The 144,179-nt window shown below is 44.9% G+C and overlaps 2 protein-coding genes across 2 annotated transcripts; both read left to right on the top strand.

Moving 5' to 3' along the window:
* Window positions 1-43,487: 43,487 nt before the first annotated feature.
* On the top strand, window positions 43,488-60,255 carry LOC132394837 (myelin-oligodendrocyte glycoprotein-like). Its single transcript, XM_059971242.1, has 4 exons — window positions 43,488-43,557; window positions 52,260-52,607; window positions 55,139-55,183; window positions 60,230-60,255. Exons 1-4 carry the CDS (start codon window positions 43,500-43,502, stop codon window positions 60,253-60,255), a joined length of 477 nt encoding a protein of 158 aa, XP_059827225.1. The 5' UTR covers window positions 43,488-43,499.
* Window positions 60,256-82,354: 22,099 nt separating this feature from the next.
* Window positions 82,355-111,961, top strand: LOC132394836 (E3 ubiquitin-protein ligase TRIM39-like). The gene is made up of 4 exons (XM_059971241.1): window positions 82,355-82,388; window positions 85,120-85,152; window positions 97,366-97,392; window positions 111,429-111,961. The coding sequence occupies exons 1-4, from the start codon at window positions 82,355-82,357 to the stop codon at window positions 111,959-111,961; spliced, it is 627 nt and encodes a 208-aa protein (XP_059827224.1).
* The last annotated feature ends 32,218 nt before the right edge of the window (window positions 111,962-144,179 follow it).

Below are 144,179 nucleotides of genomic sequence, written 5' to 3'. Positions count from 1 at the left end.
TGAGCAAACCAAGCTGACATGGGGGCCAGTGTTGACCCCCCTGTGAACTGTGCTGATAATGAAAGAGAGAGAGAGAGAGAGAGAGAGAGAGAGAGAAGAGGGGGGAGGAATCCTCCTGAGAGAGAGAGAGAGTGGCATGATTTAGTATTATGGTTTCTTCGCTAATTGTTTACCTTTGCTCCAAGGACACTGACTTTGCCTGCTTGTGTGGATTCTTGCTGAGACAGCAAGGAGGGACCTGATTGATGAACAGTTGGCATTCAGCATGGGAGATAAAAGGCAAATCTGCTAAGGCACAGGCAGACACACCATGAGAGAGCATTGTTCACCCACATGAAGGTGGGGGTTTGGAGGATCGATTCGGGGGAATCGATCAGAGGCTCACAGTGTGTGAAGGCAGGCCGGTGGGGGCTTGTGTCCACCCTCACCTGGGTGACGGGCCCACCACTGAAGAACGGTCCGGCCTGGTATGGAGGGGGTCACAGTTGGTGACCACAATGGACAAGAAGACAACGGAAGGTTTGACTGCAACTGCATCACCTCTCACTCTCTCTCTCTCTCTCTCTCTCTCTCTCTCTCTCTCTCTCTCTCTCTCCAATGATACTCAGAGAACTACCTCGAACTAAACTGAACTGAACTGTATGTTTCATCATAGCTTAAGACTATTTATTTACCTCTAGACATTGAAAGAGCTTGGTTTTGAAACCTATTTCCACACTTCTGTAGATGTCATTGCTAACCTGTTTCATATATTCACATTTATTATACTGTATTACTTAACTAATAAACACTATTAGTTACTAGTGATTACAGACTCCAATGTGTTTTCCATTTCTGCTGGTTCAGTAACCCAGTCACGGGGCATGTGACACTTCTTAATGACTTTTTGGCTGTCTTCTGTTGGTTTTTAAAAGCTTCCCAATCTTCTAACTTCCCACTATTTTTGCTCTTTTATATGCCCTTTCTTTAGCTGTTATATTGGCTTTTACCTCTCTTGTTAGCTATGGTTGCATTATCTTGCCTTTAGAAAACATCATCCTCTTTGGGAGGTATACATCCTGCGCCTTCTGAATTGCTTGCAGATATTGCAGCCATTGCTTCTCTGCCATCATCCCTGCCAGTGTTCTTTTCCAATCAATTCTGGCCATTTCCTCTCTCATGCCTCTGTAATTCCCTTTGCTCCACTGACATACTAATACATCTGACTTTAGCTTCTCCTTTTCAAATTTCAGGGTGAATTCAATCATATTATGATCACTTTGCTCTAAGAGTTAATTTACCTTAAGCTTTCTAATCATTTCCAGTTCATTGTGCAACACCCAATCAAGCATAACTGATACCCTTGTAGTTGCAACCATGACCTGCTCTAAAATACAATCTCGTAGGCATTGTAGTAATTCCTCAACAACCTGGTTTTCCAAAATCTACCTGCATTTTGAAATCCGCATGACTATTGTAACATTGCCTTTTTGGCATGTACTTTCTATGTCCTGTTGTAGTTTGTAGACAACATCATACAACTTCCATCAGGGTATTTTTATCCTTGCTGTTCTTTAGCTCTACACACATGATTCAACTCCTTCTGACCCTATGTGACCTTTTTCTAATGATTTGATTTCATTTTTTACCAACCTTCCTTTCTGCCCTTTCAACACAAAGATTATCCTTGCAGATTAAGCTCCCAGCTATAAACTTCATTCAGCAATGACTCAGTGATGCCTACACTATCATACATGCCAATATGTAACAATGTTACAAATTCATCTACCTTACTCCGTATACTGTGTGTATTTAAATAAAACACCTTCAGTTTTGTATTCACTCTTTTTGATTTTCTCCATCTTTTACTTTCCAACTTATCTTGTTGATTGCAATTTTGCCCAGTCGTCAGCCTTTCCTTGCCAGGAGTCTCACTGCAGACTGTTTGTCCTACCCTCACTCTAGTCACCCTTCTGTACTTCATGTATGTGTACAATGCCTTGGGGTTTTCCTTAATCCTACTCAAGGCCTTATTCATGTCTCCTTCTAACTCTCCTTAGTCCAGTTTTCACCTCCTTCCCAAAACCTTGTAACACTCTAGAGCCCCGTCTGACCTTTGCTTCCCAAAACCTGAAGGTAAACTTCCTGCTTCCTCTTGACCTGATGTTTCACATGTCTTGTCAACCATGGTTTTGTCACCCTCCCACCCTTTCACTGTCTCAGTGGGACAAACCTGTCCATGAACCCATTCTAGGGCTCCCTAAGCAAACACAATATCTACATTTCCCTATGTACCAACATTCCCGGTGACTATCCCAAGATCCCACCTAATAGCATCGTAACTCACCATCCTCCAGTTACATTGGTTGCTCAAATCCCTGTCCAAGGCTATGGGAAAAGTGAGGAAGCTGTGGTCACTGTCTCCGAAAAGCTCACTCACTGAGTGATCTGTCACCTGCCCTGGTTCATTGCACAGTACAATTGATTGAAAGTGATTTTATATTTCCTTATACTGTCTGGGACTTGCCAAATGTAAAAGGGCTGGATATGACTAAGTGGGTCAATTGTGTTCAGGAAACATTCCTCAATCAATATATAGAGATTGCAACTATACAGAGTGTGTGACAGGGAAAGAGACAAAGCAGGTGACAGAAGTGTAAGTAGGGGAACACTTTCAATCGAGTGATCATAATTCCACTAGTTTCAAGATACAGTAGTTCTCATAGTACTTGTACTATGTACAAGTAGGGAGTGATTTTTTTTTACAACAGATTCATTGATTGGTGTGAATAAAATCAGGCCTATGAGGCATTATGTAGTTAAACCATTTTTCCCAGTATGAATCAAATTATTCCAGATTATGATTAACAAATGCTGTTATCTTCTCCATTTTGTAAATGTCCATTGTAATTTGCATCCATGTATTTAAAGTCGGGCTCTCCTGTGATAACCATTTCCTAGTAAGAGTCTTTTTACCAGCCACCAACAGTATATTCATTAAATATTTATCTCTTTTCAACCAATCTTGAGGTATATATCCAAAATATATGGTCTTACTCTCTAAGGGTATTTCACATTTAAAGATGTCTTGTAGGGCATTGTGTATTCTCCTCCAGTGGTTTTTAATAACAGGGCAGTCCCAAAAAATATGATAATGATTTGCATTTTGATTTCCACAATTTCTACAGCAAACAGGAAGGTTACTATCATAATGGGATTTCTGAGAGGGTGATATTTTATCAAGTATTTCCATCCAAACTCTCTCCATTTCTGTGAACTGGTACACTTCCATTGAATTCCATAGTACTTCCATATTATTGTCCATTCTTCCTCAGATATAATTATCCCTCCTTCCTTCTCCCATTTTGTTTTAATGTATGAAGTCGAATGTGTTTTAAGATTTGACAAAACCTTACACATGCTTGAAATGATTCTGCTACCATTATCTGAATTATATGCTTTTCTAAAGAGCTCTATCAAGTATGTAGTTGCCTTGGTTACTTTTTTAAGCATCTTATTAACATATTGTCACATATGTAAATACCGATAGAAATCTTGTTTTTCTAATAAGTGTTTCTCTTTAAGCATTTCAAAACTGAACAGTGTTCCTTCTTTCATTATGTTGCAAAGAACTGTTATTCCTTTAGATGTCCAGTCCTTAAATCTAGCATCCAATTTATTTGTGTAAAATCCGAGTCATATGCACACCATTTAAGAATTGCAATATCTCCCTCTAGATTATATTCTTTTATGCTAGTTTTCCATATTTTAAGAGTCAATTTCACCCATGGGTTATCAATGGTATTTATGTACCTTTGCAGGTTGTTATCAGCCAAAATTGCTTGTACGGGGATGGGATGTACCTGCTCCTCAATGTTTTTCCATTGAGCATCAAATGATGGGTTGCACCAACATATCACAGCTCTCAACTGTGCTGCAAAATAATAATCTCTTAGAGAATATAAGCCCAATCCCCCCTTTTCCTTTGCTAATTGCAAAGTTTTGAGATGAACTCTAGGCCTTTTACCCTGCCAAGTATATTGTGTTAGCATCTTGTTCCATTCATTGAATTGATTTTGATTAATCTCTATTGGTAGGGTCTGAAAGAGATTTAACAGTCTGGGCAGTATATGCATTTTAATAGACTCAATCCTTGAACTGAGACTGAAAAAAGGAATCAGGTTCCATCTTGCCACATCTTCCTTAATTTTTTTATATAAAGGCTGATAAATACATTCTGATAATTTTGTCAAATCTTTTGGCATAATGATGCCCAAATATTTGAAAGGCTCTGTGTGCCATGCCCAGGGGTACCGACTTTCAATTTCACTTGGTGGACTGTAGTAATATGAAAGTAATTGGGTTTTATCTGTGTTGATCTTGTATCCTGATAATTGACCATATTGTTCAAAGGATTGCATCAATTTAGGTAAAGAGTATGTTAGTTGCCCTAGATAGATCAAAATGTCATCCGTATAATAAGCCAATTTATGCTCTGTCCCTTTAATAGTAATTCCCCTGATATCTTCATTTTGTCTGATGTATTGAGCTAATGGTTCCAGATATAACGCGAAGAGTAGCGGTGACCATGCACAACCCTGTCTCGTGCCCCTTTCGAGGGTAAGACTATTTGATAAATATCCATTGATTTTAATCCTAGCAGTAGGATTGTCATTTAGTGTCTGTATAGTTTTAATAATTGTGTCTTGGAAACTAAATCTATGTTATACTCTGTAAAGAAAATTCCAATTAACTGAATCAAATGCTTTTTCAGCGTCCACGCTTATCACTATTGCTTTGATTTTATTTTTTTGTATAAGATCCATAATGTGAAGTCTCCTTCATATACTGTCTTGTGTGTGGCATTGTCGTATAAAATCTGTCTGATCGTTATGTATCAGTATAGGTAGAAACTCCTCTAATCGTTTGGCCATGATGGAGGTAAATAATCTATAGTCTACATTAAGAATGGATATTAGTCTAAATGACCCGTAATTCCATTTTATCCTTGCCTTCTTTCGGTATAGCTGAGATTATCGCTTCCTTCCAACTGGATGGCATTTGTGCCTTTTTTAGAGCCCAGTTCAGTGTGGGGAGTAAAACAGGAATTAACTCATTTTTAAATTCTTTGTTCCACTCTGCCATATGCCCATCTGATCCTGGTGACTTGCTTAATTTAAGCCTACTAATTGCAGCTTTTAATTCAACTTTGGTTATGTCAGCAGTCATTGTTCTATTTTGTTCTTCGCTTAAAGTGGGTAACTCTAGAGAATTCAAGGTGTCAATTTGGGCTATGTTTCCCCCTGGAACTTTGGAATATAGAGTTTTGTAAAACACTTCAAAAGCTTCTTGAATTTCACTTAGCTTATTTTTTATCATTTTCATTCTTAGGTCCCTAATTCTATGAATGGTATTTTCTGCTATCTTTTTTTTTCAGTTTCCATGCCAGTATTTTCATGGACTTTGATTCACTTTCATAATGTCGCTGTTTCAGAAACATTAATTTTTTTCTTGGTTTCTTGCGTAGACAAACTATTAATTTCATTACTAATTCTTTTAATTTCCCCTAATGTATCCTGTGCCAAATTCAATTTGTGTTTTTCTCTAGTTCCTTCAGCCTATTTTGTAATTCCTCTAATGTTTTATTCCTTATTTTTTTCTTATATGAAGATATCGCTATAATTTTCCCTCTTAAGTCAGCCTTCAGGGTATCCCATAAAATGGGACATTATCATTAAATTCTAAGTAGAGACCAATTTCATTTTTAATTTGTTCCTTAAAGTACGGATCATTGAGTAGACTTGAATTTAGTTTCCAAATAGTATTCTTTGGTTGTAGGTCTTAAAATCAACAGATAAATATATAGGTGCATGGTCACTTACATCTATTGTCCCAATTCCACAGGTGTTTATTTTGTCTTTGCCTTTTCCAAATGTTATGAATTAGTCTATTCTTGTATATACAGAATGCGGAGCAGAATAATGAGTGTAATCCTTTCTGTCAGGGAAAAGATCCCTCCATATATCAATTAAACTAACTTCCTCAAAAAGTGTATTAACTTTCTTATGTAAAGATTTTGTTTCATAGGTTTTTCTAGTGGAAGAGTCTAAGTTTGGTTGTAATTGTAAATTTAAGTCTCCCCACATATCAGGAGACCTTCTGTTTCCATTACCATAATATCAGTAATTTTCTGAAATTAACCAATATCACTTCCCAGGGGTGCATATATATTCAATGCAGTAACTGAATTTCCATCTATATTCCCCCTTACCAGAATATATCTGCCCTCTTTATCTCCCATTTCAAATACTTTTTCACAATTTAGCTTACTTGAGATAAGAATATCAACTCCTCTCCTCTGTCGTGATTTATATGAGGAGAAAAACAGATTGGTGAAGCCCATTCCCTTTAGTTTTTTATGCTCATTATCACTTAAATGAGTTTCCTGTAAATATACTACATTGGCTTGTTCTTTTTGCATTTTGGATAAAATTCTCTTACGTTTGATTGGATTTAATAGCCCATTGACATTAAAAGAAATGAATTTTACCTTGTCCTTAGCTATCTGTATTTATCTGTCAATGTATCATTGAAATTAGAATAAAACTTAATCAATCTACTGCCTGAACAAATAAGAACCAAGAAACACAAATAATAACAAAAATGGCAACGGATTTGTGATTCCAAGGCTGAGGTCTCTAGTGGATGACCCTGCATAGAGCTGGAGGAAATGTCTAGCTGTGAGGTATAACCCCTCCTACTGGTGAGTTGAGGGCCCCCATTGCAGTATTCATAAAAGTCAGTGAACAAATCCATTACACAGCAAAGATTTCCCTATGTACTCCTCATATAAATATATATATATATACACACACACACACACACACACACACACACACACACACACACACACACACACACACACACACACACACACACACACACACACATATACTACATACATACACATATATACACATATATATATATATTCACATTTTGGTGGGGAAAAAGGAGTAAGTGAGCGAATAAAGAATAACAACTAAGTAATATAAAATCCACATTATACTAAGTATTTCTCGAGATAGATATATCACCATGTACTTTTGCTTCCATTTAGCTTCTCAACATTTTTAAAGTTAGCCAAACCTTATGGCTCTTCTGAAGTGGGTGAGGACTGTCTTTGGGAAACTCCTGGTCTCTTCCTGATACATTTCTCTTGACTTCCTCACTTCTCCTGCCTTCTCGATTCTTGCACTATTTCCCAAGCGGAGCGGGATAATTCCTCAGCCAGGCTTTCCTTTGCTTTGGTCACGCTGACGGGCAACCCTCTGGCCTTCATGTCTGTAGTCACCTCTTCCACTGTCTGGTACAACCGTGTCCCCTTGTCATAAAACACTCGAAGTTTAGCAGGGTACTGAAATCTAATCTTTTTTTGCTTTGGTACTCGCTTTACTTCAGAGTATTCTTTGCGGTTCTGCAGGACCACAGGGGGGGTGTAATCTTGGTCGAAATATTTAATTTATCATCAAAAAACACTCTCTTCTTACTCCAGGTCCTTCGTAGAATCTCGGCCTTGGTGCTGTACTGAAGGAATTTAATTATTATTGAGTGTGGCTTTCTATCCTGAGTAAGTTTAAGAGCAGGCGGTGGGCTCTTTTGACTTCCAGCTCCATAGCCGAGGGAAGATAAAGCGCTTCCCGCAGTAACTTTCCGAAAAAAACTCCATCATAGACGAGCCCTCTGCTCCTTCGGGAACGTTGTAGATTCTGATATTTTTCCGCCGTGATCGTCCCACCAGGTCAAGCAGTTTATCTTCTTGGTGATATAATATTTTTATTGTCTTACTCAGTATCCGTTCCATGTTTTGAATGTGATCTTCCACCTTCTCAATTTGAGTCTCTGCCACCGCTATTTTTTGATTGACACTGGCAAGCTCTGACTTAATATCACAGAGCTACTGTTTTATATCTTTCTGGAACTCCATTATCTCTTTCAGGATTTCAAACATATTCGCCGCTTCACCTAAACGAGGCCCAGAGTCCGCCTCGCTAGCACGCGGTCAGGTAGGAGAGCCGCTCGCTGCACTTCTCTTGGCCACAGGCTCCGCAGTGTTGCTTTTTTTATTTCTATTCCTTTTCCCCATTCTTGCCCCTCCTTTCAGTTCAAATATTTTTCAAAAAATATTATATTTGATGGGTTAACAGGGCTTAATACGCGTTTTTCCGGAGGAACTAGTGACTTAATCTGCCATTCTTGACGATGACATCACCGGAAAAACCCAACTTGTTCGATTTTTCATTCTGCGTATTATTTAGCTCAGAATGACAGACTTTGATCACTTTGGCTTATTAGAACTTCAAAAACTACGACATTGACATTGGAATTGGACTGCATTCCAACATTAGTTCTACAGAGATAATTAATCGCAGAGCCATTAATATGAAAAAGAAATTTTGCTAGCATATCAAGCAGATAAATGGCAAATTTTCTGTTATCTTTGATGAATCAAGAAGCCTAAGCATTAAGACTGCCTTAATAGTTTATTTGAAATGTGAAAGTGATAAGGAAGGTGATCCATGTTTTATGTTTTTGGATCTAATTGAACAGCCTGATCAGAAAGCTGAAACTATTGAACTGTCTCAATAACCATGGGTTTGATGACTCTTACTTGAAACAGAACCTTGTAGCATTTGCTACTGATGTGGTGAGTGTAATTATTGGTGTCAAATCTGGTGTTGCTACAATTCTCAAGGAACATTACCCTGATGTGATAATTTGGCACTGTCTTAATCACAGATTAGAACTTGCAGTAGGTGATTCAGTGAGAGAAGTTCAGTGAGAGAAAGTATAAATCAGTTTCAATCATTTATGGACAAATTGTACTCTGTTTACAGTAGATCACCTCTAAATCAAAAGGAACTGTCTGAATGTGCCTCTCAACTAGAACAATACTTTTCCAAAATAGGCTGTATTCTGGGCACCAGGTGAGTAGCTAGCTCGTTTTGAACAGTTTCAACAGTGTGGCAAAATTATGAAGCATTGTGTTTTTATTTTCAAAAAGCAATGAAGGATGAATCAAGATCTGGGAGTGACAGAAAACCCTGTGAAGGTCTGTTCAACAGACTCTCTTCAGAACAGTTTCTATTGGACTGAGCTCTAATGTATGACTCCTTGCACAAACTTGGCTTACTGTCAGAGTGTTTACAGAAACACACTACTACGATTGTTTATGCAGACAAACTGATGCAACTGAGCATAAGATCACTGCATGGACTGAAAGAACAACCTGGTACAAAAACTCTAGAATCTCAAGAGGCAGTTGGAAAGGGGAAGTTTGGAGAAATTACCTTAACAAGCAACAACAAAAGTGTCTCCATTCATTATCTACAGTTTCTTACTAGTCTTGTAAACAATTTGCAGCACCGTATGTTCACAGCAATATCCTTGAATGGTTCTCAAACTTCTAAACCTCAGAGTATGTATAAATCCCAGCTAAGTGAAATGTGTGTCCTTGATAAAGATAACTGGCCTGCTGAAATACCGCCTAATTATGGAGAAGCTGCAATATCATCACTAAGAGGTTTAGGCTTTCTTCTTCCTCTAATAAATGCCTTCAGAGATTATGTGGAGGATCGTGGATGCCCAAGATTTATGCCCATTACAGAGCTGTTATTCCTATCAGTACTGCTGAGTGTGAGAGAGGATTCAGACACATGAACTTGACAATAACAACAACACACTCAGGAATTCTCATAAATCATGGATTAGCACTTATAAGACAAAGGAGCAGAAGTTAGCCATTCGGCCCATTGAGTCTGCCCTACCACTTTATCATGAGCTGATCCATTCTCCCATTTAATCCCACTCACCCGCTTTCTCACCATAACCTTTGATGCCCTAGCTACTCAGATACCGACCAATTGCTACCTTAAATACTCCCAATGACTTTGTGTCCACTGCCGCCTGTGGCAACAAATTCCACAGATTCACCACCCTCTGGCTAAAAAAATCTCTTCGCATCTCTGTTCTGAATGGGTGCCCTTCAATCCTAAAGTCATGCCCTCTCGTACTAGACCCCCCACCATGGGAAACAACTTTACCACATCCACTCTGTCCATGCCTTTCAACATTCGAAATTTTTCTATGAGGTCCCCCCTCATTCTTCTAAACTCCAAGGAGTACAGTCCAAGAGCGGTGAAACGTTCATCATATGTTAACCCTCTCATTCCCGGAATCATTCTAGTGAATCTTCACTGAACCCTCTCCAACATCAGCACATCCTTTCTTAAATAAGGAGCCCAAAACTTAACACAGTACTCCAAGTGAGGTCTTATAAAGTGAGGCCTTTTAAAGCCTCAACATCACATCCCTGCTCCTATACTCTATTCCTCTAAAAATGAATGCCAACATTGCATTCACCATTTTCACCACCGACTCAACCTGGAGGTTAACCTTAAGGGTATCCTACACGAGGACTCCCAAGTCCCACTGCATCTCAGAACTTTGAATTCTCTCCCCATTTAAATAATAGTCTGCCCATTTATTTATTCTACCAAAGTGCATGACCATACACTTTCCAAAACTGTATTTCATTTGCCACTTCTTTGCCCATTCTCCCAATCAATCCAAGTTTGTCTGCAGACTCTCTGTTTCCTCAGCACTACCAGCCCCTCCACCTATCTTTGTTCCATCAGCAAACTTAGCCACAAACTTAGGCCTTTATTCCCACTCTCTGCTTCCTGCCAATCAACCAACGCTCTATCCACGTATGTAACTTTCCCATAATTCCATCGGCTCTTATCTTGTTTAGCAGCCTTACGTGTGGCACCTTGTCAAAGGCCTTCTGAAAATCCAAATACACAACATCCACTGTATCTCCCTTGTCTAGCCTACTTGTAATTTCCTCAAAAAATTGCAATAGGTTTGTCAGGCAGGATTTTTCTTTAAGGAAACCTTGCTGAGTTCTGCCTATCTTGTCATATGCCTCCAGGTATTCCGTAATCTCATCCTTGACAATCAACTCCAACAAATTCCCAACCACCGATGTCAAGCTAACAGGTCTATAATTTCCTTTTTGCTTCCTTGTCCCCTTCTTAAATAGTAGAGTGACATTTGCAATCTTCGAGTCCTCCGGAACCAGGCCAGAATGTATTGACTTTTGAAAGATCATTGCTAATGCCTCCGCCATCTCCACTGTTACTTCCTACAGAACACGAGGGTGCATTCCATCTGGTCCGGGAGATTTATCTACCCTTAGACTATACAGCTTCCTGAGTACTTCCTCAGTCATAATTGTCACTGCGCACACTTCTCTTCCCTGACACTCTTGTGTATCCGGTATACTGCTGATGTCTTCCTTAGTGAAGACTGATGCACAATACTCATTCAGTTCCTCCGCCATCTCCTTATCTCCCATTACAATTTCTCCAGCATCATTTTCTATTGGTCCTATATCTACTCTCACCTGCCTTATACTTGAAAAAACTTTTAGTATCCTCTTTAATATTTGGAATATATAACTTCCTCACTTCTCGCATAAACTACAGCCTCTGCTGCTCTGCTGTCCTTCCCGCTAGTGTCCCTTTCCAGTCAACCTTGGCCAGTTCCTCTCTCATGCCATTGTAATTTCCTTTACTCCACTGATATACCGACACATCAGATTTCGGCTTCTCTTTCTCAAATCTCACAGTGAACTCAATCATGTTATTATGATCACTGCTTTCCTAAGGGCTCCTTCACCTCAATCTCTCTAATCACTTCTGATTCATTACACGATACCCAATCCAGAACAGCCGATCCCCTAGTGGGCTCAACAACAAGTTGTTCTAAAAAGCCAGCTCGCAGACATTCTACAAGTTCTCTCTCTTGAGATCCAGTGCCGAGCTGATTTTCCCAATCCACTCGCATGTTAAAATCCCCTACAATTATCATAACACCGCCCTTCTGGCAAGACTTTTCTATTTCCTGTTGTAATTTGTAGTCCACATCACTGCAGCTATTAGGATGCCTCTATATAACTGCCATCAGGGTCCTTTTACCCCTGCAATTTCTAGCTCAACACATAAAGATTCTGTACCTTCCGATCCTATGTCAACTCTTTCTAATGATTTAATATCATTTCTTACCATTAAAGCCACACCACCCCCTCTGCCTACCTGCTTATCTTTCTGATACATCATGTATCCTTGGACGTTCAGCTCCCAGAGACATGCATCCTTTAGCCACGTCTCAGTGATAGCCACAATATCATACCTGCCAATTTGTAACTGTACAACAAGATCATCCACCTTATTCCTTATGCTGCGTGTATTTAAATATAACACCGTAAGTCCAGTATTTGGTACTTTTTGTTTTGATTGCACTGCAGCTCATCCCAATGGCTACAAATTTGCACCGTCACCTACCTGTCCTTCCTGAGATATTTACTGCTCACAATCTTAGATTTATTTATGTTTTCCCCCCTCCTCCACTCTATCATTCCGGTTCCCATCCCCCGCCAAATTAGTTTAAACCTCCCTAACAGTTCTATTAAACCTTCCTGCCAGGATATTGATCCCCTTCGAGTTCAGGTGTAACCCGTCCTTTTTGAACAGGTCATATTTCCCCCAGAAGAGATCCCAATGATCCAAGAATCTGAAGCCCTGCCCCCTGCACCAGTCTCTCAGCCACACATTCATCAGCCTGATCCTGCTATTCTTGCCCTCGCTAGCACGTGGCACCGGTAGCAATCCTGAGATATCTACCCTGGAGGTCCTGTTTCTCAGCTTCCTTCCTAACTCCCAGAAATCTCTCTTCAGGACCTCCTCCCTTTTCCTATCTATGTCATTGGCACCAACATGTACCAAGACAGCCGGCTGCTCGCCCTCTCCCTTCAGAATATTCTGGACCCAATCCAGGACATCCTGTACCCTGGCACCTGGGAGGCAAGACACCATGCCAGTATCTCTATCAGGCTCATAGAATCTCCTGACTATGGAATCCCCTATGACTACCACATTCCTCTTCTCCCTCCTTCTCTCTTGCACAACAGCACCAGGCTCATTGCCTGAGAACCAGTCACCATGGCCATCCCCTGTCAGGTCATCCCCCTCAGCAGCGTCAAAAACTATACACTTGTAGCTGAGGGGGGCAGCCACAGGAGTGCTCTCCACTATCTGGGCATTTCCCTTCCCTCACCTGACAGTCACCCAGTTTTCTGACCCCAGTAGCCTAGAGATGACTACCTCCCTGGAGCTCCTGTCTATCACCTCTTCACTTACCCTAATAAGCAATAGGTTATCAAGCTGCAGTTCCAGATCCCTAACACGGTCTCTGAGGAGCTGCATCTCGGTGTACCTGGCGCAGATGTGGCCATCAGGGAGGCTGGAGGTCTCCCAGGATTCCCACATCTGACACCCTGAACAAAGCACTAACCCTGCAGACATGCTACCTAATTCTACAGGAATGAAACAAAGAAAAATAGGTCTACTCACCCACTACCTCGCCAAACATACAAACTTTTTAAACTATTAGCTCGTACCATTAGCTGTGTGAGCCCTGCTGTTCCTCCATCTGTCCGGGCTGATTTGCCAAGGGGGAAAATAGGACCTACTTCTAAGCTAATTAGATTAATTAAAGGAGCTGACTGGCTTTACCTGACTGGGAGCAAGTTCATCCTCAGCCTCTGCTCGCCAAAGCCACTTGAACCAAAGCCTTCCTACTCTGTCTCCCACTAGTTGCCCACTCCATTAATCTGCTTCCTTTTTAAACTCTCCCGCTGTCTCAGAGTCCGACCTTCCCGCGCTTGCGCCTTCGTGCCCCGTTCAAACTGCTGAAGAAAATGTTTGTTAAACTACACCGACCTGCTCTAGTTCAGTGGAATCCTGAGCCATATGTCACATCATGGCTGCGGTACCACAGATCAGCAGATGACACCAGGACAATAGCTGCCTCAGACCCCCGAACACATATTACGCCTGGCCCTTTGTGGAAATTACTGTGAAACTTCTCATTGGTAGCATTTGGTAAGTCGGTAATTACTTTTAAATTGGTAAAATACATCATTAGTGTCTTTTTCCTTACTTACTTTACTGGTGGGTCTCATTAGCAAGAACAATGAGTCAGCTTACAGAGAGGAGGTGTAGCAGCTACAGACTGGTACAAAGCCAACAACCTGTCTCTAAATGTGAACAAAACAAAAGAGATGGTTGTTGACTTCAGGAGGGCACGGAGCGCCCACTCCCCGCTGAACATCGACGGCTCCTCGGTAGAGATCCTAAAGAGCTCCAAATTTCTTGGTGTTCACCTGGCGGAGAATCTCACCTGGTCCCTCAACACCAGCTCCATAGCAAAGAAAGCCCAGCGGTGTCTCTACTTCCTGCGAAGGCTGAGGAAAGTCCATCTCCCACCCCCCCCATCCTCATCACATTCTACAGGGGTTGTATTGAGAGCATCCTGAGCAACTGCATCACTGCCTGGTTTGGAAATTGCACCATCTCGGATCGCAAGACCCTGCAGCGGATAATGAGATCAGCTGAGAAGCTCATCGGGGTCTCTCTTCCCGCCATTACGGACATTTACATTACACTCTGCATCAGCAAAGCAGACAGCATTATGAGGGACCCCACTCACCCCTCATACAAACTCTTCTCCCTCCTACCGTCTGGGAAAAGGCACAGAAGCATTTGGGCTCTCACGACCAGACTATGTAACAGTTTCTTCCCCCAAGCTATCAGACTCCTCAACACCCAGAGCCTAGACTGATACAACTTACTGCCCTATTGTCTTGTTTATTATTTATTGTAATGCCTGCACTGTTTTGTGCACTTTATGCAGTCCTGGGTAGGTCTGTAGTGTAGTGTAGTTTTTTTCTGTGTTGTTTTTTTACATAGTTCAGTCTAGTTTTTGTACTGTGTCATGTAACACCATGGTCCTGAAAAAACGTCTCATTTTTACGATGCACTGTACCAGCAGTTATGGGCAAAATTACAATAAAAGTGACTTGACTTGACTTGCTTGATAATTATATTTTATGATAATTTGTGAGTGCAATACTTTGTCATATTATTAAATTAAGTATTATATGTTTTATTGTACCAGTTATACATTGAAATGTAGTGATAGGCTATAATCTTGTTAATGTCTTAACTATCACTATATTTCTGTGGAGCTCTGGAATTCATATATTTCTTTCATCTTGGTTTAGTGTTTGACATTATAAGAAAACTTATTCATTTATATATGTCACACCCAGTTTGTGTACCTGCTGATTACACGAATGAGGCAAGGAAGTTGCCCAGTACATGAAATGAGCAGGTACACAAATTGGGTGTGACATATATAGAGAGAGGATACATGAAATGGCAAGCATTTTGTCAGCTCCAGCACCTAAAAAATTAGCACTGCACCCCTGGTACTCACATCTGCAGTGACGAAATGCTTTGAGAGGTTGGTCATGACCAGAAAGAACTCCTGCCTCAGTAAAGACCTGGACCCACTGCAACTTGCCTGTCACTATAATAGGTCTACAGCAGATGTCATCTCCATGGCTCTGCATACAGCATTAGATCACCTGGACAATACAAACCCCTTTGTCAACATGTTGTTCATCGACTATAGCTCAGCATTTAACACTATCATTTCCACAATCCTGATCAATAAGTTACAGAACTTGGGCCACTGTACTTCCCTCTGCACCCTGACTGCAAGACCACAATCTGTGCAGATTGGTGGTAATAGCTCCTCCTCACTGACAATTAACACTGGGGCACGTCAGTGATGTGTGCTTAGCCCACTGTTCTCCCTTCTCTATACCCATGACTGTGTGTTAGGTACAGCGCAAATACCATCTATAAATTTGTTGATGATACAAACATTGTTGGTAGAATATCAGACGGAAGTGAGTGGGCTTACAGGAGTGAGACATACCAGCTAGATGAGTGGTATCACAGCAACAACCTGGCACTCAATGTCAGTAAGACACAAGAGCTGATTGTGGACTTCAGGAAGGGTAAGATAAACCAATATGAAGCAGTCCTCATAGAGGGATCAGAAGTGGAGAGTGTAAGGAGTTTCAAGTTCCTGGGTGTCAAGATCTCTGAGGATCTAACCTGGTCCTAGCATATCAATGCAGCCATAAAGAAGTCAAGACTGTGGCTATATTTCATCAGGAGTTTGAAGAGATTTGGTCAGTCAAGTAAAACACTTGAAAACTTCTATAGATGTACTGTGGAGAGCATTAGAGCATTCTGATAGCCTGCATTATTGTCTGGTATGGAGGGGAGTGGCTACCACTCAGGATCAGAAGAAGCTACAGAAAGTTACAAATTTAATCAGCTCCCATCTTGGGTACAAGCCTCCATAGGATCCAGGACATCTCCAAAGAGCAGACCCTTAGAAAGGTGACGTCCAATATTAAGGACCCATGTCAGCCCGCTTCTCATTGTCACCATTAGGAAGGAGGCTGAAGGCACACACTCAGTGATTCAGGAACAGCTTCTTCCCCTCTGCCAGCCAATTCCCAAATGGACATTGGACACATGAACATGACCTTACTGTTTTTATAATTTATATAATGTCTGATTTTGCTCTATCTTTTAACTGTTCAATTTCCATATACATACTCACTGTTACTGATTTATTTAGTTTATTTTTCTTTCTATATTACTATGTATTGCATTGTACTGCTGTTGCTAAGTTAACAAATTTCACAACACATGCTGCTGATGATAAACCTGATTCTGATTGCGATTCTGATCTTGTCTGGGAGTGGACGGGTAAGACACTCACAGTGCAGGGAAAATTTGCCAAACCCACCACCAACGGGAGAAATTCAAAGAGAATGAGCTGCAGAATTGTCACGAGCTATTTCTTCCACATGGAGAGTGGATCCTGCCGGCATCAAACAGAATGTTGGTGGAAGGTTTACTGACCCAACCCCTGAACTAACTCTGATCCCTCGCTTTCTTCATCAGGAAATGATGAATAATTCCACCTTCCCTTGGTGGGATGGGTCTTCCTGCCTTCATCCTCATCCAAGGGAGAGAGCGGAGGGAAGGAAAGAAGGGGGAAGAGAGAGGAAGGAAAGGGAAAAAGAGAGGGGAAAGGGGAAAAGAGAGAGAGGGATGGGGAAAAGAGAGAGGAGAAGGAAGAAAAGAGAGAAAAGAGAGAGGGAATGAGAGGGTATAAGAGGATGGGGAAAAGACAGGGATAGGAAAAAGAGATAGCGATGGGGAAAAGAGAGGGAGGGATGTGGAAAAGAGATAAATGCAGAAATGCGAGGGGATGAGTGGGGAGAGGGGGAGAGGGAAAAGAGGGAGATGGAGAAGGGGAAAGGGTATTCACTCCTCAGAAGGACATTGGATAAGAGCAAGGAAACATACCTGACTGCAAAAGGGGTTTCCATTGTGTTAAAAATATAAAGCAAACCATGATGGAAACATGTTAATCAATAAAAGTAACTTTATAAACAAAGACTGTTTACTTTAATGACACATAAGAACACTGGCAATATACAAAACACATTTTGTGTGCCTGTGTTGTCAGAGCATTCAGTGGTTGGGCTTACTCCAACATCTATGACTGAGTTGCACTTCGTGTCATTGGTGTGTTGTCCATTGATAAACCAAAGACACTGATTGGACCTTTCGGGACTGTTGGTCTTCAGAAAATGGGTGCAGATACGGGGTGAGTGTGGGCTGGGATCAGCAACATCTGACCCTCTAATATTACCCAGTCCACGTCAGAGTGGTTGTTGATGTTCAGAGCAGAAATACAAACCCAGTTCTGGGAATTTGCCAGCATGTTCTTGAGGTTGGTGTGAAGCACCCAAAGCACAAGGGCTTGGAAAATTCCACTCAGAGCATTTCATTCACATGAAAAAGAACTACGGGTGGAGGAAGTCAGTGAGCAGCATCTCAGAGGGGGTGGGGGGTAGTGGGGATGTTGGGAGAGTGAAGTGAAATTTTGACATTTTTGGACAAAATCCTGCATCAATATTTCTGCTGGATTTCAACCCAAAACATCCTGTCTCGATGCAGTTTTTGCTCAAAATGTCAAATATTCTGTACCTTCCCTCACAACAAAAGGAGAGGTACCAGAGGATTGGAGAGCAGCCAATGTTGTTCCACCGTTTGAAACAGACTCTAAACATCAGCCAGGAAATTATAAGCCAGTAAGTCTGACATTAGCTGTGCGAAAGTTATTGGAAGGTATTGTAAAGGACCAGATATACAAGTACAGTGCCTAGAAAAAGTACTCACCCTTCTGGAAGTTTTCATGTTTTATTGTTTTGCAACATTAAATCACAGGTGACCTAATGTGGCATTTTTTAAACTGATCAACAAGAAAAGACTTTTGTGTCAAAGTGAAAACAGATCTGGAGAAAGATCTCTCCCCTGAATGATGAAGGTCAATGCACCGTATGCCTTCTTAGCCACACAGACAACCTGTGTAGCAACTCTGAGTGTCCTATGGACTCACACCCCAAGATCCCTCTGATTCTCCACACTGCCAAGAATCTTACCATTAATACTATATTCTGCCATCATATTTGACCTACCAAAATGAACCACTTCACACTTACCTGGGCTGAACTCCATCTGCCATTTTTCAGCCCAGTTTTGCATCCTATCAATGTTCCGCTGTAACCACTGACAACCCTCCACATTATTCACAATACCCCCCACCTTTGTGTCATCAGCAAATTTACTTACCCATCCCTCCACTTCCTCATCCAGGTCATTTATAAAAATCACGAAGAGTAGGGGTCACAGAACAAATCCCTGAGGCACAACTCTGGTCACCAACCTCCATGCAGAATATGACCCGTCTACAACAATCTTTGCCTTCTATGGGCAAGCTAGTTCTGGATCCACAAAGCAATGTCCCCTTGGATCACATGCCTCCTTACTTTCTTAATAAGCCTTCCATGGGGTACCTTATCAAATACCTTGCTGAAAACCATATACTGCTCAACCGTCATCAATGTGTTTAGTCACATCCTGAAAAAATTCAGTCAGGCACGACTGACTTTGACAAAGCCTTGCTGACTATTCCTAATCATATTATTCCTCTCCAAATGTTCATAAATCCTGCCTCTCAAGATCTTTTCTATCAACTTACCAATACTGAAGTAAGACTCACTGGTCTATGATTTCCTGGGCTATCTCTACTCCCTTTCTTGAATAAGGGAACAATGTTCGTAACCCTCCAATCCTCTGGAACCTCTCCCATCCCCATTGATGATGCAAAGATCATCACCAAAGGCTCAGCAATCTCTTCCCTCGCCTCCCACAGTAGCCTGGGAAACATCTCATCCAGTCCTGGTGACTTATCCAACATGATGCTTTTCAAAAGCTCCAACACATCCTCTTTCTTGATATCTTTATGCTCAAGCTTTTCAGTCCACTGTACGTCATCCGTACAATTACCAAGATCCTTTTCCGTAGTGAATACTGAAGCCAAGTATTCATTAAGTACTTCTGCTAACTCCTCCGGTTCCATACACACATTTCCACTGTCATATTTTATTGGTCCTATTCTGTCAAGTCTTATCCTCTTGCTCTTCATATACTTGTAGAATGCCTTGGGGTTTTCCTTAATCCTGACCATCAAGGTCTTCAACTGGCTCCTTCTAGCTCTCCTAATATCATTCTTAAGCTCCTTCCTGCTAGCCTTATAATCTTCTAGATCTCTACCATTAATTTTTTTGAACCTTTCATAAGGTTTTCTTTTCGTATTGACTAGATTTACAACAGCCTTTGTACACCACAGTTCCTGTACCCTACCATCCTTTCCCTGTCTCATTGGAATGTACCTATGCAAAACTCCAGGCAAATATCCCCTGAACGTTTGCCACGTTTCAGCCGTACGTTTCCCTGAGAACATCTATTCCCAATTTATGCTTCCAAGTTCCTGCCTGATAGCCTCATATTTCCCCTTTCTCCAATTAAACACTTTCCTAACTAGTCTGTTCCTTTCACTCTCCAATGCTATGTTAAAGAAGATAGAATTGTGATCACTATCTCCAAAATGCTCTCCCACAGAGAGATCTGACACCTGACCAGGTTCATTGGCAAATACCAGATCAAATACAGCCTCTCCTCTTGTTGGCTTATCTACACATTGTGTCAAGAAACCTTCCTGAACACACCTAATGAATTCCACCCCATCTAAACTCCTTGCTCTAGGGAGATGCCAATCAATATTTAGGGAGATTAAAATCTTCCATCACAACAACCCTGTTATTATTACAGCATTACAGAATCTGTCTCCCTATCTGCTCCTTGATGTCCCTGTTACTATTGGGTGGTCTGTAAAACACATCCTGTACAGTTATTGACCTCTTCCTATTCCTAACTTCCACCCACAGAGACTCCATAGACAATCCCTCCATGACTTCCTCCTTTTCTAATCAGTAGTGTCACTCTCCCACCTCTTTTCCCTCTCTCCCTGTCCTTTCTGAAACATCTATAGACTGGCACTCGAAGTAACTATTCCTGCCCCTGAGCCTAAACAGATGTAAGTTCCTGATGGCAAGTTATTAACACACTCTGAAATTTAGCAGAGTTGATTCCCTACACCACAGTGATCCCCACAGTCCAATGGCCTATGTCAGTTGTTTCCCCGCTCCTTAAAGGCTGCTTTGAGGGCTTCCCGGTCCGATGAGGGCTGGCATGATTGTCTCTCATGGGTCCTGGTGGGGCTCAGAAAGAGGACCTTCAGTCATCCGTGGCTGTTGGTATAAGGACAGCCATTACGAGACCCAGGTTATTTCATTCATGACACTATGACTACCTTGTCAGCCACTCAACCGTGGTCCACCTCCTAAGTGAATTCAATTCCTGTTCACCTAGTCCTCCCTCACATCATTCCGAAGGGTTTCAGCCTGAAATGTTGACTGTACTCTTTTCCTTAGATGCTGCCTGGCCTGCTGAGTCCCTCCAGCATTTTGTGTGTTCTCGTTGGATTTCCAGCATCTGCAGATTTTCTCTCATTTGTGACAATGGACAGCACTCTTGGCTGTAGACCGACATTCCACCTCACTTGTTTTCATCTGCCATGATACACACTAACGTCCCCTTCCACCATCTTACGATGGGCTGTTTGGCCTTTTGGAATGGGGAAAGAATACTGGGAGACTGACTGGGAGACCTCAGTCAGTCCGGATCGGGAGCAGCATCTCCAACACCATCACACTGAACACGGGGGCTCCCCAGGGTTGCGTGCTCAGTCCACTGCTGTTCACTCTGCTGACCCACGACTGTGCCGCAACACACAGCTCAAAACATATCATCAAGTTCGCTGATGACAGGACCGTGGTGGGTCTCATCAGCAAGAACGACGAGTCAGCTGACAGAGAGGAGGAGCAGCAGCTAACAGACTGGTGCAGAGCCAACAACCTGTCTCTGAATGTGAACAAAACAAAAGAGATGGTTGTTACTTCAGGAGGGCACGGAGCGCCCACTCCCCACTGAACATCGACGGCTCCTCGGTAGAGATCATAAAGACCACGAAATTTCTCGGTGTTCACCTGATGGAGAATCTCACCTGGTCCCTCAACACCAACTCCATAGCAAAAAAAGCCCAGCAGCGTCTCTACTTTTTACGAAGGCTGAGGAAAGTCCATCTCCCACCCCCCCATCGTCATCACATTCTATAGAGGTTGTATTGAGAGCATTCTGAGCAATGGTAATATTGCCTGGTTCAGAAATTGCACCATCTCAGATCGCAAGACCCTGCAGCAGATAGTGAGGTCAGCTGAGAAGATCATCGGGGTCTCTCTTCCTGCTATCACGGACATTTACACTACATGCTGCATCCGCAAAGGAAACAGCATTATGAAGGACCCCATGCACCCCTCATACAATCTCTTCTCCCTCCTGCCGTCTGGGAAAAGGCTCCGAAGCATTCGGGCTCTCACGACCAGACTATGTAACAGTTTCTTCCCCCAAGCTATCAGACTCCTAAATACCCGAAGCCTGGACTGACACCTTGCCCTATTGTCCTGTTTATTATTTAATGTATAACCATATAACCATATAACAATCACAGCACGGAAACAGGCCATCTCGGCCCTCCTAGTCCGTGCCGAACTCTTAATGCCTGCACTGTTTTTGTGCACTTTATGCACTCCAGTGTAGGTCTGTAGTCTAGTGTAGCTTTCTGTGTTGTTTTTTTTTATTACGCCGTACTGCGTCATGTAAACCATGGTCCTGAAAAACGTTTTCTCATTTTTACTATGCACTGTACCAGCAGTTATGGTCGAAATGACAATAAAAGTTGACTTGACTTGACTTGACTTGACTTGACTTGTCTTGAAGACTTTCAAAACAGATAAGAGGGGTAAACCTGAACGCATTTTGGTAAATCATCTTAAACCAGCCTACCAAGTTTTGGAGGGCATGACACTGCTTCTGGACAAGCCATAGGCCCTGCTGCACTGATAGAACATAGACCCCAGGCTGGTTGGCTGGTTGGCTCATCTGAGCTCCAGACAGGCTCACAATGCCGCTTTTAGTGAATTATGTGGGTGTGGGGCTGGGGTGCTGTGTAGGGTAATGTAATTGGGGGAAGTGTACATAACTCAGAACAACCAACATTGAGTTGGGGTTTCACTCTCAGAGGCTGGTCTGATGCAATTACATGAAAGTTTTTTTATCGCACTTTGTGTTCAGTGTTTGGAGTATAATAAATGAGTTGTTATGGTTTTTCTTAAACATAAAATGCCTTCACCATTTTTATTTGTGAAAACCTACAGTGTTCTCTAAAGGCAGACTGCGCTGAGGAAAAGCTTTAGGATGAGAGGTTGACTTTCAGATGCACAGAACCCAAAATGTGCAGATTTTACAGTGAAGGGTGTTTGAACAAGATGTTACTGACTTGCTGTTCACTGCCTGTAACATTCCTTTACAGATATCATATCACTTATATGCCATGAATTTGGCACAGAGCCAAATGATGACCTGGCCTCACAAATATTATTGGATGGAAAACAAACTTTGCTTTCTCAATTTACAAGATTGGTACATTAATTATTCTTGAGGATGTGCTGATGTTTTGCTTCTTTGAACTGCCCAGTTACTTCAGGTGAATGCTTCCCAGAGACGCTGGGGAGGGTGTTCCGCCATTCAGACACTGCTGGGGAAGGGACAGGGTGTGTCTGATCCACCAAACACGATGCTGGTAAAAAGGGAAAGGCCAGCAAGGAATCGTAGGAATCCCGGACCACTGGAGTCCTGATGAAGGGTTTCAGCCCGAAACAGTGACTTCTAATTCTTCTCCATAGATCCTGCCTGACCTGTCCGAATTCCTCCAGCATTTGCTGTGTTACCCCAAACTTCCAGCATCCAAAAATTGTGTGTGTGTGTGTGCGTGTGTGTGTGTGTGAGAGAGTGTGTGAGTGTGTGTGAGAGTGTGTGTGTGTGAGTGTGTGTGGTGGTGTGTGAGTGTGTGGGTGGGTGGTGTGTGGGTGGGTGGTGTGTGTGTGTGTGTGTGTGTGTGTGTGTGTGTGTGTTTGTGTGTGTGTGTGTGTGTGTGTGATATATTATGCTGTCATACATTTCATCCATCTCACAAATACATAGGAGGGCACGGAGCGACCACTCCCCGCTGAACATCGACGGCTCCTCGGTAGAGATCGTAAAGAGCACCAAATTTCTTGGTGTTCACCTGATGGAGAATCTCACCTGGTCCCTCAACATCAGCTCCATAGCAAAGAAAGCCCAGCAGCATCTTTACTTTCTGCAAAGGCTGAGGAAAGTCCATCTCCCACCCCCCCCATCCTCATCACATTCTACAGGGGTTGTATTGAGAGCATCCTGAGCAACTGCATCACTGCCTGGTTCGAAAATTGTACCGTCTTGGATCGCAAGACCCTGCAGCGGATAGTGAGGTCAGCTGAGAAGATCATCGGGGTCTCTCTTCCCGCCACCATGTACATTTACACTACACACTGTATCAGCAAAGGAAACAGCATTATGAAGGACCCCATGCACCCCTCATACAAACTCTTCTCCCTCCTGCCGTCTGGGAAAAGGCACTGAAGCATTCAGGCTCTCACGACCAGACTATGTAACAGTTTCTTCCCCCAAGCTATCAGACTCCTCAATATCCAGAGCCTGGACTGACTCCTTGCCCTACTGTCCTGTTTATTATTTATTGTAATGCCTGCACTGTTTTGTGCACTTTATGCAGTCCTGTGTAGGTCTGCAGTCTAGTGTTTTTTCTCTCTATGTTTGTTTTTACGTAGTTCAGTCTAGTTTTTGTACTGTCATGTAACACCATGGTCCTGAAAAACGTTGTCTCATTTTTACTATGTACTGTACATAGCAGCTATTCGAAAAGACAATAAAAGTGACTTGACTTGACATACAAAGGTCAGCAATTTATAGTTTTTAACCAAATAAGAGGCATTTGAAAACTTTTCTGAAATTACAAACATCTATAATCTCACTTTCAAGGATTGCCATGGGACGTTCATTCATTGCAATTAAGTAGAGTGGACAATTTCATGAAGTAATAAATAGAAAATACTTTATCTTTTGATTCCATATGAGATAAAGAAGCATAGTCAAACAAGATTTTGTGATAATTACCCTGGATTGAGATGAGAATCCCATTCAGTAACAGCAGAGTGCAGTGAATCACCTTCATCCCAGCAGAAGAGTCGAGAGCCTGAGAAGCTGGAGGAGAGGGAGAGGTTGAGGGGAGAGGAGGAGGGGTTGTGGGGAGAGGGGGAGGAATTGTGGAGCAGGGAAGGATTGTGGAGAGGGGGACCGAGGTAGTGGTGGAGTGAAGGGGGGGAGAGAGCGATGTTAGTCCTGTCATTTGAGGGAAGCTGTGAGCATACCCTCCCCCACTGTCCTCAGCACCAATGTTCACTAACCCCACTCCCAATAACCTGAGAAAAAATGCCCTTGACCTCTCCACACAAGGTGGGAACAAGTTACTGGGCAAAGGAGCACCAGGTTCAGCATGGAGCCCCCACCTCACTTTAGAAATGTAGGGAACATTTCTAACCAACAGTAGGTTTTCTAGGTTTCTAGGACACCCAGTGCAGACGTGGCCCAAGTGCGGAGTGAGGGACACTGAAGCGGGTCGATAGTTCACAATGCGAACAGTGTTAAAGGGAAAAGAAAACAATAAACATGAGGCCAAACAGGGGCAATAACTAAAACTCTCAAATGGAAAACAAAGCATACACTGTGGCTGAAAAGAACAACTTGTCTTCAGAGTCAGTTGACTGGATGGTCCAATTTCTCAGGCAAGGCCGAATGCAGGCAGAGAAGCATTGCTGTGCTCTGTTCAAGTCTCGACCAGTACTACGACAGAATGAACAGTGTTAAATACTATCACAATGAAATAATAATTAGCTGACACGTGCATAGCACAAGCAAAATTCCCCTATCCACTGCGCTGCCAAATCCATGGTTGTGACACTGGCTATCCACACGATCAATGCCCCTCATCATTTTTTGCACCTCTATTGGGTCATCTCTCATCCTCCATTATTCCAAAGAGGAAAGACCAAGTTCACTCAACCTATCTTCCTACGGTACGCCCTCCAATCCAGGTAACATCTTGTAAATCTCCTCTGCACTCTCTCTATAGTATCCACATCCTTTCTGTAGTGAGTTGAGGTCAGGTCTCCAGTTGGCCATCTTACACGGGATTCCATATTGAAGGGCCTGTTATTGTGCTGTACTGTTCTGTGTTTAATGTCTCATCCAGTATCCCACCAACTTCTTCCCCATTTTTCCACAAAGTTCGAGGGTGGACAAGATCATGCTCAGGGGATCTGTAAAGCTTTAAGACTGTCAGCACCTTCTGCTTCAGGGCATTAGCATTCTAGTTCCTGCATTCCACAGCTTGCATGCCTTCGTCTACGCCTACAGTAAACACTGATGAGGAACCAGACCTCTCCCCATTCAGTAGCTGCAACAGAGATGACCATACTGATCATTAAGGGGATCACCTTCTTCCCAATTTACCCCATAACCAAAGGTATTCTGTCCCCCAGCTTGGTTTCCTGCACATTACCACTTTATTCCTTGTACTGCTGAAAGGATTTGCTTGATATAACCTATTCAGGACGAGTCCACAAATATTTCCAGAACTACCTTGAAGCAAATAGAATAATGATTACTGATCCCAACTTGCCCCCAACCCCACCCCACTGACACTGTAACTACTTACACAGCCTCGGTTCCTGAGAGAAGATCAAATGTGACCACTTCTCCAGTCTGCATCTAAATATTGCTTACAAAAGCATTCAGTAACTTCAAATTCTACCCTGTCAAATCCCTCCGTTATATCTATCACAGTCAATATTAGGGAAGATGAAGTCACTCTCTAACAAAACCCTAATATTCCAACAGGTATCTGCAATCTCCCTACATACTGATGCTTCTGATTCTCACTGGCTTTTGGGGGTCAATAGTAAATACCAGTTAAGTGTTCACTCCCTACTATAACCTATCTGACTGGCCCTTAGCCCAGGGATATCTCTCTAATATCTGCAGTGATCCTTTCCCTAATCAACATCATGACACCTCCTCCTTTATTACCTCCACTTCTATCATGCCAGTCCCACCTGTACTCTAGAACACTGAGCTGCCTGTCCTGTACATCCATGGACCAGATTCCAGTAATGTCTGCAATATCGTAAGTCCACGTTGCACAGTCCCAGATGGGGAGAAAGAGACACTGGAAATCTGAGAGTCAGAGAGGAAGAAAGAAATCGACAATGGGAGGCATGTGTTAAGTTCTTTGACCCTTCACTCTCTGATAGATGTCTTTTGGCAAAGGAGTGGGGTTCACCAGGCTGGTGAGTGAGTGAGTGGAAAGGACAGAGGTTGAGAGGTTATATTGAGGTGAAGAGAGACACTGCAGTGAGAGTAAGTGTCAAGGCTCAGAGGACGGAGTGGGAAGGAGTGTTCCATGAAAGAAATGAATGAGCAATAAATTGGATTTGTAATGAAGTGTTTAGGGGTGACAGTCCAATGGGTTCTGGGAATAGAAACTTAGAAAATGCACATCACAATACAGACACTTCAGCCCATAATACTGTGCCAAACATGTACTTTAGAAATTATCTAGGGTTACCCATAGCCCTCTATTTTTCTAAGCTCCATGTACCTATCCTGGAGTCTCTTAAAAGACCCTATCGTATCTGCCTCCACCACCACCGCCAGCAACCCATTCCGTGCACTCACCATTATCTATGTACAGATCTCTGTACCTACTTCCAAGCACCTTAAAACTATGCCCTCTCGTGCTAGCCACTTCAACCCCAGGAAAAAGCCTCTGACTATCCACACAATTAATGCCTCTCATTATCCTGCAAACCTCTATCAGGTCATCTCTCATCCTCCGTCACTCCAAGGAGAAAAGGCCGAGTTCACTCAACCTATTTTCATAAGGCATGCTAGGACCTTGAGGGAAGTTAGTGTAGAAATAGCAGGGGCTCTAACAGAAATATTTCAGATGTCATTAGAGACGGGGATGGTGCTGGAGGATTGACGTATTGCTCATGTGGTTCCATTGTTTAAAAAGGGTTCTAAGAGTAAACCTAGCAATTATAGGCCTGTCAGTTTGGCGTCAGTGGTAGGTAAATTAATGGAAAGTATTCTTAGAGATGGTATATATAATTATCGGGATAGACAGGGTCTGATTAGGAAGAGTCAACATGGATTTGTGTGTGAAAGGTCATATTTGACAAATCTTATTGAATTTTTGGAAGAGGTTACGAGGAAAGTTGACGAGGGTAAAGCAGTGGATGTTGTCTATATGGACTCCAGTAAAAACCTTTGACAAGGATCCGCACAGAAAATTAGTTAGGAAGGTTCAATCGTTAGGTATTAATATTGAAGTAGTAAAATGGATTCGACAGTGGCTGGATGGGAGATGCCAGAGAGTAGTGGTGGATAACTGTTTGTCAGGTTGGAGGCTGGTGACTAGTGGTGTGCCTCAGGGATCTGTACTGGATCCAGTGTTGTTTGTCATATACATTAATGATCTGGATGATGGGCAGTAAATTGGATTAGTAAGTATGCAGATGATACTAAGGTAGGTGGAGTTGTGGATAATGAAGCAGGTTTTCAAAGCTTGCAGAGAGATTTAGGCCAGTTAGAAGAGTGGGCTGAATGATGGCAGATGGAGTTTAATGCTGATAAGTGTGAGGTGCTACATTTTGGCAGGAATAATCCAAATCGGATATACATGGTAAATGATAGGGCATTGAAGTATGCAGTAGAACAGAGTGATTTAGGATTAATAGTGCATAGTTCCCTGAAGGTGGAATCTCATGTGGATAGGATGGTGAAGAAAGCTTTTGAGGGCCGAATTTGGAGTATTGTTCACAGTTCTGGTCACCGATTTATAGGAAAGATTTCAACAAAATAGAGGGAGTACAGAGAAGATTTACTAAAATGTTACCTAGGTTTCAGCACCTAAGTTACAGGAAAAGATTGAACAAGTTAGGTCTTTATTCTTTGGAGTGTAGAAGGTTGAGGGGGGACTTGATAGAGGTATTTAAAATTATGAGGGGGATAGATAGAGTTGACATGGATAGGCTTTTTCCACTGAGAGTAGGGGAGATTCAAACAAGAGGACATGAGTTGAGAGTTAGGGGGCAAAATGTTACGGGTAACACGAGGGGGAATTGCTTTACTTAGAGAGTGGTAGCTGTGTGGAACGAGCTTCCAGTAGAAGTGGTAGAGGGAGGTTCGGTATTGTCATTTAAAGTAAAATTGGATAGGTATATGGACAGGAAAGGAATGGGGAGTTATGGGCTGAGTGTGGGTCAGTGGGACTAGGTGAGAGTAAGCATTCGGCATAGACTAGAAGGGGTTTCTGTGCTGTAATTGTTATATGGTTATATGCTCCCCAATCCAGACAACATCCCTGTAGATCTCTGATCTCCTCTGCAGCCTTTCTAAGGTTTCCATGTCTTTCCTGTAGTGAGGCGACCAGAACTGAGCACAGTTCTCCAAGTGTGGTCAGAACAGGGTCCGATATAGCTGCAACATTACCTCTCAGCTCTTAAACTCAATCCTATGATTGATGAAGGCAATGCACCATATACCTTTTTAACCTCAGAGTCAACCTGTATAGCAGCTTGTTCTATGAGTGTCCTATGAACTCAGAGCACAAGATCCCTCTGATCCTCCACACACCCAAGAGTCTTACCATTAATTTTATATACTGCCATCATATTTGACCTACCAGAATGAACATCTTGCACCTATCTGGTTTGAACTCCATCTGCAACTTTTCAGCCCAGTTTGCATTAACCTCTGACAGCCCTCCACACTATCCACACACCCCCAAACTTTGTGTCATCAGCAAACTTACTAACTCATCCCTCCACTTCCTCATCCAGGTCATTTATAAAAATCACAAACAGTAAGTGTCCCAGAACAGATCCCTGAGGCACCCCACTTGTGACCAACCTCCATGCAGAATATGACCCGTCTACAACCACTCTTTGCCTTCTGTGGGCAAGCCAGTTCTGGATCCACAAAACAATGTCCCCTTGGATCCCATACCTCCTTACTTTCTGAATAAGCCTTGCATGGGGTACCTGAATGCTAAAAACAGGGCGTTTAGAGATGGAAATAGGGAGGAACTGAGGGACAGAGGGACCTGAAATCCAAGATGAGGAAGGCTAAAGACGATATAGGAGGAAGCTTGAGTGGAAACTCCAGCAGAACAACATGAGAGAGGTCTGGTGTGGGATGAGGACCATCACTGGGTTCCGACAACTAGCAACAGAAGAGCTGAAGGCAGTGTGGACAGGGCCAACAAACTTAACCTGATCTTCAATAGATTTGACACTGTGGCCCCTGCCCATCCCCCACATGATTCATCTGTTGTTGGCCCCCAACCAACACATACTCCACTCTCTCCTCCTACCCCTCCTCACAGCCCCCCACCCTGCTCTCGTGACTACACCCCTCCCCCACCTGAAACCACCACGGTGGGCTTCACAGCTGAACAGGTGAGAAGACAGCTGAAACGTCTCCACCCAAGCAAGGCTGCAGGCCCGGATGGTGTCAGCCCCAGGGTGATCAAAGCCTGTGCCCCCAGCTATGTGGAGTATTTCACCATGTCTTCAACCTGAGCCGGAGTCTCCAGAGGGTTCCTGTGCTGTGGAAGGTGTCCTGCCTCGTCCCTGTACCAAAGACACCGCGCCCCAGGGGCTCCAATGACTACAGACCGGTGGCATTGACCTCCCGCATCATGAAGACCCTGGAGAGACTTGTTCTAGAACAGCTCCAGCCTATGGTTCAGCCACACTTTGACCCCACCAGTTCACCTACCAGCCCCAACTAGGAGTTGAGAATGCCATCATCTACCCACTGAACCGTGTCTATGCTCACCTGGACAAACCAGCGAGCACTGTGAGGGTCATGTTTTTTGACTTCTCCAGTGCGTTCAACACCATCCGCCCTGCGCTGCTGGGTGAGAAGCTGACAGTGATGCAGGTGGATGCTTCCCTGGTGTCATGGATTATTGATTACCTGACTGGAAGACCTCAGTACGTGCGCTTGCAACACTGTGTGTCAGACAGAGTGGTCAGCAGCACTGGGGCTCCACAGGGGACTGTCCTGACTCCCTTTCTCTTCACCATCTACACCTCGGACTTCAACTACTGCACAGAGTCTTGCCATCTTCAGAAGTTTTCTGATGACTCTGCCATAGTTGGATGCATCAGCAAGGGAGATGAGGCTGAATACAGGGCTACGGTGGGAAACTTTGTCACATGGTGTGAGCAGAATCATCTGCAGCTTAAAGTGAAAAAGACTATGGAGCTGGTGGTGGACCTGAGGAGGATTAAGACACCAGTGACCCTGTTACCATCCAAGGGGCCAGTGTGGACATGGTGGAGTATTACAAATGCCTGGGGATACAAATGGACAATAAACTGGACTGGTCAAAGAACACTGAGGCTGTCTACAAGAAGGGTCAGAGCCGTCTCTATCTCCTGAGGAGACTGAGGTCCTTTAACATCTGCCGGACGATGCTGAGGATGTTCTACGTGTCTGTGGTGACCAGTGCTATCATGTTTGCTGTTGTGTGCTAGGGCAGCAGGCTGAGGGTAGCAGACACCAGCAGAATCAACGAACTCATTCGTAAGGCCAGTGACGTTGTGGGGGTGGAACTGGACTCTCTGACAGTGGTGTCTGAAAAGAGGATGCTGTCCAAGTTGCATGCCATCTTGAACAATGACGCCCATCCACTCCATAATGTACTGGTTAGACACAGGAGTACATTCAGCCAGAGACTCATTCCTTCGAGATGTAACACTGAGCATCATAGGAAGTCATTCCTGCCTGTGGCCATCAAACTTTACAACTCCTCCCTCAGAGTGTCAGACGCCCTGAGCCAATAGGCTGATCCTGGACTTATTTCCACCTGGCAGGATTTACTTATTATTATTTAATTATTTATGGTTTTATATTGCTATATTTCTACACTATTCTTGGTGCGGCTGTAATGAAACCCAATTTCCCTCAGGATCAATAAAGTATGTCTGTCTGTCTGTCTTATCAAATGCCTTGCTGAAATCCATATGCACTATATCTATGGTTCTACCTTCACTACTGTGTTTAGTCACATCCTCAAAAAATTCAATCTGACTCTAAGACATGACCTGCCATGCTAACTGTTCCTAATCATATTCTGGCTCTCCCAATGTTGATAAATCCTGCCTTTCAGGATGTTCCCCATCAAATTACCAAACATTGCAGTAAGAATCACTGGTCAATAATTTCTTGGGCTATCACTACTCCCTTTCTTGAACAAAGGAACAACATCCGCAACTCTCTAATCCTCCGAAACCTCTCCCATCCTCATTGATGACGCAAAGATCATCACCAGAAGCTCAGCAATCTCCTCCCTCACCTCCACAGTAGCCTGGTTTACATCCCATCCGGTCCAGGTGACTTATCCACCTTGATGCTTCCCAAAATTTCCAGCACATCCTCTTCCATAATATCTACATGTTCAAGCTTTTCAGTCCGCTGTAAGTCATCCCTACAATCACCAAGATCCTTTTCCATAGTAAACACTGAAACAAAGTATTCATTAAGTACCTCTTTCATCTCCTCTGGTTCCATACACACTTTTCCACTGTCATACTTGATGGGTCTTATTTTCTCACGTCTTATCCTCTTGCTCTTTGCATACTTGTCGAATGTCTTGGGGTTTCCATTAATCTTGTCCACCAAGGCCTTCTCATGGCCCCTTCTGTCTCCCTATCTGCTCCTCAATATCCCTGTTACTACTATAAAAAAACACCCAGCTTCCTGTTACTAATCTCCACCCACAGAGACTCCATAGAGAATACCTCCATGACGTCCACCTTTTCTGCAGCCGTGACACTATCTCTGATCAACAGTGCCACGCCCCCACCTCTTTTGCCTCCCTCCCTGTCCTTTCTGAAACATCTAAAACCTGGCACTTGAAGTAACCATTTCTGTCCCTGAGCCATCCAAGTCTCTGTAATGGCCTACACATCATATTTCCAAGTACTGATCCACGCTCTAAGCTCATCCGCTTTGTTCACAACACTCCTTGCATTAAAATAGACACATGTTAAACCATCGGTCTGAGCGTGTCCCTTCTCTATCACCTGCCTATCCTCCCTCTCGCACTGTCTCCAAGCTTTCTCTATTTGTGAGCCAACTGCCTCTTCCCCAGTCTCTTCAGTTCAGTTCCACAATTCTAGTTTACAATCTCCCCAGGAGCCTTAGCAAACCTCCCACCAGGATATTGGTCCCCCTGGGATTCAAGTGCATTAGTTCTGATATATTCCTGGTTCTGGTTGCTCCTTTTTGTTGCTATTTTATGCAACTTTGATCATGGCGGCCTGCAAATGACAAACGACTCAGCATCAGATTGAACGGTACTGAACAATCCTGAACTCTTTCGATGATCTTGTGGATTTGGTGTTTTATAGTCTGTACTTTTTTTCCATTGGCACACTTTGTTTTTGTGAGGGGGAAGGGTTGGTTGATGTTCATCTTTGAACAGGTTTTGTTTGTTCCGTGGCAGTCTGTGGGAAGACGAATCTCAGGGTTGTATACTACATACACACTTTGTAGATTAAAAAGCTTCTCATGTTCTGAGATTTATGTGATTATTGGACTATACTTTACATTGAATTCCTTCAGTTTTTCAGTGTTTTCTTTTTGTAGCTGATTGGTGGATGGGTAATCTGTTAATTTTTTTGTGTAACAGGAAATTGGGGATTAGGTGCTGCTGTCGCTTTTCGTTTTTGCAAGTGATGGGGTCAGGGACTGTTATTGTCGCAGTTTTTTGCTGCAGGAAGTGGGAGTATTTTTGGGGTCTGCGAGTTTTGCGTCTTGTGCCGGTTGGGAGGAAGTTGATGAATTTTCTTTCATCGACACCCATGGCCTCTCTATATTTATTGGCTGCCTGGAGTTGACGATTATCAGAACTATATTGTACATGCATAATTTGACAATAAAATGAACCTTTGACCCTCTGATAATAAATGTAATTTGAATCTTTGAATCTCTGACATCTGACATCTACCATAATGAACATCTCCTCTGTACCTGCTCCCAAGCACCGTAAAACTGTGCCATTTCAGTGCGAGCCATTTCAGCCCTGGGGAAAAGCCTCTGACTATCCACACAATCAATGCCTCTCAGCATCTTATACACCTCTATCAGGTCGCCTCTCATCCTCCGTCACTCCAAGAGAAAAGGCCGAGTTCACTAAACCTATTCTTATAAGGCATGCTCCCCAATCCAGGCAACATCCTTGTAAATGTCTTCTGCACCCTTTCTATAGTTTCCACATCATTCCTACAGTGAAGTGACCAGAACTGAGCACAGTACTCCAAGTGGGGTCTGACCAGGGTTCTCTTAGCTGTAACATTACCTCTTGGCTCCTAAACTCAATCCCACTGTTGATGAACGTCAATGCACTGTATACCTTCTTAACTACAGAGTCAACCTGCGCAGCAGCTTTGAGTGTCCAATGGACTCCTTTGGACCCCAGGATCTCTCTGATCCTCCACACTGCCAAGAATCCTACCATTATGTAAACAACAAAGTATGCTTAAACAGCATATGTTCAAATATTACTGAAATATTACATACACACCAACCTCCACACATTAACCCACCACTTCACGCCGTCAACCACCACTTTTAATATTACCTGTCGGTCAGGCTTTGTACAGACACTCCTGTGCCTAGAGTTACTTTATGGACACACAATCAATCTTTGTCAAAAGCAATCTTGATATTTATATTTGTGGCATTCTTCTGTTGTTATTTTTTTTGTGTTCTCAGATCTGGTGTAAGAATCATGCGACTGAGGAGGTTGGCAAAGCAAATTCTCCTGCTAACCTTCCCCCTTTGCCTGGTTAGTTACACCCTCGTTCTGTCCTTGGTCCAGTTTCCCCAGTAGCTCACCCACTTTGTCCTCCTGTTCTTGTTTTTGGGAGTTCACCATTTAAAAAACCTCAACAGTAAAACAATCATAATCGTTGTATACTACATACACACTTTGCAGTTGGAAAAGGGTCTAACATTCTGAGATTTATGTGATTATTGGACTGTAAATTGATTTTCTTCAGTTTTTCGGTGTTTTTTCTTGTGACTGATTGGCAGGTGGAAGATCTGGTTTTTTTGTGTGTAACAGGAGGGATTGGGGATTTGGTGCTGCTGTCGCTGTTCATTCCTGCGAGTGATGGGGTCGGGGATTGTTATTGTCGCAGTTCTTTTGCTGGGGGAGAGTGGGAGATTTGGGACCTGCGAGTTTTGTGTCTTTTCTTTCTTGTGCCGGTCAGGGGTTGGGGTGGGAATTGATGTCTTTTTTTCATCAAAACCCGTAATCATTCTGTATTTAATGGCTATCTGGAGTCGACAATTATCAGAGCTGTATTGTACATGCATAATTTGACAATAAAATGAACTTTTGACCCTCATAGCAAATGTACTTTGAATTGTTGATACATTGTGTAAACAACAAATTATGCTTAAACAGAATATCTACAATATTTTACAAATATTACTGAAATACTATATAAACAATGACTTCCACACACTAACCCACCACTCCACGCCCTCAACCACCACTTTTATCATTTCCTTTCGGTCAGACTTTGTACAGACACGCCTGTGCCCAGCGTTACTTCATGAACATGTAACCATATAACCATATAACAATTACAGCACGGAAACAGGAAACCCCTTCTAGTCTGTGCCGACACTTACTCTCACCTAGTCCCACTGACCCGCACTCAGCCCATAACCCTCCATTCCTTTCCTGTCCATATACCTATCCAATTTTACTTTAAATGACAATACTGAACCTGCCTCTACCACTTCTACTGGAAGCTCATTCCGCACAGCTACCACTCTCTGAGGAAAGAAATTCCCCCTCGTGTTACTCTTAAACTTTTGCCCCCTCTCAACTCATGTCCTCTTGTTTGAATCTCCCCTACTTTCAATGGAAAAAGCCTATCAACGTCAACTCTATCTATCCCCCTCATAATTTTAAATACCTCTATCAAGTCCCCTCTCAACCTTCTACACTCCAAAGAATAAAGAACTAACTTGTTCAATCTTTCCCTGTAACTTAGGTGCTGAAACCCAGGTAACATTCTAGTAAATTTCCTCTGTACTCTCTCTACTTTGTTCATATCTTTCCTATAATTCGGTGACCAGAACTGTACACAGTACTCCAAATTCGGCCTTACCAATGTCTTGTACAATTTTAACATTACACCCCAACTCCTATACTCAATGTTCTGATTTATAAAGGCCAGCATTGCCAAAAGATTTGACAAAATTATCAGAATGTAATTATCAGCCTTTATATAAAAAAATTAAGGAAGATGTGGCAAAATGGAACCTGGTTCCTTTTTTCAGTCTCAGTTCAAGGATTGAGTCTATTAAAATGAATACACTACCCAGACTGTTATATCTCTTTCAGACCCTACCACTAGAGATTAATTAAAATCAATTCAATGAATGGAACAAGATGCTATCAAGGTATATTTGGCAGGTTAACAGGCTTAGAGTTTGTCTCAAAACTTTGCAATTAGCAAAGGAAAAGGGGGGATGGGGCCTATCTTCTCTTAGAGAATATTATTTTACAGCACAGTTGAGAGCGGTGATATGTTGGTGCAACCCATCATATGGCGCTCAATGGAAAAACATTGAGGAGCGGGTACTTCCCATCCCCGTACAAGCAATTTTGGCTGATAACAACCTGCAAAGGTACATAAATACTATTGATAACCCATGGGTGAAATTGACTCTTAAAATATGGATAACTACTATAAAAGAATATAATCTAGTGGGAGATATTGCAATTCTTAAATGGTGTGCATATGACTCGGATTTTACACCAAATAAATTGGATGCTAGATTTAAGGACTGGACAGCTAAAGGAATAACAGTTCTTTGCAACATAATGAAAGAAGGAACACTGTTCAGTTTTGAAATGCTTAAAGAGAAACACTTATTAGAAAAACAAGATTTTTATCGGTATTTACAGAGGCAAGAATATGATAATAAGATGCTTAAAATTATAACCAAGGCAAGTACATGCTTGATAGAGCTATTTAGAAAAGCATATAATTCAGATAACGGTAGTAGAATCATTTCAAGCATGTATGAGGAGTCGTCAAATCTTAAAACACATTCAACTTCATACATCAAAACAAAATGGGAGAAGGAAGGAGGGATAATTATATCTGAGGAAGAATGGACAATATTATGGAGGTATCAGTGGAAGTGTACCAGTTCACAGAAATGGAGGGAGTTTGGATGGAAAAACTTGATAAGATATTTCATTACACCCTCTCAGAAATCCCATTATGATAGTTTCTCTGGAAAATTTGCTTGCTGATGCATTTTTCTCCCCAATGTACACTATTTGAAAATGCTGCTCTATTATCTTGGTTCTGGTTGACTTTGCACAGCAGTTGAGGAATCTGCATTTATATGGCCTTAACGACGTGTACATTGGACTTTGCAGTCAGAGAAGCACATAGTCACGGCCCAGGGCTGTGTTCTCACTGCTACAGGGCTGGTGCTGCTAAACTTGTGCCAAACACATTGTGAGGTGTGTGACCTATTTCAAGTAATTGTGGTATTTCCTGTCTGCAACAAATGCACGATTTTATTTCAGTTAAGCAAGGCTCCAGGAAAAAAATGCAATTGGACATCCTACACCTGTGTGTAAAACAGTTATGTGAGACAAGCAAATCTTAGGAACTGTAGTATGAACTGTAATGTGCCTGTAACCTGTATAAGTTGATGCTTTTCAACAATGCAGGAGACCAAGTTTATCTGGTCTCTAGTCAGGATGACTCCTGAAATGGTTGCATGAAAGATGTGGACTACAAGTTACAGCTGAAAATAGAAAAAGCATGTCAGAAGGAAGATGTCAAGATAATTATGGGGGATTTTAATATGGAAAGTGGATTGGGATAGTCAGGAAGGTACTGGATCTCAGGAGAGGGAGTTTGTAGAATGCCTACGGGATGGCTTTTTGGAGCAGCTTGTCCATAAGCCCACCAGGCTGTTTTGGATTGGGTGCTGAGTATTGAACCTGAGTTGATTAGGGAGCTGGAGGTAATGGAACCCCTTGGAAGTGTGATCATAATATGATGGAGTTCAGTTTCAAATTTGAAAAGGAGAAACTGGTATCAGGTGTATCGATATTTCAGTGGAACAAAGGAAATTACAGTGGTATGAGAGAGGAACTGGTCCAAGTTGATTGGAAAAGTAAGCTAGATGGAGGGACAGTAGAGCAGAATTGGATGAAATTCCTACAAGAAATAAGGAAAGTGCAGGAAAAATATATTCCAAGAAAAAAGAAAATCATTAATGGAAAAATGGTACAAATGTGGCTAATGAGAGAGGTTAAGGCTAAAATAAAAGCAAAAGAGACAGAAGCAAAAATCAGTGGGAAAACTGAGGACTGGACGACTTTTAAAAACTTACAGAAGGAAACAAAGTCATTAGGAAAGAAAAGGTGAATTATGAAAGGAAGTTGGCAATTAACATAAAAAAAGGATACTAAGTTTTTAAAAAATATATGAAGGGTAAAAGAGTGATATGGGTAGATATAGGACCAATTGAAAATGATGTTGGAGAAATTATAATGGGTAACAAAGAGATGGCAGAGGAACTAAATGAGTATTTTGCATCAGTCTTCACAGTGGAAGACATTAGCAACATTAGCCAGAGGTCTCAGGGAATAGAATTAGGTACAGTCAAGATTACTAGAGAGAAAGTGCTTGGGAAGCTAAATGGACTAAGGACAGATAAGTCTCCCAGATCGGATGAGGTGCACACATGGGTTCTGAAGGAGGTGGCTTTGGAGATTGTGGAGGCATTGGAAATGGTCTTCCAGGAATCAATAGACTCTGGCATGGTTCCGGAGGACGGAAGTTTGCAAATGTAGTTCCGTTGTTTAAGAAAGGGGGAAGGCAGCAAAAAGAAAATTACAGACCTATTAGTCTGACATCGGTAGTTGGAAAGTTATTGGAGTCGATCCTCAAGGACGAGTTTACCTCGAGGTGCATGACAAAATACGCCCAAGCCAGCATGGTTTCATGAAGGGAAGATCCTGCCTCACCAACCTACTGGAATATTTTGATGTAATCTCAGATAAGATTGACAGGGAGAGGCTGTGGATATTGTGTATTTGGATTTTCAAAAGGCCTTCGATAAGGTGCCGCCTAAGAGGCTGCTTAATAAGATGAGAGTCCATGGAATTACAGGAAAGGTTTTGGAATGGGTGGAACATTGGCTGATAGGCAGAAAGCAAAGAGTGGGAATAAAGTGATCCTATTCTGGTTGGTTTCCGGTTACTAGTGGCGTTCCGGGGGGGGGGGTACAGTGCAGTTGGTGTTGGGGCCACTTGTTTTTACGCTGTATATCGATGATTTAGATTATGGATTAAGTGGTTTTGTGGCTAAGTTTGCAGATGACACCAAGATAGGTGGAGGAGCAGGAAGTGCTGAAGAAACAGAAAGGTTGTTCAGGAGAGTGGGCAAAGAAATGACAGATGAGATACAGTGTTGAGAAATGTACAGTGGTACATTTTGGAAGAAGAAATAATCAGGCAGATTATTATTTAGATGGGGAGAAAATTCAAAAATCAGAAGTGCAAAAGGACTAGAAGTCCCCGTGCAGGATACCCTGAAGGTTAACCACCAGGTTGGATCTGCAGTAAGGAAAGTGTTGGCATTCATTTCAAGAGGAATGCCAACTCTCTTTAATAAGAGTAAGGAGGTGTTGATGAGGCTCTATGGGGCACTGGTGAGACCTCATTTGGAAAACTGTATTCAGTTTTGGGCTCCCTATCTTAGAAGGGTTGTACTGATGTTGCAGAGAATTCAGAGAAGATTTATGAGGCTGATTCCTGGAATGCAGGGGCTAGCATATGAGGAGCGTTTGTTGGCTCTTGGACTGTATTCGTTAGAGTATAGAAGAATGAGAGGGGATTTCATAGAAACATTTCAAATGTTGAAAGGGTTGGACAGAGTAGATGTGGAAAGGCTGTTTCCCTTGGTGGGTGAGTCCAGTACAAGAGGCCACTGTCTTAGAATTAGAGGGTACCCATTTAAAACAGAGATGAGGAGAATTCTTTTTAGCCAGAGGGTTGTGGATCTATGGAATTTGTTGTCATGTACAGCTGTGGAGGCCCAATCATTGAGGGTGTTTAAGGAGGAGATTGATAGGTATCTAATTAGTCAATGTACCAAGGGATAGGGGGGGAAAAGCCAGAAATTGGAACTAGATGAGAGAATAGTATAGCTCACGGTGGAGTGGCGGAGCTGTGCGGAATGAGCATCCAGTAGAAGTGGTAGAGGCAGGTTCAAATTTGTCATTTAAAAAAAAATTGGATAGGTATATGTACAGGAAAGGAATGGAAGGCTATGGGCTGAGTGCAGGTCGGTGGGACGAGGTGAGATTAAGCATTCGGCACGGACTAGAAGGGCTGAGATGGCCTGTTTTCATGCTGTAATTATTATATGGTTATATGGTTAATTTGGGACAGAATACCATGTCTCCTCAGACAGCCCAGTTCATGCACAACTGCTTCTTTTGAGATCTGGAGAAGAGTTTGGAAAGTGTGGAAGGTGTGAGTGGCTTGTACTTCCACATGGATCTTCATGTGAATACCTTTCAATTCCCATAGACCTGCTTAAGGTCAAAAGCTGATCAAACTAGTTGTTTATGGGTGCGCACGCGCGCGTGTGTGTGTTTTGTCAAATACCTTCCTTTCTGTGTTTATGGTGAACTTTTTAACCCAGTTTTTCTCTGTGATGCAAGTCTGCCCCCTTAACTCCCACCAGGCGCAGCATCCATTTACTGCCTCTGCTCTTCATTTCACTGGAAATGAAACTCCTCCACAACAGGAAATCTGGGTCCATAAGTGACAAGCAGTGAATGCATGTTGGCCACAAGAGACAGGAGGTCAGCCTCTCCTTGTAAACGTGCTCTGGCCTGAGTGACACAGATGCCCAATGTTCAGCATCGTAGTAACTTTCATGCCAGGTCAATGTAGAAGTAAGTTCCGTCACAGTTGTGTAGACAATTAATTGTTAACAGTTCATTGTTGGGTTTGATGTCAATCACATAGTTTGCAGAAGCACAGCCCTGTGCACTTTTGCACACTTTGTGGGGCATTCATCCACAACCCCATCGCCTTTACTGATGAAGCCCACAGAACATTTGCTGGTGTTTCCCAGCACAGCATGAATATGCTCGTGTCACATGGCCTTCATTTGCATTTCATGTTTCTGTGAACCCGGAGCTGCTGGTAAAGTGCCGGAATTCGGTTTCAATGTTTATCACACGTTGCATCAGGGTGCTGTGTGGACTTTTTGAACAGCACCTCCCTGGTTTAGAGTGGCGTACCAGCTCCTTGGTACCCTTGCAGGTGAGTTTCAATCCCAGTCACATGCTGACTTAAAAATCAAATCCTCTTGTTACAAGCTTCAGCTATTTGTGCTAAGCTCTGGTCACTGGAGTAGATCTGTTGTGTTCAGTGCTCACAGTGTGGTGCTCTCTACTCTGGGAAAACTAAAATCTGTAGCATCTTCTGCAGGATTGCAATAAGCCTCCATTTATCCTGCGAGTGTAAGCCTGGAGTTTCAGTCTCCTGTCAGTTTAATACTCTGACCCACTGGCTTCTGTGTTTTCAAGCTCCCAGATTACCTCAAAGATGCTGCTCTGTGAATCTAGACACAGCCCTCATCATTATCATACAGATACTTCTCATTAATATCAGCCGCCAGGAATTTAATGCTGGTGTTTCTCTCCCTTTTGAAAGTATCAGCTGTTTTTTTAGAAATAGTTCTGATAACAACGCTGGTTGCACTTTATCACAGTCATTATACTTTCTCTCCACTGTACAGGACTTTGCAACTTAAAGCAAGCTTGTCATTTTATTTTTCCCATTCTGATGAAAGGTCCTTGGACCAAAATATTGATTCTTTTTATTTGTAAGTGTTGCCTGGCCTGCTAAATCCTTCAGAAATTTGGTATACACCACAGTATATTTTACTTACATAGAATTTTTCCTTTCTGAACAGTAAGCTGTTGAACTGGCAAATTTTGTCAAAGTTGTCTTTTGCTTCCATAATTTTACCCTTTATTCTTTGCCGTGTATTAAAAGCTGAGAGTGCACTTAACTCTCCTTACGATAATCAATACTTGGTCATTTGCTTAAACCTTGGGAGAATTTCTCCTTGTGTCTATCTTATGGAAAACAGGAAATAACACAAAATACATGAAGTGAAATTTTCTGTCAGTGAAAGACTTGATTGTACTCTCTCTGCCACTGTTTGCAGCTAGGTTTCTCAGTGCCTGAAGTTGCTCGATCGTTATTGGACCGTTGTTGGAAATCTTGCCACATTTGACCCTATGACCATAAGACTATAAGACAATAAGATATAGGAGCAGAACATGGCCCTCTGGTCCATCAAGCCTGCTCTGCCATTCAATTATGACTGGTCTTTTTTTTCTCTTCTCAACCCCAGTTCCCAGCCTTCTAACTGTAACCTTTGATGCCTCGTCCAATCAACAAACTATCAATCTCTGCCTCAGATACATCCAATGACCTGGCCTCCACAGCTACGTGAGGCAACAAATTGCACACCCTTTGGCTAAATAAATTTCTCTGCATCTCTGTTTTGAAAGGGCACCCCTCTATCCTGAGGCTGTTCTCTGTTGTTCTAAACTCTGCCACTATGGGAAACATCCTTTCCACATCTACTCTGTCTAGGCCTTTCAACTTTCTAAAAGTTTCATTGAGATCCCCATTATGTTGGTCATGACCGACTTTGTGTTGCAGGAGGTACAGAGTTAACATTGTGAGGGGAGCCATGCCCTGTTGAAGAAACACAAACACTAACACCAGAGGTGCTTTCATAGGAACTGTCAGTTGATCAAAGGAAATCCAGGAGTTTAATCAGTTACAACTGGGGAATTTACTCATGTACCTCAAACCAAAAGCAACACAGTGGCTCATATAGTATTATTGGTTCACAGATTAAATGACAAAGTTGTAATCCTGACCTCAGGCCTTGTTTGGGGAGTTTACACATTTTCTCTGTGACTGTGCAGGATTGCCCTGCATGCTTAGCTTCCTCATGCGTCCCATAAACTCTCAGACTGGTAGGGTAATTGGTTGCTGTAAATACTGTAATGACCAGAGGAACATTTGGGGAGTTGATGTGACTGTGAGGAGAATAAAATGAATGAGGGAAGGATTAATGTCAGTGGGTGTTTGGTGTTAACACAAACTTTGTGGACCAACCTGCATGTCCCATACTGTTTCATTTTGTAAATCTATCAGAGTCAATAAAACATGCTATTTATAAAAGGATCTAGTGCTTTCATGAAGCAACTCTCCACACAGGAGGAAACAGGAATCCCAAACTCCCTGACAACTCCTCAGCAACATTTCCCAGTTACAATTCCCAGTGGACTTGTCTAGTAATGGTCAAAGTGTTGTTGAAGTTTCTCAGCAGTTTCACTGGGGAATCATCCAGAACAACTGGGTTAAATCAATACAGGAACAATATTTTACTAATATAATATTGTGATGATTATACCTTTATCTTATTGTACGTTATACTTTTCTGGAGTATGTACATAAAATTTACTAATCTAATTATGAAAACATTTAAAATGATTTCACTATATTAATACAAGTTTGTTGGTTAGCAATGTTCCCTACATTTCTAAAGTGAGGTGGGGGCTCCATGCTGAACGTGGTGCTGCTTTGCCCAGTAACTTGTTCCCACCTTGTGTAGAGACGCCAAGGAAAGTTTTTCTCAGGTTATTGGGAGTGGGGTTGGTGAACATTGGTGCTGAGGACAGTGGGGGAGGGGATGCTCACAGCTTCCCACAAATGACAGGACTAACATCTCTCTCTCTCCCCATTACCCCACTCCCCCTCTTCACAATCCTTCTCCCTCTCCCAGTTTCTCAGCTTCTCGGCCTCTGGACTCTTCTGCTGAGATGAGAGTGATTCTCTGCACTCTGCTGTTACTGAACGGGATTCTCATCTCATTCCAGGGTAATTATCACAAAATCTTGTTTGATTATGCTTCTTTATCTCACAATGTAGACACATGTAATCAGAAGAAAAAGCATTTAATATTTAGTAATTTATGAAATTGTCCACACTACTTAATTGCAATGAATAAATGTTCTATTCCTATTCTTGAAAGTGAGATTATTGATGTTTGTAATTTCAGAAAAGTTTTAAGTGCCTCTTATTTTGTTAGAAACTATAACTTGATGACTTTTATATGTATTAATTTGTGAGACAGCATTGAGATTAGTTTTTGGTGTGTATATAATCAAACTCCCACAATCACTTCTGCTACAACTCCCATGAAACACACAGGAAAACCAATAAACGTATAAACACGCACACACACACAATTCTGTGGATGCTGGAAATCTAGAGTAAAACAGCAAATATTGGAGGAATTCTGACAGGTCAGGCAGCATCTAAGGATAAGAATTAGAAGTCACTGTTTTGGGCTGAGGCCCTTCATCAGGACTCCAGTGGTCCTGGATTCCTACGATTCCTTGCTGGGCCTTTCCCTTTTCACCAGCATTGCGTTTGGTGATCAGGCACACCCTGTATAGGAATCCCTTCCCCAGCAGTGTCTGAATGGCGGAACACCCTCCCCAGCAACGCTGGGAGGCATTTACCAGAAGTAGCGGGGCAGATCAAAGAAGCAAAATATCAGCACATCCTCAAGAATAATTGATACACCAACTTTGTAAATTGAGAAAGCAAAGTTTGGTTTGCATCTAACAATATCTGTGAGGCCGGGTCATCATTTGGCTCTGTGCCAAGGTCATGGCGTATAAATGATCTGATATCTGTAAAGGAATGTTAAACAGGCCGTGAACAGCAAGTCAGGAACATCTTGTTCAAACACCCTTCACTGTAAAATTTGCACATTTTGGGATTTGTGCACTCGAATGTTGATCTCCCATCCAAAAGCTTTTCCTCAGAGCACTCTGCCTTCAGAGAACACTGTAGGTTTTTGCAAATAAAAATGGTGAAGGTATTTTATGTTTAAGAAAAGCCATAGCAACTCAGTTATTATACTCCAAACACTGAACACAAAGCACGATAAAAATACTTTATGTAATTACACCAGACCAGCTTCTTAAAGTGAAACTCCAATTCAATGTCAGTGGTTGTGAATTATGTATACTTCCACTAATTACATTAGCATGCATCCCACCACACAAATTCACTAGAACCGGCATTGGGAACCTGCCCAGAGTTTGGATGAGCCACCCAGCTCAGTTTTTGTGTTCCATGGGAGGAGTAACAGCAGGTGCCTCTGGCTCGTCCAGAGGAGTGTTGACACATTCATGGTCACGTCGTGATGCCAGGGGCATGGTAGCAGAATCCTTCAAATCTTGGTTCAGGTTTACTCCTCTTATCTGTGATGAAAAGTGTTTTTTCTCCCCATTGCATAATGCAGAATAGGCCATCATAAGGAGGCCTAATGGGATGTTGGTGTGCATCGTAGCGGACAAAAACAAACAAGGTGGAATTTAGGTCAACAGGAAAGCAAGCGTGCAATGCACCATGATGGGAGGTAGGATAGGTGAAAAGGAATTGAATTTACTGAGGAGGTGGAACACTGTTGAATGGTTGACAAGGCAGTTGTGGTGTCTGGAATGAAATTACCTGGGTCTCGGAATGGCTGCCCTTATACCAACAGCCACGGATGACTGCAGGTCCTCTTGGAGCTGTTCTGAGCCCCAGGAGGACCCACGGGAGATGATCATGCCAACACCCAAAGGTCAGGGAGCCCTCAGAGCAGCCTTTCAGGAGCGGCGAAACCACTCACATAGGCCATTGGACTGTGGGGATACGCTGTGGTGTGAGGAACCATCTCTGCTAAATTCCAGAGTGTGTTGGTAACTTGTCATCAGGAACTCGCATCTGCCTAATTCTGGTATATATCTCCGAGCAATCAATCACAGAAGAAAATCATCACACAGATATTTAGAGCAGCCTTTCTCAACCGTTTTGCTCTGGAGGAGTAGTTGAAACAATTTTTAGGTCCCTCGGAATCCCTGCATAAAAGTTATTAGATATAGAGCTCACGGTACGTTAGTGTGATCAGTAAGTTGTAGATATAATAATCCAAACATAATTATCAATGTTCTTTTTGAGTGGAGAATGAAATTTTAGATTAACTTGCTTGAAACAATAACAGTTAAGCTCAGCTTGCCTTTCTTGAAATTACTCTTTCTTTCCCTTTCTAAAATAAAAAAAATCATAAGGCAAAAATTATAAATTTGTCATTTCTGGGTCAAACTTGAGGTAAGTACACACACATTTCTCCTTCAACTGAAATAAGATGATTTCTATCTTTGCTCCTGTTGCTCTTTAAACAAGAAAAGGCTTGCTCATACATATAAGAAGTTGAAAACTGCCTCAAAATATTCATTGCTTTTCAATGAATGGCCTTCTATCACTGATTAAGATACCTTGATTGTGTGTGGCCCCCAGGTGCCAGGGTACGGGATGTCTCAGATCGGGTGCAGAGTATTCTGAAGGGAGAGGGTGAACATCCAGAAGTCTTGGTACACGTTGGTACCAATGACATAGGTAGTAAAGGGGAGGAGGTACTGAAGAGAGAATTCGGAGAGTTGGGTATAAAGCTGAAAAGCAGGACCTCCAGGGCAGTAATCTGAGGGTTGCTGACTATGCCACGTGCTAATGAACACAAGAATAGCATGATCAGACATATTAATGTGTGGCTGAGAGACTAGTGTAGGGGGCAGAGCTGCGGGTTCTTGGATCACTGGGGCCTCTTCTGGGGGAGGTACGACCTGTACAAAAAGGACGAGTTACATGTGAACCCAAAGGGGTCCAATATCCTAGCAGGCAGGTTAATAGAGCTGTTAGGGAGGATTTAAACTAATTTGGCAGGGGAATGGGAACTGGAGTGATAGGACTGAGATGGGGAAAACAGAAGTAATTCAAAGACAGCGTGCAACAGAGATGATAGAAAGGACAGGCAGGAGATGAGACATAATGACAGCCATTGGGATGATTTAAAGTGTAATAGAGGTGTGGTTCAGTTAAAACAGAAAGCAACAAATACTGGACTGAAAGTGTTATATTTGAATAAAATGGATGATCTTGAAATTCAGCTACAGATTGGCAAGTATGATGTTGTGGCCTCTCTGAAACTTTGCTAAGGATGGCTGCCATTGGGAGTTGAAGGTCCAGGAGTATATGGTGTTTCGAAAGCATAGATTAGTAGGCAGAATGGGTGGTGTGGCTCTGTGTATAAGAAATAATATTAAATCATTAGAAAGAGATGACATGGAATTGGAAGGCGTAGAGTCTCTATGGCTTGAGTTAAGAACTGACAAGGGTAAGAGGATGCTAATGGCAGTTGTATACAGGCCTCCAAACAGCAGCCGAGATGTGATTACAGATTACAGCAGGAGATAGAAAAGGCGAGTCAAAAGAACAATGTCATGATAATCATTGTGAATTTTAACATGAAAGTGGATTGGGAAAACCAGGTCTGTACTGGACGACAAGAGAGAGAATTTGTAGAATGTCTAAGGGATGGCTCTTTAGAACAGCTTGTTGTTGAGCCCACTAGGAGATTGACTGTGCTGGATTGGGTGTTGTGCAATGATCTAGAGGTGATAAGAAAGCTTAAGGTTAAGGAACCCTTATGGAACAGTGATCACGATATTATCCAGTTCACTTTGAAATTAGAGAAGGAGATTGTAATTCCAGTGTGTCAATATTTCAATGGAATAAAGGAAATTACAATGGCATGAGAGAGGAACTGGACAAAGTTGACTGGAAAGGGACACGAGCAGGAAGGACAGCAGAGCAGTAATGGCTGGAGTCTCTGCAAAAAAATGAGGGAAGTATAAGATATATTCAAAATAAGAAGAAACATTTGAATGGAAGAAGGACACTACCGTGGTTGTCAAGTGAAGTCAGAGCCAAAGTAAAAACAAAAAAGATGACATACAAGGAAGCCAAAGCCAGTGGGAAGACAGAGGATTGGGGCAGCTTTTAAAAACTTGCAGAAGGAAACGAAGAAGATCATTAGGAAGGAAAAGATGAATTATGAAAGGAAGCTGGTGACTAACATCAAAGAAGATAGTTAAAGCTTTTTTAAGTTTATAAAGGTTAAAAGAGAGTTGAGGGTGGATATAGGACCAATAGAAAATGACGCTGGAGATATTGTAATGAGAGTCACAGAAATGTCAGAGGAACTGAATGCATATTTTGCATCAGTCTTCATAGTGGAAGATGTCTGCAGTATACCAGACATTCAAAAGTGTCAGGGGAGTGAAGTTTGTGCAGTGAAAATTATGACTGAGAGGGTGCTCAGGAAACTTAATAGTCTGAGGGTGGATAAATCTCCTGGACCTGATAGAATGCACTCTCGGGTTCTGAAGGAAGTAGCTGGAGAGACTAACAAGGCATTAACAATGATCTTTCAAGATTTGATAGATTCTGGCATTGTACTGGATGACTGGAAAATTGCAAATGTTACTCTGCTATTTAAGAAGAGTGGGAGGCAGCAGAAAGGAAACTATAGACCTGTTAGCCTGACATCAGTGGTTGGGAGCTTGTTAGAATCAATTCTTAAGAACAAAATAGCGGAGTACCTGAAGGCACATGACAAGATAGGCCAAAGCCAACATGGTTTCCGGAAAGGAAAATCCTGCCTGACTAACCTACTGCAATTTTTTGAGGAAATTACAAGCAGGGTAGACAAAGGAGATGCAGTAGACATGGTGTACTTGGATTTTCAGAAGGCCTTTGACAAGGTGCTGCATATGAGGCTGCTAAACAAGATAAAAGCCCATGGAATTACAGGGAAGTTAGTAGCATGGGTGGAGCATTGGCTGATAGGCAGAAAACAGAGAGTAAAGGGAATAAAGGGATCCTATTCTGGCTGGCTGCTGGTTACCACAGGGGTTGGTGTTGGAACCTCTGCTTTTTATGATGTGTTTGGACTTTTTTTACAATGACTTGGACTATGGGATTAATGGTTTTGTGGCTAAATTTGCTGATAATACAAAGATAGGTGGAGGAGAGGGTAGTGTTGAGAAAACAGAGAACTTGCAGAGAGACACGGATAGTTTAGGGGAATGGGCAAAGAAGTAACAAATGAAATACAATGTTCGAAGGTGTATGATCATGCACTTTGATGGAAGAAATAAACAAGCCGACAATTATTTAGATAGGCAGAGAATTCAAAATGCTGAGTTGCAAAGAGACTTGGGAGTCCTCGTGCAAGACACCCTAAAGGTTAACCTGTAGGTTGAGTCGTTGGTGAAGAAGGCAAATGCAATGTTGGCATTCATTTCTAGAGGTATAGAGTATAAGAGCAGGGATGTGATGTTGAGGCGCTATAAGACACTTGTGAGACCACACTTGGAGTACTGTGTGCAGTTTTGGACTCCTTATTTTAGAAAGGGTATACTGACATTGGAGAGGGTTCAGAGAAGATTCATGAGAATTATTCCAGCAATGAAAAGATTACCACATGAGGAACGTCTGGCAGCTCTTGGGCTGTATTCCCTGGAGCGCAGGAGAATGAGTGGGGATCTCATGGAAACATTCCAAATGTTAGAAGGCCTGGAAATTTTAGATATGGTAAAGTTATTTCCCATGGTAGGGGAGTCTAGCACAAGAGGACACAACTTCAGTACTGAAGGATGTCCCTTTAGAAGAGAGATCTGCATAAATTACTTTAGTCAAAGGGTGGTGAATCTGTGAATTTGTTGCCACGAGCAGCTGTGGAGGCCAAGTCATTGGGTGTATTTAAGGCAGAGATAGATAGGTTCTTGCTCAGCCAAGTCATCAAAGGGTATGGGGAGAAGGCAGGGGAGAAGGCAGGGGAGTTGGATGACTGGCAGAATTAGATCAGCCCATGATTGAATGGCGGAGCAGATGATGGGCTGAATGGCCTACTTCTGCTCCTATATCTTATGGTCTTAAGTGCAGAACGTCCAGAGGCAGGCCAGTAAATCTAATCTTGAATGCATGATCAGAGTGCAGCTCACAAAGTTCTTCCTCAAAGTCAGGTTCTCAGGCTGAGCAGAAGATTCAGAGAAAGGTTCCCTCACCCAGTCATAACACTGGTTTTGAAAGGAGGAAAAGTACTTTTCAATTTTGTTCTGCGGTTCTTCCAGGTGGTTTTCAATGAGACTCGAGACTTTCTGATATCCTTCCACACTCTCAAGCCCAAGCAGTAGTGGAAACAGTTCATGATTTCCTTCCACAACATGATTTTTTCCAAAGATCCTGTTTCCTTTTAAATCCAAGAATCTTGTCACTTGAAGTCACAGCATTTTCTCTAGGGCATTGCAGAAACTTGTTCAACTGGTTCATATGATGAAAAATGTCTGTTAAGTAGGCTAGTTTCTGAAGCCATTCTTCAACTTCAAAGCACTCAGCACAATCTGGCCTACTATCTTCTGGAAAGTACACCTGCAATTCACCTTTCAGGTCCAACACGCTGTTGAGAACTCTTCCACTGCTCGGCCACCAGATTTCTGTATGTAGCAGGAGATCTGTGTGCTCTTTCTCCAGGGTTTCACACAGTTTTTTAAACATCCTCTAGTGAACTGGTCTTAAAGCTACTTAATAACTTGTGTCCTGAATTCTTTTTTTTACTGACTGTGACTTTATTTTTAGAAGTTTTAATGTTTTTTTTTGAGATTCCAATAGTCGTTTAAAATGATCAACACAATGATGTGTCATTTGGTTGTGATTTGTAGTTAAGTGTCTTCAATTTTCCTGGAGCCATTGCTACATTAGTAAGTTAATTGTCACAGACTAGGCACAATGGAATAGGACAACTTGGATAAGCAATCCATGTAAAAAACATTGATAATTAGCTTTGTAAAAACGGACTTTTGTGTGTCCACTTTTGCACTAGCGCAGTCAAATGACACAGAAGATTGTAATTCTGCATCATTAACCTTATCAGAATTGTCTATAAGCCTTGGGCAAGAATCCTACTTTTCCATCTCACACTTTCTCTTCAAAAATAGCCAAACTGGACTTAATTTAGAATGAAAATTTCCCTCTAAATTTCTATGACACTGGTAGTTTTGCTCCCATAGGTCAGTCGACGGCACATAAGGGGAAGTTGTGTAGATAATTCAGGAGGGAGAAGCCAAAATTAGGCAAACTCATTCAATGCTCGGAAAACACTCTTCACGCTCCTCATCAGCCTACTGTCCACTCCTCTGTGTGCTCACCAATTATCAATGGCCTCTCCATCTCATGTCAAAAACTGCGAATGTACTCAACCAAATACACACAGTCCTACTGCTCACTGCCATACTGGGCTGAGATTGCTAACGGGGACTGCTTGATCACTGTCCACCACTTGAGCACTTGCATCAAGTGTTGTGTAAAGTTCAAAAATCGATGTTTTTCTTTTAAATCATGATCTTTCGTGGAGACCCTGGTAACCTCTCACAGAATCCTCAGGTTTCATGGAACCTCAGCTGAGAAACCCTGATTTAGAGAAATGGGTCAGGAGCTACATTTCCCAGCCAATCCTTCTAGCCTACAATATGATCCAAACTGATCAAACTGTAACCTTCTGCATTCCTGCAGCAAGTGTTCTCTGGTTGAAGTACTTGGCTCCGGGTGACGAGCTCCAACACTTCAATACATCGGGGAGGGTTGGCATGAGATTCCATGAAGCAGTCACACCCTTCAATTCCCATCACTGAATTGGTGAATGATCAGGGACAGGAAGAGATGGGTAGAAGTATCTAGAGGAACATCAGCCTGTGTGTCCATGAGAGGGAAGACAGCAAGTGTCGGAGATATCACGAATCTGGATCAGCTGGCAAACAGTGGGCATCAGGGTTTTATTTCTGTTTGGCATGATGCCAGGAGTGATGTTTGATTGGGAGTAGTGATGGAGCCTCAGCTTTTTAAAATTTATATTAAAAATAGGTGATGACTGGACAATGTCAATATAAAGTTGCTACTTCAACCCTCAAATGTTGGTCTTTGAGAACCTGGAATGCAAAAATTTTTCCATGTGTCAATTTTTCTGTTCATAATTTGGGGTTTTCTGTCCAGCTTAGGCCTGGTTGGATTTTACATACAGATTTCCGTGCTGAGTTCCACCCACATCATTCCTCTCCCTCAGACTCAAACCATCCCTTTCTTCATGCTTATCTCTAGTATCTCTCCTTTCAGTTAGTCCTGATGAAGGGTCTCAGCCTGAAACGTCAACAGTGCTTCTCCCTATAGATGCTGCCTGACCTGCTGTGTTCCACCAGCATTTTGTGTGTGTTGTTTGAATTTCCAGCATCTGCAGATTTCCTCGTGTTTGCCTTTTCTTCATGCTTGTTGAGTGGGTTGTGGTGGAGAAGCTGCAGGAAATTACTTTCCACCCCTGTGTGTGCTCTGTGGGATGCCAAAACTATTTTGATTGTTAGAGGAGCTGGGGTTCAGGGGCTGGGGTAGAAGCAGGGGAAGGACCAATATTTTTTAATCTTATAATTATAGTAGTAAACTTATATGCAACTTGTGTTAAACGCAGCTACCCATTTCAATTTGATGGCATGTAATCAAAATCTTAATACTTGCTAAGATTCTTTTCATTTGAGTTCACAGACCTGGTTGTGCTGAAGTTGAACTGTATATTGGGTAACAAGTTCCTCATCAATGTTCAATATGGGTTCCTTGTCTTATCAATTATTTCTCTCCAGGTGATTTTATCCTACTTGTACCCAATGAGCCTTTGGTAGCCATTGCAGGTGAAGATGTTGTACTGGAATGTGAGCTGCTCCCACCAACCTCTGCCAGCAACATGGCAGTGCAGTGGCTGAAATCCGGTCTCAGCTCACCCATCCACGTGTACAGACATGGACAAGATGACCCCCTCGCTCAACACCAGGATTACAGAAGAAGGACAGAACTGTTTAAAGATGAAATTACCAAAGGAATTGTTTCCCTCAGAATAAAGAACGTAAAGCCGGACGATGAAGGGCAATATATATGTTCAGTTGAAGACAGACCTGACTTCAAACAATCTACAGTTGAACTGCGTGTTCTCGGTGAGTGTTATTGCCATTTGTACCAAGGTATAGTGGGAAGCTTTTGTTTTGCATGCCATCGAGGTAAACTGTTTCATACATAAGTATTTTGAGGTAGTAAAATGAAATCAATGTGTGATATGATGCTGTTGTTGCAGAGAAATTACAGTGTAAATTACACAATGACACAATAAGGTGTGAGTGCAACATTGAGTTAGACTACGGGTACAAGTGTTCATATTTTAGTGTTCAGGAGTTTGATAACCGTGGCATAGAAACTGTTCTCGAGTCTGGTGGTTGGTGATCTTGGGTTTTTGTATCTTGGGTTTTTGTATGGGAGAGGGGAAAAGAGAGAATGACCAGGGTGGGTCAGGTCTGTGATTGTATCGGCTGCTTTCCCAACCCAGTGGGAATTGTAGGCAGAATCAGCGGAAGAGATTCTGGTTTGCATGAAGGACCAGGCTTTGTTCACAATTCTTCAGTTTCTTCTCAAACCTTAGTCACAGAGTCTTAGAAAAGTCCAACACGGAAACAGGCCCTTTGTCCCATGTAGTCCATGCTGGACCATTTAAATTGCCTACCCCCATCGACTTGCACTAGGACCATGGCCCTCCACACCCCTACCAACCATGTACTGTCCCTAACCAAACTTCTCTTAAACATTGAAATCGACCTTGCATGCTCTACTTGTGATGGCAGCTTCATCCACACTCTCATGAACATCCGAGTGAAGCAGTTTCCCCTCATGAGCCCATTAAACTTTTCACCTTTCACCCTTAATCCATGAACTCTGGTTGTAGTCCCACCCCGCCTCAATGGAAAAAGACTGCTGTCGTTTACTGTTTAAGACCTATCCTGGATGGTCCTACAAAGAACAACACTTTGCACCTGCCTGTATTAAATACCACCTGTAATATTTCATTTCATTTTTCAGCTGGTCCAGATCCCACGACAAGCCATGATAGATTTCCTCATTGTCCACTACACCCCCAGTTTTGGTGTCATCTGTAAATTTGCAGATCCAGTTTACCACATTATCATCCAGACCATTGAGAGAGATGACAAACAACAACGTACCCAGCACCGATCCCTCTGGCACTCCACTAGGCACAGGTCTCCAGTCAAAGAGGCAACACTCTACTACCATGCTTTGGTTTCCCCTACAGAGCCAATGTCTAATCCAATTTACTACCTCATCTTGAACACTGAGTGACTGAACTGTCTTGACCAACCTCCCATGTAGGACCTTGTCACATGCCTTACTAAAGTCATTGTAGACAACATTCACTGCAACTCCAGTTTAAACCACCCTGCCCACTCCTCCCCTGTTCCCAACCTCCCTCCTGCCCGCCATGTGAAGCACGAGCAAACCTTCCTGCGAGGATGGTAGACCTCTTCCATCTCCAGTACCATCTGTCTCTTTTGTGCAGGTCCCACCTTCCCTAGAAGAGAGCCTAATGATCCAAATATCTTGAGTTCTCCCTCCTGCAGCAACTCCTTAGCCATATGTTAAAGGGTGTAATCATATTTTTGTTCTCAATAGTGTATGGTAAGGGTAGCAATCCTGAGATCAGAACCCAGGAAGTCCTGCCCTTTAACTTGGCACCTAACTTCCTGAACTCACTTTGCAGAACAGCATCACTCTTCCTACCTGTGTCATTAGTACCTACATGGACCACAACCTCTGGCTGTTGACCATCCCACTTTAGAAAGGTGAGGACTCAATCCAAGATGTCGTGGAGCTTGTCACCCGGGATGCAACATACCATCCAGGAATCTTGTTTTCATCCACAGAACCTCTTTTCCGTTCTCCTCAGTAAATTATCCCCTATCACCACAAGTTGCCTCTTCTATTGCCCCCCATCCCAACTTCTCTTCTACTAGGTCACCGGTCAGCACAGGAACCAAAGTATTCGTTGTTGCAGTGGATGGCCACAGGGGTACTCTTATACTGGCTGTTTAATCCCTTTCCCCTTCTTGACTATCACCCAGTCTCCTGTGCCGTACCTTGGGCGTAACTACCTCTCTAGTTATCCTATCTATCATCCCCTCAGTCTCCCAAATGATCCAGAGTTCATCCAGTTGCAGCTCCAGCTCCTTAACACGGAGTGTTAGAATCAACAGCTTGATGCATTTCTCGTAGTTGTAGTCATCAGGGATACCGCAGGACTCCCTGTCTTGCCACATCCTGTAAGTGGAACATTCACCTATCCTGCCTGGCATCCCTGATTTTCCATCTGAGCAAATATAAAGAAGGAAAAACAATAATAAACTGTGGGGGGAAAATACCTACAGCTTTTCACTTTCTCTCACTCAAGCCTCTCCTCAGTGAAGCAAAGAAGGGCTGAAGCATCAAAATCCCAATTCTATCTCTGTCCTCTCTGCAGACAGTCATTCCAATGATGGCAGCTCCACTTGCCCCTGCCTTACTTTCATTTTGTTTGTCAATCAGTCGCACTGATTGGGCACTGTGCTGCTCAAAGCTCCAATCTGCCACAAGCCGCTGCCTTTTCTACTCAATTGGTGAACCTGAGTGAACCACCCCTTCTCAGGCTTCGACCTCTGTGATGGAGACTGCTCAAAGTTCCAGGAGGCAGGTAGGGAGGTGACTGTCAGGAGAGGGAAAGGGAGTAGACAGACAGTGCAGAGTAACCCTGTGGCCAGTCCCCTTAATAACTCATGCACCACTCTGACTGGTGTTGGGTGAATGACGTACTGAGGGAAAGATACCCTCACCAGGGCTCTGGCACTGAGTCTGATTCTGGAGGTCAGAAGGGAAGGGGTAAAAGTGCTGTACACAAGCAAAGGCAGTGTGTAATAAAATTTCAGAAAGGACAGACAGATGATTGGGAAAATTTCAGTCAGAGAGTGGTTGGCGCGTGGAATGCACTGCCTGAGTCAGTGGTGGAGGCAGATACACTAGTGCAGTTTAAGAGACTACTAAACAGGTATATGGAGGGCCGAAGGGCCTATACTGTGTGGTACTGTTCTACGTTCTATGTTCTATGTAGAAGAGGTGTACACAAGCAAAGGCAGTGTGTAATAAAATTTCAGGAAGGACAGACAGATGACAGGGCAAAATTTCAGTCAGTGCAATGAGTTGCAGTGTAACGGGTCGAAATTGAAAAGGATTATGAATACAGGACTGATGGAGTTATATCTGAATGCATGCCGTATATGAAATAAGGTAAATGATCTGGTAGCTCAGTTAGAGATTGCCAGATATGACATTGTGGGCATCACTGAATCAGCAGAAAGAAAATTATAGTGGGGAAGTTGTCATCTATGGATTCATATTGTATTAAAAGGAAATACCGGTAGGCAGAAGGGGGTGGTGTGGCTCTGCTGATGAAAAATGAAATCAAATCCTTAGGAAAGGTGACATATGATCTGAAGATGTAGAATCGATGTGGGTAGAGTTAAGAAACTGCAAGAGTAAAAAGACCATGCTGGGAGTTATATTCAGGCTTCTGAACTACAATATAAGAGCTACAGTGGAGTAAAAAGAACCTCATAGGCATGATAGAGGAGTTGGCCAGAGTTGATTGGAATGCGACACAAGCAGAGATGATGATGGCAAAGCAGCAATGGCTGGAGTTTCTGGGAGAAAATCTGAATGCACAGGATTGGTACAGTACATCCCAAAGAAGTATTGTAAAGACAGAGTGACACAACCATGGCAGAACCAAAGCAAAAAGAGAGGGGATATAATAGAACCAAAATTATTTGGAACTTAGAGGATTGGAGAGTTTTTTTTAAAAAAGAAACAAGCAAAAGAATGCAACTAAAGAAGACATAAGGAATAAAAAGATGAAATATGATGGTAAGTGAGCCAATCAGATCAGAGGATAAGAAAAGTTGTTTCAGATATACAAAGAGTAAAAAAAGAGGAGAGAGTAGATATTGGAACACAGGAAAACTACTCTGGAGAGGGATTATTCAGGGAAAGGGAAATGAAGAATGAACTGCATAAGGATCTTGCATCGCCTTCACTGTGGAAGACCCGAGCAATATGCTGAATGTTTGAGACTGTCAGGGGCAGAAGTGAGTGAAGTTGTCATTACGCGGGAGAAGGTGCTTTGGGAACATGAAAGGTCTGAAGGTAGATCATCCCTTGGACCTGCTGGACTACACGAGGGTTCTAAAATAGGTAGAAACATAGAAAACCTACAGCACAATACAAGCCTTTCAGCCCACGATGCTGTATTGTACATTTACATACTTTAGAAATTACCGAGGGTTACCCATAGCCCTCTATTTTCCTAAGCTCCACATATCTCTCCAGGAGTCTCTTAAAAGACCCTATCGTATCCACTACACCACTGTTGCTGGCAGCCCATTCACACACACCACTCTGTATAAAAAACCTACCCCTGACATTTCCTCAGTACCTGTTTCCAAGCACCTTAAAACTGTGCCCTCTCATGCTAGCCATTTTAGCCCTGGTAAAAAGCCTCTGATTATCCACACAATCAATGCCTCTCGTCATCTTATACACCTCTATCAGGTCACCTCTCATCCGCTGACACTCCAAGGACAAAACGCCAATTTCACACAACCTATTCTCGTAAGGCCTGCTCCCCAATCCAGGCAACATCCTTATAAACCTCCTCTGTACCCTTTCTATAGTTTCCACGTCCTTCTTGTAGTGAGGTCACCAGAACTGAGCACAGTACACCAAGTGGGGTCTGACCAGGGTCCTCTAAACCTGTAACATTACCTCTCGGCTCTTAAACTCAATCCCACAGTTGATGAAGGCCAATACACCGTATTCCTTCTTAACCACAGAGTCAACCTGCGCAGCTGCTTTGAGTGTCCTATGGACTCAGACCCCAAGATCCTTCTGATCATCCACACTGCCAAGAGTCTTACCATTAATACTATATTCTGTCATCATATTTGACCTACCAAAATGACCAACCTCACACTTATCTGTGCTGAACTCCATCTGCCACTTCTCAGCCTAGTTTTGCATCCTTTCGATATCCCGCTGTAACCTCTGACAGCCATCCACACTATCCACAACGTGTCTAAACTCTGTGTCATCAGCAAATTTACTAACCCATCCCTCCATTTCCTCATCCAGGTCATTAATAAACATCACGGAGAGAAGGTGTCCCAGACCAGATCCCTGAAGCACACCACTAGGCACCGACCTCCATGCAGAATATGAACCATTACAACCACTCTTTGCCTTCTGTGGGCAAGCCAGTTCTGGATCCACAAAGCAATGTCCCCATGGATCCCTTGCCTCCTTACTTTCTCAATAAGCCTCGCATGGGGTACCTTGTCAAATGCCTTGCTGAAATCCATATACACTACATCTATGACTCTGCCTTCATCAATGTGTTTAGTCACATCCTCAAAAAATTCAATCAGGCTCATAAGACACGACTTGCCTTTGACAAAGCCATGTTGACTATTCCTAATCATATTATGCCTCTCCAAATGTTCATAAGTCCTGCCTCTCAGGGTCTTCTCCAACGAAGTAAGGTCTATAATTTTCTAGGCTAACTCTACTCCCTTTCTTGAATAAGGGAACAATATCCGCAACATTCCAATCCTCCAGAACCTCTGCCGCTCATTGGTAATTCAAAGATCATTGCCAGATGCTCAGCAGTCTCCTCCCTCAATTCCTACAGTAGCCTGGGATACATCCCATCTAATCCCAGTGACTTATCCAACTTCATGCTTTCCAAAAGCTCCACCACATCCTCTTCATTAATACCTACATGCTCAAGCTTTTCATTCCGCTGCAAGTCATCCCTAGAATCGTCAAAATCCTTTCCTGTAGTGAATACTGAAGCAAGGTATTCATTAAATACTATTCATTGTGAGAGTAAGCCTTCGGCATGGACTAGAAGGGCCGAGATGGCCAGTTTCTGTGCTGTAATTGTTATATGGTTATAAGTACCTCTGTTATCTCCTCGGATTCCATACGCACTTTTCCACTGTCGCACTTGATAGGTCCTATTCACTCACATCTTATCCTCTTACTCTTCACAGACTTGTAGAATGCCATGGGGGTTTTCCTTAATCCTGCCCGCCTAGGCCTTCTCATGGCCCCTTCTGGCTCTCCTAATTTCATTCTTAAGCTCCTTCCTCCTGGCCTTATAAGCTTCTAGATCTCTATCTTTACCTAGTGTAGCCCCCAGTAAGCCCAGCCTCGCTCAGCTCGCTTTCGTCCGGGGGATCAGCCTTCGACCCCGCCAAACTGGGTAATCAGCTTGTGTGATGTCCCCACCCCTCCAAATAACAGACAGTACACCATATGCGATCAAATAATTACACTTTATGGATCTTACTGGAACTATGTACTTAATAGAGATACAATATAAAAGGAAAAATAAAAGGTGCCAAACTTATCAAAGTCCCACCACTTCATGCACAACCGTTGGAGCTCAGTTAACAATGTCTTCTTGCCACCACTCGATCCCCTCCGACCTCCTCGACCCGCCACCTGAAACCAACAACGATGGTCGACTAGACGCTCCACACGTGTCTATCCTCATCTCCTCTCCTCAATGAAGACCCTGGGCCTCGGACTCCCGCTCGAGGTCTGTCCCGTCGCCCAGCTTACAGCATCGTATCTCGTCTCTCTGTTCCCAAAGCCCGCGAAAATAGCTTACAGACACACAAGAAAGAATAACATCTATCCCAATTGGTTAGCAAATGAATACAATTCTCGTTATCAGTAATTATAACCCAAACAAGCTATAACCCAAACAAGAGAAAAGCACTTTCTCAGCAGTTAACATGACAAAGGAGCCATTTTTATTTTTAACATAACAAAAATGCCATTTTTTTAGCTTCAGCACTAAGGTTTAAAAAGAAATCCTTTACACTCTCCCCCCACCAAATTTAGTCATGTCCTCATGACTTCTAAATAATTTGCCAACCCTTCCTGCAGACACAAAAACCCAATCCATGTACAGACAGTGACATTGCTCCCCAAACAGTAGACTTTATGCCCTGTTCCTCAGGCGCTACATAGGCCAACCTATCTGGGAGTTTCCTAATGCTCTGAGACCTCTGTACCCCCTCACCTAAACCCTTCAGTCTCGGACACTACTGGGGTTGCCTCGGCTGCTTTCCAACTCCTCTCTCAATCTCTCACTCATGCCCCCACTGCAACTTGGGGCCCTGTGTCTAGGGCCCCACTTCTTTTCCTTCAGGACCCTGCAGTAACCCAGGCTGCCCACATCTCGTGCTCCCCACTACACCTGACTCAGTGGGAGAAGGGCCAAAGGTCTCTTCCTCAATCAAGGGGAAGTTAACGAAAGGCAGCATGTACTACACATCCAGCACATCATCCATCGAATCCGTATTCTTCCTCATTTCCTCGATTTGCACCTGCTGTTTCCTTTTCTCCACGCTGGAGCACTTGGCCCAGACTGCTCCTGCAGCTTCTTCAGCCTCCTGCAATCGAGACGCCAGCTTCTCCTCTGGCTCCTCGCCACAGTCTCAGCAGATCTGACTCACGTTTCATGTTCATCTCCATCTGGAACACTGTTACTCCACCAGCTTCTTCCACCCCAATCTGAAAAGCAGCAGTTAAAGATTGGTCAGCCTCCAGTTTAGTGTTCACTGAACTTACTTCCAGCTTTTTCTTTCCTAATGACTTCTTCCATGTCAACTTTCAGGTATTCCACTTCATTTAGACTGTTGATGGTCATCTTCAGGTTCCCTTCAAGCTTCCGCTTCCCTCTTCCAAGATCTGACACAGTTGCTTCACCTCCTCAAACTTCCCCCTCTGGACTCTTGGTTTTCTGTGGCCCTTAGTCAGACAACTTTTTGTCTTCCTCAACTTGCAAGTCTTCCAACTGGTTCAGGACCAGTTTCTCCAGCCTCTGCTGGGAATCCTGTCTCTCCGTCTTCACATCGGACTTGATCCCGTAGAGACAGTCACTCATGAGTTGCGACCTTCGCCAGACCTGGCACGTGTCCAAGAAGGTTTTACTTTGTTAATTCTTTGTCGCCCGGTCTCCGACATTCTCATCGCATCATAGTCCCCCAAGGCGAATCAAAACCCTAGACGATCATCCACATACACCAAAACTCCAAAGGCCTCCACATCCCCCATGGTCTTCCTCATGCCCCACGGGAAGGTTGCAGGGGCTCGGGAAATGCCCTGTGGCATCTTTTCAGACCGGCAGAATCCTAGGGGACCTATAACAGCCGTCTTCTCCCTGTCACTCATCGGGACCTGGCAACATCCACTCCTCAGATCCAGCACATTAAACCATTTGGCACCACTCAGACAAACCAGCACAATGCTGGCCCTCAGGGCTGTATTCTGGTCAATGACAGTGCGCCTGTTCAGAGTCCTAGAATCCACACACACTCTGCCTACGTCTTCGATGGCCGCAGGGGCAGTCGCCATGACCTCTCTCTCACCACAGTGTCTTCAGCGGTCAACTCCCCTCCCTCGTGGTATCTTGGAGCATCCACTAAGATTGTGTAACCACAATCGGCTCTCGTTTAAATTCGTAACGGCCCAATGCTGCTACACACATCCTAACAAGCAGACAATGCCCCCAAACAGCTCTCACCCACCTCTTCCTGACAGGCCCTCATGTGCCTCCTCACCAGCGGGGTGTTGGTCCCCTCCAGAATTGAAACACTGCCCATCTCGACAGGTTCCAGACACATCAGCACTAACGATTCACAGACCTCAGTCACCTCCACATTGGCCTCTAGAACTGCAGTTTCACTGACCAGTAACCGTTGTCTGGATAATCACCGGCACTGGTACCCCAAATATCCAGTGCCCTTAATGTTGTCAAGGGTAAATGCTTCAAATACCGGTTGTAAAACAAACTGTCCAGCAACTTGACCTGCACCCCAGTGTCGAGGAGAGTTTTAACGTGGCTTCCATCCATCCGTAATGACACCTGAGTGCGTGGTCCGTCTAAGCCTTCAGGAATAGAGTCTGTTCCTTTCGGGAGTTCCTTGGTACATTTCTGGGAACGTGCTCTCCCAGAGACCACAAGCCGGTCCCCCACTGGGCCTCCTCTAAGTTTCCCGACACCTCTCGGATCAACTGAACAACTGAAGGAGGGGCTGATCCCGTTAACTGATCCCACTGGCACCACAAAGCAACTTATCTGCCCCCTAGCCAGAGAAGATACCCTGAAAGCTTTCCACCAATCTCCAGCCTCAGATATGGAAACCCCCCCCCCCAGCTGCTGCATTTTACTTCCAGTCGAACCACATGCATTTTCCCCCACTTTCAGATAACTGGCAGCTGTCACTTCGGAGTAATTGAACCTGACAGTTCTGACAACGTCACCAGCCCGCCTACTCAAACTTTGAACCACTCCCTGTCTCTTTCCCTCAGTTGAGCACTGCCACTCACCTAACAACTGAGAGGTCAGCTCCGCCCCTTTAGGGACGGACATTATTCCAAAAACCAGACGGAGCCTGCCATAGCTGGATCATTCCGAACAGTCTTCCCTCTCTTTCCTAACATATAGACAACCAATGGTCCTGCCTCACCTGGGGCACCAATAAACACTGGAGGTCCCACCACCACGTCAGCGCTAGTCTGAACTTGAACAACGACCTCTGGGGTACCAACAGCCACCCCACCCAACACACATGCAGTAATAACCAGCAATCCCACAGAGGCACACCAGCTTTCCATCCCCGCAGCATGCAAGATTTAAAGAAGGCAATCACACAGCTTCCTACAAAAATCCACATCCCGGATGAGTAACCCCTCAATGTAGCCCCCTGGTAAGCCTCAGGCTCGCTTAGCTCGATTTCATCTGGGGGAGCAGCCTTCGGCCCCACCAAAATGGGTAATCATTTGTGTAAACGCTATGTGATGTCCCCACCCCGCCAAATAACAGACAGTACACCATATGCGATCAAATGATATACTTTATAGATCTTACTGGAACTATGTATTTAATAGAGTTACAATATAAAAGGAAAAAGTAAAAGGGGCCAAACTTATCAAAGTTCAACCTCTTCATGTACAACTATTGGAGCTCAATTACCAGAGTCTTCTTACCACCATTCGATCCCCTCCGACCTCCTCGACCCGCCGCCTGGGACCAAGCCCGCGAAAACAATAGCTTACAGACACACAAGAAAGAATAACATCTATCCCAACTGGTTAGCAAATGAAGACAATTCTCGTTATCATTAATTATAACCCAAATGAGCTGCGAGAGAGAAGCACTTTCTCAGCAGTTAACTTAACAACGAAGCCATTTTTATTTTTAATATAACAAAGAAGCCATTTTATTAGCCTTAGCAGTAACATAAAAGAAGAAACCCCTTACACTAGTTTTTGAACCTCTCGTAAACTCTTCTTCTTGACTAGATTTACAACAGCCTTTCGCCAAAATCCTTTTCCATTGTGAATACTGAAGCAAAGTATTCATTACGTACCTCTTATCTCCTCCGGTTCCATACATACTTTTCCTCTCTCACATTTGATAGGTCCTATTCACACACATCTTATCCTCTTGCTCTTCACAGGCTTGTAGAATGCCTTGGGGTATTCCTTAATCCTGTCCGCCAGGGCCTTCTCATGGCCCCTTCTGGCTCTCCTAATTTCATTCTTAAACTCCTTCCTCCTGGCCTTATAATCTTTTAGATCTCTAACATTACCTAGTTTTTGGAGCGTTTCGTACACCACGGTTCCTGTACCTTATCATCCTATGCAGATCTATGCAGAGCTCCACGCAAATAACCCCTGAATATTTGCCACATTTCTTCTGTATGTTTCCCTAAGTACATCTGTTTCCAATTTATGCTTACAAGCTCCTGTCTGATAGCCTTATATTTCCCCTTACTCCAATTAAATGTTTCCCTAACTTGTCTGTTCCTATCTCTCTCCATGCTATGGTAAAAGAGATAGAATTGTGATCACTATCTCCAAAATGCTCTCCCACTGAGACCTGACAGCGGACCAGGTTCATTTCCCTATACCAGATCAAGTACGGTCTCTCCTCTCATCGGCTTCTCTACATATTGTGTCAAGAAACCTTCCTGAAAACACCTAACAAACTCAGCCCCATCAAAACCCCTCACTCTAGGAGCATCGGTCGGCAACCCGCGGCTCTTTCATCTCTGTGCTGCGGCTCCCCGTGGTTTGTTAGTTTTTGAAATGTAATTCGAAATTTGAAGATTATGGTGATCTTGTACAATCTAAAAACGTTGTGGAAACCCCATTTCCTGGCACATCCGAACCGGCTCACAATTAGCCACCATTCCGGCTAAGGGAGATAGCCTACGGGAGTTTGTGAGTACGTGTCTTTTGGAGCATCCGCGCCCACGGGGACGGGTTGAGGGAGGCTTTAAAGCAAGGCTGTTCAGTTCGAATAAAGCTACCTTTGACTGCAGTGTCTTTATTTTAGCGCTGCGTGTAGCACACCACTACAACGTGTTTTTTATCGCTATTAATATACATCACCACTGCCAATGCCTGACACCCGCCAGTGCGCGCTTTCTTTTAATTCTTCGATCCAAGGTAGACTAACTATGGAGTAACCTTCAACCCAACGTCTTTTTTTCGGAGTTCAAAATGTTTTTGTTGCATGCAGAAATGTAATTTCGTTTTCTCTGCAGGAGTTCATCAATTTCATAAATGCAACACATTATAGTTTGTTTATACATAGCATAAAGGCAAAAAAAACCGTTGTATGCAGTGTTATTTCACTTTAAATGTCAAACGGGTTTTGTGGCTCCCAGTGTTTTCTTTTCTGTGGGAAATGGCTCTTCCAGTGGTAACCGTTGCCGACCCCTGGTATAGAGAGAGCAGAGCAGTGGGCTAAGCACACACCCCTGATTTACATCAGTGGTGATCGTCAGCGAGAATGAGATATTATCACTAATCCACACAGATTGTGGTCTTCCAGTTAGGAAGTTGAGGATCCAGTTGAAGAGGGAGGTACAGAGGCCCAGGTTCTGTAACTTCTCAGTCAGGATTGTGGGAATGATAGTGTTGAATGCTGTGTATAGTCAATAAACAGCATTGTGACATAGGTGTTTGTATTGTCCACGTGGTCTAAGGCCGTGTGAAGAGCCATTGAGATTGCGTCTGACGTTGACCTATTGTGGCGATAGATCCCACAGGCCCTGGGGATTTATCTCTTTGAAAGACTCAAAACCACCTTCTTCTTTATTTCAAAATGTCCTGGCACAGTAGGATTTCACAGAGTGATTTCACTATCTTCCATTATCTAATCCTCGGCGAACAACTTTTATTACCCTTTTGCTTTTAACGTATGTAAAAAAATGCCTTGGTATTTTCTTTAATCATAATTGCCAATGGCTTTTCTTGTCCATTTTTTACCGTCCTTATTCCTTGCGTGTGTTCTTTCTGACGTTCTTTATATTCCTGAAACTTCCTGTCTGAATTCAGCCTCCAAATATTTAACGTGTATCATCAGGCAGCATCTGCGGAGAGAAAAACAGTTAATGTCTCAAGTTGATGAACTAGGAAAGGTTAGAAATCAGTAAATGAAATTGCAAGCAGATTTAATACATGCTTTATGGATTCATGTTGAATTTTTCCTAATGACTATTATTTCTCCATCTGTCGTTAACTACAGGTTCAGGGAGTGAACCTCTGATTCAGATGACGGGATACCATGGAGAGGGAATCCAGCTTGTGTGTAAATCCAGTGGATGGAATCCTGAGCCAGAGATCCAGTGGATCGGTGGGGATGGAAATGCATTAACAGAGGCTGAGACAAAGTTCCACAGAGACTCGGGTCTTGTAAATGTTGAGAGCAGTGTTGGAGTAACGAGGCAATCGTCAGGCAAACTGAAGTGCATTATCAGGAGCGAACATTGGAAAATAGAACATACGGCAATTATTACAATATCAGGTTTGTAAATTATGATGTTTGATCGGTGAAGGAGAAAGGTGATCTAATTTCTACTTAAACCCTAACTACCAAAGAATACTTTGCCTCCATAATGTCTTTGCCAAAATCTTACATCTGTTGAAGACTGTCCTTTCTATTTAAACACAGTCCACTGTTTGTGACAACATTGCTGTTTGTGCATCTTTTAAATCTGGCACACCATTAAAGGTTCATTTAGGATGGACATAAACACAGATATTTTCAATCCTTTGATACTCAGGTGAAACATAAATTCCATCTGAGTGGATACAACTTGGAACATTTCCAAAAACATTGACATTACCAAACATTTCCCAAAGCATTAACATCTGCTTCATTGACCTACCCGTGAACTATTGACATTGCTATGCCCAAGATGAAAGTTCTGTTGATGTTGCAGCTATGGTCCGATTTAAAGAAAATCTATAAAAATAGTCATCCAGATTACTAATGAAAACTTCTATAAGTTGGTCCAGGCTAATACAATTAGAGTGGAATTCCTGGCTAAATGATCAGTGTGGGAAAACCCCTCATAATTTTGTATACCTCTGTGAAATCTCCCCTCAATCATCTAGAAACATAGAAACATAGAAAATAGGTGCAGGAGTAGGCCCTTCGGCCCTTCGAGCCTGCACCACCATTCAGTATGATCATGACTGATCATCCAACTCAGAACCCTGTACCTGCTTTCTCTCCATACCCCCGATCCCTTTAACCACAAGGGCCATATCTAACTTCCTCTTACATATAGCCAATGAACCAGCCTCAACTGTTTCCTGTGGCAGAGAATTCCACAGATTCACCACTCTCTGTGTGAAGAAGTTTTTCCTCATCTCGGTCCTAAAAGGTTTCCCCTTTATCCTTAAATGTGACCCCTCGTTCTGAACTTCCCCAACATAGGAAACAACCTTCCTGCATCTAACCTGTCCAATCCCTTTAGAATTTTTTACGTTTCAATAAGATTCCCCCTCATTCTTCTAAATTCCAGTGAGTATAAGCCTAGTCGATCCAGTCTTTCTTCATATGAAAGTCCTTCCATCCCAGGAATCAATCTGGTGAACCTTCTCTGTACTCCCTCTATGGCAAGAATGTCTTTCCTCAGATTAGGGGACCAAAACTGCACACAATATTCTAGGTGCGGTCTCACCAAGGCCTTGTACAACTGCTGTAGAACCTCCCTGCTCCTGTACTCAAATCCTTTTGCTATGAATGCCAACATACCATCTGCCTTTTTCACCACCTGCTGTACCTGCATGCCCACCTTCAATGACTGGTGTACAGGTCTCGTTGCATCTCCCCTTTTCCTAATCGGCCACCGTTCAGATAATAATCTGTTTTCCTGTTCTTGCAACCAAAGTGGATAATCTACGTTCCAGTGAATAAGTAATTCAATTTTTCCCCATAACAAAGGGGCTCAGATTTCAGTAAATTCCTTGTAAATTTTCTTTGCACTCTTTCAATCTGATTTACATCTTTCCCATAGGTAGGTGATCAAAACCGGACACAATACTTCAACTTAGGCTGCACAAACATCTTAGTCAATTTCTACCAAACTTCCCAGTCTTGTACTAAATACATTGATGTATGAAGGCCAATATGCCAAAAGTTTTCTTTATGACCCTTTCCTTTTCAAAAAATTTTTTCTTTATTTGAAACACCACTTTTAAAGAATTATGGACTGTATTCCCAGATCCCTCTGTTCTACCACACTCCTGTTCCCTACCACTCACCGTGTAAGACCAACCCTGGTTGGTTCTACTGAAGTGCAATTCTTCACACTTGTCTGTGTTAAACTGCATCTGCCATTTTTCATCCCATTTTTCCAGGTCTTCCAGATCTGCTGTAAGCTCTGATTGTCTTCATCACTGTTCAGTAAACCTCAATCCTGATGCCATTCCCAAATTTGATGATGCAGTTTACCATATTATCATCCAGTTTGTTGATATGGATGACAAACAATAATGTACCCAGTATCGAGCCCTGTGGCAGTCCACTAGTCACAGGCCTCCAGTCAGAGAGGCAGCCATCCACAAGAAATCAAGAAATCAAAGTCTCTTGCAATCTTGAAAGCCAAGCGACTGAACCTTCTTCACCAAACTACAATGCACTACCTTCTCAAAGGCCTTGTAGACAACATCCACTGCCTTGCCTTCATCATGTTTCTTTGTAACTTCCTCAAAATCTCTGTAAGATAGGTTAGACAAATTTATCACACGCAAAGCTGTATTAGCTATCCTGATCAGTCACTGTCTATTCAAATACTTTTATATCTGGTCCCTTAGGACTCTTCCCAAAAACTTTCCAGTAATGACGTCAGGCTCATATATGGATAATTTCCTGGCTTATTCTTAAATAGCAAAACAACATTAGTTATCCTCCAATCCTCTGGCTCCTCACCCGTGGCTAAAGATGTTTAAAATATCTCTGCTGGGGTCCCTGTAATTTCTGCATTCGCCTCCCACAGGGTCTGAGAGAACACCTTGTCAGATCCTGTGATTTATCCACCTTAATTTGCCTCAAGACAGCAACACCTCCTCCTCTGTAATCTTTATCAGGTCCATTAATTCACTACTGCACAGCCTCACATCAATAGATCCTCCCTCTCGCTCAAGTAAATACTGATGCAAAAATCCATTTAAAATCTCCTAAGTTTCTGTCAGCTCCATGCATGGATACCACTCTGTTTCTCCACATGTCTTCTTTCAGCCCTCCTGATTTTCTTCTTGCATTTCTTTCACTCCTCAAGCACCTCATTTGTTCCTGCCTGCCTATACCTGTGATGTACCTCCTTTTTCTTCATTAGGACCACAATATCTTAAAAATAATGCTGTCTAAACCTATTATCCCTGCCTCTCATTCTGACAGGAACATACAATCTCTGTGCTCTCAAAGCTTCCCTTTTGAAAGCATCTCACTTAACAAGTGCACCATTGCAAGAAACACTCTGACATCATCTGCACGTGCCAGAACCTTTTTGATACCATCAACACTGGCCTTTCTCCAATTTGGACCAGATGTGTTGTTTTCCATCATTACTTTGAGACTAATGGCATTCTGATCACTAGATGCAAAATGTTCCCCAGCAGAAACTTCTGTCACCTGTCCTGTCCCATTCCCTAATAGCAGATCAAGTGTCACACACTCTCTCTTTTGGACTTCCACGTAGTGATTAAGGAAACTTTCTTGAGCACATTTGACAAATGTTTTCCCATCCAGCTGTTTACTGTATGGGAGTCCCAGTCAATATGTGGAAAGTTAGAGTCACCAACTATCACAACCATTTGTTTCCTGCAACAGTCTGCAAACTGTCTACAAATTTGCTGCTCTACATTATAGACTCATAGAGAAGTACAGCACAGAAGCAGGTCCTTTGGCCCATCTAGTGCATGCTAAAAATATTTAAATCGCCTGCCCCCATCAACCTGCACTGGGACAGTATCCCTACCATCCATGTACCTATCCAAACTTTTCTTAAACATTGAAACTGTGATCGCAAACACCACTTGTGTTGGCAGCTCATTCCAAAATCTCACGACCCTCTGAATGTAGAAGTTTCCCTTCATGTTCTCCTTTAACTTCTTACCTTTCACCCTGAACCCATGACATTTGGTTGTAGTCCCACCCAACCTCTGGAAAAAGCCCACCTGCAGTTACTTTATCTATAGCCTCATAATTTTGTACACCTCTGTCAAATCTCATCTCAATTTTCTACGTTCTGAAGTATGCAGTCCCCACCTATTCCATCTTTCCTTGTAATTCAAGTCCTCCAGATTCTTGTGAATTTTCTCTGTACTTATTCAACCATGTTTACATCTTTCCTGCAAGTAGGGGTCCAAAGTTGCACACAATATTTCAAATTAAGCCTCATCAATGCCTTAAACATCTTCAACGTAACATCTCATCTCCTGTACTCAGTACGTTGATTCATGAAGGCCAATGTTGCAGAAGCTTTCTTTATGGCTCTGTGACACAACTTTCAACAAATTATGTGCCTGTATTCCCAGATCCCTATTTTCTATCACACTCCTCAGTGTCCTTCCGTTCACTGTGTAAGACCTACCCCGATTGGTCCTACTGAAGCGCCAAACAGACTTCTCTGCAATAAATTCCCTCTGCCATTTTTCAGCCGATTTCCCCAGATGATCAAATCCCCCTGCAAGTCATGATAAGCCTTCCTCACAGTCCACTACACTCCCAATCTGGGTGTCATCTGCAAATTTGCTGATCCAATTAATCACATTATCATCTAGATCATTGATAAACTGTAGGTGGCAAACAGCAAAGGACACAGCACTGATCCTGTGGCACCTCACTAGTCACCGGCCTCCAGTCAGAGAGACAACACTCTGCTACCACTCTCTGGCTTCTCCCATAAAGCCAACATCTAATCCAATTTACTACCTCATCCTGAATGCCGAGCGACTGAACCTTCCTGACCAGCCTCCCATGTGGGCCCTTGTCAAATACCTTACTAAAGTCCACATGGTCTTGAACAACTCAATAAGATTGGTTAGACATGCCTGATCACGCATGAAGCCATTCTATCCTTCATCTGTCTATGTCTATCCAAATACAGTGTCTATAAGTGGCTTTTTTGACACTGATCAACAACAAAATCAACAATCATGTAAAGTGAAGCCAAATTTCGACAAATTTATTGGAATATATTTCAATTATTACAAAACAACTGATTGCACAATTACTCTCCCCCTTCAAAACTCCTCAAGCTCTGTCAGAAAGCATGGTGATTATCAGTGAACAGCCATTTTCAAGTTCAGCCACAAATTCCCAATTGCAGTCTAGACTCTGACTTGGCCACTTTAGGACATTAACGGTTTTAAGCTATTCTTGAGTAGCTTTGGTTTCATGCTTGGTGTCATTGTCTTAGTGAAAAACAAATCTCCCAAGTCACAGTTCTGTTGCAGACTGCATCAGATTTTCTTCCAGGATTTCCTTGTATTTTGCTTCATTCATTTTACCCTCAACCTTCACAAGCCTTCCTGTGCCCACTGCAATGAAGCATCCCCACGGCATGATGCAGCCACCACCATGCCTCACGGGAGGTATGGTGTGTTTAGTCTGATAGCCAAAAAGCTCAATTTTGTTTTCATCAGAGCACAGAACCTTCTTCCACCTGACTTCAGGGTCGCTCACATGCCTTCCGGCAAATTCTAGATGAGATTTCATGTGAGTTTTTTTCAACAGTGGCTTTCAATTTGCCACTGTCCCATAAAGCTACGACTGGTGAGGCACCCAGGCAACAGTTGTTGTATGCACAGTCTGTCCCATCTCAGCTAGTGAAGCTTGTAACTCCTCCAGAGTTGTCATAGGTCTCTTGGTGGACTCCCTCACAAGTCCTCTTCTTGCACGGTCATTGAGGTTTTGAACTGAACTGAATTTAATTAATGTTATTACTTACATTCTTCATATACATGAGGACTAGAAATCTTTACGTTACGTCTCTGACTGAATGTGCAATGTGCAATTTATAGTAATTTATAATAAATAGTATGTACAACAGGACAGTCAATATAACATAGAAATGCAATTGTATCAGCATGAACTAAGCAGTCTGATAGTCAGGTGGAAGAGGCTGTCCTGGGGACTGTTGGTCCTGGCTTTTATGCAGCGGTACTGTTTCCTGGATGGTAGCAGCTGGAACAGCTTGTGGTTGGGGTGATGATCCCCAAAGGTCCTTCAGACTCTTTTTACACATCTGTCTTTGTAAGTATCCTGAATAGTGGGAAGTCACATCTACAGATGTGCTGGGCTGCAGAGTCCTGTGATTGAGGGAGGTACAGTTTCCATACCAGGCAGTGATGCAGCCAGTCAGGATGCTCTCAGTTGTGCCCCTGTAGAAAATTCTTAGGATTTGGGGGCCCATACCAAACTTCTTCAACCATCTGAGGTAAAAGATGTGCTGTTGTGCTTTTTTCACCACACAGCCAGAATGTACAGACCACGTGATGTGCTGTTCACCCTCGCAAACGCAGATCCATTGATGTCAATAGGAGCTGGCCTGTCTCCATTCCTCCTGTAGATCAAAACCAGCTCCTTTGTTGTTGCAACATTGAGGACGGCAGATTTACAGCTGTGCCATATTCTTTCCATTTCATGATAATTGACTTAACTGTACTCCAAGGGATATTCAGTGACTTGGAAATTTTCTTGAATCCATCTCCTGACTTGAGCTTTTCAATAACCTTTTTGCAGAGTTGCTTGGCGTGTTCTTTTGTCTTCATGGTGTAGTTTTTGCCAGGATACTGACACCAGCAGTTGGTCCCAGGTACAGGTGTATTTTTACTACAGTCCATCGAAACACCTCGACAACATACAGGTCTCCAAAAACAGATTTCCATTTAACTAATTACAGTCGGCCCTCCTTATCCGTGAATTCCGCATCCACGAATTCAACCAACTGCGAATCGAGAAAACCCGGAAGTGCTCTTCCAGCACTTCTTGTTCCAGAAAGTACAGACTTTTTTTCTTGTCATTATTCCCTAAACAATACAGTATAACAGCTATTTTACATAGCATTTACATTGTATTAGATATTATAAGTAATCTAGAAATGATTTAAAGTATACCAGAGGATGTGTGTGAGTTATTATGGACCGGGATCGAAAAAAATCAGAAATTCTCTTACTAAGTAAGTCAGAACAGGTACATCCGGTATTATTTAGCGTCGGTTAGTCAAACGTTTGTCTTCATCTATAGTATATATTTTACCTTTCTATGAATATAAAACGCTTAAAACGTATGCTTCAGCGCCGGCTGATCCAGTAACAGATCACTCCCAGCTGCGCTCTCCACTGTGCCGGGTTGATGTGGAGGATAAAAAACCCAAAACCCAATAATTAAACCACTGCATTGCTCAGTAATAATTGTAGCTTTCATCGGGGCAGAGCTTTTCTCACTTTATCCTTTAAAATTGTTTCGATCATTGACTGACGTAGCCTAACACTTTTCCAATGTTCGATGGCGTTTCACCTCTTTCTGATCGCTTATTATTTCCACTTTATTTTCAATCGTGATCGTGATTATTTTCGTGAACAAAAACACTGCAGATTCAGAGCCCATCGCCAGGTCCTAATGTCACTGCACTAAGACAAGTTAAATAAAGTCTAGGGTTCCGCTGGGTCCTAAGGTCCACCTCATTGATACAGGTTGAATAAGGGTCTTGAGCATCCGCGATTTTTGGTATCTGCGAGGGGTCCCGGAACCAATCCCTCTCGGATAAAGAAGGCCGACTGTATGTAACTTCTAAAGTTAATCTGCTGCACCAGTAATGATGTGGTGTGTCATATGAAACGGGGTGAATACTTACGCAATCAATTATTCTGTTTTATAATTGTAATTAACTTTGAACATTTTGTAGTGATCTACTTTCAAGTTGACACAGAAAAGACTTTTCCTGTTGATCAGTGTCAAAAATGTCAAATTAAACCAACTCTGATTCAATACTGTAAAACAATAAAATATAAAATCTTCTGGGGGGTGTGAATACTTTTTAAAGGCACTGTACTTATATATCTGGTCCCTTACAATATCTTCCAATAACTTTCCCACAACTAATGTCAGACTCACTGGTCTATAATTTCCTTATTTATGTTCAGAGCCTGTTTTATACAACAGAACAACTTTAGCTTTTCTCCAATCATCTGGTACCACTCCTTTTGCAAAGGATGGTTTAAATATCTCTGCTGGGATCCCAGCAATTTCTGCACACCTCTTCTAGGGTCTGAGGGAACACCTCGTCAGGCCCAAGGAATTTATCCACCCTGATTAGCGTCAGGGTAGCAAACACCTCCTCCTCTGTAACCTGCACATGGTCCATGAAGTTGATGCTGCTTTGTCTTAATTCTAAAGACTTTGCATCCATCTCCTGAGTAAATACAAATGCAAAGAATTAATTTAAGATTTCCCCCATGTGTTTTGTTTCCACACTTGGATTACCTAACATTCTGATCTTCCAGAGGACCAATTTTATGCCGAGCAGTCATTTTACACAACGTATCTGTAGAAACCTCCTTCACGTTGTCTGCTAGAGCAACTTCATGCTTTCCTTTAGCCTTCCTGATTTATTTTGTAAGTATTTTCTTGCATTTTGTCCTTCATAAGCACCTCATATGTTTTTTCCTTCCTATACCTGCTATGCAGCTCCTTTTCTCTCTTAACCAGGGCCTCAATATCTCTTGAAAACTGGGTTCCATACACCTGTTACCTTTACCTTTTATTACTCTCAAAATTTGGTATAAAGGCAATTGGAGCCTGGGCCCTGCCCTCAGTCTCCAGGATGTAGTATGGTGGTCAATTGCTGCTTGTTCTTTCTTCCAGCCAATAAAAGCCTATATCTCGCCTCGCATCTCGGAGAGTTATTGATGGTGCATCAGCTATGCACCTCCTTTCCTCTCTTAACCAGGGCCTCAATATCTCTTGAAAACTGAGGTTCCATACACCTGTTACCTTTACCTTTTATTACTCTCAAAATTTGGTTTTGAAAGTCTCCACTTTAAAAGTACACCTTTGCCAGAAAACAGCCTGTCCCAATCCACACTTGCCAGATCATTTCTGATGACATGAAATTGGCCTTTCTCCAATTTAGAATCTCAACCCATGGAACAGATCTATATTTTTACATATTCACTTTGAAACTAATAGCATTGTGGTCACTGGATGTAAACTGCTCCCCTACATAAGCTTCTATCACCCACTCTGTCTCATTCCCGAATAGCAGATCCAGTATCACACACTCTGTCATTGGGACTCCGACATACGGATGAAGGAAACTTTTCTGAACACATTGGACAAACCCTATCCCATCCAGTCCTGTGAGAGTATGGGATTCCTAGTCAATATGTTGAAAGTTAAAATCACCAAATACTACTACCGTGTGTTTCTTGCAGCAGTCTGCAATCTCTTTACAAATTTGTTGCTTTAAATCCCTCGGCTTGTTGTGTGGTCTGTCATCCACCTTTCCTACGATACAGTGCTCAGCCTATTAGTGCTATTTCATGAGAATTAAAAAGAAGTAAGTTTGCAGATGACATGAAAATAACACTGGACAGCAAATTGTTATGAAAGTGTTGCTTCATCAGATATTTGTTTGTGTATGATAGACCACATAATGCTGAACACAAATATGATTTCAGACTTGCATCAGACAGGAATTTGGAGAATCAGGAAATTAACTTTTATTGACAATAATGCATTTATTTGCATGATGGTGCTGACTCTTTGCAAAAGTTCAACTATGCTAATTTTTTTGTTGATAACTTTCATTTATATTCAGTGTCTGAAGCTTCTCACTTAAGTGTCTAAGAATTATCACTAGCATTGACAGAATCCAGTTGCCCTGATACTCTTTCTCCATGACCGCAATATCCTGGTGAAACCTTTCACCATACTCATCACTGACAGCACCAAGATTTACAGGGAAGCATTCTAAATGGGAATCAGAAAACGAATCTTTAGTGACATGTTGCTCTTCATGGTTTTGTATGCTTGACTCATGTTGTCAACGAGCTGCATGTCGTTTGGTGCTCTGCAGTTGCCAGAAAATGTTTAACAACATCCTTGGATGCCTACCATGTGACTTTCTCCAGTCCCGCTAAAAATTCTTCAAATTGCCTGACATTGATGACCTGTTTTATTTGTGGACCATCAAAAATGCCTTCATTAATCTTGGCATCAGTTATTCTGATGATTTATGAATTGAAATAACAAATATAGATGATTTCAAGAAAATGTACATGATAGGGAAATTTCATGGTGGATTTCATGATCAGCAACTCAAAATCCGTAAGATACACCCAAAAGTATTCAGGAAGCAAAATCTTTGTTGTCCAGCTGTAACTGGGGTATGGTGGACAGAGAAAAAGTTTATCGAAAATTACTGAAGGATATGTATCTGCTGAATAAGTGGGCTGATGTACATCAGAATGAACTTAATTCTGATAAGTGCTAGCTATTGTCAGATCAAGGGCGGTGGTACACAGTGAACAACAGGGCGCAGTGGAATGTTGGGGGATAGATGGACCTTGGAGTCCAAGTACATGGTTCCCAGAAAGTGGAGTCACAGCTACACGGGTTGATAAAGGGAGCTTTTAGCACACTGGCCTGTTCTGTTTTGGTCACCCCGCTACTGGAAAGAGTTCAGAAATATTTACAAGGATCTTGCTGGGACGAGAGGGACTGAGTAATGGGGAGAGGTTGCACAGTCTCGGACTTTATTCCTTGGAGCATATGAGACTGAGAACTGATCTTATGAGCCCCTTCCATTGGTTGGGGTCAAACATGGATATTGCATCTGAGCTGTTTACATATCATATAAACTGGTACACAAGTCAGGGCAAGTCAAGACAAGTCCAGTCACTTTTTATTGTCATTTCGACCATAACTGCTGGTACTGTACACAGTAAAAACAAGACAACGTTTTTCAGGACCATGGTGCTACATGAAACAATACAAAAACTACACTAAACTACATAAACCAACAGAGAAACTACACTAGACTACAGACCTAACCAGGACTGCATAACGTGCACAAAACAGTGCAGGTATTACAATAAATAATAAACAAGACAATAGGCACAGCAGAGGGCAGTAGGTTAGTAGTCCAATGGCTTGGGGGAAAGTCTGTTACATAAATAAACAGCCGAATGGCGGTGTCCAGGATTCCGTCCATTTCTGTACTCCCGCTGAGTATTTCGTTGCCACAGATGTAGTGCAATTTAATGTCCATTGGAGAGCAGAATGGACGGGAGAGCCGGATGGCTAGGGCCTGCTTTTTTCCTGGTATGGATTCCTGCCCACTCGCCTTGTTTCTGCTTCCTCACACACCACTTATGACGGCCCCACCTTCGGCTACCGGCATCAGGCGACTCCAAGGACTGCAGGGCCAATTCTCTCAGCAAACAGACATTGGAGAGCAGAATGGACGGGAGAGCCGGCTGGCTGGGGCTTACTTTTCTCCTGGCACGGACTCCTGCCCATTCGCCTTGGTTCCGCTTCCTCGCAAACCGCTTACGACGTCCCCAACTCCGGCCATATCTCTCCCTCTCTCCAAACAGCGGACATATCAAAAGGAACAGCAGAAACCAACACAGTTTAGCATCAGTGGTATTGTAGGACTCCAACTCCGGGTCTTTCCTCAGGGTTTACTCCCAAAGCCATCCCCATGACTGGGAACAGTCACAAGACAGCAGAGGATTGAGGTTAGGATTTTCCGTCTGCTAGATGATCTGCTAACCACAGCTGATGAGCCCCATCTGTTCAGAGTGACTTGTTTTCAGATGCCAGTTCCTGCTTTTGGCCCTTCTCCTGTCAGTAGAAACGGTTCCACCATGCTTAGTAGCTGAGCCACACTGGAAGGGCAGGAGGTGGACTTGATTGTCAGGGGCTATTTGAGATGCACTCCATTGGGAATATTAAGTAGATTGTGGGAGCTTATCTCCACCAACTGCCCTGGTTATAACACCAGGAACCAGTGATCTTGTAGAGATGTGTAAAATCATGATGAACATAGAGAGGATGAATTCACAGTCTTTTCCCCCGGGTTAGAGAAACCATCAGACCATAAGATATCGGAGCAGAATTAGGCCATTTGGCCCAACGAGTCTGCTTCACCATTTTATCATGGCTGATCCAATTTTCCTCTCAGTCCCAATCTTCTGCCTTCTCCCTGTGCCCTGACCAATCAACAATCCATCAATTTCTGCTTTAAATATACATAAAGACTTGCCCTCCACAACTGCCTGTGGCAAAGAATTCCACAGATTCACCACTCACTGGCTAAGGAAATTCCTCCTCATCACTGTTCTACAAGGATGCCTCTCCATTCTGAGGCTGTGTCCTCTGGTCTTACACTCTCCCACCATGGGAAGCATCCTCTCTATATCCACTCTATCAAGCCTTCCACCATTTGATTGATTTCATTGAGGTCACCCCTCATTCTTCTGAATTCCAGTGAATACAGGCACTGAACCATCAAACTCTCTTCGTATGACAAGCTATTCAATCCTGGAATTGTTTTTGTGAACCTCTTTTGAACCCTCTGCAGTATCAGCACATCCTTTCTAAGATGTAGGGCCCAAAACTGCTCACAATACTCCAAATGAGGCCTGACCACTGCTTTATAAAGTCTAAACGTTATATCCTTGCTTTTATATTCTTGTCCTTTTGAAATAAGTGCATTGCATTTGCCTTCCTCACCACAGACTCAACCTTCAATTTAAACGTCCAGGAATCCTGCACAAGGACTCTCTGGTCCCATTGTGCCTCAGTTTTGATTTTGTATTTTCTCTCCATTTAGAAAATAGTCAACCCTTTCATTTCTTCTACCAAAATGAATGACCATACACTACCCGGCAATGTACTCCATCTGCCATTTTTTTGCCCATTTTCCAAACCTTTCAGTCGTACTGTAGCCTCTCTACTTCCTCAAAACTACCCGCCCCCTACCTATCTTCATATCATCTGCAAACTTTGCAACAGAGCCATCAACTCCATCATCAAAATCATTGACATATAACGTAGAAAGAATCAGTCCCAACACAGACCTCTGTGGAACAACACCAGTCACCAGCAGATAACCAGAAAAGCCCCCCTTTATTCCCACTCTTTGCCTCCTGCCAATCAGCCGCTCCCTTATCCATATTAGAATCATTCCTGGGCTCGTAGCTTGTTAAGCAGCCTTGTGTGGCACCTTGTCAAAGGCCTTCTGAAAATCCAAGGACACAACACCAACAGATTCTCCTTTGTCTTTACAGCTTGTTGTTTATTCAAAGAATTCCAATAGATTCCTCAGGAAAGATTTTCCCTTGAGAAAACCATGCTGATTACAGCCTATTATATTATTTGCCTCAAAGTGCCCTGAGACCTCATCCTTAAAAATCAACCAACATCTTCCCTACCACTGCAGTCAGACTAACTGGCCTATAGTTTCCTTTCTTCTGCCTCCCTCCCTTCTTAAGGGTGGAGTAACATTTGCAATTTTCTAGTCTTTTGTATCCATTGTAGAATCTGGTGATTCTTGAAATATCATGATTAATGCCTCCATGATCTCTTCAGCCACCTCTTTCAGATCTCCAGGGTGTACACTGTCTGGTTCAGTGACTTATCTACCTTCAGTCCTTTCAGTTTCCCATGAACTTTCCCTCCTGCTATGGTAACTTCACCAACATCATGACCCCTGACACTTGGAACTTCAACCATACTGCTACTGTCTTCCACAGTGAAGACGGATGCAAAATACTTCTTCAGTTCCTCCGCCGTTCTGTTGTCCCCCATTACTATCTCTCTGGCATCATTTTTGAGTGGTCCGATATCCATTCTTACCTCTCTTTTACACTTTATGTATCTGAAGAAACTTTTGATATCCACTTTAATATTATTGGCTCTCTTGCTTTTGTATTCCATCTTTCCCTTAGTGACTTTTTTAGTTGCCTTCTGTTGGTTTTTAAAAGCTTTTCAATACTTTAATTTCCCACTAACTTTTGCTCTATTATATGCTCTCTTTGGATTTGACTTATCATGTTAGCCACGGTTGTGTCATCGTTCCTTTAGAAAACCTCTTCCTCTTTGGGATGTATATATCCCGTGCTTCTGAACTGCTTCCGGAAATTCCAGGCTTTGCTGACTGCTGTCATCACTGCCAGTGTTCTTTTCCAATCAATTCTGGCCAACTCCTCTTTCATTCCCCTGTAATTCCCTTTATTCCACTGAAATACTGATACATCTGACTTGAGTTTTTCCTTCTCAAATTTCAGTGATCAACCCCCAAGGGTTCTTTTACATTAAGCTCTCTAATCAATTCCGGTTCATTGCACAACACCCAATCTGAAATATCTGATTCTCTTTTGAGCTCAACAAGCTGTTCTGAAAAGCTACCTCGTAGGCATTCTAGAAATTCCCCCTCCAGGAATCCCACACCCGCCTGATTTTCTCAATCTACCTGCATACTGAAGTCCCCCATGACTATTGTAATATTGTCCTTGTGATATGCATTTTCTTTCTTCCATAGTAATTTGTAGGCCATATCCTTACTGCTGTCTGGGGGTCTGTACACAACTCCTCTCAGGGTCTTTTTACCCTTGCAGTTCCTTAGCTCTGTCCACGATGATTCATCACCTTCTGACCCTATTTCATCTCTGCCGAATGATGATATCAGTTTCTACCAACAGAGCAATGCTGCTTTCCTGCCTGTCCTTTCAATACAAAGTGTATCCTCAGACATTATGATCCCAGCTATAATCTTTCAGCCATGATTCAGTGATGGCTCCAACATCCTACCTGCCAATCTGTAACTGTGCTGCAAGTTCATCTACCTTATTCCGTATACTGTGTCAGTCCTGTGTTCACCCTTGTTGATTTTGTCCACCTTTTACATTACAACTCATCCTGTTGACTGCAATTTTGTCCTATCAGCAGCCTCTCCTCATTGCACATTGCCTCTGTCCGTAAACCAGCTACCTGACCTTCAGTACTATTATCCACCTTTCCTATGACACTTCTTGCATTGACATATTTGTGGCTCAAACACAGGTCACACCATGCTCAACCTTTGGATTCCTAACTTTGTCCGAGGTCTTTCCAGCATTTGTCTCCACAAACTCTCCACTATCTTCTGCTGTAACGGCATAGTTTTAAGGTCGGGGGGGGGGGGGGGGAATTTAGCAGTAACATGAGCAGCAACCTCTTTTTCACTGAAGTTGCTATGTGGAATAAGCTGCCAGGGGAGGTGGTTGAGACAAGTACAATAATAACAATTGTAACAATACTCAGTATTCTGGCTGGTCGTATCATGATCTGGTCTGGCAATCTGAATGCCCGGGAATGTAAGAAGCTGCAGAGAGAAGTGGACTCAGCCCAATACATCAGGGGCAAATCCCTCCCCACCATTGGTAGTATTTACAGGAGGTGCTGCCTCTAGAAGGCAATTCCATTATTAAAGAGTTTCACCATTCAGCCATGACATCTCCTTGCAGTGACCATTAGGCAGAAGCTACAGAAGCCTGAAGTCCCCACACAACCAGGTTCAGGAATAGAAACTGTTCAGTTCATGAACTAACTCACAAAACTCTAGTCGCTAACTCAGTATGACAACACTATGACAACCTTGATCACTTTGCACTACAACAGACTTTGTTTATTTTTTCATTCTGATTGTGTTATTTCCTGTAAAAATTATGTATAATTTATGTTTTCATTGTGAGTGCTACCTCTGTGACTATATAGCCTGTGATGTTGCTGCAAGTCTGTGTGTTTTTTGAGCTGGTGCTTACATGGACTTGTGCATGGAACATTAAAGCTTTGAATGGACAATCTGTCGGGCACATGGACAAGGAAGGTTTAGAAGGATCTGGGCTAAACCCTGGCAAAAGGGACTAGTTTGGATGGGGCATGTTGTTCATCATGGACCAGTTGGGCTGATGGACCTGTTTCTGGGCTGTATATCTCTACAATTAAACATCAGTGAGAGTGATGAAGTCTCAGAGCCTCCATTATAACAGTCCATTGCAGCCATTTCTGGTTGTTCCAGTAAACACCTATTGATGTGACAGGAGGAGGCTGCTCGGGCAGTTGTGGACTTTCCACCTCATGGAGTAAGAAGAAGGTTCACCAGATTGATTCCTGGGATGGCAGGACTTTCATATGAAGAAAGACTGGATTGACTAGGCTTATACTCACTGGAATTCAGAAGATTGAGGGTGGGACCTTATTGAAACGTATACAATTCTGAAGGGATTGGATAGGCTGGATGCAGGAAGATTGTTTCCGATGTTGGGGAAATCCAGAATGAGTGGTCACAGTTTAAGGATAAAGGGAAAGCCTTTTAGGACCGAGATGAGGAAAAACTTCTTCACACAGAGAGTGGTGAATCTGTGGAATTCTCTGCCACAGGAAACAGTTGAGGCCAGTTCATTGGCTATATTTAAGAGGAAGTTCGATATGGCCCTTGTGGCTAAAGGGATCGGAGGTATGGAGAGAAAGCAGGTACAGGGTTCTGAGTTGGATGATCAGCCATGATCATACTGAATGGCGGTGCAGGCTCGAAGGGCCGAAAGGCCTACTCCTGCACCTATTTTCTATGTTTCTATGTTTACCGAACTAATCCCGCTGGGGTGCATTGCAGATTTTTTCATTGTCTGATTCACTGATCTTTATTCTACAGACGATCTCTTCCCTGCTGTTCCTGACTGGGTCCTGCCACTGGTCGTCACCATTTGTGTTGTAATTGCTGCTAACTCCACTGTGATTTATTGGAATGTGAAACAAAACAGACGCATAAAATGTATGTTTCTGCAATATTGTGAGCTACAGGCCTGGAAATCCACTGGAACATCTCCCAGTTTCCCTCTGAAATTTCGATGAAAAGCCAGAGCATTTTCTGGAGAAATCATGTAAAATCCACATTTCCCAGCAGGGTCTGACATTCCAGCAGTGAATGTTGTCTCTGGAAAGAATACTTGTAGCCATAGAGATGGGAAGTAAGGAAGGAAACTGCCTGATGTTGCATCTCCTGTGTCGGCATGGTGACGTGCCCGGAGGATCAACTGGTCACTGATTCACCTGCTTCCGGTAACTTGGTTCCCGATGTTTAGGCTCCTCTGCAGTGGTGAGACTGGGCACAGTTTATACGATAACTTTGTTTAATAGCTCAAACCAAATTTTAAAATATGCATTTTCATCACGTATCCGAACCCTGTGAGCTCCCCACTCACTTTGCCCTACAATGGTCTAAAGAGGCTGATCAGGGGCTGAAGGACAGAGCTTCATCTTTTAAGCAGTGAAGCACAAAAAGTGCTGGTGGAACTCAGCATCTGTGGAAAGAAATAAACAGTCAACGTCTCAGACCAAGACCCTTGATTGGAAAGGAAGGGTGAAGAAGCCAGCGAGAACATGGGTGGAGGGGTGGAGTACAATCCAGAGGCTGGTAGGTGAAGGCAGCTGAAGGAAAAGAGTGGTGGATGAGGGAGAGAATTGAATTGTGAAGATGGGGGATGATAGATTTGAAAAGTAAAGTTTTGAAGCAGAAGGAATCTTTATTGGAGAGGAGAATGGATCAGGGGAGAGAGAGAAGGAGAAGGGACCTGATAGGCAGTGGAGGAGAAGTGGTAGGAGGGAAGTCAGAATGGGGAATGGAAAAAGAGAAGAGGGAAAGCATCAGAGGGAGGTGATAGGCATGTGCGGAGAGAAGCACTGTAAGGATACCATACAGCCCTCATTGCTGAGGAAAAGCACCGTTCAATACAGGTTGGCAATTCCATTGTATCCTGGATAATGGACTACCTGACTGGCAGACCACAGTTTTTGTGGCTTCACAGCTGTGTGTCAGACATGACTAGAAGCAGCACTGGGGCCCCACAGGCAATGGTATTGGCTCCCTTGCTGTTTACCCTGTATACCCCAGGCTTTAAATACAACACAGTCATTTCATCTGTAGAAAATTATCTGACAACTTAGCAATAGTGTATAAAGAGAGGCTGGGAGGATGAATACAGGGCCTTGGTGGAGGATGTTTGTCATGGGTCTGGAGGACTGGAATTTGCAAATATCACTCCACTCTTTAAGAAGAGAGGAAGGCAAAAGAAAGGAAATTATAGGCTAGTTAGCCGAATCTCACTGGTTGCTAAACTGTTGGAGTCTATTATTAAGGATGAGGTTGTGGGGTACTTGGAGACTAATGATAAAATAAGTCAAAGTCAGCATGGTTTCTGTAACGGGAAATCTTGCCTGACCAATCTGTTGGAGTTCCTCGAGGAAGTACCAAGTAGTGTGGACAAAGGAGAGACAGTGGATGTGATTTACTTGGATTTTCAGAAGGCATTTGATAAGGTGCCAGACATGAGGCTGCTTAGCAAATAAAATCCTATGGATTTCACAGGAAAGATACTGGCATGGAGAGGAACTGGTGGAAGGCAGGAGGCAGTGAGTGGGAATAAAAGGGGCCTTTTCTGGTTGGCTACCAGTGACTAGTGGTATTCCTCAGGGGTCAGTTTTCTGTGGTGGAAATATCCAGAACTAGAGGGCACAACCTCAAAATTGAGGGGTGACCTTTTAGAACAGAGGTGAGGAGAATTTTTTTTTAGCCAGAGAGTAGTGGATCTGTGGAATGCTCAGCCACAGACTGTGGTGGAGGCCAAGTCAGTGAGTTTATTTCGGGCAGAAGTTGAACGTTTCCTGATCGGTCAGGGCATCAAAGGATATGGGGAGTGTCAGGTGCATGGGGTTGGGTGGGATCAGAGATCAGCAGTCCTGGATAGTGGAGCAGACTCAATGGGCTGAATGGCCTAACCTGCTCATCTGCCTTCAGGTCTTGGAATTTATCAAATGGTGCAAGCTGAATCACCTTCAGCTCAACATCAGGAAGGCAAAGGAGATGGTGATGGACTTTAGGAAGACTGATCCTGCACTGCTCCCTGATGATTGATGGTGAGAACGTGAATGAGGTGAGGACCAACAAGTACCTGGGGGTACACCTGGATGACAGCCTTGAATGGAGCACCAACACTGAAGCTGTGTACAAGGAGGATCAGAGTTTCCTCTACTTTCTGAGGAGACTGAGGTCCTTTGGAGTCTGCAGGCCTCTCTTTCTCATGTTCTACCAATCTGTTGTCACCGATACAGTCTTCAATGTGGTGGTGTGCTGGGGCAATGGCATCAACACTGGAGATGCCAACAGGCTCAATAAACCGATTAGACAGGCTGGCTCTGTAAAAGGAGTCAAACTGTACACACTGGAGGCTGTTGCAGAACAAAGGACCCGACGGAAAATATGGGCAATGTTTCTCACCCTCTGCATGTCACCTAGACTGAACAGAGGATCATATTTAGTAATAAACTAAGACAACTGCGCTTGTCTAAAAATCACTGGATGAAGTCATTCTTACCCTCAGCGATTAGGCTCGATAATGAGTCAATCTCTAGAGGGGAAGTGATGACCCCTCCTGTTAGACTGTTTAAGGTTACATTTTTTATTCTAATATCTGTAACTTCATTTGGCATCAATAAAGTATCTATCTATCTAGAAGGGGTCAGAGGGGAGTCAGAATGGGGAATAGAAAAATAGTGGAGGGAGGGCATCAGAGGGAGGTGATAGGCAGGTTAGGAGAAGAGAGGGGTTAAGGAGGGGGTCAGAATGGGAAATGGAAGAAGGGAGAAGTTGGGTGGGGGAGAAATTGATATTCATGCCATCAGGTTGGAAACTAATATCAGGTGTTGCTTCTCCAACACAAGAGTGGCCTCATTGTGCCAGGAGAAGAGGCTCAATATGTCGGAATGGGAATGGGGATCGGCATTAAAATGGTTGGTCACTGGGAAATCCTGCCTGATGCAGGTGGAGTGATGGTGCCAACAAGACAGTCCCCCAACCTACATCGGGTCTCACGAATGCAGAAGAGGTCACACTGTGAGCACCATATACAGCTGGTAGCTCACAGCATTTCAAATTCAACACTGAGTGTAACCACTTCAAACCATGATCACTGTGTTCATGTTTTCCTACAGCAACTGTTGGTCATGGTTTTTGTGTTGTCATTTATCGTCTCCACAGCTGCCTGACCCCCTGAGTGTTCCCCATTCTTTCAGTTCTCCAGCATCTGAAGCAAAATCATTGTCCTGAAAATTTGTTGTTGTTCTAATATACCACTGGTCTGTCTTTTCAGAGCTGGAACTTCAGAAATCCATCGTAGAATCTGGTAAGAGTTCAATATTGAAATATTCAGAAACTACAAGAAATAGCCGTTTTATTTAATAAAAACATTTTCTTCTGTGAGGATGAATTATTTAAGTCTTTCATGACATTGCTCTGTTTAGAGATTTGTATATTAAGAATAATAAACGAATTCCCTGTATTTTACAACCAAGGCTCCTTAAAATAATCTTGATCAAATACAAGAGATTTCAGATTTGGAGTGAACAGTCTTCTCTGGGAACAGTGGGTTAAACATAATCTGTCAGTGGGAGTGATGGTTGGTGAGCAAAGGACTTTCATATTTGGCGTAAAGCTGCATTAAGACTGGATGTTTTCAGTTTAAAGCCTTCATAAAGACTGATGCAGGATTTTGACCAAAATTGTCAAAATTTCACTTCACCACCAGCCCGCCCCCCACCCCAGAGATGCTGCTCACTGATTTCCTCCACTCATTGTTTGTTGTGTGAACTAATCCTCGTTGTGTGAATGATATGCTCTGAGTGGAATTTTCCAAGCCCTTGTGCTTTGGGTGCTTCACACCAACCTCGAGAACATGCTGGCAAATTCCCAGAACTGGGTTTGTATTTCTGCACCGAAGATCAATCACCACTCTGACACAGGCTGGAATATTACAGGGTCAGAAGTTGCTGATCCCAGCCCACACTCACCCTGTGTCTGCACCCGAGTTCTGCAGTCCGACAGTCCTGAAGGTCTGAATAATACCTCTCACACCCTCACCTCCCACACACACCCTCACCTCCCCTACTCCACTCAACTCCCCCTCCCCCTCACCTCCTGCACTCTTCCCTCACCTCCCACACTCCGACTCACCTCCCCAACTCCACCCTCACTTCCCCCACTCCCCCTCTCCTCTCACACTCTCCTTCACCTCCCACACCCCCCTCACATCCCACACTCACCCTCAACTACCACACACCTCTCACCTCCCCCACTTCCCCCTCATCAAATCATCATAGGTTTGCTAAGGCTACTGGGGAGACTTTAAACTAGAATGGTTGGGGGTGGGAATCAATTTGAAGAGACTAGGGGAGAGGAGGTTAGTTCACAAATAGAGAAAGCTAGTAGACAGTGTGTGAGGGAGGATAGGCAGGTGATAGAGAAGGGGAGTGCTCAGACCGAAGATGTAGGGGAGAAGGAAGAAAGAGATTATAAAGTTGATCACATCGTTAGGGATGAACAGAGAGGAAGAGGTGGAGAGTTTCTTAAATGCATTTATTTTAATGCTAGGAGCATTGTAAGAAAGGTAGATGAGCTTAGAGCATGGATTGATACCTGGAAATATGATGTTGTAGCTATTAGTGAAACATGGTTGCAGGAGGGGTGTGATTGGCAACTAAATATTCCTGGATTTCGTTGCTTCAGGTGTGATAGAATCGGAGGGACAAGAGGGGGAGGTGATGCATTGCTTGTCTGAGAAAATATTACAACGGTGCTTCGGCAGGATAGATTAGAGGGCTTGTCTAGGGAGACTATTTGGGTGAAATTGAAGAATGGGAAAGGTGTAGTAACACTTATAGGGGTGTATTATAGACCACCTAATGGGGAGCGAGAATTGGAGGAGCAAATTTGTAAGGAGATAGCAGATATTTGTAGTAAGCACAAGGTTGTGATTGTGGGAGATTTTAATTTTCCACACATGGACTGGGAAGCCCAATCTGTAAAAGGGATGGATGGTTTGGAGTTTGTAAAATGTCTGCAGGATAGTTCTTTGCAGCAATACATAGAGGTACTGACGAGAGAAGGGGCAGTGTTGGATCTCCTGTTAGGGAATGAGATAGGTCAGGTGACAGACGTATGTGTTGGGGAGCACTTCAGGTCCAGTGATCACAATACCATTAGTTTCAGTATAATTATGGAGAAGGATAGGACTGGACCCAGGGTTGAGATTTTTGATTGGAGAAAGGCTAACTTTGAGGAGATGCAAAAGGACTTACAGACAGACAGACAGACATACTTTATTGACCCCGAGGGGAATTGGGTTTCGTTACAGCCGCGCCACCAAGAATAGTGAGGAAGTATTGCAATATATATAACCATAAATAATTGGGACAATTTGTTTTATGGGAAGGATGTAACGGAGAAATGGAGGTCATTTAAAGGTGAAATTTTGAGGGTACAGAATCTTTATGTTCCTGTTAGGTTGAAAGGAAAGGTTAAAAGTTTGAGAGCGCCATGGTAGCAGAGGCTCTGACAGAAATATTTCAGATGTCATTAGAAACGGGGCTGGCGCTGGAGGATTGGCGTTTTGCTCATGCGGTTCCATTGTTTAAAAAGGGTTCCGAGAGTAAAACTAGCAATTATAGGCCTGTCAGTTTGACGTCAGTGGTGGGTAAATTAATGGAAAGTATTCTTAGAGATGGTATATTTAATTATCTGGATAGACAGGGTTTGATTAGGAACAGTCAGCATGGATTTGTGCGTGGAAGTTCATGTTTGACAAATCATTGAATTTTTTGAAGAGGTTACGAGGAAAGTTGACGAGGGTAAAGCAGTGGATGTTGTCTATGTGGACTTCAGTAAGGCCTTTGACAAGGTTCCGCACGTAAGGTTAGTTAGGAAGGTTCAGTCATTAGATATTAATATTGAAGTAGTAAAATGGATTCAACAGTGACTGGATGGGAGATGCCAGAGAGTAGTGGTGGATAACTGTTTGTCAGGTTGGAGGCCGGTGACTAGTGGTGTGCCTCAGGGACCTGTACTGGGTCCAATGTTGTTTGTCATATTCTTTAATGATCTGGATGAAGGGGTGGTAAATTGGATTAGAAAGTATGCAGATGATACTAAGGTAGGTGCGTTGTGGATAATGAAATAGGTTTTCAAAGCTTGCAGAGAGATTTAGGCCAGTAAGAAGAATGGGCTGAATGATGGCAGATGGAGTTTAATGCTGATAAGTGTGAGGTGCTACATTTTGGTAGGAATAATCCAAATAGGACATACATGGTAAATGGTAGGGCATTGAAGAATGCAGTCGAACAGAGTGATCTAGGAATAATGATGCATAGTTCCCTGAAGGTGAAATCTCATGTGGATAGGGTGGTGAAGAAAGCTTTTGGTATGCTGGCCTTTATAAATCAGAGCATTGAGTCTAGGAGTTGGGATGTAATGTTAAAATTGTACAAGGCATTGGTAAGGCCAGATTTGGAGTATTGTGTACAGTTCTGGTCACAAAATTATATGAAAGATAATTTAGAGAGAACAAAATAGAGAGAGTACAGAGAAGATTTACTAGAATGTTACCTGGGTTTCAGCACCTAAGTTACAGGGAAAGGTTGAACAAGTTAGGTCTTTATTCTTTGGAGCATAGAATGTTGAGGGGGGACTTGATAGAGGTATTTAAAATTATGAGGGGGATAGATAGAGTTGACGTGGATAGGCTTTTTCCATTGAGAGTAGGGGAGATTCAAACAAGAGGGCATGATTTGAGAGTTAGGGGGCAAAAGTTTAAGGGTAACACGAGGGGGTATTTCTTTACTCAGAGTGGTGGCCTTGTGGAATGAGCTTCCAGCAGAAGTGGTAGAGGCAGGTTCGGTATTGTCATTTAAAGTAAAATTGGATAGGTATATGGACAGGAAAGGAATGGAGGGTTATGTGCTGAGTGTGGACCAGTGGGACTAGGTGAGTGTAAGCGTTGGCACGGACTAGAATGGCTGAGATGGCCTGTTTCCGTGCTGTAATTGTTATATCTCACTACTCTCCCCTCATCTCTCCACTCACCCCTCACCTCCCCAACTCAGCTCCCCCACTCCCCCTCACATCCCTCACTCCCCCTCACATCCCCACTCTCTCCTCACCTCACACACATCCCCCTCAACTATGCCACACCCCCTGACCGCCTCACCTCCCCACTCCGCCTCACCTCCCATGCTCCCACACCTCCCACACTCCCTCACTTCCCCCACTCCCCATCCCACACTCCACCCTCACGTCCGCAACTCCCCCTCACCTCCGCCTCCCCTCACATCCCGCACTCCTACCTCAACTCAGCCACTCCCCGCTCAGCTCCCACACTCCCTCTCAACTCCCCCACTACCCCCTCACATCCCCCCACTCCCCCTCACACCCCACACTCCCTCCTCACCTCCCCCACTCACCCTTCATCCCTTACACATCACTTCACCTCCAACACTCCCCCCACACCTCCCATATTCCCCCCTCACCTCGCATACTCCGCTATCACACCCCACACTCCCACTCACCGCCAACACCCACCCCCACACCCCACACTCCCACTCACCGCCAACACCCACCCCCACACCCCACACTCCCACTCACCGCCAACACCCACCCCTCACCCCCACACTCCCCTTAAGCTCACCTGCTTATCCTCACCTCCTACATTCCCCCCTCAACCACATTTCCCCCTCACCACACACCCCTCACCTCCCACACCCCTACCTCACTTCCCACACCTCCCACACTCCTCCCTTACCTCCACACACTTCCTCAAATCCCCCACTCCCCCTTACCTCGACACTCCACCCCTCAACTCCCATACTCCCCCCTCACTTAGCACACTCCCCTCTCACATCCTTCACTCCTCCCTCACCTCTCTCACTCCTCCCTCATGTCCAGCACTCCGACCTCACCTCCTACACTCCCCCACCCCAACTCACCCCTCAACCCCCACAATCCCCCTCACCTACACTGCTCCCATTCACCTCTGTCACTTCCCCGCACCTCGCACACTCCCCATCACATCCCGCACTCCCCTTCACCTCCCACACTCACCCTCAACTGCCACACTCACCCCTCACCTCCCTCGTTCCCCCAAACCTCCCCTCCCACAATTCCCGCTCACCCCTCACCTCTGCAACTCACCCCCCAACCCCCACTCTCCCCCTCACCTCCCCGCTCCACCTCACCTCCAACGCTTCCATTCACCGTCCACACTCCCCCCTCATGTCCCACACTCACCCTGCACCTGCACACACCCACTCAACTCCCCCCTCCCCCCTCATCTTGACACTCCCCCACTCCCCCTCATCTCCCATACTCCCCCTTCACCTCCCCTACACCCTCATCTCCCCCACGACCCTCACTTACCCCTCTCCCCCTCTACTCCCACACTCCCTTCCAAACCTCCCCTACCCCCTCACATCCCACACACCCCCTCAACCTCCCACACTCACTCTCATCTCCCCACCCCTCCCTCATCTCCCACACCCCTCTCTCACCTCCCACACTCACTCATCACCTCCACATACCCCATTAACTCCCCCACTGCACCCCCAGCTCGACACTCCACCCCTCTCCTCCCATACTCCACCTTCACCTAGCAAACTACTCCCTCAACTCCGGCCATCCTCCCTCACCTCCGGCACTCCCCCTCACCTCCCAAGCTCCCGCTCACATCCCCCACTCTCCCTCACCTCCCACAGTCACCCCTCAACACCCCCACTCAGCCACACCTCAACACTCCACCCCTCACTTCTCATACTCTGCCCTCACCTAGCACACACCTCCCGGCACTCTCCCTCTCCTCCCCTTTCCCTCTCTCCCCTACTCCCCCTCATCTCCCACACTCCCCCTAACATCCCACACTCCCCCTCACCTTCCCCACTCCTCCCTCACCTCCGGCACTCCCCCTCACCTGCCACACACACCCTCACATCCCACACTCACCCCTCAACTCCCCCACTCCCCCTCATCTCGACACTCCACCCCTCATCTCCCATGCTCCCCGTTCACCTAGCACACTCCTCCCTCACCTCCGGCACTCCCCCCACCTCCCAACTCTCCCTCACCTCCACTTTCCCTCTCTTCCCTATGCCCCCTCACCTCCTCCACTCCTCCCTCACCTGTCACACTCGCCCTCACCTCCCACACTCCCCCTCACAACTCACATTAACCCCTCACCACCCACACTGAACCTCAACTACCACACTCTTCCTCAACTCGACACTACCCCTCACCTCCCATACTCCCCACTCACCTCCGGCACACTTCCTTCTCCTCCAGTGCTCCCCCTCACATTCCACACTCTCCCTCACCTCCACTTTCCCTCTCTCCCCTACTCCCCCTCAACTCCCACACTCCCCCTCACGTCCCACACTCCCTATAACTTACCTACTCACCCCTCACCTCCCACACTCCCTCATACCTCCCCCACTCACCCCTCATCTCCCTCACTCCCACTTACCTCCCCTCCCTCACCTGCCACACTCCCCCCACATCCCACACTCCCTCTCACCTCCCAAACTCCCCCTCACATGCTACACTCCCCCTTACCTCCCACATTACCCCACTACCCACACTGCCCCTCACCTCCCACACTCCCCCTCACATCCCCAACTCCCTCTCACCTTAACCACTCACCCCTCAAATTCCACCTCCCACCGTTCCCCTCACATACCCTTCCCTCACCCCATACTCGCCGCACACCTCCCACATTCCCCCTCACCTTCCACACACACCACTCACCTCCACACTGCCCCTCATTTTAACAGTCCACCCCTCACCTCCCATATGCCCCTCTCAGCTAGGACGTTCCCCTCTCACCACCCTCAACTCAGGCACTTCCCCCACCTCCAGCACTCCCCCTCACCTCACACACCATCACATCCCACACTGCCCCTCACCTCCCACACACCCTCAAATACCACACCCCTCCCTCAGCTCCCACACCCACCACTCACCTCCCACACTCACCCTTCAACTCCCTCACTCTTCCTTTCCTCCCATCTGCCCCTCTCCTGCCACACTCCCCCTCAACTCCCAAACTTCCCCTCCACTCCCAAACTTCCCCTCACCTCCCACACTCCCCCTCACCTCCACCACACCCCCTCACCTTACACACTAATCACTCACCTCAGACCCTCAACTCCCCCACTCCCCCTCATCTCGACAATCCACCCCTCACCTCCCATACTCCCCTTCACCTAGCACACTCTGTTCTCACCTCCCTCACTCCCCCTCATCTCCAATACTCCCCCTCGCCTCCCACACTCCTCCCTCACCTCCCACACTCCTCTCTCACCTCCAGCACTCCCCCTCACCTCCCACACTCTTCTTCACCTCGACACTCCCCCCTCACCTCCCACACTCACCCTGAACTACCACACTCCTCCTACACTCCCCTCTCACCTTCCACACACCCCCTCCACTCCCCCTCATCTCAACACTCCACCTCTCACCTCCCATAATCCCCCTTCACCTAGCACACTCCTCCCTCACCTCCAGCACTCTCCCTCTCCTCTGGCACTCACCCCTCAACCCCCACACTCCACCTCACCTCCCTACTCACCCTCAAGTACCACACCCCTCCCTCAGCTCCCAAACCCACCCCTCACCTCCCACACTTACCCCTCAACTCCCTCACTCACCCCTCACTGCCCTCAATCCCCCTTACCTCCCCTCTCCCCCTCACCTTGCACAATCCCTGCTCACCTCCCACATTACCACTCACCTCCCCCCACTCCTCCCTCACCTGCCACACTCCCCCATCACCTCCCAAACTCCCCCTCACCTCCCACACTCCCCCTCACATCCCGTACACCCCTCTCACCAAGCACATTCCCCTCTCACCTCCGGCACTCCCCTCAACTCTGGCACTCACCCCTCAACCCCCACACTCCACCTCACCTCCCTACTCACCCTCAAATACCACACCCCTCCCTCAGCTCCCAAACCCACCCCTCACCTCCCACACTCCACCCCACCTTCCACACACACCCCGCACCTCCATACACCCCCTCAACACCACTCCCCCTCATCTCGACACTCAACCCCTCTCCCCCCAGACTCCCCCTTCACCTAGCACAATCCTCCCTCTCCACCGGCACTCCCCCTCACCTCCCGCACTCTCCCTCACCTCCCCTTTCCCTCTCTCTACTCCCTCTCAACTCCCACACACCCTCTCACCCCCACTCTCCTCTCTCACCGCCCACAGTCCCCATCACCTTCCACCCAACCCCCTCACCTCCCCCATTCCCACCTCATCTCCACCCACTCCAGCCTCACCTCCGGCACTCCCGCTCAAATTCCCGACTCTCCCTCACCACCCCCAATCTCCCTCACATCCAGCACTCCACCTACCACACTCCCCTCACTTCCCTCACTCCCCCTCACATCCCACACTCGCCCCTCACATCCCCCACTCCCCATTCACCTCCCCCACTCAACACTCATCTCATACACTCACCCTCTCCTCCCCAAATCACTCCTCAAACCCCACCCTACTCCTCAATTCCCCCACTCCCCCTCACCTCCCCCATTTCCACCTCATCTCCCACCACTCCACCCTCACCTCCGGCACCCCCTCACCTCGCACACACTTCATCACATCCCACACTGCCCCTCACCTCCCACACACCCTCAAATACCACACCCCTCCCTCAGCTCCCACACCCACCACTCATCTCCCACACTCACCCTTCAACTCCCTCACTCTTCCTTTCCTCCCCTCTGCCCCTCTCCTGCCACACTCCCCCTCACTTCCCAAACTTCCCCTCATCTCAACACTCCAACCCTCACCTCCCATACTCCCCCTTCACCTAGCACACTCCTCCCTCACCTCCGGCATTCCACCTCACCTCCCACACTCCCACTCACCTCGCATACTCCCCCCTCACCTCCCACACTTCCCCTCACCTCTCACACTCCCCCTCTCCTGCCAAACTCTCCCCTCAACTCGACACTCTCCCCTCACCTCCCACACTCACCCTCAACAACCACACTCCTCCCTCACCTCCCACACTCCCCCTCACCTCCCACACTTCCCCTCACCTCTCACACTCCCCCTCTCCTGCCAAACTCTCCCCTCAACTCGACACTCTCCCCTCACCTCCCACACTCACCCTCAACAACCACACTCCTCCCTCACCTCCCACACTCCCCCTCACCTCCCACACTTCCCCTCACCTCTCACACTCCCCCTCTCCTGCCAAACTCTCCCCTCAACTCGACACTCTCCCCTCACCTCCCACACTCACCCTCAACAACCACACTCCTCCCTCACCTCCCACACTCCCCCCTCACCTTCCACACACACACTCCTCACCTCCACACACCCCCCCTCAACTCCCCCACTCCCACTCATCTCGACACGCCACCTCTCACCTCCCATACTCCCCCTTCACCTAGCACACTCCTCCCTCACCTCCGGCACTCCGCCTTCACCTCCCCAACCCACCCGTCAACCCCCACACTCCTCCTCACCTCCCCGCTCCCCCTCACCTCCCATACTGCCCCGCACATCCCACACTCCTCCTCAACACCCCACTCCCCCTCATCTCGACACGCCACCTCTCACCTCCCATACTCCCCCTTCACCTAGCACACTCCTCCCTCACCTCCGGCACTCCACCTTCACCTCCCCAACCCACCCTTCAACTCCCACACTCCTCTTCACCTCCCCCGCTCCCCCTCACCTCCCACACTGCCCCCTCCCATATTCCGCCTCCCCAACCCACTCCTCCCTCACCTCCCACACCTCCCTCACTTCCCACACTCCCCCTCACCTCCCACAGTCACCCTCAAATACCACAACCCTCCTTCAGTTCCCACACCCACCCCTCATCTCCCTCAATCACCCTTCACCTCCCTCACTCCCCATTCCCTTCCCTCTCCCTCACTACTCGAACAATCCCCGCTCACCTCCCACACTCCCCCTCACATCGCACACTCCCTCTCACCTCCCACACTTCCTCTCACCCACTCCCCCTCTCACCCCCACACTTCCCCCACCTCCCACACACACTCTCACCTCTCTCCAGCCACCTCCCAAGCCTCCTCTCTCTCTACTCTCTCTCTCTCCTTAGTCGTCTCTCTACCCCCTCCCCTTCTCTCTCTATCCCATCTCTCACTGCTCACCTCTAAACCACTCTAAGCCCCCACTCTCTGCACAATCCTCCCTCTAACCCCCCAAAACCCTCACTCAAAACCAACTCTCTTTACTCACCACTACCCACAGACTACAAACCCCTCTCTACCCCGGCCACTTTCTAACCCCCCTCTCTCTAACCCCTTTCTTTCTCTGTCACCTCTCTACACCCTCTCTATCTAACACTCTCCCTAACCCATCTCTACCCTCTCTCTCTATCCCCTCTCTCTTCCCTACTCTCCCTAACCCACTCTCTACCCTCACCCTCTCTAACCCCCCCTCTCTCTACCCGCTCTCTGTCTACCCTCTTCTCTCTACCTGCTCTCCCTACCTTCTCTGTTCTTCTACTACCTTCTACCCACCTCTCCATCTACCCCTTCTCTCTAACTCCCTCTTTCTACCCTGTCTCTCTACCCTCTCTCTTTCACCCTCTCTGTCTGCCCACTGTCTCCATCTACCCACTCTCTACTCCCTCCTTCTCTACTGTCTTTCTACTCCTCTCTCTCTACCCCCCATGTAACCCCCCCTCTACATTGTCCCTAAACATCTGTCTGTAAACCGCTCTCCCTAACTCTCTCTCAAACCCTCTTTCTACCATCTCTCCCCTCTCTCTACCCCTCTCCCTCTTTCTCTCTACCACCTCTCAAACCCCCTTTTTTACCAGCCTCTCTAACCCTCTACACCATTCCACTACCCCCTCTCTCCCCACCTCTCTCTTCCCCATCTCCCCACTCTCTATCCCCAATCTCCATCCCCCTCTCCCTAATGCTCGTGCCCTCTAACCCCTGAGCTCTCCCTACATCACCACCCTCTCTCCCTCACATCCCTCTTCCCACTCCTTTCTTCCCTCCTCTCTTATTCCCCCTTTTCTCCTCAGCCCATCTCCCCCACCCTTGCTTTCTCTCTGCCCCTCCCTCTCTTTCCTCTCTCTCCCCTCTCTCTTTCTCCCCCACCCCTCTCCCCCTCTGTCCCAAACCTCAAGCCATTCTCTCCCCATCTCCAGCACCCCTCTGCCTTCTTTACACCCTCTCCCCTCTCTTTACCCACTCCCTCTCTACCTTCTCTCTCTATCCACTATCCTGCTCTTCCCCACCCCTCTCACCTCTCTCTCTGTCCCTCACCCACCCCCTCTGTGCCCTCCTCTCTTTCTCCCCAATCTCTCCTCCCCATTTCTCTCCCCGTCTCTATCCCCACTAACTCTCCCTCTCCCCTCCCATCTTTCTGTGTCTCTCCCTTTCCCCCTCTCAGCATTCCCCTCTCTGCCCCCACTCTAGCTCTCCCTTCCCTCGCACTCCTACTTCCCCTCCTCTCTCCCTCACCATTCCCTGCCATCTCTCTACAACCCCCATTCCCAGTCTCCTTCCCGTCTCACACCCCCTCTCGAGCCTTCTCTCCCCCCACCTCTCACACCCCATGTCTCTCCCCATCTCTCCCTGCCTCTCTCCCCCAACCATCTCCCCATCTTTCCCCCCATCACAACCCCCACCTCTCTCCCCTCATCTCTCACACCCATCTCTCACTCCTCCGTCCTCCACTCTCTCCCACTCCCACTTTTTACTGCCCCTCCCCTCTCCCTCTCTCCTCCCCACCTCTCTCCCCATCCACCTCCCCACCTCCACTCCACAGTGCATTGAACTGAACTGAACTGAACTCTGCACCATCAATAAGACTATTCATTGACCCCTAGACCGATGGAGCTTGGTTTTGATTCATATTTCCACACTTCTGTATGTATGTATATATACACACATAATATATCATTGCTAACCTGTTTTTATATATATATTTGCATTTTATATTACTGTATTACTCAGTTTACAATAATACCAGACTCCAACGTATTGTTCCATTTCTGCTGGTTTGGTAACCCGGGGTATGTGACACATGCTGTTCGTACAGATTAATTAATGACACCGTGCATTGATAGAACGAGGTAAAACAACAACATGCAGAGAAAGTGTAACAGCTCCGGAGCAAGTGTAACAGCTCCAGAGCAAGTGCAACAGCTCCGGAGCAAGTGCAGAGCAGGGAAATGATAAGGAGCAAGATCACATTGAGGTAGATTGTCAGATCAAGAGTGCATCTGATTGTACTAGGAAACCATTCAATAGTCTTATCAGAGCAGGGTAGAAGCTGTCCTTTAGACTGGTTCAGGCTTTTGTATCTTCCACCCCGTGGGAAACGGTAATGCTGGAGACTGAGTCTCTGGGAAAGTTACTGACGTGGTCCTTGAGGATAAACATTTACCTTCTGACCTACAAGTTGTGACACAGAATTAGGGGCTGATTATGTATCTAAAGCTGTTTCCTGTGAAATTAATTGCACACTAAATCCACGAGAGATTTCTTCAGTCTTGTCTGTTCTTTCTGTTTTCAGAGTGGAAGAGGATATGTGGCCATGAAGGTAAGATCTTGTGTTACTAGACTGAGAGGTTTAGTATAAACAGCTTTTGAAAATGAGTCAGTCTCGGTGTAATGGGAGGTATTCAGGAGGTTGAAGGAGTTCAGGGTGATGTGTTCTCACAAAGGAGGAAGAGTCATGTGGCATGATTGCATTCACAGGCTGAAGCAGAGAATATAACAGTTTGTATGTTTTGTTTGCAAGTGGGAAGATTTGCTGGTACTGCTCTGGGTTGGTGGGGTGGGGTGGAGTGGTGTAAACTAGTCTTGCAGGGGATGGGAACCAAAGTGCCAGAGCAGATATGGAGCAGTTGTGGGAAAAGATGCTGTTAACACTCCGTACAAAGACAGCAATTGAAAGGTTGAGTGTGGTGGGAAGAATGTTCTGAGTTGCATCCATTTCAATGCAAGAAGTATTGTACGTAAGGCGGGTGAGCTTAAAGCGTGGATCAGCACGTGGAATTATGACATTGTAGCCATTGGTTGGAGGAGGGGCAGGACCGGCAGCTCAGTGTTCCACGTTCCATTGTTTTAGACGTGTTTTTAAACATGGGAGCAAAATTGGCAAATATGATAGAGCATTATACATTAAAGAGGGAAATCTGGTATCACCAGCCTGGGAAAAGTGTTACTGCAGTGCTCAGGCCGGACAGACTGGAGGGCTTGTCTACTGAGGCTAGATGGGTGGAACTGAGGAATCAGAAAGTTATGACCACGTTAACGGTATTATATTACCGACCACCCTACAGTCTGCAGGATTTAGAGGAGCAAATTCAGAGAGAGATCGCAGACAGTTGGGTCGGATAGAGATCATCAAATGTTTCAGGAAAGTTACCTCAACATGTAGCTGTCACAAGTAGAGAGAATGCAATACTGGATCTCCTATCTGGGAATTAGGTGACAGGAGTGTGTGACGGGATGTGGATCCACTGATCACTGAAGAGGATATCAACAAGTTTTATGAAGATCTCGACAGTGCTTATGAGCAATGTAAATCTCAGGATATAAAACTCTTCATGGGAGATTTTAACTCCAAAGTTGGACAGGGAAGGGTTGATAACATCACAGGACCTTTTGGATTAGGGGAGAAAAATGAAAATGGAGAAAGGTTTACTGATTGGTGTGTCAGAAACAACCAAGTGATCACCAATACTTGGTATAAAAACAATCAACGTAGATTGTGTACTTGGATTAGCCCTGGAGATAGAACACGGAATCAAATAGATTTCATTACCATGAACGAACGCTTTAGAAATAATATCACAAATTCTAAAGCCTATCCAGGAGCAGACTGTGGTTCAGATCACCATCCAGTAATAGCTACCATCAAAACAAAATTAAAGAAACTGAAACGTGGAACAAAGAGAAAGAAGTATATGTTGGGAGAACTTAAAAATGATCGCATCCTTAAGCAACAATTCAAAACAGCTGTAAAAGAACACATCAAAGAAAATAAAACAACACCGATTTGGGACAGATTTAAATATGCTATACAGCAATCAGCAGAGGAGATAATCCCAGTACCAGAAATCCAACACACCAACAAGGGGTGGATAACCCAAGAAATTCTAGATCTGATGGAACAAAGAAGGTTAGTGAAGAATAATGAAGTGCAATACAGAGAGCTAGACAATTGTGCAATATTGCAAAGGAAGGATGGCTGAATCAAAAATGCAATGAAGTAGAAGGCCACATTAACAACAGCAAAGAAATGCACAAGAAAATTAGGGAAATTACTGGAATTAAAAAACCTCCTCTACAGGATACATAAGATCAGCAGACGGGTCAATACTAACAGATCCAGATAAAGTATGTGACACAGCAGGTCGGGCAGCATCCATGGAAACGAGCAGTCAACGTTTTGGGCCGAGATCCTTTGTCAGGACTGAAGAGGGAGGGGGCAGGGGCACCATAAAGAAGGTGGGGGAAGGGTGGGAAGGAGAAGGCTGGTAGGGGGTCAGGTGAAAAACCAATCAGACGAATGATCAAGGGGTGGGGGAGGGGAAGCAGGGAGGGGATAGACAGGAGAGGTGAAGGAGGAATGTAAGGGGAAAGCACTATGGGTAGTAGAGGAAGGCAGGATCATGAGAGAGGTGATAGGCAGCTGGAGGAGGAGGCAGAGTGAAAGTGGGATGGTGGAAGGGAGAGGGAGGGAATTACCAGAAGTTGGAGAATCTGATGTTCATACCAGGGACTGGAAACTACCCAGACGATATATGAGGTGTTGCTCCTCCAACCTGAGTTTGGCCTCATCATGGCAGTAGAGGAGGCCATGTATGGACATATCCGAATGGGAATGTGAAGCAGAGTTGAAGTGGGTGGCAACCGGGAGATCCTGTCTGTTGTGACGGACGGAGCGGAGGTGTTCGACGAAGCGGTCCCCCAATCTGCGTCGGGTCTCGCTGATGTAGGGGAGGCCGCACCGGGAGCACCGGATGCAATAGATTACCCCAACAGACTCACGAGTGAAGTGTTGCCTCACCTGGAAGGGCTGTTTAGGGCCCTGAACGGTGGTGAGAGGGGAGGTGTAGGGACAGGTGTAGCACTTACACTTGCAGGGGTAAGTACCAGGTGGGAGATCTGTGGGGAGGGACGTGTGGACCAGGCAGATGTGGAGGCAACGATCCCTGCAAAAGGTGGAGAGGGGTAGAGAGGGAAAGATGTGCTTAGTGGTGGGGTCCTGTTGAAGGGCAGAAGTTGCGGAGGATAATGTGTTGGATCCGGAGGCTGGTGGGGTGGTAGGTAAGGACAAGGGGAACTCGGTCCCTGTTGTGGTGACGGGAGGATGGGGTGAGGGCCGAAGTGTGGGAAATGGAGGAGATGCGAGTGAGGGCATCATTAATGATGGCAGAAGGGAAACCATGATTCTTAACGAAAGAGGACATTTGAGATGTCCTGGAATGGAAAGCCTCATCCTGGGAAAAGATGCGGCGGAGATGGAGGAACTGGGAATAGAGAATAGCATTTTTACATTTGACAGGGTGGGAAGAGGTATAGTTGAGGTAGTTATGAGAGTCAGTGGGTTTATAGAAGATGTCAATGGACAGTCTGTCTCCAGAGATGGAGACCAAGAGGTCTAGAAAGGGACCTTCAACAGGACCCCACCACTAAGCATATCTTTCCCTCTCTACCCCTCTCTGCTTTTTGCAGGGATCATTCCCTCCACGACTGCCTGGTCCACACGACCCTCCCCACAGATCTCCCACCGGGTACTTATCCCTGCAAGTGTAAGTGCTACACCTGTCCCTACACCTCATCTCTTACCACCATTCAGGGCCCCAAACAGCCCTTCCAGGTGAGGCAACACTTCACTTGTGAGTCTGTTGAGGTCGTCTATTGCTCCCGGTGTGGCCTCCTCTACATCAGCGAGACCCGACGCAGGTTGGGGGATCGCTTCGTCGAACACCTCCGCTCCATCCACCACAACAGACAGGACCTCCCGGTTCCCACCCACTTCAACTCTGCTTCACATTCCCATTCGGATATGTCCATACATGGCCTTCTCTACTGCCATGATGAGGCCAAACTCAGGTTGGAGGAGCAACACCTCATCTACCGTCCGGGTAGTCTCCAGTCCCTGGTATGAACATGCAATTCTCCAACTTCTGGTAATTCCCTCCCCCTCCCTTCCCCCATCCCAGTTTCACTCTGCCTCCTCCTCCAACTGCCTATCACCTCTCTCATGATTCTGCCTTCTTCTACTACCCATAGTGCTTTCCCCTTACATTCCTCCTTCACCTCTCCTGCCTATCCCCTCCCTGCTTCCCCTCTCCCACCCCTTGATCTTTCCTCTGATTGGTTTTTCACCTGGCACCTACCAGCCTTCTCCTTCCCACCCTCCCCCACCTCCTTTATAGGGCCCCTGCCCCCTCCCTCTTCAGACCTGACGAAGGGTCTCGGCCCAAAATGTTGACTGCTCGTTTCCACGGATGCTCCCCGACCTGCTGAGTTCCTCCAGTGTGTTGTACGTGTTGACTTGACCACAGTATCTGCAGTGTACTTTGTGTTTACTAAAGTATGTGAGAGGTGGATTCAGTATCTAGAGCAGCTTTTTGAAGATAATAGAGGGGAACCCCCAGATATTAAACACCCTAATTCTGGCCCAGCTATTACCAAAGAAGAAATAAATAAAGCAATGAAAAGTATGAAACATGGTAAAGCCACTGGACCTGATGAAATTTCAGTGGAAATGATATAAGCCCTAGAAGATCTGGGCATAGATATTCTTTTTGAACTGTTTAATGGCATATATGAGTCTGGTGTATTGCCTGACGATCTCTTAAAATCAGTATTTATAACTCTGCCAAAAATTCCTGGAACTATTGATTGTGAAAATTACAGAACAATCAGTCTTATGAGTCACAGAATAAAGATTTTGTTCTGAGTCGAATTAAAAACAAGTTAAGGCCAGAAACTTCTAAACTGCAATATGAGTTTGTTGAGGATAGAGGAACTAGGAATGCAATTTTCATACTACGAATGCTTTCAGAAAGGGCAAGTTTTGCGAAGGCTGAGGATAGTCCATCTCCCACCTCCCCTCCTCATCACATTCTACACGGGTTGTATTGAGAGCATCCTGAGCAACTGAATCACTGCCTGGTTCGGAAATTGCACCATCTCGGATCGCAAGACCCTACAGCGTATAGTGAGGTCAGCTGAGAAAATCATCAGGGTCTCTCTTCCTGCCATCACGGACATTTACACTACACGCTGCATCCGCAAAGGAAACAGCATTATGAAGGACCCCATGCACCCCTCATACAATCTCTTCTCCCTCCTGCCGTCTGGGAAAAGACTCCGAAGCATTCGGGCTCTCACGACCAGACTATGTAACAGTTTCTTCCCCCAAGCTATCAGACTCTTCAATTTCTGAAGCCTGGACTGACACCTTGTCCTACTGTCCTGTTTATTATTTATTGTAATGCTGTTTTTGTGCACTTTATGCAGTCCAGTGTAGGTCTGTAGTCTAGTGTAGCTTTCTCTGTGTTTTTTTTTTGTTACATAGTTCAGTCTAGTTTTTTGTACTGTGTCATGTAACACCATGGTCCTGAAAAATGTTGTCTCATTTATACTATGCACTGTACCAGCAGTTATGGTCGAAATGACAATGCAAGTTGACTTGACTTGAATTGATTAGCAAAATAATGTCATTTTATATTTTATTGATTTCACTACAGCATTCGACAAAGTGTATCACGAAAATTTATTTCAAATTCTCACTAAACTAAACATTGACGGAAAGGACCAACAAATGCTTCAAAATTTATATTGGAATCAAACAATGGCGGTAAAATGTGACGATAGTATAAGCAGTTGGACTAAAATTCAAAGAGGAGTTAGACAGGGATGCGTTGCCTCACCGGAATTATTTAATATCTATAGTGAAATGATTCTCAGAGAAATAGAAGACCTGGATGGGATAAAAATCAGAGGTGTTAACATCAACAAAATAAGATATGCAGACGATACCAGCCTAACAGCAAGTGCTGCAGAAGACCTACAAATCGTCCTAGACCAGGGGTGTCAAACTCATTTTGGGTCACGGGCCGGATTGGGCAAAATGCAGCTTCATGCGGGCCGGATCAGTCAGACGCGTGCGAACGCAGCTTTCATTGCCTCCGTTTTTTCAGCCTGTCTCATGTGTCTCAGTCTCTGCTATAACTACAAAGTGTTTCACTTCACAAATTCCATTTCTTATGAAGAAGACTACTGAGCAAGCATTATTTTTATGATTGGTATTAACTTACAATCATAGGCTTCATATCGCTGGGCCATTAATAATCAAAATAATAGATCTATCTAAAATGATCTCGTGGGCCGGATATAATTGTACGCCGGGCCGGATATGGCCCGCGGGCCTTGAGTTTGACACAAATGTTAAGACAAAGTAGTACAAACAAGTGCAGGTTTTGGTCTAACCATCAACTGTAAAACAAACAAATGTATGGTAATATTGAAACAGCAGGATACTCCCAACTGCCAATTGTACATCAGTAACCAAGAGATTGAACAAAAGACCGGCTTTAATTACCTTGGTAGCTTTATATCACAAGATGCTAGAAGTAAAGTAGAAATAAAAGGAATTGCCATTGCCAAAACCAACTTCCAGAAACTGAAACCCATTTTTACCAACAGACACATTTCTATGACAACAAGGCTTAGGCTACTAAAATGTGACATCTGGTCAATCTTGCTGTGTGCTTCCGAAACATGGACTAGAACACCAGAACTCCGAAGAAACTTAGAAGCAACAGAAATGTGGTTTCTTAGAAGAATGCTGAAAATATTATATAGAGATAGGGTAACTAATGAGACGGTACTCCAATGCGCCAATACAAAAAGATCTTTAATGAACACAGTAAATGAGAGGAATTTTAATTCCTGGGCCATGTCACCAGAAAGGGAGAAATAGAATTACAAGGCTGTATGCCTGAGAAACGCAGAAGAGTCAAGTCAAGTCAAGTCAAGTCGATTTTTATTGTCATTTTGACCATAAACTGCTGGTACAGTACACAGTAAAAACGAAACAACGTTCCTCCAGGACCCTGGTGCTACATGAAACAACACAAAACTACACTAGACTATGTGAGACAACTCAAGGCTACACTAGACTACGTAAAGCAACACAAAAACTACACCAGATTACAGACCTAAACAGGACTACATAAAGTGCACAAAACAGTGCAGGAGAGTACAATAATTAATTAATAATCACGACAATAGGCACAGTAGAGGACAAATTTCAATATAATAATAGATGATGTAGATGTCATTCTGGACTCTGGGTATTGAGGGGTCTGATGGCTTGGGGGAAGAAACTGTTGCACAGTCCGGTCGTGAGAGCCCGAATGCTTCGGTACCCTTTCCCAGATGGCAGGAGGGAGAAGAGTTTGTATGAGGGGTGCATGGGGTGAGAGGAAGGCAAAGAAGAAAATATATGGACACTGTGAAAGAACTAACAGATCTAAGTGTGTGAGATATCATTGACGCTGCGAGGGATCGTTCGAAGTGGAGAGCCATGATGGCCCAAGCATGTAACCCACAAGGCACATGAAGAAGAAGAAGATGATCATAATTCCATTAATTACGGAGAAGGACAAGTCTAACCCTCAGACTGAGATTCTATACTGGTAAAAGGCCAATTTGATGGCATCAGAAAGGATTGGGTAAGTGGGAAGCCTTCAAGAATTTTGAGAGTACAGAAATTGTATGTTCCTGCAAGAATAAAAGACATGTTTAAAAGGTTTGGGAAACCTTTTTTCCGAGGGTGAAATGAGACTCTGGTTAACAAGACGGAGTAGGTGCATCGCAAGTGTAGGCAGTGAAGAATAAATGAAGTACTTGAGTATAAGAAATACAAACAAACACTTGAGAGGAAATCAGGAGGGCTAAAATAAGCCATGAAGTTGATCCAGCAGACAGGGTGAAAAAGAATCCCAAGGACTTGAGAGAGACTAGAACTAGAGAGCATAGGACGAGAATTATCCTCCATAATTATCCCGAAACTAATGGAATTATGATCACTCGATCAAAAGTGTTCCCCTACACACACTTCTGTCACCTGCCTTGTCTCGTTCCCTATCACACAATCTCTAGTTCCAACCTTTATATATTGATTAAGGAACATTTACTGAACACAGTTGACAAACTCAGTCACATCCAGCCTTTCACAGTTGGGACATCCCAGACAATATTAGGAAATATAAAATCACTCACAATCAATTGTACTGGGCAATGAACCAGGGCAGGTGACAGATCACTCAGTGGGTGAGCTTTTCAGAGACAGTGACCACAACTTCCTCGCTTTTCAGGGATTTGAGCAGCCATTGTAACTGGAGGATGGTGAGTTATGATGTTATTAGGTGGGAACTTGGGATTGTCGACTGGGAATGGTGGTACATAGGGAAATGGACAATGTGGATATGGTGTTTGTTTAGGGAGCACTTGCAGGGGTTCATGGACAGGTTTGTCCCACTGAGACGGTGAAAGGGTGGGAGGGTGACGAAACCATGGTTGACAGGACATGTGGAACATCAGGGCAAGAGGAAGCAGGAAGTTTACTTCCGGTTTTGGGAAACAAAGATCAGACGGGGTTCCAGAGAGTTACAAGGTAGCCAGGAAGGAGCTGAAAACTGGACTGGGAGAGTTAGAAGACACGAGAAGGCCATGGTGAGTCGGATTAAGCAAAACCCCAAGGCATTGTACACATAGGTGCAGAACAGGAGGATGACTAGAGTGAGGGTAGGACCGATCAAGGATAGAAGTGGAAACATGCCTGGTGACAGAGGAGGTTGGAAAGGTCTATAATGACTTTGCTTCAATATTAACTACTGAGAGAGAGAGAGAGAGAGAGACTATGATTTTTCAAAGAAGAGCACAAAACAGGCTGATACGCTAGAACGTCAACATTCAGAAAGAGGATGTACTGGTCACTTAGTAAAGTATTAGGACGGATGAGACCACAGTCTATATCACAGGTTACTCCGGGAAGTGAGGGAAGAGATTTCTGTGCCATTGACGGTCATCTTTGTCTCCGCATTTGTCACATTGTTGGTGCCATATGCCTGGAGGGTGGCATATTAAACTAATTTGCAGGGTGATGGGAACCGGAGTGATCGTGCTGAGGAGGAGGTAGTTGGTTTACAAACAGAGGCAGTGTGTAGTGAGACTCCGGACAAGGAGAGGCTGATGACAGAGGAAATTGCAGTCAACAGGGTGAGTTGTAATGCAAAGGTGGACAAAATCAAAAAGGTTGAACACAGGACTGAAGGTGTTACATTTGAATGTGTGCAGAATACGGAATAAGGTAAATTAACCTGTAGTACAGTTACAGGTTGACAAGTATCATGTTGTAGGCATCATTGATCATAGCTGAAAGAAGATTATAGTTGTGACCTTAACGTCCAAGGATGCACATTGTATCAAAAGGACAGGCAGGAAGGCAGAGGGGGCTCCGTGGCTCTGTTGGTAAAAAAAATATGAAATCAAATCATTAGAAGAAGAGGACATCAGATCGGAAGGTGTTGAATAATTGTGGACAGAGCTTTGGAACGGCATGGGTGAAAAGAGCCTGATGGGAGTTGTATACAAACCCCAAACAGTAGCAAGTGGTCTGCAAGCTACAACAGGAGATAGAAGGTGTATCCCAAAAGGGCAATGATACAAGGGAGGGGGGTTTCAATATGTGGGTAGATTGGGAAAATCAGATTCCAAGAGAGGGATTTTCTAGAATGTCTAAGAGATGGCTTTTTAGAGCAGTTTGTGGTTGAGCCCACTCTGGGATCAGCTATTCTCGAATGGTGAAATGAACTGGAATTGATTAGAAAGCTTAAGGTAAAAGAACACTTGGGGGAAGTGATCGTAATATGATCGGATTCACACTGAAATTTCAGAAAGAGAAGCAGAAGGCAGATGTATCTTTCTTTTTCAATCTTTTTATTAGTTTTTTTTAAAAAACATAACATAATATTATATTAAATAGGTTATAAATACAATAGATTTAAAATTAAATTAGTAACAAGATAACAATATCTTATTAAACTATCAGTGAAAAAGGATGATACAATAATCAATCTAATCTATATTGATTATACATGAAAAGATTAAAAATAATCATCAAAAGAAAAAAAAAGTATAAAATATAAGAGAAAATGTATATTTAAGGAAATAATTAAAAAAAACCTAAACTAACATGGGCAGTAATAATAGTTTATAAGTATATGATAGTGTCAAAAACTCCGGAACTCCATACCAGAACAAGAATAATAAGAGTAAAGGTCTGGAAGAAGTCAAATTAATTCATGTGAAAGTGTCGAATGACGAAAGTGTCCAAGTTTCTTCAAATTTAATTGATGAATCAAAAATAGTACTTCTAATTTTTTCTAAACTTAAACAAGAAATAGTTTGAGAAAAACTCTGAAATGTGGTAGGAGGATTTACTTCTTTCCAATTTTGTAATATAGATCTCCTGGCCATTAATGTTACAAAGGCAATCATCCGTCTAATTGAAGGGGAGAATCGACTATCGTCTTCATTTGGTATACCAAAAATTGCAGTGATAAAATGAGGCTGTAAATCAATATTCCAAATTGAGGAAATGGTAGCAAATATGTCCTTCCAATAATTATGTAAAGTAGGACATGACCAAAACATGTGGGTCAATGAAGCCACATCTAAATGACATCTGTCACATTGAGGATTAACATGAAGGCAGATGTATCAGTATTACAGAGGAGTAAAGGGAATTACAGAGGCATGAGAAAGGAGTTGGCTAGAATTCATTGGAAAAGAATACTGGCAGGGATGACGGCAAAGCAGGAATGGCTGGAATACGATAGCAAGGATGTTTATCTGTGGAATTTTCTGCACCGCAGGGCTGTGGGGTCTCAGTCATTCAGTTCATTTGAAGTCACAGATTCATCGTCATACAGCACAGAAACAGGCACTTCGACCCATCAACTCTGTGCTGACCTATTTACCCATCTATACTCATCCCATTGGCCAGCATTAGGTCAGTCTGAGTGTCTCCGAAACACATCACATCTGATTCCATCACCTCCTCTGCCAGCAAGTTCCAACATCAACCACTTACTCTTCAAATAAAATCACCTTTAATCTCCTTCCTCCACCTCAGACATGTGACCTCCTGCATTTGATCCCACTCCTGTGGGGAGAAGATTTCAACCATCTGCTCAATCTAAGCCCCTCATCACCTTACCTATTTCTGTCAGATCACCCCTCGGCCCATTTACCTGTATTTGGCCCGTATCCTTCTAAACCTGCCCTGTCATCATTTCCCTATCCCAGGCCTCAACTCCTCTTCTGTGCCAGTTCCACAGGGCCCTCAATTCCCCCGTGTTACAGAAGATGATCAACCTCATTTTCTACCACATTACAGAAGCAAATGTGCTGCAGGTCCTAAGATGCAGAAAGGTCGATAAATCCCCAGGTCCTCATCAAGTGTATCCCAGGACATTGTGGGAAGCTGAGGAGGAGAGTGTGGAGCCCATTTGGAGATATGTGAGTCATTGATAGCTCCGGGTGAGGGGTCAGAAGACTGGAGGGAGACTAATGTTGAAGATTTATAGAAGATCGGCTGTAGGGAAAAGCCTGGGAAGTACAGACCGGTGAGCCTAACGTCAGAGGAGGGAACATTAATGGAGGGGATTCTGAGAGACAGGATCTACATTCATTTGGAAAGACAATGACTAATCAGAGATACCCAGCTTGGCTTTTATAGAAACATAGAAACAAATAAAACTTACTGCACAATACAGGCCCTTCAGCCCACAATGCTATACCGAACATGGACTTACTTTAGAAATTACCTAGGATTACCCATAGTCCTCTCTTCTTCCAAGCTCCATGAACCTATGCAGGAGTCTCTTAAAAGACCATATCCTATCCAACTCTACCACCATCACCTGCAGCCTATTCCACGCACTCACCACTCTCTGCGTAGAAAACTTACCCCTAACGTCAGTGGTGGGTACATTAATGGAGGGGATTCTGAGAAACAGGATCTACATTCATCTGGAAAGTTGAGGACTGATCAGGGACATCCAGCTTGGCTTTCTGCATGGATGGAGATGATGGAAGTGCAGTAGACATTATCTACATGGACTTTAACAAGGGATTTGACAAGGTACTTCATGGTCGACTATTCCAGAGAGTTGGATCACATGGGCTACACTACGATCTGGCCCATTGGATACAGAATTGTCTGGGTGGAGTCCCGTGACCAGTGGTTGTTCTGCAGGGATCGGTGCTGGGTCCACTGTTTTTCATCATCCATATGAATGATTTGGAGAGAATGTAGGTGACGTGTTTAGTAGGTTTGTGAAGGACTCTAAAATCAGTGGTGTAGTGGACAGTGAAGCGAGTTATTTAATTATTAATTTTCATATAGTGTGAAATGGGCCCTTTCAGCTCAGCAAGTCACACACCCAGCAACTGAGCTGTTTAACACCCATCTAATCACAGAACAATTTACAATGAGCAGTTAACCCACTAACCAGCACCCGGACAAAACCCCTGCAGTCGTGGGGTGAACAGAGACCCTCCTTACAGACGGTGCCACAACTGAACCCCAAACCCTGGAAGGCCCCAAGGTGAAATAGCATAGCTGTATCTCCCTCCACACACGCTGCTTGACCCGCTGAGATCCTCCACAATGTCAGTGTGTTGATCCAAAAACCTCCGCTCACTATCCCGGTGAAAAACCTCGGGAAGATGCTGGTTGTCCATCCGCTGCGTTTTGGTTAAACCCCGGGAAAGGGTCCGGTCGGCCACCCGACTGTGCCTGAGGCCGAGCGGCCTCTACCCCGATCCCCGGGGCCGCGCTGCCCGAGTCTCCCCCCGGTCCCGGGGCCGCGCTGCCCGAGTCTCCCCCCGATCCCCGGGGCCGCGCTGCCCGAGTCTCCCCCCGGTCCCGGGGCCGCGCTGCCCGAGTCTCCCCCCCGATCCCCGGGGCCGCGCTGCCCGAGTCTCCCCCCGATCCCCGGGGCCGCGCTGCCCGAGTCTCCCCCCGGTCACGGGGCCGCGCTGCCCGAGTCTCCCCCCGATTCCCGGGGCCGCGCTGCCCGAGTCTCCCCCCGGTCACGGGGCCGCGCTGCCCGAGTCTCCCCCCGATCCCCGGGGCCGCGCTGCCCGAGTCTCCCCCCCGATCCCGGGGCCGCGCTGCCCGAGTCTCCCCCCGATCCCGGGACCGCGCTGCCCGAGTCTCCCCCCGATCCCGGGGCCGCGCTGCCCGAGTCTCCCCCGATCCCCGGGGCCGCGCTGCCCGAGTCTCCCCCGGTCCCGGGGCCGCGCTGCCCGAGTCTCCCCCCGATCCCCGGGGCCGCGCTGCCCGAGTCTCCCCCCGATCCCCGGGGCCGCGCTGCCCGAGTCTCCCCCCGATCCCGGGGCCGCGCTGCCCGAGTCTGCCCTCGATCCCCGGGGCCGCGCTGCCCGAGACATCCCCCCCGGTCCCGGGGCCGCGCTGCCCGAGTCTCCCCCCGATCCCCGGGGCCGCGCTGCCCGAGTCTCCCCCCGATCCCCGGGGCCGCGCTGCCCGAGTCTCCCCCCGATCCCGGGGCCGCGCTGCCCGAGTCTGCCCTCGATCCCCGGGGCCGCGCTGCCCGAGTCTGCCCTCGATCCCGGGGACGCGGTGCCCGAGTCTCCCCCCGATCCCCGGGGCCGCGCTGCCCGAGTCTCCCCCCGATCCCCGGGGCCGCGCTGCCCGAGTCTCCCCCCGATCCCCGGGGCCGCGCTGCCCGAGTCTCCCCCCGATCCCGGGGCCGCGCTGCCCGAGTCTGCCCTCGATCCCCGGGGCCGCGCTGCCCGAGTCTGCCCTCGATCCCCGGGGCCGCGCTGTCCGAGACAACCCCCCCCGGTCCCGGGGCCGCGCTGCCCGAGTCTCCCCCCGATCCCCGGGGCCGCGCTGCCCGAGTCTCCCCCCGATCCCCGGGGCCGCGCTGCCCGAGTCTCCCCCGATCCCCGGGGCCGCGCTGCCCGAGTCTCCCCCGGTCCCGGGGCCGCGCTGCCCGAGTCTCCCCCCGATCCCCGGGGCCGCGCTGCCCGAGTCTCCCCCCGATCCCCGGGGCCGCGCTGCCCGAGTCTCCCCCCGATCCCGGGGACGCGGTGCCCGAGTCTCCCCCCGATCCCCGGGGCCGCGCTGCCCGAGTCTCCCCCCGATCCCCGGGGCCGCGCTGCCCGAGTCTCCCCCCGATCCTGGGGCCGCGCTGCCCGAGTCTGCCCTCGATCCCCGGGGCCGCGCTGCCCGAGTCTGCCCTCGATCCCCGGGGCCGCGCTGTCCGAGACAACCCCCCCGGTCCCGGGGCCGCGCTGCCCGAGTCTCCCCCCGATCCCCGGGGCCGCGCTGCCCGAGTCTCCCCCCGATCCCCGGGGCCGCGCTGCCCGAGTCTCCCCCCGATCCCGGGGCCGCGCTGCCCGAGTCTCCCCCCGATCCCGGGGCTGCGCTGTCCGAGTCTCCCCCCGATCCCCGGGGCCGCGCTGCCCCCCGATCCCGGGGACTCTCTAATTCTCTGCTTCTCCCCCCAGTCTGTGTCACCCTGGATGTGGAAACGGCGAATCCGTGGCTCGAGGTGTCTGAGGATCGGAAGAGTGTGAGACGGACCGAGACCCGGAGGAATCTCCCTGACACCGGGAAGAGGTTCACAGACCGGGCTTGTGTGCTGGGATCGGAGGGATTCACATCGGGGAGACATTACTGGGAGGTGGAGGTGATGGGGAATCGGCGCTGGAGTCTGGGAGTCGCCGCAGAGTCTGTGGAGAGGAAGGGAAAGTTCACACCGAGTCCGGAGACCGGATTCTGGACCATCGCGCGGTTTGATGACGTGTTCGGGGTTTACACCTCCCCTGTGTCCCGTCTCCCTGCCGGTCCCATCCCCGGGAGGGTGGGAGTTTATCTCAGTTACGAGTCCGGGACAGTTTCATTTTACAATGTGGAGACCAAGTCCCATCTCCACACTTTCACTGGGAATAAATTCACGGAGAAACTTTATTCTTCATTCGGAATTGCATATAAAAACCAGTGGGTGAGAATCTGCTCCGGTTCCGCTCCGGGTCTGTAAACGGGTCGGGTCCGGGACTGGTGTCAGGAGTCAGTCAGTGTAAATATAAATGTGCGGAGAGTGAAATAAACACGGTGTGAGAATTATCGATCCATTAATTTTAACTCGTTCACCGCGTCCGTCAACGGAACAGAAACACTGCGGATTCAGCAGCAGCCGCGGACGGCGGGTCCTGAGCTCCCCGGCTCCCCCGGTGCTAAAGCCCACTGGGACTGACAGGGTAACTGGGGCAAGTGGGGGTGGTGCTGACTGGGAGAGGGAGGTCAGGGTGAATCTTAGGGGACGGGACAGGCGCCGGTGGTAACACACAAAGTGCCGAAGGTGCAGAAAGGTGGAAGGAAGGGGGAGTAAAAGCTGACAGCTGATCCGGATGAGGGAGGGGTGGAGTGTGAAATGTGTCAGAAGCTGGGAGGGGAGAGGTGGGAGAGACAAAGATGATGAAATCTGATCGGAGAGGGAAAGTGGAGACTGGAATAAAGAGAGGGAGGTGGGGAGGAGTGTGTGGGGAACGGGAAGATGGAGAGAGCGGGAAAGAAAATGGCCACAAGCTTCCTGTGGAATTATCATTGTGGAATTGGTTTCCTATTTCCTTAATCTTCCAGCTGGCCTCTAGGATGTGATCTGTGAAGTGAGTTCTGTTGTCCTGATTCATCTCATATGTAGGAGCAACATTCTTGTCCAGTCTGGGCACATGTGGTTCCTTGCTCGGATAAAACACAGTCCAAAGCCGTATGGATTTGCAATGTCACTGTATGGACCGGCACCAATTCTGCCGACAATTTAGATATTGCTTATCGGCTGGGATTGAGAGCATATGCAGTTTAATTTACTAACTTTTTCAATGCTGATGTCATGTTAATCAGTTCCTTTGCTGGTTTACTAGCTCCCGAGGCAGGTGTTACATTCTCCAGGGGCAACACTGTCCTTTTTACCCTGGGGTTATTGACTTAGAGGTATATACCATCCTCTGAAACACTGGTTGTTTCCAAATTCACATCCCCATTCTCTAAGGGCCATCCGATAAAGGGATGAAAGGGGTCAATGTTTCTGAGTCCCACCATCATTGTACCAGAAATACCTGGGGCTGAGGGCTTGGACCAATTAAAGTAACAGTTCATCTCTGTTTCAGTGAAGGACCATCCATTTCCACATGTGCCGGGACAGCCATACACACCCAGCAGCTTGAGTGTTCGTGGCAGGGAAAGGACACGATCTAATCCAACCGCCATGGTTAGACACCGTCTTACAGTGAGAGGTGTGAATCCACGATGGACTCTCTCTTACTTTGGTGGTTGGTGGGGGTTTCTGGGTTCTCACTGGGTGGGAGGGGGGCTCTGGCGTGCTGAATTACCTCCAGCATTTTGTGTGCATTGGTCATGATCTTTCAAGTGTCACTTGATCCTGGCCTGGTCCCAGGGACTGGAAAATCCACAATGGGTTTGTTTGATCCTCACCATCCAGGACTGCCCTCTTCTCACCGATCCCATCAGGGAGAGGTACAGGAGCCTGAAGACACACACTCAGCGTTTTAGAAACACCTTGTTCTTTCCACCATCAGATTACTGAACAGACCATCAACAGTACCACACCAGTTTGCAGCATGTAACATGTAGTAAAATTATTGGCAAAACAATTTTCTCAACATAAATCAGTGATAATAAACCTGATTCTGATTCTAATTCTTGACCCACACTGGGAACTCCTGTCTTACATCATTATAGCTCCTTGTGTGGGTCAGGTCTAATCACACACGACTGTAATTCTATCCCGTTGCCTTCTCATTCGTAATCTTGACATCCTTTGAAACTATGAAAGCCACTCTTTGACAGCCAGTTTCAAGTCAGCTGCTAACCAGGTTTCTTTTCGAAGCCTTTTCCTGTTGTACCCCAGGGTGATCGCTCTGCTTGCCTGGTCACTTTGTCTCCCCTGGGCCGAGTGACTTGACGATCAGCTCAGCGGGGAATCTCGGGGACGACCACATTGACAAGAATCTGAAGTCACGTCCAGTCCAGAGGGGGTACGGAGGGCTGATGTCCTCCCCTCAGATCAGTCGTGAATTTAAAGTTAACAATTAGCTTCGCTTGTCACACGTACATCGAAACGCACAGTGAAATGGGTCGTTGTGCGTCAATCACCAACACAGTCTGAGGATTGTCCTGGACACTGGCCACAAATGCGGACACACTTCTGGTACCAACGCAGCATGCCTGAAACTTACTAACCCCAACCTATACATCTTCGGAATGGGGGAGGAAACCGGAGCATCTGGAGGAAAATCACACAGTCACAGGAAGAAGTTGCAAACTTAAAGACAGCAGCGGGAATTGACCCCGGGCGTTACACTAACTGCTGGGCTACCGTGCCACCTGAATTGGATGGGTTTTTACAACAATCCTGTAAAAATGTCACCGTCACTGATGCTAGTGTTTAAGTCTGGATTTACTTGATATTTCAAGTTGCATCCTGAGTCGTTGGTGATAAGGTTCAAACTCTTGTGACAGTTTTAATTAGCCGGACCCATTTTTCCCCGGACTAGGGAATCAAGAACTAATCGATATAAAGTGAGAAGGAAAAGATCTAACAGGAATTTTCACACAGAGGGTGGTCATGCATAGGAAATATTTCCCGGGGCAGCAACAGCAAATAGGAGGGGGCAGAATGTTAAGAGATTGGAGGAAAGTACAGGGAATTGTCAGAGGTAGATTTTTACACAGAGAGTGGAGAGTGCGTGGAATGCTTTGTAAGGGTGGTGGTAAGACAGGAACAAACTGTTGTAACTGCTCATTAACTTTTTTATTCTTTTTTTATTGTTATTGAACACAAACAAAAACAAACACTAAACATATGCTAACAAAGCCAGGGAATCGCACATAAGCAGCAACAAATATATAACTATTAACTTCAAATAAACAAGAAAATCCACTCTAAATACTGTTGGACAGAAGGAACTATATCTAAGAGGAGTCACAAAACAGAAACATTGACAGATTTGTACAGTCTTTACAGCTTTCTGGTTTTGGGAAGTTTTCAGAGTATTAATGTGTAGTTTGAAGTCTGACATATAAAAATATAAATGAAGGTTTCTTATTGATGTACTTGCATTTATGAATATAAAATTTGCTGTAAATTAACAAAAATTTATGATAAAGAAATGATCCCTATGAGAATTGCTGTTATTAGTAAACCCAAATTAGACATTTTCAAACAAAAAGTAAAATCCACATTAATATATTGATCTATAAATTGACAATCAACCCAAAATGTTTTAACACATTCACAATCCCAAAACAGATGAAATAGATCCTCTGAATATAAACCACAAAAAGAACGGTAGTTTCAATATCAGAATTAAACCCCAACAAATAAACATTACTTGGATAATATCTATGTATAATTTTAAATGAAATTTCATTAATTTTATTCCTCAATAAAAATTTATTAAATAGGCCCCAAATACTCCTCCACCTCAGATTCCCCAAGCAACTATTCCAAAAACTAGCAGCCGTAGGAATAGGAGTAATGTATTTTTTAAACAAACTTCTAATACCTCTATTATTTTTTTTTAAAAAGACGGAGGAAAACAAATCTTTCCTCCAGCTGTACTGGATTGATCTAAGTTGGGTAATTCAACTACCCAATATGATGTATTTCTAAACAACATAATTACACCAGAGGAAATTGCATCCGTAACAACAGCAAATTCTTTTGGAGTCACAGGAAATTCAAAGGTGGATAAAAACTCAGTCTCATTCAATAAAGTACTGCTTGAATTAAATAACTGTTTAACTAACAAAATATTATTATCAAACCAATCTCTATAAAACAGAAGATTTATTCTTATACGTTATGTTGTGGTTATTCCAGATAAAGTAACTGTGTGGAGAAAAATTGCGTTTGTAAATGAAAGACCAAGATAAAAGCATCTGTTTATGAAACTGAGATAAATGGAGAGGAACTTTGTCTATTTTGTAATTACATAAAACAAAAAAAATTCAATCCACCAACCTGGGAAAAGACAAAAGAAGGAAAACAATTCCATATAGGAGTAGGATTACGTAACAATTGTTTCATCCAATTAATTTTAAAGTATTATTAAGACTCAAAATCAAGAAAATTTAGACCCCCCCCCGTTATAACTATTCATGACAGCAGATTTTTTTATATAATGAACTTTATTTTTGCATAAAAAGTTAAACAACATGGTGTCTGTCAATTTACAATTTTTTTTATCGACGTTTAAGGGGAGAGTTATATATGTAATCCTGGAAGGACCTTTCGCTTTACAAAGCAAAACCCGGCCTTTCAAAGATAAGTCCCTTTGAAGCCACTGGTTTAATCTTTTTTTTGGTTTTGTCTACAAGAGGTTGAAAATTATCATTAACTTAAATAATGTCAGCTGAAGTTGCTCGATTCGACCTTCTCAAGGGCAGTAAATATTGTTCCTGCTGCCGACGCCCACATTCCGGAAGCAATAAATTCCTGTTGGATCGCAGAAGGCCAGGCAGCATCCAATTTCCCTCGGGATCGACGTTTTGGGCCGAGACCCTTCGTCAGGACCCCTCTGTCTCAGTCCGAACTGTCGACAGTGCTTCTTCCTATAGATGCTGCCTGGCCTGCTGCGTTCCACCAGCATTTTGTGTGTGTTGTTGTTTGAATTTCCAGCATCTGCAGATTTCCTCGTGTTTGCCACAATAAATTCCAGTGCCGGTTCCCAGCAATTACATTTTGTTTCTGCGCCTCCTGCAGTACCGGGTTCCAGCAGCAGGGGGCGGTCCTGCACCGTGAAACTGACCTTTGGGCCGCTCGCCATCCCCGCCCTCTGGTTAGAAGCGGTACTGCAATACACTAAATTTCCTCCCAGTAGATCCGGAAAAAATGAAAAATAAATATACAAATACTGTTGCATTGTGAGAATTATAAAAATAAGTAGTACTAATTAGGATAACAGTAAAACAACAATACTCTCGCTACTGAAAGCGTTCTAAAGAGATTGTTTCCGGGTTGCGAGGTTTTAGTTCCGTTCTTTCTGTCCAGTGCGCATGTGTGTATAGGCTCCACTGTGCACCGGCCTCGAAAAGACCGGAAGTAAAACTCTGCAACCCGGAAGCAACCTCTCTTTACAAACACCTTCACCGAGCGGGGGTATTGCTATATCACCATTATCCTAATTTGTATTAACATCTTTATAACGCTCACTTCCCAATACTTCTCCGCCTATAATTTCCAACATTCTCCAAATGGAAATAATGGGGAAACATAAAACAGTGGTGCAATGATCTTGCGAACCACAGAAACTTATACTAGTGTCTCAGTAACGGTTTACCAATCAAAACACCTGAAAACCGTGGCAGCTTCAACATTCAGTCCAACAAAGGAAACTGTCCATTCAAATATTCAGTCTGTCAGGAGGTTTGCGAGGGCGCTGTGTTGCAACAGATGAACATCATGAAATCTAAGTACGTAGGTGTCTTACTGACAGACACCTCACAGGCCGTCTCAGACTGGCTGTCTGTAGTTATGAGTCAAATCTCAGGGAACTAGCAGAAAGTATTCAGCCCCAGTCATCTCACTGTGTGCAACAGTCAATTTTTATTCATTTATTTCTCGTGTTGAAATAAAATTAAATAACGAAACACAGAATTAAAGGTGTTGTAATGTGAGTATTATAAAAATAAGTACTTCTAATTATGATCATTTTAAAATAGCAATACTCCTGCTACAGAAAGCTGTTTGTAAAGAGAGGTTTACAAACAGCAGCTGAACACTGCAAAAGGCAAGGAACATTGGCCATTGGTGTATAGATTTTTTTTGTGATTGAGGAAGCAGTTCTGACTGGGCTGAATGCAGCTGGATGTTGCAGAATTCCACCAGTTCTAATCTGTCAAATTCATACAAGTACCACATTTCCATCAGATAAAAGAGCAACTACATAAGATAACATACCAAAAGCTTGACTGTTGTGTCAATAGGAATTATGAAAAGGCTTTTCACTCTGCAGAGCTATTTTAATGTATTCAGTCGAAGAAAGAAGCGGAGAGGAAAGAGGTAAAAGAAGCTCGGAGAGAAGCTGTGTTTTTTAACTGATCAGGGCGAAGAGGCTAGACTGCGCAAGCGCATGAAAGTTGGCCTCTGAGATCAGCGGGGGAATTTAAAAAGCGAGCAGAGGCTGAGTACGAGCTTCACTCCAGGTGAGGTAAGGCCGGGTAAGCTCCTTTAATTACTCTAATTAGATTAGGAGTAGGTAATGGAGGCAGCAGTTAGGGCAGTTGAGTGCTCCGTTTGCAGTATGTGGGAAGTCAGGGCGAGCACAGCTGTCCCTGATGACTACACCTGTGAAAGGTGCATCCAGCTGCAGCTCCTGACAAACCGTGCTGGAGCTGGATGAACTTTGGATCATTTGGGAGGCAGAAATAGACAGGAGTTTCAGGGAGATAGTCACCCCTAGGAGTCTGGAGACAGGTAGTTGGGTGACTGTCAGGAGAGGGAAGGGGAATAGACAGGAAGAGCAGAGCACCCCTGTGGCCATTCCCATCAACAATAAGTATACCGTTTTGGATACTGTTGGTGGGGACGACCTACCAGGGACAAGTTGCAGTGGTTGCGTCTCTGGCACCGAGACTGGACCCTCAGCTCAGAAGGGAAGGAGGGAAAAGAGGAGAGCAGTAGTGATAGGGAATTCGATAGTTAGGGGGACAGACAGGAGGTTCGAGAATCCCAGATGGTCTGTTGCTTCCCTGGTGCCAGGGTCCGTGATATCTTGGATCGACTTCTCAATATTCTCAAGAGGGAGGGTGAGCAGCCAGATGTCGTGGTCCATGTAGGGACCAATGATGTGGGTAGGAAGAGTGAGGAGGTCCTGAAAGGTGAGTTTAGGGAGCTAGGTGCCAAGTTAAAGGACAGGACCTCCAGGATAGCAATCTCAGGATTGCTACCAGAGCCACGTGCAGGTGGGTTTAGAAATAGTAAGATAGTGCAGATCAACACATGGCTGAAGACATGGTGCAGGAGGGAGGGCTTCAGATTTATAGATAATTGGGCAGTTTTCCAGGGAAAGAGGGACCTGTTTCGGCGGGACGGTTTACATCTGAACTGGAGGGGGACAAATATTCTTGCAGGTAGGTTTGCTAGAGAGGCTCCAGTGGATTTAAACTAGATATGAGGGGGGAAGGGAACCAGAGTGTAGGAACAGATGTATGGGAGAAGGAAGAAAAAGAAGACAGTAAAGTTCTTTGTACTGTTAGAGATAATCAGAGAGGACGAGGTGGAGAATTTCTTAAATGCATTTATTTTAATGCTAGGAGCATTGTAAGAAAGGTGGATGAGCTTAGAGCATGGATTGATACCTGGAAATATGATGTTGTAGTTGTTACTGAAACATGGTTGCAGGAGGGGTGTGACTGGCAACTTAATATTCCTGGATTTTGTTGCTTCAGGTGTGATAGCATCTCCAACACCATCACACTGAGCACAGGGGCTCCCCAGGGTTGTGTGCTCAGTCTACTGCTGTTCACTCTGCTGACCCACGACTGTGCTGCAACACACAGCTCGAACTATATCATCAAGTTCGCCGATGACACAACTGTGGTGGGTCTCATCAGCAAGAACGACGAGTCAGCTTACAGAAAGGAGGTGCAGCGGCTAACGGACTGGAGCAGAGCCAACAACCTGTCTCTGAATGTGAACAAAATAAAAGAGATGGTTGTTGACTTCAGGAGGGCACAGAGCAACCATTCCCCGCTGAACATCGACGGCTCCTCGGTAGAGATCGTAAACAGCACCAAATTTCTTGGTGTTCACCTGACAGAGAATCTCACCTGGTCCCTCAACACCAGCTCCATAGCAAAGAAAACCCAGCAGCGTCTCTACTTTTTGCGAAGGCTGAGGAAAGTCCATCTCCCACCCCCCATCCTCATCACATTCTACAGGGGTTGTATTGAGAGCATCCTGAGCAACTGCATCACTGCCTGGTTCGGAAATTGCACCATCTCAGATCACAAGACCCTGCAGCAGATAGTGAGGTCAGCTGAGAAGATCATTGGGGTCTCTCTTCCTGCCATCAGGGACGTTTACACTACACGCTGCATCCACAAAGGAAACAGCATTATGAAGGGCCCCATGCACCCCTCACACAATCTCTTCTCTCTCCTGTTGTCTGGGAAAAGGCTCCGAAGCATTCGGGCTCTCACGACCAGACTATGTGACAGTTTCTTCCCTCAAGCTATCAGACTCCTCAATACCCGAAGCCTAGACTGACACCTTGCCCTATTGTCCTGTTTATTATTTATTGTAATGCCTGCACTGTTATTGTGCACTTTATGCAGTCCAGTGTAGGTCTGTAGTCTAGTGTAGCTTTCTCTGTGTTTTTTTTATTACATAGTTCAGTCTAGTTTTTTGTACTGTGTCATGTAACACCATAGTCCTGAAAAACGTTGTCTCATTTTTACTATGCACTGTACCAGCAGTTATGATCGAAATGACAGTAAAAGTTGACTTGACTTGACTTGTCTTGATAGAATCGGAGGGACAAGAGGGGAAGGTGTTGTGTTGCTTGTCAGAGAAAATATTACAGTGGTGCTCTGGAAGGATAGATTAGAGGCCTCGTCTAAGAAGGCTAATTGGGTGGAATTGAGGAATGGGAAAGGTGTAGTAACACTTATAGGGGTGTATTATAGACCACCTAATGGGCAATGAGAATTGTAGGAGCAAATTTGCAAGGAGATAGCAGATATTTGTAGTAAGCAGAAGGTTGTGATTCTGGGAGATTTTAATTTTCCGCACATAGACGGGGAAGCCCATACTGTAAAAGGGATGGATGGTTTGGAGTTTGTAAAATGTGTGCAGTATAGTTTTTTGCAGCAATACATAGAGGTACCGACTACAGAAGGGGCAATGTTGGATCTTCTGTTGGGAAATGAAATAGGTCAGGTGACTGAGGTATGTGTTGGGGAGCACTGTGGGTCCAGTGATCACAATGCTATTAGTTTCAGTATAATTATGGAGAAGGATAGGACTGGACCCAGGGTTGAGATTTTTGACTGGAGAAAGGCTAACTTTGAGGAAATGCGAATGGATTTAGAAGGAGTGGATTGGGACAATTTGTTTTATGGGAAGGATGTAATAGAGAAATGGAGGTCATTTAAAGGTGAAATTTTGAGGGTATAGAATTTTTATCTTCCTGTTAGGTTGAAAGGAAAGGTTAAAAGTTTTAGACAGCCATGGTTTTCAAGGGATATTGGAGACTTCTTTAGGAAAAAGAGAGATAGCTACAATAAATATAGGCAGAATGGAGTAAATGAGGTGCTCGAGGAATATAAAGAATGTAAAAAGAATCTTAAGAAAGAAATTAGAAAAACTAAAAGAAGATACTAGGTTGCTTTGGCAAGTAAGGTGAAAATAAATCTGAAGGGTTTCTACAGTTATATTAATAGCAAAAGGATAGTGAGGGATAAAATTGGTCCCTCAGAGAATCAGAGTGGACAGCTATGTGTGGAGCCGGAAGAGATGGGGGAGGTTTTGAACAACTTCTTTTCTTCGGTGTTCGCTAAAGAGAATTGTGTAAGGTAAGCGAAACAAGTAGGGAAGTTATGGAAACTATGATGATTAAAGAGGAGGAAGTACTGGCACTTTTAGGGAATATAAAAGTGGAAAAATCTCCTGGTCCTGACAGGATATTCCCTAGGACCTTGAGGAAAGTTAGTGTAGAAATAGCAGGGGCTCTGACAGAAATATTTAAAATGTCATTGGAAACGGGGATAGTGCCGGAGGATTGGCGTATTGCTCATGTGGTTCCATTGTTTAAAAAGGGTTCTAAGAGTAAACCTAGCAATTATAGACTGGTCAGTTTGATGTCAGTGGTGGGCAAATTAATGGAAAGTATTCTTAGAGATGGTAGAGATAATTATCTGGATAGACAGGGTCTGATTAGGAACAGTCAACATGGATTTGTGCGTGGAAGGTCATGTTTGACAAATCTTATTGCATTCTTTGAAGAGGTTACAAGGAAAGTTGACAAGGGTAAAGCAGTGGATGTTGTCTATATGGCCTTCAGTAAGGTCTTTGACAAGGTTCCACATGAAAGGTTAGTTCGGAAGGTTCAATCGTTAGGTATTAATATTGAAGTAGTAAAATGGATTCAACAGTGGCTGGATGGGAGATGCCAGAGAGTAGTGGTGGATAACTGTTTGTCAGGTTGGAGGCCGGTGACTAGTGGTCTGCCTCAGGGACCTGTACCGGGTCCAATGTTGTTTGTCATATACCTTAATGATCTGGATGATGGGGTGGTAAATTGGATTAGTAAGTTTGCAGATGATACTAAGGTAGGTGGCGTTGTGGATAATGAAGTAGGTTTTCAAAGCTTGCAGAGAGATTTAGGCCAGTTAGAAGAGTGGGCTGAAAGATGGCAGATGGAGTTTAATGCTGATAAGTGTGAGGTGCTACATTTTGGTAGGAATAATCAAAATAGGACATACATGGTAAATGGTAGGGCAATGAGGAATGCAGTAGAACAGAGTGATCGAGTAACAATGGTGCATAGTTCCCTGAAGGTGGAATGTCATGTGGATAGGGTGGTGAAGAAAGCTCTTGGTATGCTGGCCTTTATAAATCAGAGCATTGAGTATAGGAATTGGGATGTAATGTTAAAATTGTACAAGGCATTGTTGAGGCCGAATTTGGAGTATTGTGTACAGTTCTTGTCACCAAGTTATAGGAAAGATGTCAACAAAATAGAGAAAGTACAGAGAAGATTTACTAGAATGTTACCTGGGTTTCAGCACCTAAGTTACAGAGAAATGTTTAACAAGTTAGGTCTTTATTCTTTGGAGCGTAGGAGGTTGAGGGGGAACTTGATAGAGGTATTTAAAATAATGAGTGGGCTAGATAGAGTTGATGTTGATAGACTTTTTCCACTGAGAGTAGTGGAGATTCAAGCAAGAGGTCATGAATTGAGAGATAGGGGGCAAAAGTTTAAGAATAACATGAGGGGGAATTTCTTTACTCAGAGAGTGGTGGCTGTGTGGAATTTGCTTCCAGTAGAAATGGTAGAGGCAGGTTCGGTATTGTAATTTAAAGTATAATTGGATAGGTATATGGACAGAAAAGGAATGGAGGGTTATGGGCTGAGTGCAGGTCAGTGGGACTAGGGGAGAGTAAGCGTTCGGCAGGGACTAGAAGGGTCGAGATGGCCTGTTTCCATGCTGTAATTGTTATATGATTATATGGTTGTTTCCGGGGTTGCGGGGTTTTACTTCTGGTCTTTTCTGCCCGGTGCGCATGTGTGTGTCAAAACAATTTAGCAGGTTGATCTTGCCTTTCACTAAGGCCGAAGTAGGGGATCTTGGGCTTAAAAGGGTTAGTGACCACTACCCTAGAGGGAGCTGAGTGAAAGAGAAGGGGTGAGAGGGGAAACAGAATAGGCAATGGCAAAGAGAGATAACGAGGAGGAGAAATTACCGAAAGTTAGAGAAATTGATGGTGCTGAGTACCTCTAGCATTTTGTATATGTTGCTTCAGATTTCCAACATCTGCAGAATTTCTTGTGTAGACCGATCAATGTCATGCTATAAGAAAGAATATAATATCAAATATATTTAATATTAAATAATAGCAAATAATATCAAAGAGGATACTAAAAGCTTTTTCAAGTATATAAAGAGTAAAAGACAGGTGAGAGTAGATATAGGACCGATAGAAAATGATGTGGGAGAAATTGTAATGGGAGATAAAGAGATGGAGGAGGAACTGAACAAGTATTTTGCATCAGTCTTCACTGAGGAAGATATCAGCAATATACTGGACATTCAAAGGTGTCAGGGAAGAGAAATATGCGCAGTCACAATTATGACAGAGAAAGTACTCAGGAAGCTGAATAGTCTAAGGGTAGATAAATCTCCCAGACCAGATGGAATGCACCCTCTTGTTCTGAAGGAAGTAGCTGTGGAGATTGCGGAGGCATTAGAAATGATCTTTCAAGTCAATAGATTCTGACCTGGTTCCAGAAGACTGGAAGATTGCAAATGTCACTCTGTTATTTAAAAAGGGAGCAAGGAAGCAAAAAGGAAATTATAGGCCTGTTAGCTTGACATTGGTGGTTGGGAAGTTGTTGGAGTCGATTGTTAAGGATGAGGTTATGGAGTACCTGGAGGCATATAACAAGATAGGCAGAACTCAGCATGGTTTCCTTAAAGGAAAATCCTGCCTGACAAACCTAGTGCAATTTTTTGAGGAAATTACAAGCAAGCAGACGAGGGAGCTGCAGTGGATTTTATGTATTTGGATTTTCAAAAGGCCCTTGACAAGGTGCCGCACATGAGGCTGCTCAACAAGGTAAGAGCCCATGGATTTATGCGGAAGTTACATACGTGGATAGAGTGTTGGTTGATTGGCAGGAAACAGAGAGTGGGAATAAAGGGATCCCATTCTGGTTGGATGCCGGTTAACAGTGGTGTTCCACAGGGGTCTGTGTTGGGGCCGCTTCTTTTTACGTTGTATATCAACGATTTGGATTATAGAATAGATGGCTTTGTGGCTAAGTTTGCTGATGATACAAAGATAGGTGGAGGGGCTGGTAGTGCTGAGGAAACAGAAAATCTGCAGAGAGACGTGGATAGATTGGGGGAATGGGAAAAGAAGTTGCAAATGAATTACAATGTCGGAAAGTGTATGGTCATTTGGGAGAAGAAATAAACGGGCAGACTATTATTTAAATGGGGAGAGAATTCAAAGTTCTGAGATGCAACGGGACTTGGGAGTCCTCGTGCAGGATACCCTTAAGGTTAACCTCCAGGTTGAGTCAGTGGTGAAGAAGGCGAATGCAATGTTGGCATTCATTTCTAGAGGAATAGAGTATAGGAGCAGGGATGTGATGTTGAGGCTCTATAAGGCACTGGTAAGTCCTCACTTGGAATACTGTGTGCAGTTTTGGGCTCCTTATTTAAGCAAGGATATGCTGACATTGGAGAGGGTTCAGAGAAGATTCACTAGAATGATTCCGGGAATGAGAGGGTTAACATTTGATGAACGTTTGACCGCTCTTGGACTGTACTCCCTGGAGTTTAGAAGAATGAGGGGGGACCTCATAGAAACATTTCGAATGTTGAAAGGCATGGACAGAGTGGATGTGGCAAAGTTGTTTCCCATGGTGGGGGAGTCTAGTACGAGAGGACGTGACTTGAGGATTTCAGGGCGCCCATTCAGAACAGAGATGCGAAAAGATTTTTTAGCCCAGGGTGGTGAATCTGTGGAATTTGTTGCCACGGGCAGCAGTGGAGGTCAAGTCATTGGGTGTATTTAAGGCAGAGATTGATAGGTATCTGAGTAGTCAGGGTATCAAAGGTTATGGTGAGAAGGCGGAGGAATGGGACTAAAGGGGAGATTGCATCAGCTCATGATGAAATGGCGGAGCAGACTCAATGGGCCGAATGGCCGACTTCTGTTCCTTTGTCTTATGGTCTGATTGTTTAATATGAGGTGCTCTTCCTCCAACTTGAGTGTGGTCTCATTGTAGCAGTTGAGGAGGCCATTTACTGACATGTCAGAATGGGAATGGGAAGTCCCATTGAAATGTGAGGCCACCGGGATATTCTGGGGTTTTTTGCAACAGATGGAATGAAGTGCTTGACGAAGCATTCTCCCAGTCTATTAGAAGCCGCACCAGGAGCACTCAATACAGTTGATGACCCCAATAGACTAACAGGGGTAATGATGTGCTGGATATGGAGGCACGTGGGATAGTAGGTCGAGACAAGGCGAACAGTGAACAGTGAACCATATTCCCTCGTGTGTTTCTCCGGCTTCCCCATTCGGTTTCTGCTGCCAGTTCCAACCACACCCATGGCAGCGAGTTTTGCATTCTCTTTCCTGAACTTACTGCATGATCTATTGAAGCCTGCCTTACATTTTATTTTTGGCTGAAGGTATCCACATACATTCTTTATCTTCCTCCACCCTTTAATCCATGCATAATGTTAAATATCCGTCTGATCACCTCAATCTCTTACTCGGGTGAGAAAGTATCATCCCCGATATTATAAATTTCTCAAGCTTTCTTTGTACTGTGTCTGGTGGCCCTACGTCATTTCCACAATGACCTTTTTAAAATCTGTGTGCCAGCAGGAGTGAGTTCGGAAAAGGGAATATTCAGTGCCATCCCATTCACACCGAGCAAACACAAAATATGAGTATGAATTCCACTTCAGAACTAAGACTGAGGTAGGGATCTTGGGCTTAAAAAGGTTGGCGACCACTAGACATTAAGAAAGAGGATGTGCTGGAGCTTTTGAAAAGTATTAAGTTAGGTAAGTCACTGATGAGATAAACACCAGCCTACTGTGGGAAGTGAGGGAGGAGATTACTGAGCCTCTTGTGATGGCCTTTGGTCATCAATAGGGACGAGAGGTTCCAGAGGATTGGAGGGTTGCAAATGTTGTTTCTTTATTCAGGAAAGGGAGTAGAAATAGCCCAGAAAATGATAGACCAGTGAGTCTGACCAGTGATGGGCAAGTTCTTGGAGAAGATCCTGAGAGGCAGGGTTTATGAGCATTTGGAGAAACAATAGACAATAGGTGCAGAAGTATGGAATGAATGGAGTTAAATGCTGTCACAATGGAATAATAATCAGCTGACACTTGACAGAGTCCCCTTCTCTAGGCACAACAGACCTGTGTCCGCTGAGAGTGCTGGATCAGCGACTTGTCCAAGGTGTCCTTCACCGGGATCCAAGTGAGTTCTTCTGGGCCAAACCCTTCCCATCCACAAGGTACTGGACATCACCACCTACCCAGTGAGATGCCAGGAGGCATCGCACAGTATTGACAAGGGAACCGTCTACCAGGCGGGGAGGAGGGGGAGGTGGGGTGACTGGGGCCAGGGAAAGTTGGTAACCGGCTTGAGCTGGGGAACATGGAATACTGTGTGGATCTTCAGTGATCCTGACAGATGTAATCTATAGGACACTCTGCTGACAGCCTTTTCCACTACAAATGGTCCCACGTAGCGTGGTGAAAATATCCGGCTCTTGATTTCCAGGGAAGATCCCTTGATGCCGACCAGACCTCCGGCTCTGGCTTGAATGGGCTCACCTGTCGACGGAGTTGATCAGCCTTCCGGGAACGTTATTTCTGGGTGCACAGCTGAGAAGCCCTGGCCCGTCTCCAGGTGCATTTGTGGCGCTGGATCAGCCGTTCAGCAGCAGGAACTCCTACGAAACCCAATTCCCCTCAGGATCAATAAAGTCTGTCTGTCAATCTCCTGTCGCAACCATGGATTTTGCAGAGCAGTAGATACGGAAACTGCGCTTGTGAATATGCACGTGTCAGCTAATTGTTATTTCATCGTGATAGTATTAAACTCCATTCATTCCATCGCACTGCTTGTTGAGACTTGCTGTCACCCGGTTTGGTTGTGGCCCAAGTGTGGAGTGAGAGACACTGACGTGGGTCGATATTTCACAGACTTTTACGTGAAGTGTTAAAGGGAAAAGAAAGCAATAAACGCTAGGCCAAACAGGGCCGTTAACTAAAACTCTCAATTGGAAAACGAAGCCCACACTCCGGCTGAAAAGAACAACTCAATATAAAAGGAATATCATTAGTCTTCAGAGTCATTGACTTGACTGTCCCATTCCTCAGGCAAGGCCGAAAGCAGACGGGCAGCAAAGTGTTACTGTGCTGTGTCCAAGTCTTGTCAAGCACTACAATGGAATGAATGGAGCTAAATACTATCACAATGAAATGTAATTAGATGACACATGCATATTCAATTGCCATATGAGGCTATCGTACAAAATATGAGACTATCAGGCAGGAACTTGGAAGCAGAATTGGAAACATGTTCTCAGGAAAACGCATGGAAGAAATGTGGCAAATGTTCAGGGGATATTTGTGTGGGGTTCTGAGTAGGTACGTTCCAGTGAGACAGGGAAAGGATGATAGGGTACAGCAACTGTGGTGTACAAAGGCTGTTGTAAATCTAGTCAAGAAGAAAAGAAGAGTTTACGAAAGATTCAAAAAACCAGGTAATGAGAGAGATCTAGAAGGTTATAAGGCTTGCAGGAAGGAGCTTAAGAATGAAATTAGGGGAGCCAGAAGGGGTCATGAGAAGGCCTTGGTGGACAGGATTAAGGAAAACCCCAAGGCATTCTACAAGTATGTGAAGAGCAAGAGGATAAGACGTGAGAGAATTGGACCAATCTAGTGTGACAGTGGAAAAGTGTGTATGGAACCAGAGGAGATAGCAGAGGTATTTAATGAATGCTTTGTTTCAGTATTCACTATGGAAAAGGATATTGGTGATTGTAGGGTTGACTTACAGTGGACTGAATAGCTTGAGCTTGTAGATATTAAGGAAGAATATGTACTGGAGCTTTTGGAAAGCACCAAGTTGGATAAGTCACTGGGAACAGACGAGATGTACCCTAGGCTACTGTGGGAAGTGAGGGAGGAGATTGCTGAGCCTCTGGCAATGATCTTTGCATCAGGAGAGGCTCTGGAGGATTTGAGAGTTCCTGATGTTGTTCCCTTATTCAAGAAAGGGAGTAGAGATAGCTCAGGAAATTAAAGTCTTCAGTGGTTGGTAAGTTGATGGAGAAGATCCTGAGAGGCAAGATTTATGAACATTTGGAGAGGCATAATATGATTAGGAATAGTCAGCATGGCTTTGTCAAAGGCAGGTCATGCCTTACGAGACTGATTGAATTTTTTGTGGATGTGATTGATGAAGGTAGAGCAGTAGATGTAGTGTATATGGATTTCAGCAATACATTTGACAAGGTACCCTATACAAGGCTTATTAAGAAAGTAAGGAGGCATGAGATCCAAGGGGACATTGCTGTGTGGATCCAGAACTGGCTTGTCCACAGAAGGCAAAGAGTGGTTGTAGACGGGTCATATTCTGCATGGAGGTCAGTGACCAGTGGAATGCCTCAGGGATCTGTTCTGGGACCCCTACTCTTTGTGAGTTTTATAAATGACCTGGATGGGGAAGTGGAGGGATGACACAAAAGTTGGGGGTGTTGTGGATAGTGTGGAGGGCTGTCAGAAGTTACAGCAGGACATCGATTGGATGCAAAACTGGGCTGAGAAGTGGCAGATGGAGTTTAACCAAGATAAGTGTGAGGTTGGTCATTTTGGTAGGTCAAATATGATGGCAGAATATAGCACTAATGGTAAGACTCTTGGCAGTGTGGAGAATCAGAGGGATCTTGGGGTCCGAGTCCATAGGACACTCAAAGCAGCTGCGCAGGTTGACTTTGTGGTTAAGAAGGCATATGGTGTATTGGCCTTTATCAATCGTGGGATTGAGTTTAAAAGCTAAGAGGTAATATTGCAGCTATATAGGACCCTGGTCAGTCCCCACTTGGAGTACTGTGCTCAGTTCTGGTCGCCTCACTACAGGAAGGATGTGGAAACCATAGAAAGGATGCAGAGGAGATTTACAGGGATGTTGCCTGGATTGGGGAGTACGCCTTATGAGAATAGGTAGAGTGAACTCAATCTTTTCTGCTTGGAGCAATAGAGGATGAGAGATGACCTGATAGAGATGTATAAGATGATGAGAGGCACTGATCGTGTGAATAGTAAGAGGCTTTTTCCCAGGGCTGAAATGGCTAACACGAGGGGGCCTAGTTTAAGGAGCTTGGACATAGGTACCGAGGGGGCGTCAGGGGGTAAGTTTTCCACACAGAGAGTGGTGGGTGTATGAAATGAACAGCCGACGGCGGTGCTGGAAGCTGATACAACAGGGTATTTAAAGAGCCTCTCAGATAGGTACATGGAACTGGGAATAATAGAGCTCTCTGCGCGAGGGAAATTGTAGGCAGTCTCTGAAGTCAGTTACATGGTCGGCCCAATATTGTGGGCCGAAGGGCCTTTTATTTTACTGTAGGTTTCTATGTTCCATGTATGTAATAGTTACATTATACTGCTGCCACAAAGTTAACAAATTTCACAACATAAGCCTGATTCTGATACTGGTGCTGGCAATCAATAAATTCAATATTACACTGTAAGTCAGTGATAATGACTCTGATTCCGATTCTGACTCACTGGATATCTCCCTTTCACTGGGGGTTGAAAATGAAGCTGAAAGCAACAATGAGGAGGAAAACTGTATGTTGGCCTTTATTGCAAGAGGATTTGAATCCGGATCAAACTTAAACTACATTAGTGTAATTAAGAAAAAAAAATTACATAATTCAAACATGTTTTCTGACGGGATAACGAGGAAGAGGGTTCCTCACAGGACTGCACAGGGGTGAAGTCAGGAAGTTTCTCTGCAGTTGTGACTGAGTAATCCCAGTGTGTCCGACATCTCACAATGTCACGTTGCCTCCGGATCGACCTTTTTATTGTGAAGAATGTTTTCATGCAGTATAAATTATTTGAATAAGAGTTCGTCAAGAATTATATTTGACCACTTTTTCACTTTACTGCCTGACACGGTTACGTACACCCTGGCCCTTTCTGTTCTCCCTCAGTTCAGTCTGTCCACTGCTCTGAAGAGCATCAGGAATAGAAGCAAGAGGAGGCCATTCAGCCCCTCACACCTGCTTTCCTATTAAATAACATCAACATCACTTCCCTGTGCTGTTGTCATTTCCACAATTTCCCTTATTGAAAAATCTACCCATCTCTCCTCAACATACTGGCTCTCCAAACATCCACAGGCCCCACACCACCCCCAGCTCAAAATGTTCACTCCTGCTTGGTGAATTAATTTATCATCAGAATAGTCGTCCCCTCACCGTGACCCCTCCTTCTAGATGTCCCAGAAACTGGAAATGTGAGCCCTGCATCTTCTGTGTGAAATCAGGAAAAAGTCTGTAAGATTCAGTTTGATGGCTAGATGTTCTTCTAAATTATGGTTTGTGTGATTTGGTCACAGACAGTCCCACAAAAGTTGAAAGTTCATTCACTCTCGACCTCTCCCTCCACCTCCGCAGACAGACACACACAGAGCTGGGCTGAGGTACAGAGAAATTACCCACTGACCCCTCCTCACTTTCCCCAGCCTCCCCTCTAAATCTCCAAACCTTGATCCTCCCTCTGACTCTTCCCTGCCCCTCAATCACCATTCAGCCCCCCTTAGACCCTCTCTCCCACATCTCCACATCCTGCCTCTTCCTCCTGCATTCCCTCACAGACCCTCACTCCCACATCTCCATATCCTGCCTCTTCCTCCTGCATTCCCTCACAGACCCTCTCTCCCACTCCACCCTTTGAGCCTTGGCACTCCCCCTCCTCTCTGCATCCTCCCTCATTCCACCTCCATACATTCCTCAACCCCTGTTCTTTCCACTCACTCACTCACTCTCCAGACTTGTGGACCTGATTCCATTTGCAAAGGGGCCCTCACTGAGGAGAGAAGAGTCAAAGGTCTTCACACACTCCTCCCAGTGTGGGTTTCTCTCTGCCCCTCTGACTCTCAGATCTCCAGTGCCTCGTTCTCTCCATCTGGGTCTGTGGGACACAGGATTCTGATAGCATATTGTTATCAAAACGATTTTAATGGAAGGTCTGGACTGGCAGCTCAGTGTTCTGGAGTACAGGTGCTGCTGGAGTGGTAGGAATGGAGGTAAGAGAGGAGGGGGTCATGATGTTGGATACAGAGATCTTCACTGGAGAACTCAGGAATATTCCTGGGGGAATGTGTAGTAAGGCTCAATTGGTAGAAATTATAAGTAAGAGGGGTACAAACACAGTAACAATTTTCACTGCAGTACTTCAAGCGATAAAGCTGGGAGTGCATCCAGTGAGACTATATTGGTTGAAGTTATGAATAAAAGGAGGAGAACCATTCTTTGGGGATTTAATTATGGGGCCAAAAATCCGTGGGAATTTGAGAGCCCAATTGTAGGGAGATTGCAGATTACTGTAGGAATGTTAAACTTGCAATAAGAGGTGATTTCAACATCTTTAATATTGACTGGGACAGCCATTGTGCTGAGGGATTTAACGGCACAATTTACAAAATGTGTTGTGAAAGTTCTGACAAGATATATGTAGATGGCCCAACTGAAGAAGGGATTCCCTTTGACCACCTCACAGTAAGTGAGTCTGGGAAGGTGGTTAATGTGTCAGTGGGAGAGCCTTCGCCCAGTGAGCATCTTTCTATTCGTTTTGAAATAATTATGGAAAAACTGGACGAGTGATGAACGTGAATCTCCATGGAAAGCTGAGAAGTCTTCGACTCTCTCCTTCTGTCACTGATAGTGATTGCCCGTTTCCTGTTTCTGACTTCCACCCACACTGACACAGTAGACCACCTCTCCATGACTTCCTTCTCTTCTGCAGCCATGACACTATCCCTGATTAGCGATGCCACCTTGTTTGCCTCCCTCTCTGTTCTTTTTGAAACATCTAAAGCCCGGCACACACAGCAGCTCCTGAGACATCCAAGTCTCTGTAATGGCCACAATGACACAGTTCCACGTATTGATCCCCACTCTAAGTTTATTTGCCTTGTTTATGATACTCCTTGCATTAAATTAGACACATCTCAATCCATCTGGCTGAGTGAATCTTTGCTCTGTCTTCTGTCTCTCCTTCCCCACAGACTCCCTGCAGACCATCTCTACTTGTGTGCTAACCATCCCATCCTCTGCCTCTTCACTTCGGTTCCCAAACCTCTGCGAATCTAGTTTAAACCATCCCCAATATTTTTATTATAAATTACTATAAATTGCATATTCAGGCGGGGATGTAACGTAAAGATTTTTACTCCTCATGTATGTGAAGGATATAAGTAATAAAGTCAATTCAATATTTAAAAATATAGAAAAGAATATTTATTAACAATCCACTTTAGTACAATCAGAGTGGCCAGTTCAGTGGTGCAGTGCTAGCTGGAGCGCACCGGAGCACGTCCGGCACATCTTTAAGAAAAAAACAAAATAAACAAGTTAATAAACAAAATAAACAGAAACTGCCGATCTCCTGTGATTTTTACGCACAACAGACACTGAAGTTTACAAAGAATGATGCCAAAAACAAAAATAACATCAGTGAGTGGATTTAACAAGATGTTTTCACTGCAGAACAGCCACTCTCTGGATGTTATTTTTGTTTTTGACACCATTCGGGTAAACTCCAGGGTCTGTTGTGCATAAAAATCCCAGGATATCAGCAGTTTCTGAGATACTCAAATCACCCTGGCCGGAAACTAATTAATTAGCTTGTTTATTTTGACTTTTTTCTTAAAGATGTGTTGGGTACGTTCCAGCTAGCTCTGCACCCCTGGTCCAGTTTTGCCGTACTGAGGAGGTGATTAGTGTTGTGACGATGGTCCAAGAACAGAATAGTTCAAGTGAAGTAGCTGTTCCTGAACCTGGTGGTGTGGAACTTAAGGCCTCTTACCGCTACTATTGAGCAGGAGGTAAGAAGGTGGCATTGCCCAGATAACGGATGCTGCCTTCTTGAGGGCTCCTGTAGATATGACCGATGGTGGGGAGTGAGGTGCCTCTGATGATTTGGCCTGAGTTCATCTGCATTCTAAACTATGCTAAATCACATTCTAAGGCACATTAAATTCTACCGCTTCCAGAGTGTGGTAATATTCATAGAATTTATCCAACAATTCCATGATGCAGGATTCAGGGAGGTAATGGATAGGGTGGGGTGCATAGAGATGGGATGGTTGGTGGAGTTTTGTATTGGTTGACAGGTTGGGGTGCTGGGTATCTCCCTTTGCCTTAAGGATGGTCAAAGACCTTGACTCCACCCATCCTTGGAGAAGAAAGTTCTTCACGACAGCTCTGAGGGAGATAAAGTTTTACCCTATCTCCATCGGAAGTGAGTTGCCGGACATTTACATGAGTAAACTACCCTTCCACATCCACCCTCTCTCCATCTTCCATGTTTCAATCATCTCCTCCTACTGTTCCAAACCCAGCAAGTACAAGCCCAGTTTGTTCAAACTTGCTTCATGGAGTCATTGAGTATGAGTGTGACTCTTTGGCCCATCTAATCCATGCTGTACTATTATTCTGTCTAGTCCTATCGACTCACACTGGACTATAGACCACCAGACCCATCCCATCCAAGTAATTGTCCAAACTTCTCCAAAACATTGCAATTCAACTCAAATCCACCAACTATTTAACATTTCCCTGTAACTCAGCTCTCTTCACAAACAATTCTACCTGTGATCCACTTCACAGTTCCTCCGTCTCTGCCGCTTCTGCTCTCAGGATGAGGCTTTTCATTCCAAGACAACTGAGGTATCCCCCTTCCTCAAAGAAAGGGGCTTCATTGCTGCATCGTCAACACTGCACTCACCAGTACCTCTTCCATTCCTCACACATCTGCCCACACCCCATCCTCCCCTGCCACACCAGGGACAGGGTGGCCCTCACCTACCACCCTATAGGCCTCTGCGGCCAGCACATAATTCTTCATAATTTCCGCCATCTCCAACAGGATCCCACCAGGAAGTACATCCTCCCCCATCCTCTCACCTTCTGCAGGGATTGCTCCCTACTCATCTCCCTTATCCACTCGTCCCTCCCCACTGATCTCCCTCTTGATATCCCTGCAAGTGGAACAAGTGCCACACCTGCCCCTACACCTCCTCCCTCACTACCATTCAGTCCTTCCCGATGAGGCGACACTTCACCTCCGAGTCTGTTGGTGTCATCTACTGTATCCAGTGCTGCTAGTGTGGCCTCCTATATATTGGTAAGACCCGCAATAGACTGGGAGACAGCTTCACTAAGCAGCTTTGTTCAGTCCGCTACAAAAAGCGGGATCTCCCGGTGGTCACCCATTTCAATTCCACTTCCCATCCCATTCCGACATGTCACTCTGTTGCCACGATGAGACCACTCAGTTTGGAGGACACCTTCTCTTCCATCTGGGTGGCCTCCAGTCTGATGGCCTGAACATCAATTTCTCAAACTTCTGGTAATTGCCCCTTCCTCCTTCATCATGCCCCATTCCTGTTTCTCTCTCTCACCATATCTCCTTACCTGCCCATCAGCTCCCTCTGGTGCTCCTCCACCTTCCCTTTCTTCCATGTTCTCTGTCCTCTCTGATCAGACTCCCTCCTCCAGCCTTTATCTCTTTCACCAATCTACTCCTAGCTCTTTGCTTCACCCATTACGCCCTCCCAGTTTCACCGATCACTTGTCTCCTTCGACTTCTTGCTGCCCTCCCCCCAACTTCTTACTCTGAGTTCCTACACCCCCCCCCCACTTCCTTTCCAGTCCAGAAGAAGGGTCTTGGTCTGAAATATCGACTGTTTACTCTTTCCCACAGATACTGCCTGGCCTGCTGTGTTTCTCCAGCATTTTCTGTGTGTTGCTTTGTTTTCCAGCATCCGCAGATATTCTTGTGTTTGTGATATCTACCTGTCACACCGCTTTCAGGGAATTAAGGATCTGCATTCCAAGATCCATCTGTTCCACCACAGTGCCCAGTGCCCCATCACACACCGTGTCAGTCCTAGGCTGGTGTCTCCTCCTGAAGTGCAACACCTCACACTTGGTGGCAGAAAATCCCATCGGCCATTTTCCAGCTCATTTCCCAGCTGGCCCAGCTCCCACTGCCTTTCTTGCTGTTCTTGCTGTCATCCACAAATTTGCTGAAAGGTTCACCATGTTATCTCACAAATTATTAATATAGATGATAAAGTACAATGGATCATTCACCGATCCGTGTGGCACCCCACCAGTGACAGGCCTCCAGTCAGAGGGGCAACCATCCTACCATGCACTTTTATCTGGAGAAGTCAGAACTTTGTACACTGAAGGACTTGCTTTGTCTGTAATTTCCTAGGACCCTTCAAACCTTGGATTTAAAAATGAGGTGGGCTGATGTATTCTAATCATCACTCTTTGTCCTGGGGTTAATTCTATGGACTGATGTTTGAGTCTAAGTCGGCTTTACTCTGTTGCTTCTTCTTTCCTGTTTGGTGGGCTGCCACATAATCGGCCTCTTTCGCTGTCTCTACCAATTGTTGTACCCACTTTTCTGACACAATCCCATCTATTTCAGGTTTTGCCAAATTTAATCCTAACAATCCTCTAATCCTCTCATGTCCCTTCCGGTCATGAGTTTATAAGGGGTGTAACCTGTAGAAGATGTCACTGTATTTGTGTTGCCTTTACGGCAGTTATTTAGTTTATAATATTTTCGCTTAGCAATTTGTTTGTCAGCATTTTCTAGTTAAAGTTAGGATTGTTTAAAGTAAATTCATTGTCTGTGATATATCGCGGCATGCAATGACGTCACATCTGGTTTTGCCGCGTCCTGTGGGAAAATACCGGTTTGGAGAAACGGGAAGGTGGGGGCTGACATGTGCGAGTCCAGTGCCAGCAAAGTTTTCTCTCTACGCACTAGGAACATAGTGAAAGCAACGCTGTAAGTCATGAGATAATCGACATGTTGAATTAAAATGTTATCGCCGATCCTGTTAAAAGTAACGATGGTCAATAAGGTTTATGTTTTCGTTAGTTAAAGAGTTGGGGATAGTTTGCATTGAAGTGTATTTAAAGCAGTCAATGGCGTAGGTAGATTTTGACTGTATGCTGCACTTTAATGTAATGTAGTTGTTGTGGTTTTACTTTTGCAAGTATTTACGAAGTAAATGTAATATCAAGAAGGAAACAAATGCTGTACAAATCTTGTATTGTTTTGTCAACAGTTTTCACCATACGTTAATGTGGAAGAGTGAACAGTAAACGGTTATTCTTACTGTGATCCTGTCTTCATTGACAACGGTTTATCTCGGTGTTTAGTTCGGCGTTCCGTTACTCCCGAGCGAGAACACTACAGTATTCCTTATTATCATCAGTACATAAGGCAAAACGACCTGCCATGTTGTTGCACCTGAAACCCCCGGTTTCCTTGGTTACGTAAGTCTAGGGAAGACAACATCTGGCCCCACAAAACGCATGAGATTGAGGTGTTCTCCCTCCCCAAATCCCACTCTGTGTGGATGCGGTGTAACCTTCCACCCCGTCACAAATTGGTACCATGAAATAACAGACAGTACACTGCATACGATTAAAGAATTAAAGGGTTAGTCAGAATAACAAAAAGATAAGTCCCCATTCCAATTAAACAGTCAAATGTGCACAAGTTGGAGCTCATCTTGAACTTCTCTGTCACTCACAAGCTGGGCCCTCGTCAGCATGAACACCCACACCACCTTCTGAACATCCATCGCAATACGTCGTGAACAAACGGGTCTCCCACTGGATTGTATACTACGACCGGTTCTCCCCACATCTTCTCTCTTCATTTCCCATCGAACAAAAACCCAATACTGTAGCGGAGTGCTACACACAGCGCTGGAATAACGACACGCAGATGGTGAGTTGCAGTTGTGTTAAAGCTTTATTCAAACTTCGCGGCCTTGCTTTTAAGCCTTCCTGTTTCCACACCCCCCCCCCCGGGCAGGAATGCTATAGAGGGCGCATATTCACAGTCCCTTCCCGCGCGCGGGCTTTTCCCCTTGCTGGTGAAGAAGGCCTGGCGCCCTTTTTGGGGCCTGCCTCCCTGCTGGCCTGCACTGTTTTGTGAGCCAGTTCAAGTGCGCTGGAAAGTGGGTCGCCACATAACCCCACCCCAGAACTGGCGATACACCCCCCAATGTCCACAGTCTGGGTCGTTCTCTGTTTGGGAGGTCTGCCTCTGTGCTGCGGTGCCGGAGCCCCGACTGGCTGCACCAAGTCCACATGGGCGGGTTTGAGTCGGTCCACTGTGAAAACCTCCTCTTTCCCCTGAATGTCCAGCATGAACGTGGACCCGTTGTTCCTGATCACCTTAAACGGCCCCTCGTAGGGCCGCTGTAGTGGTGCTCGATGTCCGCCCCGGCGTACAAAAACAAACAGAGTTTTGCAGGTCTTTGGGTACGCAGGTCGGGTTCTGCCCATGCTGTGAAGTGGGTATGGGGGCCAGGTTACCAAGCCTCTCACATAGTCTGTCCAGGACTGCTACGGGTTCTTCCTCTTGCCCCCTTGGGACCGGTATGAACTCTCCTGGGACGACCAGGGGTGCGCCGTACACCAACTCGGCCGACGAGGTGGGCAGATCCTCTTTGGGTGCCGTGCGGATTCTGAGTAGGACACAGGGAAGTTCGTCCACCCAGTTAGGCCCTTTGAGGCGGGCCATGAGAGCCGACTTCAGGTGACGGTGGAAACGCTCCACTAGTCCGTTCGATTGTGGGTGGTAGGGTGGTGTAGCTGTTCTGGTGTAGCTGTCTCCCCAAAAGGCTGGCCATAGCTGACCAAAGGCTGGAGGTGAACTGGGCGCCTCTGTCAGAGGTAATGTGGGCTGGTACACCAAAGCGAGATACCCAGGTTGCAATCAGTGCTCGGGCGCAGGATTCGGAGGTGGTGTCGGTGTGGCTACCATCCGGACGGTTGTCCTGATGGAGAGTTGCGCTAAGCTGTGAATGGAGTTGAAAACTCGCCGCTGCTAGGCTGCCGGGACGACGGGGCGGGGTTGGCCGGTGGTGACGTCACAGAGTAGAGTCTTCTCACCTTGGCCTACGGGGAAGTCTGGGAGCCGCAAACCGGAGACTACAGTTCTGTAACTAGGGATCTCATCGTCTGCCAGCTGTGCCTCCGCCAGCGCTGCATAGTCCACCCCCTGGGACAGGGCCTGGATGGTAGGTCTGGATAGGGCGTCCACCACGACATTGTCCTTTCCAGAGACATGCCGGATGTCTGTTGTGTATTCGGAGATGTAGGACAGATGTCGCTGCTGGCGGGACGACCAGGGATCAGACGCCTTCGTGAACACAAAGGTGAGTGGTTTGTGGTCCATGAACACAGTGAAGGGCCTACCTTCTAAGAAGTACCAGAAGTGCCAGATTGCCAGGTATAGTGCTGGTCGAAAGCACAGTATTTGAGTTTGAGTGGTCATAGGTGTTTGCTGAAGAACGCCAGGAGTTGCCAGCGACCCTCGATGATTTGTTCCAGCACTCCACTGACTGCTGTGTTGTATGCATCCACTATGAGGGTGATAGGGACATCTGTTCTGAGGTGCACTAGCATCGCGGCGTTTGCCAAGGCTTCTTTGGTTTTAACGAAAGCGGCTTCACTTTTAAGCCTTCCTGTTTCCACCCTCCCCGGGCGGGAATGCTGTAGGGGCGCATATTCACAGTCCCTTCCCGGCGCGGGCTTTTCCCCTTGCTGGTGAAGAGCACCCTTTTTGGGGTGCACCGCTTTGTGAACCGGTTCGAGTGTGCTGGAAAGTGGGTCGCCACAATACAAACCTTATTGTCCCTCACCAAGAAAATCTCCCGCTAATTGGATAGCACACATTCCACATCATCCCTCGTTTTCAACAGTAACCCAAACAAGCTGAAAACAAACTGCTCTTACAGAACTGCCAAAGTGAAATACACACAGCATAACAGTGAAAATATGAACCAGAGCTTTACACACCATTTTGCAATCATAACTTTTAGTGTTCAGTTCATCTTTTCAATAATTTCACTAGACTGTGGCCTTTTGGGCAAATGAAATCTCTGCTTGATCCTTAACAATGCCATGACATCTTGCATTATCTGGGCTGTGGGACGAGTGCCTTTATCCAATTCGATACTCCGGCGTAGTCCCCAGCGAGTGAATATCCTTTCCAATAAATTTGTTGAAGTGGCCTTTGCTGTGTCTGTTTCAGCCAAGAAAGCTTCCACCCACTTTGTAAAGATATCTGTTACTACCAGAATATATTTGTACCCTCCTGGGGTGGGCGGAAAGGGACCAACATAATCTATCTGGAGATTTGTCCAAGGCCCTGCCACTGGTCTGGTGTGTCAAAGGGCTCCTGTCTTCACATGTCTGCCAGGATTATATTGTGCACAATTGAATCTATTTTTTACATAATGCTCCACATCTTCCTTCATCTTAGGCCACCAGCCCACTTCCTTGGTCTTCTCCAGGGTACTTTTGAGCCCCTGGTGTCCCCATAGATCATGGAACCTGTGGATCTTCTGGTTTCTTCCTCCCTCTGGAACCACAAGCTTTCCTTCAATAAGGACAACTCCATCTTTGACAAACACTCCTTTGTGCTCTTTGTACATTTCAGACCCTGCACCTTCTATCAATTTTTAAATATCTTTATTTTTCTTTGGCTCCTCTGTTAAATCTATAACCTTAATCTGTTGCTTTTTCTGCTTCTCAATCTCTCCAATCTGTGGTTGCCATTCCTGCCCAAATAAAGCACTTTGCTTCGCCAATTCGTTAGCCTTTCTATTTCCTTTGGGAGATAATTTAGACTGGGCTTTCACTCCATATTCTTTTCCCTTTGCCTTCTCAAATATATATTGTAATAAAGCAGCAGATGGGAGGGACTTCCCATCAGCTGAAACAAACCCCCTGGCTTCCCACAGCGGCAAATGTTCTGTAAGGCTGTTACAAATGTTCATACTATCAGAGTGTATGACTGACCCTGGAGGAAAACATTCAGTGTGGCAAACCACATGTGCTACAGCTGCCAATTCTGCTGCCTGTGTACTCATGGTCTTGGGTAACTTTAAAGCTACACTATACCTTTCCTGGCCAAGTTCATCCTCTACATATATGCCACACCCGTTTTCCTCTCACCTTCCTGTACTGATGAGGAGCCATCTACAAAAGTTTTAAAGTAAGGTTTCTTTAAGGTTTTCCTTTGTGTCTTTGTTCTCCATCATTACTTTATCTGATCTGCTTCCACCCTCCTTTTTGTTTTGATAACAATGAACCCTTGTGGTTACAATGAGTGTAACCTTGTGACACTCGTGTACACCAGGTTATCGGCCGACATTGAGGTAGTGTTTACTCACACGAATATTTCTTCCTTGCAACAGCAGTGTCCATCTAGCAATTTTGTTTTGGCTTAGTGAACCAGCTTTAATCCTTCCATCTAGCAGTAATTGTATGGGGGTATGTTCTGTCAGTATTGTAAGTGGATTAAGTCCCACTACGGAGGCAAAATGTTGTACTGTCCAGAAAACTGCTAACGAGTGTTTTTTCTCATACAGTATACCCCTGTTCTACTGGTGAGAGTGTGCGTGTGTGTACGCTACTGGTCTTAACTTCCCATGCATCACCTGTGACAGCTCTGCTGAGAGGCTGGCGTCAGATGTAACCACTTCCAATGAGAAGGGTTCATTTGGATTTGGCATTTTTCAAGAAGGAGCAGTGGCCAACCCTTGTTTCAGAGCTGTGATGGCCTGGATATGATCTGATTTAAATTCCTATGCCACATTATTTCTCAGTAACTCCATTAAAGGAGCTGCATTAGTGGAAGATCGTTCGTATCCTCCCAGCCCCAGAAAGGACCGCAGCCCTTTCAGGTCTCGGCGAATAGACAGTTTCATAACCAATTCTACTCTTCACTTACCAATTTCTCTTTTTCCCAGTGTCAAGGTAATTCCCAAATAACTAACTTCTTGTTTTATCACCTGTGCTTTTTTAGGGTTTATCTTTAGTCCCAATGCAAGTAATAATTGCAGCAGTTCTGTCAATAGCTGATGATGTTCCTGCTTGTTTTCAGTCTGCAGGTGTACATCATCTACATATTGTACCAAGTTCTCGGGTTTTGAAAACCATTGTAACCCTTCACCTAAGCATTGGTGAAATATAGATGGGGAATTATAGAACCCCTGTGATAGGGCAGTCTATGTATGCTGTTGTCCCTGAAAGGTAAATGCAAACTTGTACTGACACTCTCGTTCTACCGGAATGGACCAAAACCCATTATTTATGTCTAAAGCTCTTTCATTCTGTTTGACCATCTCTGGGTTGGTTGCTACAGTTGGGGCTGTTAACAGGGTTACTTTATTCGGCTCTCGATAGTCTATTATAAACCTCCAACTACCACCAGGTTTCCTCACTGGCCATATGGGTGAGTTATTAGTAGAGGCTACTGGCCTCAGTACACCTTGTTGTACCAAGCTCTATATTACCTGACTGACATCTTCCTCTGCTTTTTGGGAAACTTATATTGCTTTTGTTGTTTGGCATCTGGACCTTTTATGTACACGTTGCCAGCCATCTTTCCACAGTCATGCTTGTGTCTTGCAAATGCCCCCGAGTTCTGTGCAATGATTTCCTGTACCATGTGATCGTTGCTAATCTCCTCCGGTTTTATCCACATTTCACCCATTGTGCATAATCTGTCCTGATATTCTCCTGCTGGGATCTGCATGTGATGTTTGTTATTCATACCAGTTGGCATCTACCAAATCATACAATTAACTGGCTCAAAACAAAGTCCCTCTTTGGCCATATAATCACCCCCCAGTATATGTTCCTGCTCCCTGGGTAATTCCACCAATACTACTGAATGTTTCAATGCTATGTCTCCTGTCCCCCACTTGTGAATGTCCTGTGAATCCACTTTGGATAATTTTACCTTCTATCTCCCGATTTGCGTTATTTACATTAGTGGTGTTGACGGTGGTTCGGTATCCTCCAGTGTCCCATTAAAAAGGTAATAGGGTGACCTCTGACCTTACCACTCTCTAGAGGTCTTCCGGTTCATCCCACCATGTGTCACACACCCATGTTGGTGAAGCCTGACACCGTCATTGTGGCTCAGGGTACAATTCCCTGGATGGTGGCATCTCCACCATGTTATATTGTGAGCTCCATCTTTCTAGCCCCTCCAAGGGTAAACTGCATTGCTCTGCTCTTTCTTGTTTCGGTTTTGGACATTGTCTCTTAATGTACCCCTCTTAACCACAGTTATAGCATTTAATTACTTCACCAGTTCTCCCTATTCCAGGCCCAGTTCCATTTCCCCTGCCCTTCTCAGACCCTTGATAGTGTGGCAGGGAGGTCCTCGGGTTGTGTCCCTTACCCTCATTTCTTCAAGCAGCCTGGCTTTTGACATGCATCTCCTTACAATTAGAGGGTTTAGTTGGTGCTTGTATCTCCTTTTCCCACGCCCTGCTCATTTTCCTCAGTGCCCATGCTTCAGGAAGTGTGGGTTCAGAAGGATCAAACATTTCTAATCTCTTTTTAGATTCATCAGTACAGTGAGACACCAGTGTCCTCAGCCATCTATTAGAGGCCACTGGTCCTAAATGGTCCTGCTCTAATGCTGTTCAATACACCCCTTAGAACACAGTCCATAAATGGGATGCATATGTAGTGGGACGTTCACCTCTCCTCTGGTAACATTTGGCTAGAGCGTCTACCGGGTCCCTCTGTTAACACCCATAACAGTCATTAATGCATTCTTCTCATTTCCTCACTTGTTCCCCCGCCATGTCGTTGTATATCAGGCAAAGCTGAGTGTATATTTGGATGTAAACACATAATAAGACCGTAAGACAAAGGAGCAGAAGTTGCCATTCGGCCCATCGACATTTTATCATGAGCTGATCCAATCTCCCATTTAGTCCCATTCCCCCACCTTCTCACCATAATCCTTGAAGCTCTGGCTACTCAGATACCTATCAATCTCTGTCTTAAATACACCCAATGACTTGGCCTCCACTGCCGCCCGTGGCAACAAATTCACAGATTCACCACCCTCTAGCTAAAAAAAAATCTTCGCATTTCTATTCTGAATGGGTACCCTTCAATCCTTAAGTCATGTCCTCTTGTACAAGACTCCCCCACCATGGGAAACAACTTTACCACATCCACTCTGTCCATGCCTTTCAACATTCGAAATGTTTCTATGAGGTCCCTCCTCATTCTTCTAAACTCCAAGGAGTACAGTCCAAGAGCGGTCAAACATTCCTCATATGTTAACCCTCTCATTCCCGGAATCATTCTAGTGAATCTTCTCTGAACATCCTTTTAAGGAGCCCAAAACAGTACTCCAAGTGAGGTCTTACCAGTGCCTTATAGAGACTCAACAACACATCCCTGCTCCTATACTCTATTCTTCGAGAAGTGAATGCCAACATTGCATTCACCTTCTTCACCACCAACTCAACCTGGAGGTTAACCTTAAGGGTATCCTGCACGAGGACTCCCAAGTCCTGTTGCATCACAGAACTTTGAATTCTCTCCCCATTTAAATAATAGTCTGCCCATTTATTTCTTCTCCCAAAGTGCACGACCGTACACTTTCCGACACTGTAATTCATTTGCCACTTCTTTTCCCATTCCCCCAATCTATCCAAGTCTCTCTGCAGACTCTCTGTTTCCTCAGCACTACCAGCCCCTCCACTTATCTTTGTATCATCAGCAAACTTAGCCACAAAGCCAAATTGTAGATTTGGATCTACAATCCAAATCGTTGATATACAACGTAAAAAGAAGCGGCCCCAAAAT

Source organism: Hypanus sabinus, chromosome 5 (assembly GCF_030144855.1).
Source record: "Hypanus sabinus isolate sHypSab1 chromosome 5, sHypSab1.hap1, whole genome shotgun sequence".
Lineage (NCBI taxonomy): Eukaryota > Metazoa > Chordata > Chondrichthyes > Myliobatiformes > Dasyatidae > Hypanus > Hypanus sabinus.
The sequence above is the reverse complement of the archived record's forward strand: the minus strand, read 5'-3'. Positions and strand labels throughout refer to the sequence as shown.

Excerpts from the sequence above, each read along its gene's own strand:
- LOC132394836 (XM_059971241.1), top strand. The coding sequence starts at position 82,355 with ATGGGTGGAGGGGTGGAGTACAATCCAGAGGCTG. Across the intron at positions 82,389-85,119 it reads GGAGTACAATCCAGAGGCTG|AGCTGGAACTTCAGAAATCC; the intron begins GTAGGTGAAGGC and ends CTGTCTTTTCAG. Across the intron at positions 85,153-97,365 it reads GAAATCCATCGTAGAATCTG|AGTGGAAGAGGATATGTGGC; the intron begins GTAAGAGTTCAA and ends TTCTGTTTTCAG.
- LOC132394837 (XM_059971242.1), top strand. The coding sequence starts at position 43,500 with ATGAGAGTGATTCTCTGCACTCTGCTGTTACTGAACGGGATTCTCATC. Across the intron at positions 52,608-55,138 it reads AGTTGAACTGCGTGTTCTCG|GCTTCGACCTCTGTGATGGA; the intron begins GTGAGTGTTATT and ends ACCCCTTCTCAG. Across the intron at positions 55,184-60,229 it reads CTCAAAGTTCCAGGAGGCAG|GTATTCCACTTCATTTAGAC; the intron begins GTAGGGAGGTGA and ends GTCAACTTTCAG.